The sequence below is a fragment of the Paramormyrops kingsleyae genome, chromosome 5, assembly GCF_048594095.1.
Source record: "Paramormyrops kingsleyae isolate MSU_618 chromosome 5, PKINGS_0.4, whole genome shotgun sequence".
Lineage (NCBI taxonomy): Eukaryota > Metazoa > Chordata > Actinopteri > Osteoglossiformes > Mormyridae > Paramormyrops > Paramormyrops kingsleyae.
The window spans coordinates 24,247,080-24,373,828 of NC_132801.1; the positions used below are offsets into that span (position 1 = coordinate 24,247,080).

Sequence of the window (126,749 nt, forward strand, 5' to 3'; positions counted from 1 at the left end):
ACTTTGCCATGCCTCGTCATAACATCACCCCCAAGCCTATTCCGAACCCAAGCCCAAATTTAAAAGGAACTAAGGGCTGCAAGGAACAGGTGAGGAAAATTAATGGATACAACAGGTAAAAACACCAAAGGAAGCTAAAACAAGGACAACTGAACAGAATACAACCAGGGAGCAAACAGAATGGACTGTAACAGAAACATGTAACAGAACACATGTGAAATCAAGAGAACACAAAACAACAAGCATGAAATAACAACCCAAAGGGGATTAATGATGGATGACCGCTCAGCCTGTTAAGCCACATGGCGGCTTGGGGAATAGGGAAACACATTAGGGACAGAGGAGCTACAAGACAGAGGGGAGAACAGGGTGGCCATTGACACTCGCTGGCCAAATGGGGACAAGACACATGGGACATGGTCAAATGGGCACTGATCCTGACAGATGAAAATAAACATCACTCAAAAGCAACCCTACAGCTCTGTCTCCAAGCACATTAAGCCCATGACGGCCATGATGATGTATCACATGATAGTAGCCTGTTGTCTAATTAGTTTCTACAGTTTCATATTTGTTTCAAAGGAAATAACACGGCATGATTGCAGCTAGGCCTGTCACAATCGACTGATCACGATTATTTTAGCTGACCCTGATTATTTTTGCATAATTGCTATATTTAGTCGTCTCCATTCATCTATATAAAAATAGCTGGATCAGACTGTCATATATCTATCACTATTTCCGCGTGGTTTTGTAACTTGCAATGTTTGACTGGCCCTCGATCGTACCAATTGCCCTATTTGTACCTCGCACGTCTGCGCATGCTTATGTGCACCCTTATACTTAAAGGCAAATTTTACGACGGTGCACCCGTCACGACCCAACCTGATCCCATTAATATTTCTTTTCCCTGCAGCAGATTAATTTTACAGGCTGCTTATTAGCGATCTCCACCAGCTCAGAATGAAATACTCAGCAGATATCACGATTTTGGATTCCCTCTGTGGGTTTAATAAATGTTATGCACAGCAGCTAGCTGTCATTTGTACTTCTTTCGCTGTATACAAGCTAAAATGCACAGTGATTTCTTGTCATAAATACTCTGGCGATTTTACCCGTGAGGCGTTCGTCATCTTACAAGTACGTTTTGGTTCATTCCTCTGACTATCCGTCAATTCTTATCTTTACAACTGCTAGGGTAATTCGCTGTAGTTTATTATATAGTTGTTGTATTCGTTGTAGAATGTTATATGTATAGCTACTACAAATTTAAAACCTAGTCACCTGAAGCTAAACAAACGTTGAAAACGAGAACTATGCTCTGTCGCTTGTGAACAGCAGTTTGGAATAGAAGATTGGAGTTGGCAGCAATATCCGAGTATGTTACGTTGCACGTCTTGAAGAAAAATACTATACTGCCATCTAGTGATAAATAGTGGTAAAATATCACAACTTTCGCTGCGATTGAAATCACGCTTATATGTGTATTGAGGTTTTCATTGTACATATTACTAGATCACCATGGTTGTTGATCCTTCAGTGATTCTGAGAAAGGATAACTGAGAATTGAGGTAACAATAAATATTCCACTCCAACAATAATTAACCTTGTACAATGGCGGGGGTGAGTGTGGTGCGTTTAAGTGCAGCTGAAATTGTGCAGTAGGAGGGTTGGGTTTGTTGTTTCTGGCACCCCACTCAAAAAGTTACTTCAGGGCCGCATCCCCCCCCTTCAGATACTTCAAAATTTAAATTAATAGCTAGTGAGTAGAGTCAGAAGATGGATAGCTGATTAGCAGCACATGCTGCCTCAGCATTTTGTAAATAAGGAACACATTTATCACATTTATTTACACATTTATTTAGTCCAGTGACTGTTAGTGGCCAATAGGCAGCCTCCAAGCCTTTGGCGTCCCATGCAAATGCATGGTCTGAGTGGTGGTGCCTCTGACAGTAAGGGCTATAATTCTTAGGGTGGGCTGCACACTCATTTGGAGGGGCATGTTGGACAGGGAGATGGGCTCCAGGCATCAAGCATGCAAAGCATCTAGTTCTCTCACACTGACACACAAACAGTCACACAGACAGAGCGAATGTGTGAACTTTCAACAGGAGCTACTGAGAGCTGGCGAGCCTGCCAAGAGGCCCCTGATTGGGATTCCATGAACATGAAAATAAGTGGTTAGTGTGATACGAGAACTAGCTGCAGTCGGTCACTGAGCTGCTGAAGAAGCATGACAATGTTTTCTGTGGTGTAACCTGAACATGCTGGTTCTACTGCCAAAAGCAGCTCGCCTTAAAGAGACCCCTGAGCACGTCATACTGCTTTTTGCAGCATTTTTATGCCCCGTAGTGACGACAAAGTAAGCACACATATGAAAACAAAGCTGACCTCATTGCGAAGAACAATAAAATGCCCCAAACGTTCAGCGACTAGTGCAATGATGAAATATTTGCTACATTACTTGTTTAAATGACAGCATGACGCATCGCATCCAACAATCTAACATTTAGAAAAGTATTATTGCCAAAATACGTTTTTTTTATGCATACAGGAACAGCACCCTCTATTGCTGCACATAAAGAACACATAAGCCTTTGGAAATATGGCCGATTTAACATATTAATCTGTTGGCTGTACGAATAATGGTGATGTGTCCATGCATTCTGCAGGGTGATTTTCTTTCCTGTGCACAGATAGTCTTGTCCATGTTGTACGATGGAGGTATGGGTACCGGAAATCACTCCCAGGATTTTTATTGTGTCATGCAAACAAGGAAAAAAAGTACAATGACACATACAGCATAATCAAAGGTTCTCATCATTTAGCAGTTTCTTGTAGTTGGAATTGCATGCTCCGGTTATGAAATGGGTAAAATATGGACAGTAACAGCTGAGTTACATTTAGTTTCTGACAGGTCAGGAGTGCACATTTTCTCTCTTTCTGTAGCAGTCGGTTGCTTACTGCTTGCTCATTGTAATATTTATTTATAGAAGAAGAACTCATGATGATTACAATCATTATGTTGGCATTTGGGAAGTACTATATATTTATTTAGGATATTAAAGATGGACTATTTGGAGCAAATAATACAGATATCAACATTATTAATGATGTAAATATGTAAATGTATTTATATTTTTAAAAGTGAAAGCTACATCAGTGTCACTGTGCCGTTTACCAAATCTTGCCAGGAAAGCCAAGGGCATCAGACAGGCAGGCATCAGGCAAGCAGGCATCAGGCAGGCAGGCATCAGGCAGGCAGGCATCAGACAGGCAGGCATCAGGCAAGCAGGCATCAGACAGGCAGGCATCAGACAGGCAGGCATCAGGCAAGCAGGCATCAGACAAGCAGGCATCAGACAGGCAGGCATCAGGCAAGCAGGCATCAGACAGGCAGGCATCAGGCAAGCAGGCATCAGACAGGCAGGCAGCAGGCAGGCAGGCATCAGACAGGCAGGCATCAGACAGGCAGGCAGCAGGTAAGCAGGCATCAGACAGGCAGGCATCAGACAGGCAGGCAGCAGGTAAGCAGGCATCAGACAGGCAGGCATCAGACAGGCAGGCAGCAGGTAAGCAGGCATCAGACAGGCAGGCATCAGACAGGCAGGCAGCAGGTAAGCAGGCATCAGACAGGCAGGCAGCAGGTAAGCAGGCATCAGGCAAGCAGGCATCAGACAGGCAGGCAGCAGGTAAGCAGGCATCAGACAGGCAGGCAGCAGGTAAGCAGGCATCAGACAGGCAGGCATCAGGCAGGCAGGCAGCAGGTAAGCAGGCATCAGACAGGCAGGCAGCAGGTAAGCAGGCATCAGACAGGCAGGCATCAGGCAGGCAGGCAGCAGGTAAGCAGGCATCAGACAGGCAGGCATCAGACAGGCAGGCAGCAGGTAAGCAGGCATCAGGCAAGCAGGCATCAGATAGGCAGGCATCAGACAGGCAGGCATCAGGCAAGCAGGCATCAGACAGGCAGGCATCAGACAGGCAGGCATCAGGCAAGCAGGCATCAGGCAAGCAGGCATCAGACAGGCAGGCATCAGGCAAGCAGGCATCAGACAGGCAGGCATCAGACAGGCAGGCATCAGGCAGGCAGGCATCAGACAGGCAGGCATCAGGCAAGCAGGCAGCAGGTAAGCAGGCATCAGACAGGCAGGCATCAGACAGGCAGGCATCAGGCAGGCAGGCATCAGGCAGGCATCAGACAGGCAGGCATCAGACAGGCAGGCATCAGGCAAGCAGGCATCAGGCAAGCAGGCATCAGACAGGCAGGCAGCAGGCAGGCAGGCATCAGACAGGCAGGCAGCAGGTAAGCAGGCATCAGACAGGCAGGCATCAGGCAGGCAGGCATCAGGCAGGCAGGCATCAGACAGGCAGGCATCAGACAGGCAGGCATCAGACAGGCAGGCATCAGACAGGCAGGCATCAGGCAGGCAGGCATCAGACAGGCAGGCATCAGGCAGGCAGGCATCAGACAGGCAGGCATCAGGCAAGCAGGCATCAGACAGGCAGGCAGCAGGTAAGCAGGCATCAGACAGGCAGGCATCAGACAGGCAGGCATCAGGCAAGCAGGCATCAGGCAAGCAGGCATCAGACAGGCAGGCATCAGGCAAGCAGGCATCAGACAGGCAGGCATCAGACAGGCAGGCATCAGGCAAGCAGGCATCAGACAGGCAGGCATCAGGCAGGCAGGCATCAGACAGGCAGGCATCAGGCAGGCAGGCATCAGACAGGCAGGCATCAGGCAGGCAGGCATCAGGCAGGCAGGCATCAGACAGGCAGGCAGCAGGTAAGCAGGCATCAGGCAGGCAGGCATCAGGCAGGCAGGCATCAGACAGGCAGGCAGCAGGTAAGCAGGCATCAGACAGGCAGGCATCAGGCAGGCAGGCATCAGACAGGCAGGCATCAGGTAAGCAGGCATCAGACAGGCAGGCATCAGGCAGGCAGGCATCAGGCAGGCAGGCATCAGACAGGCAGGCATCAGACAGGCAGGCATCAGACAGGCAGGCAGCAGGTAAGCAGGCATCAGACAGGCAGGCATCAGGCAGGCAGGCATCAGACAGGCAGGCATCAGGTAAGCAGGCATCAGACAGGCAGGCATCAGACAGGCAGGCATCAGACAGGCAGGCATCAGGCAGGCAGGCATCAGACAGGCAGGCATCAGACAGGCAGGCAGCAGGTAAGCAGGCATCAGGCAGGCAGGCATCAGGCAGGCAGGCATCAGACAGGCAGGCATCAGACAGGCAGGCAGCAGGTAAGCAGGCATCAGGCAGGCAGGCATCAGGCAAGCAGGCATCAGACAGGCAGGCAGCAGGTAAGCAGGCATCAGACAGGCAGGCATCAGACAGGCAGGCATCAGGCAGGCAGGCATCAGGCAGGCAGGCATCAGGCAGGCAGGCAGCAGGTAAGCAGGCATCAGGCAGGCAGGCATCAGGCAAGCAGGCATCAGACAGGCAGGCAGCAGGTAAGCAGGCATCAGACAGGCAGGCATCAGACAGGCAGGCATCAGGCAGGCAGGCATCAGACAGGCAGGCATCAGGCAGGCAGGCATCAGGCAGGCAGGCATCAGACAGGCAGGCATCAGGCAAGCAGGCATCAGACAGGCAGGCATCAGGCAGGCAGGCATCAGACAGGCAGGCATCAGACAGGCAGGCATCAGGCAGGCAGGCATCAGACAGGCAGGCATCAGGCAAGCAGGCATTAAGCTGAGGGCATGAGGAATTCAAATTATTATTAATATTTTATAGTGTGTTTATGTCTTTAGAATGAAAAAAAATCTGTGTTTGTTCTTGTTCTTTGTGAATCTGTGAATCATTCTTTGCCTGTGCCCTGACATCCACTCCTACCTGAAATGCAAAAGTCTTCAGGCTCCTGGCTTATAATTGTAATTAAAACCTATAAATAGGGCTCCAGAGGCCCCTGGCATTAAGTGGAGGTTGATCTGTCTGTAACCCCCCCGCTGCGCCTTAATCGAATCAGCCCCCAGAGATTTTCCTGGCCAGCCTGGTGCCACATTCGTCACAGATTTCCCTCCTCTTTGCGAGGCCCAGCCAGACTTATTCAGGATCAGCACCGACTGTGGATGGAATTAGGTTCCTGCCGAGGAAAATCGTAGCAAACCATGCGCCCGTATCACCACCATGGCTCCCAATGGATGACCTGAGAGTTTTGCATAATTTACACATCATACACATCAAGTATGGATTTCCATTATAACATGACTGACAATCCCTCTCTCCAAGCAACCAAAAGTGAAAAACAGATGGAAACTGCTAAATAAATAAAAAAAACAGCTACTTTTTTAGGCATGGTTACGTTCTGGGGACTCCCACAGTATCGTATTTATAATTTTGTGTCAATAGCAAAATTTGTCCCAGAACCGTAGCAAGCACACACACTCTGTCGAGTGCGGAAGCTGTGCATTTTAAATAAATCAAATAGGTTTCCATGTAATGTGGACATTGAGATTGAATGTTTGACATTTGTGTGAACCTGGACCTTTTCATCCTCTTCCCTTAGTCTTCCATTCCAGCATTCCAGTTGTAATGTAGCCAGAGGTACAGCGACAGGACAGGTGGGGCAGGCGATGGCCTGGGGCCGCAGGCTGGGAGGGGGCCCCTGAGTTGGGAGGGGGGCCCCCCAGGGGCGGCTGATTACATAGTACATTACAAGGACACATCTGCTTTATTTGTGTATTGTGCTTTCACAAAAGTGAAAATGAAGGTATTGTGCTTATTAAATTCTCTTTGTTGATCCTGTACATTTACACTTCACAGTAAAATAAAGGCAATCCATTTTACCATGTTGGGCGGGGTGCGTTGGGGGGCCCCATGAAGTTTTTCACCTAGGGCCCCCAAAGTACCCAGAATGGGCTCTGAACGTAGCGACTGAGACATGGTCAACATGTGACCCTCAAACACACACAGGTGCTTTGGCACAGAAGTTATACCATTTCCCGTATCTCAATCGACCCGCTCCGCTCTCTCCTTTTTATTTTTATCAGCATGACTTTTTCAGGATCATGCAACTGCAGCCCAATGCCTGAGGTAGACTTAATATCAGCAGAGGTGGCTGCAGGTCATATTTACTCGCTTTCATCCGCTCATATCAGCATGTCTCAGGGGCTAATCGTTATGCCAGTCGATTCTGGCAGGAACTGGAGAAGGAGGCTTGGAGATAGAGAGGGATTGAGAAAGTAACAAGATCACAGGCAATTTGGACTGAGATGAGATAGAGACGACCTGGGGTGTGTTCGGTCCCCGCTCGGTGGCGACTGATTGTATTACAACTGCACTGGGGGAGTTTGGGTGCTAACAGAGGTGTCGGTCTCTGTCTGACTTTAACAGATATATTGAGACTCTGAGGTGGTTCATGCTACATATCATGGGGATTAGAATTTGGGTCCAGATTTGTAGGACAATCTACCTGTCCTCAGTTCTGACTCTGTTTGGTTTACAGCACATAATGAACATTTGGGTCCAGCATATGATGTCATGAATCACACAGTCATGTGACGCATCGACAGGCAGTAAAGTGCGAGCACCATGGTATCTGTTTAACTAACCTGCACTGGTCACAGCATGTGGTTCTGTAAACCGCCATAGAAACAACTGCAGCGCGTGCTGGGAGGTGCCAGCCGGTCCGGTGAGAGTAGCTCCTTTATCCAAGTGTTTCCCAGTTCGGTTCTCGGGGATCCACAGACAAAATGGCTCCTGCTGCTTTAGGTTAAAGCAGTGTCTCCCAATCCAGGACCCACAACAGTCCACGTTTTTGCTCCCTCCCAGCTCCAGGCAGCAAAAACATGGACTGTCTAGCAGGGAGCACAGAGGGAGCAGAAACGTGGGCTGTTGTGGGTCCTGGATTGGGAGACACTGCTTTAACCTAAAGCAGCAGGAGCCATTTTCAGCGGCTTGGTGTCAATTAACGCAGCAAAAATTCACAATAAGTACAGTAATGAAGATCCCTGAGTTGGTGACCTCCACATCCACCGTGGGCTACCCGTTCTTGTTCCTGCTGCCTCTCTGTAAAACCTTACTGGATAAATATCTAAAGATGAAGTCAAAAATTCAGAGTATCCCTAAGCAAAAAATCCTCACAAAACTAGTTCTCAAACCATGTTGTCCTTGACAGTGGATTCTTAACCAGACACTAGCAGCTACACACTGCCTACCCTGACTGCTTCATGTTCCTGTAGATGAATGGATAGGGGGGTCAGTGGAGGTGGGACCTGGAGGGCAGGTTAGGGGGCACAGGAAGCTGCAGCACTGGACATTCATATCAAGAAAGGCCTCGTTTAGATGGCATCAGAGCTCAAGGGTAGAGAGCTTAGCTGGAGTTAGGTAGCTGCCCAGCCAGAGATGGGATCTCGGTTGATAAAGGGGAGGCAGGCAGAGGAGGTGGGGTGTGATTAATCACACACAGCCCCACTAACTGGCCTCATGCACTTAGATATAAACCTCGGCGAGTCAGAGGGGCATCGGCATACGTGTAGGGGGACTTTGCGGACACTCCTAAGTTCCACAAGCCGACGCATGCCAAAGGCAGAGGCCCTGAGCTGTCAAACGCAGACATGCAGGATAGGAAGGGCAAGACAAGCCGGGAGATGGGGCGGGGCAAACTGGACAGGGAAGACGGGGGGGGGGCATCTGGCGTGGCCGCAATGGCGCGTCACTACCAGGGCTTCAACCCAGCCGCGTACCTGCAGTATAATTACACGCCTCCCCGGGCTGACTTCAGCCGCGCCGACAGCGTCATGCGCTGGAAACTGGGCTGCCTGCACCGAGCCTTCACAGAAGGTGAGCTGGAGCGTGTGCGTGTGCACAGCACACACCTCTGTTATTCTGAATTGTAATTCGCAAGCTCAAAACTGAGATATGGATCGGGTGCTTTTTTTATATCCATCTTCCATACCTCTACCGCTCAGGGTCACAGTGATTGAGCTTAAATCCTATATTTGCATGAGTACAGGTACATTGTACTGCTGCTCTTTGCATATTCTTGCATGTCTTGTACTCCACGGGACACACAGACACATGTGCAGGTGAGAGCAAGCCTGAGGGTCACAGTGCCGGATCAGCCAGTGTGCAGGGTGCAGTGTGCAGTGTCTCAGGAGCTGAGGATTAGGGGCCTTGCCCAAGGGTCCACTGACAAGTGACCATTCTGCTGAGGCTTGAACCATAGAACTTCTGTTCCCAGGCACTTAGCCCACTGAGTGTAGACCAGGGGTGGCCAGTCTTATCGGCAAAGGGCCGGTGTGTATGCAGGATTTTGGGATAACATTTAGGGCAGCTGTCCAAACCCAGGTGTGAGGACTCTTCAGCCAATCTTCAATAATCTAATTAGGGAGTTGCAGCGAAAACCTGTATACCTTTCTGGATAAGATTGCCCACCCCTGGTCTAGAGCCTATCCCAGTAAACACTGGGCATGAGGACACCTGGGATAGGATGTCAGTCCATCAAAGGGCTCACAGACAAGCTCATACCATCACACAGTATGGACAATTTAGACAAACCGCTGTACCTAACTGCATGTTTTCGGGCTGTAATGGGAAGCCTCTTTTCCTGTCTCTCCTTTGAAGGTTATTTCCTGAAGCTTGATACCTGCCCTTCACCCTTCACCCTTACCCGTCCCCCTGATTGGTCTGCATCCCTCCTTTCTGTTATGTTTTCTCACTTCCTAAATCTGTAGGCATATTGTCTCCTCTCCTCTGCCTCCTCTGTTATCCTTCTGTCCTTCTCCTTTCTCCATATCCTACAGGCGACATACAGGGAGAGACGCTGGTGGACATTGGATCTGGTCCCACTCTGTATCAGGTTCTGAGTGGCTGCGAGGTTTTCAGCCGCGTGGTTCTGACGGACTTCCTGGATGTGAACCGGCAGGAGCTGCGGCGGTGGTTGGCAGGCGAGGAGGGCGACTTCGACTGGGCGCCGTACCTGCAGCACGTCTGCCAGCTGGAGGGACGAAGGTAAGAGCTTATGGAGCTGTCGCAGAACATGCAGGGAACACACTCAGAGCACACTCGGATGTCAGATCACACTCAGAGCACACTCGGATGTCAGATCACACTCAGAGCACACTCGGATGTCAGATCACACTCAGAGCACCCTCGGATGTCAGATCACACTCAGAGCACACTCGGATGTCAGATCACACTCAGAGCACACTCGGATGTCAGATCACACTCAGAGCACACTCGGATGTCAGATCACACTCAGTGCACACTCGGATGTCAGATCACACTCAGTGCACACTCGGATGTCAGATCACACTCAGAGCACCCTCGGATGTCAGATCACACTCAGAGCACACTCGGATGTCAGATCACACTCAGTGCACACTCGGATGTCAGATCACACTCAGAGCACACTCGGATGTCAGAACATTTCATACTTTGTATCACTTATTCACCACACGACTCGGCAGCCATCAATACCAGTATGTGATTAGTTGATTACTTCCAATGACCTGTACATGGTTACCAAGGTATGATTACCCTCTTGTGATTGTCTATGTGGCATTACCTGCATGTAATTGCTGGTATTATTATTAAAATGATTATAATGTACTGGAATCCCATTCACAATGTACTCTGGCCATGTGCCCAGTGCAGACTGGGATGGGCTCCAGACCACCTGAGCCTGACCAGGATAACAGAATAACTGCTCAGAGGATAGATGGAAGGATGACTGTAATATTTCTTAGATGTCTCGTATTACATGTAATCTGATACATTAATGGTTGTACATTCATTGTATTCAATGGAATGTCAGGTGTGTGTGACGGTATGGTGAGTGAAGGTTTATCTCAAAATCACCGAATGTCCAGCTCATTTCTGTAGCCGGCACCATTGTCTGCTTATCCAGTGCAGAGTCGTGAGGGTGTTGCCAAATGTACACTGTGTGCCGCTCCAGCCCCTCTGCTTGGCGTGAGAAAGCGGCCCGCCTGCGCTCGGTGGTGTCCGACGTCCTGCCCATCGACGTGCACCAAGCTTCCCCGCTGGCCGAGGGCACCCTGCCGCCCTCAGGGGCCGACTGCTTGGTGTCCTCCTTCTGCCTGGAGAGCGTGAGCCCGGACTTGCCCTGCTTCACCCAGGCTCTGCGCCACATCGGCTCCCTGCTGCGTCCCGGGGGCTGCTTGCTCCTCATTGGGGCCCTGGGGGAGACCTATTACATGGGGGGGCCGGGCGTGCGCATCCCCGTGGTGCCCCTGGATGAGACGCAGGTCTGCGCAAGCCTGAGGGCCAGCGGCTACCTGCTAATACAGCTCTGCGTCTACAGGCTGCCTGCAGACATGAAGGTGGGCGTGGATGATGTCACCGGGATATTTTACGCGAAGGTGAAGAAAGTCGCAGGATAACTTAGGAGAGGAATGACAGCCAATAAGCTGGATTAGCCAGTTAACAGGAGACGCCACCTGCTGGTATGTTGTATGGCTACTGCACACTTAAATACTGTTATCATGCAGTTACACATAATTTCCTTATAAATGAAACAATAATTAATTAAAGAATTAGTTGTGTTTGCAACTGGAAGGCCACTATAGGTGGTTATACGATTTATTATTATTATTATTATTATTATTATTATTATTATTATTATATGTCACTTATGTGTTCTGTATAATATATTATGTTTTCATGTTTTCTCATTACCCTAATATAACCTGTTTAGCCTATAATATGTTTAGATGGGTTTAAGCTTAAGTATTGATTTTTTTCTGTCCTTATATTTTTTTCTATCCTCGAATTTACATTGTATTGCAGTGTTACTGTATGTCAGACAGTATTATATGTTATAATTGTTGTTACCCTGTCCATAGTCCTTTAGTCAGACATGTTATGTTCCATATCTCTCAGTTAAAATAAATCTGTTAGGATACAGGATGTTTTTTCAGTTCATGTGCGCTTTGGACTGTGTGCAATGTCACGTTGAATTCCGATTTGGCCGTGATATTGTCTACAAAGAGACCCTATATTTTTCTTGGCAGGGAAGTTCATTAAGTCAGGAAAATAAACTATATCTTTCCGGTTCAAGAGGACCCGGGATTTCCATTATGACACACTGGTTCCCATACAGGAACATTACATGATGAAGCAGGAAATCACCACAAGCAGAATGATGATGTAAGAGCCTGGCTAATGAACATATCCTGCTGGCTCTAATTCACCAGAAATTCTCACTTACTTTGTAGAGTAAACACAGTGCAGGGCTGCCCTCATGCCTGCTTGCAGAGTTCATGACCTCCTTGTATCAAAGGCCTACAAATTACTGCCATACAGCTTAGGCAACCAAAGTCAGGGCAATCTGAGGACGTAGTCGGGGCACGAAACGAGAGGTGAGAGACGCCGGGGAAGTCAAACGGAGGGTGGCCACGAGCCGTGGGCAGGGGTGACACAGGCGGGGTCCGAGGAAGTGCTCAGTAAGCTGCTTCCAAGAATGAACAATACCTCGCGTTGGAGTGACGTGAGTTCAGTCTATTTATAGCCGTCTCCACAGGTGCCGGGGATTCCGTTTACTGGCAGGTGCGCTCTGCTTGTCGAGGTGTGACTGGGGTGTGACAGCTGGAGTGTTTCGAATACGACTAATTATCAATACAGAGTAATAATCGGTGTTCTTTTAGGTATACCAGTAATCAATGATTAGTAATAATTAGTATTAATAATCTATCACTCCACCACAGTCTATCTGGACACATATATATCTAGAAAATGTATATAAACTCAAAATGAGCTTGTGTCATTTTTGTCTCAAACCTTCATATAAGGTTTACGTGACATTCATACAAGGTTTGGAGACTGATTACGAAAAACCAAATGTATACTCTCATTATACGTGTACAGTATTAGAGACTTATACTTTTTCACAGATGTATACTGTATTATTGGGGTTGTGCTGTGACTCATTAGGTGACACTGTAGCCCCATCTTTGCATGTGTGGAGTTTGCATGGTTTCTTCCTGCAGTCCAAACACAGGATTCTCAATGATTATCGGCAGTAAATTCCTTATAATATGTGCCTGTGACAAAGGATGGGTGATGCACTGTGTTTTCTTAGATAGACTCCAGGCAGCCTGAGACCCTATAATGAATTAGAGGGTATAGTGCAGGGTTAGAGGGTATAGTGCAGGGTTAGAGGGTATAGTGCAGGGTTAGAAGGTATAGTGCAGGTCACGGTCCTCGAGGTCCAAGCACTGCTGATTTTCCAGCCTTTCTTTACCTGTGAGCCGGGTGTGAAGCCTCTGACCAATCAGAATCAGTAATTATTAAACTAACTACCTGGGAGAACTGAAAACAAGGCCTGGATTTGGAATCGAGGTCCAGATTTGAAGAACCCTGGTATAGTGGATAGAATGAGTACAGTGACTGTTTAAGTGTAGTCAGTGAGTTTTAAGGGAACTGAGTGCCCCCTTTTTAACCTTCGAATACCTGCCCCTCAGATCATCTCTGCACAGCCCTGTCTGTGAGAATCCAACCTTGCTCATTCATGCAAACCAATACCATCATAGTAATTCACTCTTCATTACTAAGGTGGACTGGTGGCTTTAAGGGTATGGCTCTGTACCAGCAGTCAGTAGGTTGTTGGTTTGAATCTTGCCAATGCCAAGAGTGGTCCTCCTCCATTGGGGCTTTGAGGAGAGTCTTTAACCTGTAATCGCTCTGTTCTGGGTCTGAAGTTAGTTTCACCTTTTTCACAGTAAAAAAAACTTTTCTCCTTCACTGGAATTTAAAAATAATTGGGTCCATAATAATTTCGCTGCTCCTTTTCTTCTTCCTCTCTCTTCTGCCCCCCCCCCCCCAGTCTTTTTTCATCACCCACCTTCACTTGTGATTCCTGTGCTGCCGTCTGCCGCTGCCACTGCCCCCACGGGGCTCCACACCCAGGCTAACATTTAAAACTCTGTAATTAATCAGCATGGTGCTGGCTAATCTGGAAGCTCTTATATTTTTAAAGCCTTGTTGCTGAGTGGGTAAAACAGAGGAAAAAGAAGACAAAGCACAGAGGGATTAGGAGGGAAAACGTAACAGGTGCTTTCTGTGAAAATTACATTAATTCAGAATCTTTTTAAAGAAAAAAATAAGAAGAAGAAAAATGGACAATGGGATGCAAATTCTCCTTTCGTGGGCAGGAATTTCTGATGCATAACCCTAGTTAAATAGATTTTCAATGTAGTGTTTCGGTGAGTAGAGCTTGAACTGCCTTCTTTGCTGTTCTCTTTAAAGGATCAGCGTTGAGGATCAGCAGAGGAAATGGTGCATTTGCATTATGAAAAAGCTGCTCAGACTTATAGGCACTCAGAGCGAGCGGCTGCTGGGGAGGCATCTCTGCTGCCTCATCATCGCTATCACACAGAAATCAGGGGGAAGGTAAGCATGTTCCATGCAGTAGACGTACCTGAGGAGGGTAGATGGCTACCGCTGTCTGTGCTGACCTGTAACGGAAAGAAAACCTGTGTTTTGCTACAGGATGCACAAGTACAATGAGGTAAAAGTTTGTACTGCTTCAGTTATTCCAGACCTTTCAATTGTGCCCCCTACACCCTCTACACACATTTGTATTCATACCTTTGTGGGGACCATCCATTCATTTCTAAGGGAAAAAAACCATATAGTATTTGGTTCCCACAATGTAATATATATGTAACTCTCCCACCCCCCCACACACAAAATTCTTTACAGTCAGCACAGTCATTGCCTTAATTGCATTGCATCGCAGTGCCTATTACCACCGGTAGGTTGCCATGACTACCCCCACCTGTTAGCACAGACCCAGCAGTGGGGTGGAAGTGATAATAGGAAATGTGCACTTTACTGTGGAGAGACTGGGAGCCAGACTCAAGCAATCCACTCACTAATAATGTCCAGCGCTCTTGTTAACATGACAACGTAACTTTAAAAACCCCCTTCAAGAAAATGTTTTTCCCTTCTTTTCTTGAAGCTGAAGGTGACCCTTCTTTTCATTTCTCTGATACCGGTGACTCATTCAGGCTGCACTGCTGAGCTTCTGTCCTGGCCACAAAGCTCCTTCACAGCAGCACTGAAGCCTGGCTTCCAGCTGAAGGAGACTGAAGAATGGGCCTGACAATTTAAGTTTCAATGAAACACACGGTACCGGTGAAGCCAAAGAGGCCCAGGGTGTGAGCTTTAGAAGCATGTTAAACCTCTAACTGATTGAACTGCTATAACCCCCCTTTGATTGCCAATTTCTGGCACCTCCTTTTGTTTACAATAAAGTATCCAGAATTTACACTCCAAGATCTCTCACATAATATCAGTCCACAACTGATATTACAGTTGTTGTATATACAGTATGTCCACGTTTTCGGCATTAGACGTTCACAGAAGGTACTGCAATGAAGAATCTTCATCCAAATGGGATTCAATGCTTCAGCCTTCCTGTGCGGTACATGCATTAGATACTGTGGTCTCTCATGTCTTATTAGGGCATGCTATGGACATGCAAAATGTTTTGAAACTTCCAGCCTACTGTCAGTCCGGTGATCGTGTGTCACGTGAGTTTGGATGAATGCACTACCCACTAAAACCACCTTTCTGCTGACAAATGGCGGAAATGTCCTGAACGGTGACCGAGGGCAGTAGGGGTGAGGCAGGCTGTCCATTACCCCACTCCCAATTAACATCTTCCACTCGTCTGTGAAGTTTGTTAATTCCGTGAAAGCAGAACCATTGATTCAAGGTTTCTGCTGCTCGCTTTTCCTTCTTCAAGCGACGTCCAGTGTTCATCTCTGGTGCCCAGATTCACGGTGAGTCAGAGTAACCTTTAAACAAGTTTCTTTAACTTTTTCTCTCTCTCTTCTGGAAAGTAGCTATCAGTCGTTAGTCTGTTTGCTGCCATCCCACTGTGACACCGGCTGGCATCCTGCAGGTGTTAGGCGATGGAAAATGAAGTCCTCACAGTAAAGAGCTTCCAGGACATTCCGTGTCCTTCATCGCAGTGTCAGCATGAAAGGTGAGCTGACAAGCCTGTGTGTTTATACTGACTGACTGGGTCACCACAACATAACAATATAGGCCCCTGTAAAAATAAGCCACTCCCACTTTTGCTACTTTGCAAAGTTCAGCCTTTTGTAGGAAACTGGGTGCTCTCTAGGCTGGGCAAAACAGGGGAACATGTTGGGAGATGTTTAGTCATACCCTGTTATTGTAAAATCTGAATATCGCACAATAACGGACCAAACAACAAAGTGCCTCAAGTCATATTGTGAGAAATGGTCTATACTCCAATCCAAATAGAGACCACTCTATTTTTTTAAAAAAATCTGCATTTTTTAATTCTGCTTTAATTTTGGTTCTACTGGCAGAAGGCTGCACTGTGTGGCAGGTTGCTTCCAGACTTTCTACGGTTGCAGTACACAAGAACAAGGTGAAGCAGGAGACACTGGGAACAACCAAAAACTAGCCAGGTTGAGCCAGAAGCAACTTTCTAATGCCAGAGATGATCATCAACTTTGTCTGACAGTGTCTCATGACTTGGAGGATGACACCAAGTGACATTCACAGAGAATGGGAAACATAAGTGGTGTGAAGTGCACTGCTAGGACAATTTGTATCAGGCTCCTAGAAGCAGGACTGAAGACCTATAAAGCAAGGAAGAACTCCTTCATCAACGAGAAGCAGAGAAGAGCCAGGCTGGAGTTTGCAAAAAAAAAAATGTATATTTTACACAGAAGCATACCCATAAATTGAGAAACTGAAAATTTTGCAGTAGACTCTTCTTTATTTTCCAGAGCTGTATGTTCTTCTAAGTGAATGAATCTCCTTTTCATAGTTAAACGCAGCAATTCTAGGAGCCATCCTAAGGATGTTACGGTGTCTGCCTTCCACATTGGTACCTCCTGGTGACAGAGCTATACTGGCAACAGAAGCAGGATGAGGACCCACACATTGCTTCAACCTTACAGGTGGAAATTAAGAGTTACCATTTGTGGAAGTACAGATACATTGGAGCTCTTGCTTTCCCATGAGACCAGACATACATGTACAGGTGATGACAAAGTGCAGAGTCTGACATTGATCCGGTGCCCGTGGAACAGTTTTAAGAGTTAAGGGTGTTATTCAAAACTCAAAAGTGCTGTGATGCAGTTTACAGTCCACACAGACTTTGTCAAGTGATCCAAAAAAGGGCATGTAGTGTTGGGAACAGTACAGGCTGTGAGACCTTGACAGAAATGACTCTGACTTCATCCGCAGTTCATATTTTTATCTGTTCTAAAGATTGCTTTAATCTTTAATTCAGATATTTTTTTTAATTCTCAGACATTCTAGACATTGATTTGACTTTGTAAATTATTAGGAAAAAATCATAAAAGACTAGACAGCTGCTAGACAGCTATGAAATTTTGGTGAAACCAAAATGAACCTATAGCTTATTTCTCCAGTCTTATTTTTTTTTCTCCAGAGCAAAAAGACACACACAGTCTCATATTAGCCTCCCTTTAGGTGGACAACAAAAAAACAGCACTAACCAAGACCGATTAATGGTCAGCTCCTATCAGCTCCCATCATTTGTGAAAGGCTTTGCCGGAACATACCAGCACGAGGTGATGACTCATATCATGCCCAGTCAGAAAACTCAGTTTCCACAGTTAGCTTCAATGTTGATTCAACCTGCTAAACTGGCCAAAACAGCACAGATGGGGACCAGGCATGTCTGACTGTGCCACACATACCAATCCGACTGGCAGTCACCGACACCACAATACGAAATCAAATTGAATAAAATGAGGGCAGTCGGACCACTCATTCAGTTTCCTCGATCACTTTTTTTTAATTTTCCGCAGCAAGAGTAAAACCCTCAGAAAAACTACAGCCTTGACCCTGATGAAGCAGCATGTTGCCAATGCTTATTGTGAAGCTTTGTTAGTCATAACAGACTTTTAAACATTTTCTCTATGAGCTGATACATACAGAATGTTAAATCTTAAACAGTTGAATATTCGCTGAAATACTAGATGTTATATAAACCATTTCTTTTTTCAATACTCTGTCCGTTTTTTATGGAAGGAATTAACACATACAACTAAAAACTACTATTGATGTATAGGTATAGGGGTTTGTAAGAAATCTGCTACCTGTTGTGCACTAACTGCTGGGTTGACCATCCAGGGATGCCAAGTGTCAAGCGTTCATTTTCATGCACAACAATACATTCTGTCCCACAAATAGCATTATTTAATGATGAAATCAAGTAATGCCTTTCTACATTTTGTCCACGAAAGCATAAAGACTTCAAAAAGACATCAAAATTAATGTTTTGTGCACAGAATTGATATCAGCATCTTGCATTTCGTGGACATAAGGCTGAATGTATCTGTTTTCATTATTAAAAAGAAAGTCATTTTGTTCACAAAATGCATTTTGTCAATGTAATAAATTAATTGTGTGTATAAAATGCATTTTATGAATGAAAGTCATTTTGTGGACCCTTTAGAGGTAAGTGCATACGTGTGTGGGTTTTCAGTGCATATGTGTGTGGGTTTTCAGTGCATACGTGTGTGGGTTTTCAGTGCATACGTGTGTGGGTTTTCAGTGCATACATGTGTGGGTTTTCAGCTCTTAGATGGAGGGAGATGTCTGTACGGATAAGGGGGGGGGGGGGGGGGGGGTTTGAAAGAACCATCAGAGGCAGCTATTAGTAAACCATCAGTAAGGGGTTGATAGCACTGCTGTCAGTATGAGCTCATTCTCATCACTGCAGTTCCCCAAGGTCCGGACAAGTACTTTTAATGCTTAAATCATATGATTTTATAGCTTATTGTATTAGAGAACAGACTCTGTGGATATCTTTGACATATGAACCAAAATATACTGGCGTGGTGAAGGTAGAGACAGTCCCCATTGTGGTTCCAACAAATAAGGGACTTTATTAAACTCAAAAAAAAAATCAAGAATCCAAAGTACCACAGAGGGTCAAAATAAAGCAGGGAACAACACAGAAACAACCACAGCAGAACAGCAGCAAACACAATGACCAACTGAGGAACAAAGGCAAGGGCAGACACATATATATACAGGTAATGAGGGTGTGGGCCAATTACAATCAATCAACCAAACACCAGGGCTAGGAAGAACAAGACGCAAAGGACTCAAACACTAGGAAAGGGGTGACCAGCGACACCTGCTGGCCAGGCAGGAACAGGAATTATGATCAAACCAGCCAAATACCCAAGAAAATACAACAGTATTTTGGTGAGTGCCAAGGCACCATCTGTGAAAGGTCTACTGTACAAGAAAACAGAATGTTATTTTACTATGTAGAGAATTCAGGATAATAACAACAGCAGTTATGTCTCAGTTTGCCAGCTGGATATAGACACAAGAAAAAATAACACACACCACCCTGGATATTATAATGTATGCACTTTAATGATCTGTATTATACTGAGAATTCAACATCTACCCATATGTTATTATTTATGAGAGTCTTTTTATTGAACCATTGACTTAACATCACTAGCCAGTCCCACTCATGGGTAATTTCCCATAGAAGCTTCTTCTGTCAGGGGGCAGTGATACATGGTCATCCTTCATCAATTACATGGCAGTCAGGGAGACAATTACTTCAGCTAATCCCTTTAATTTTTCACGAGCTGCCGGATGCACAGACACAGCATCTTTTTTTGCGGCTTCACTTACACGACGTCCAGTGTGACCAGATACTGGGCTCCAGTTGGATTGCCCTCCAAATGGACTGTGGTCCGGAATGGACTCCAGACAGACTGTGCCCAGACAGACATTCAGGAAGGCCTGCACTCCAGACAAGCTAAGCTTCTGACTCTCTGGGGAGCCAAAGGTAGACAGCCATTGAGGACAAAGGGATTTGTTTCATAATCCAGTATTTGCATCACCCAGGTGTTAAATTGGATGATTATAGTAACAGTAATGTGAGAAAAATAATTGCCAATTGATATAAAGCTGCTTGAAACGAATTTTAAGGTGGGGTGGGGTGGGGTGGGGAGGGAGGTGGAGACTTCCCCAGGCAAGATGAATTCACCTGAATATGATATATAATATAGGCACAGACCACGCACTCAGATCTTGTTGCCTCAGTTGTAGACTTTTCACCCCAGATTTTCATTCCCACCCCTGCATATGTGCTTTCCTTTTCCATATGCTTGTGTGAGTTCCCTGCAGTTTCCCATAATGTGTAATGGAGCATTTCATAGTGGGGGTCATGTGTTCCGAGACACCGACCTAGGAGAGACTGCAGCCGCACTCTAACCCTGTACTAGATTAGCAGTTTCGGATGATAGATTTCCCGGAAAAGACATGCATAATCCTGATCTGCTGCACAGAAGGACAAATAACTCCTTGTTATATTTGTTTCTATGAATTTTCATGAATCCTGTTCCAGTCGTCTCACAGCAGGAGAGGGGAATTCCAGTACTTCAGGGTTACAATTGTACAAGTTTTATATTAATCTGAATCGGGGATGATTCAGCCATGAGACTGGATACACTTACTCACTGTCCAAAGAACAACCTGTCAAACCAAAGCCAATGCATTTTGAAACTTATCTTCTCCAATGAGTCAGTGATGAATTCCACACCCCCCACTTGCTGCTCTGTGAACATCATTTATTCCAGTCACTGCTATCTTACGCCTCCCTGTTTTTTTCCTGACACAAACACAGCACAGGTGTTTTTGCTGCTCTGGACATGATGGGACCTTCAGTAAATTACAATGGGAAGAAGCAGAGAGAACAGAGCAGTGTGTGCACAATGATTAGCATGTTGGTTAAGGTCATGGATGCTGGTTAAGGTCATGGATGCTGGTTAAGGTCAGCTTGTGAGTTTAAGGACTAGGGGAGTCATTCTGTTTTATCATACACATGATACAAGTTACAGTCGCATACAGTACTTGGCTGGCATGTAAACCGCTTACAAATAATTAAGGATTTATTTAATCCCCACGTTCCCAACATCAGATAAATGCCACAGTGAGGCAGCAAAATTATGTTATATCCCTGACAAACCCTTCTTGTTGGGCTGGTTTATTTTTGGTAACAACTGACCCCCGCTTTGCCAAAGGTTTTACATACTGTACATTTAATGTGACATGTGACTAAAATTAGTCTGTCCAGTTTCAGAAACCAGTTGTTGCTGCTCTGCAAAGGCATCTCTAACTCAATATTTGTTTTCAGTTTCCTGTCAAATTCATTTTCCTTCTGCCCCATTCTTTTCACACTACACTGGTTCTGAAAGTCTGAGAATACAATGATTCTAGTGTTGGGCTCTCAGTGATCAAACAACATCAATGCCCTGGATCTGCAATTATGTGAATTATTCAGCATTTTGGCCTTGTTGGACAAAAGCAGTATTCATACTGGATGGCTTATACTAACTCAGTATAAAGACAGAAGGAACAACAAAAAATTCTGTTTCAAAAAGAAAATGTTAACAGATATTTTAAATTGAATTACTTAATAATAGTTTAAATGCTTAGTTTAAGCCAGAAGGTTCTGGGTTTGATCGGGTTGGGCGTAAATCCTTTCTGTGCGGCGTTCTCACGCTCTCCCTGTGTTTGCATGGGTTCCTGCCAGGGACTCCAGCTTCCTCCCATGGTCCAAAAATGTGCAGGGCAGGTTGAATGGTGAGTCTAAAGTCTGTGTCCATCCTGCAGTGTGTTGGTTCCTGCCTGCAGCCCTTGTTCCCAGGATAGGCTCTGGTCCCCCCTGTGACCCCAGTTGGGATTAAGCAGTTATGGCGATGGATGGATGTATAGCTTAAATGCTGAAAAGTAGAAATCCATGTCTTAGTTCCAATAAAGTAAATGTTTGTAAACAATGCATAGAGAACATACACCCCCTGATTCAATCAGAATCTCTCTGCCTGTCCACTGGGGAGTCACCTGCTTATTTGGGAATTATTGTAATCACAATAACACTCCGAGAACAATCTCCAATTCTGCCTGTGAACTTTTCTGCAGGTATTGTATTATTCTCGTTTTCAAGACCAGAAACCCTGATACTATAATCAAAACATAAAAGAATAGTCAACCCCGGAGGTGTAGTAATTGTACTTGAGATGTCCTGGGTGCCAAGGCTGCTTCTAATGGCTTTCCATTTGTACTTCACTTTCATTCCGTAAAACCCATCAGAGCAATGCTTCCAAATGGACAACATGCTTTTACTCTCTCTACTTTCCCTTCATCTGTCTCCAGTCTCATCTGTATTGTCGAGCCTGTTCGTGTTGTTTAATGTACATTATGGTGTGCCATTGCAAACTCTGAGACTGTACCCTTAAATGAAATAACTGATCATTTTCCCCAGATGTCCAGGAAATACAGTCGCCACTCGCATTGTCTCCAAGCCCAATTTTAACTTTTGTTATTTTTGCTATTTGTTATCTGGTTACAGCTCATCATCAGTGTAATTCTCTTAAAATTTATCCAAACCAACCATCAGATGTGAGTTGTAAACTTTTTAATTATCTGTCCATTAACGATTTGACAATAAATTATTTTATTATAGCGTATTGATTTTTATGCATCCACAAGCTAAATATTATACTCCATGTGAGTTTTCCTGGTAACCTGCTTTCAAAACTGGACAACATACAGTATGCATACATACATATGTATACAGCCACGGAAAAAGTTAAGAGACTGCAGCACAATTTTTTTTTGTTTCACTCATTTCTCAATTTATGGGTCTGTGTCTGTGAATAATATATATTTTTTTGCAAACTACAGCTGGGTGCTTCTCATTGATGAAGGGCTTCTTCCTTGCTTTATGGTACTTCAGTCCTGCTTGTAGGAGCCTGATACGAACTGTCCTAGCAGTGCACTGCATACCTGCACTTAATGTTCCCCAGTCCTTTTGAAGGTCATTTGACGTCATCCTTCGATTCATGAGAAACCGTCGGATAAGTTAACAGTCATCTCTGGCATTTGAATGTCGCTTCCGCCCTTGACCTGGCTGGTTTCTGGTCGTTCCCAGTGTCTCCTGCTTCACCTTATTCTGGTGTACTGCTGTCTTAGAAATTTTGAACCTGGAAGCAACTTGCTGCTCAGTGCAGCCTTCAGCCAGCAGAACCACGATTAAACCAAGGGTTTAAAAATACAGATTTGTTTAAAGAAATTAAAAGAAAATGTGTAATGAAAATAAAATGTAAATGACAAATGGTTATTTCAGATTTCTTGTACACCTGTCTTAAAATGTAAGGGATACTGGAGCTTGGCTGGGGTGGTGGGGTGGCTCGTGGTGGCTGCCGGAAAATCTCCCTTATTTTCAAATCCAAAACATTACAGGTATGTGTGATGGTCAGGGCTTGAAGTGATGAAAAGCACGCGCTGGTACTTCCCTTGTTGTTCAGTAGCTGGAGATAATGGTGCCAGTACTCTGAAGAGAAAAACAAAGAGGTTCTGGTACTGCGTACTGCTGAGTACTGCTGAGTACTACTGAGTACTGCTGAGTACTACTGAGTACTGCTGAGTACTACTGAGTACTGCTGAGTACTACTGAGTACTACTGAGTACTGGCCTACTTCATGCACTGGTCATGGCACATAATGTTCCTTTGATTGTCACAACAAAACATTTTAGAAACTTAGTTTTCAAATAAATTGATAGCATGGGGCACGTAAAGTAAGTTTTTAAACCTGCAAAAGCTTTTCTTCTTCTTATAACAATAATAATTATTATTATTATCATTATTATTATTATTATCGTTATTATTATTAACGGTATTATTATTCTTCTTATTATTATTCTGAAAAACTGAAATTTGTCAACGGGGAAATTCCCTGAATATCAAATACTAAGGGCTTGGGAATCTTGGTGATAATGTTGAGACTTCAGCCGTCTGTTTTTTTCTGCATTGGCAAGATCCCATGTCAGCAGTTCGCTCTCCAGCTGCATCCAGTCATTCATTAGACCCACCCCAGGAAACAAAGAACGAAAAATTAGTTAGTTGTTTTTATACCCCTTTGTAAAGTGACTGAATGGAATTTTTCACTAACACCACTGTCGCATTAGGGCTGCCTTTAAACTGAAAATCCCTGTTGATATTGTTACATATCAGCATTATTTTTATGTAAGTGGGTTAAACAGGCTATCATTGGCCAACTCTATTCTAAATGGGAATGTCTTTTCCTTTGTCTTGTCACATACTCTAGTCACGGGTTAATATTCATAGCAGTTTCACTCATTAACACCAGGTTTGCACAAAGCAGTACACCTAGAGATGCACTGTAAACATTTTAAACAGTTCTTTAATCAAACTTTTACTGTGTTCCTTTTGAAGCTGAGGTAATGGCAGTGGGAGGGGGCACCGAAAGCCTGAGAGAAAGAGAGAGCTGTGCTGGGGCAAAGAAATATTACATTGTATCCTTTTTTGTGTGATTCCACATAAGCCGGAGTTTGAGTACTTTCAACACCTACCCCTCTCAGGCGTAACCTGCTGTCCTGTTCTGGCTGGACTGACTGGAGAATTATCCCAGAACAAGCCTAGTGTCCAGCCTGCTTGTACTCTGACTGGTGGGCAAAAAATCAACATATATTACCAGGCTTAAGAAAGCAGTCTCACTGAAGGGGCTGTTTTCTTACATGGTTTATTTTCAAAAACTACTTTACTGCGTTTTTTCAGTGAATCAGAGAGTACGCATGTCCCATGTGTCCTGTTGAGATACAGAAACATTAGATACATACTGTTATTTCCCTTATTGGTCTGGTGTTGCTCCCTGCCTTAGATTGGTTTTGAAACCCCGTGGTCCCCTTTATTTTTGGTCCTCCCTGGTTCTGTTTTGTTAATAAACCCCCATCTTATTGGAGTCGCTTCATGGTTCCTCTCCTCCTCTGTCATGACCCCCCACAACGCATATGGAATAAAATCTTACATGGTATTGAGCTTGTTTCTTGTTTCCTTACCTGCATCACCAATACATTTGTTCATATTTAATAATTCCTTATACATTTACATTCCTAGTGATGCGTATCATGGGAAGCATCTAAGAGCAGAGGACTGAACCAGGAGCAGCTATTCTCTCATGGCCCTGACACTGGAACAACAACCAAGTGCCTGAATAAGATAACAAATAATTTAGTATTTCAATACATATTCCAGTATAGAATGTAATGTTCGGCTTAAATAACAATTCTAAACATTCTTTAAAATTGGTGAATTTGGTGAACAAATAAAGTAATAAATGTTATGGCGTAAATTATGGGGGGTTGTAGCCCCCCCAGTAAATCAAAACTAGATTAATACAACCCCCCCAAATAATCATGTTTCCCCCATAATGGCTGGAGACCTCACCCCCCCCCCAATGTTCCAGCCAAAGTTACACCCTCAAATGTTATAAATAAGGGAATGCAGAGAAATTAAGTGACCACAGTGTATTAGAGTTAGAATGACTTTCAACCACATCCACAGACGTCAACATACATGTTGTTGCATGTTTTATTCATATATCATAACTAATAACGAATTCTGATATATTTTACAGCCTATGATGATATAATTAAAATTTTTGATTTGTTTTATGGGGGGATTTCAAATATGACAAAACAAACATTAATTAACATCAGATATGACGATTATGATATAAAGGTTATTGTTTCCTATCATCATTAAATCCACTGGTCAGGTTCGTGCAAAGTGTAAATTGCACGATGGATAAATAAATAAATTAAATAAATAAATATGCAGGTATGAAGGTGTTTTTGCTATTAATTCCTAGAGCTGCACTCATCACCACATTCAGGCAGCTACCCCCTCGTACTATATATACGACGTATGTTAACACCTGGGTGTCATGTAATCCTTGTTACATTTTAAACATCAGTTACAATTGTTTTAACATTCTGGGGGGGATAATTTATTGTCTTCTCACCTCCCATCTTTAATACACTTGGAGCAACGTTTCGCTTCTATGGTTACTGAAAATGGGTGAATGTGTTTATACTGTACTGTATATTCAGCAGTAGCTGCGTGAAACAGCCACTACGAACCTGGAACTTCTTTCAGTGAGCGAATCGGGTAATTTGCAGGGTCAGGCACACGAAGATTCAGAACAAGGGGGGTTTGTTGCTGGCAGAACAACACGGTGAAAACATATATGACAGACCTGGGGAAACAGACTAGAACGCGGACTGAAATACACAAGAAAAGCCGAAATAACAGGAAACAGCTGGTCCACAATCGGGATTTCGCAGGAGGTAAATGAGGGGGCGTGGTACACAGGAGGATCGGACGAGCAGGTCATGACACTTACCGTATTTAACTGATACTAAATCGCATATGAATAACCTACGTGCCACTATTAACAAGAAGCAGTAATATGTAATCAAATGCATGGCACATTAAAACTAAAAGTAATACACAAAAAGTAAATCAGAACATTTGAAACTTTTATTAAGTCATTTAATATTAGTTCCGTGAAGAAGATAGTCTACCTATAACAGAACAACCATCACAAAAATATTAATAAGGACCTAATTTCGAGGAATATGTTCTGTAGTACAAAATCATGCAAAGCAGCGGCTTAAAATCACCAAACAATAATTACACATACTTTTCAATATAAATTTGGCAAATAAAATTAAAATAATGTGTTTTAATACACACAACTGATTAGCATACGCATTCCCTGTAACTTTAGCACCTTTCTCAAAATTTAAAACATGCCATACAGAAATTGTATAAATTATACCAAACTATAATTTGTTGGTATCTCCTTTAGAGTTGTTTACACGCATATTGAATTTCGTCCCATAATTTTCCTTTGAATACCCCCGACGGGAAAAAGTGATAGCCTATAAGATTTAAAAATAGCCATACAATTTAGAACAACGGAGTTTTGTGTTCCAGTGATACAAATATGACAAATATCCGCATAGCCAATGCGTTTTCAAGTGCACTTCAACATGTAAATCAACAATATCAATTCAGAACATAAACTTAATTTTTTTTTTTTTGATAACTTAGAAGGCCACCGTCGTTGGCTTCTTTCTGTTATTATATTAAATGACTTGCATATATATCATTCAGTTAAGGCCGATGATGACCGCCTCTACGTCCCTGGAAGGTCTCCTGTCTGTGACAAGAAAGTTTATCATACTTTCCGATTTTATCATAAGATTGCATCCGAGAAAAAAAATTCCAAACATCACCGTCAGCGAAAGGACGCACAGCACTGCGATCTGGACCATCCGCAGGACGAAGAAGCTCCGCTCTTCAGGTGGCAGAACCAGGGATCCGCCATCGTTAGTGGTCACTATGCTCCCATTACAGCAGCGGATTAGTGTCACGTCGCTGTCCTGGCTTCGGTTGAAAATGTCGCGCATAGCCATAGTTTCGTTGAAAAACGTGCCATTCATCTTTCAATGACTAAAAAACGCGCAACAGGATTGTAAATAAATACTACGGCGTGGTTCTGTCTTACTCCGATTTGCTGAAAAAAGTCGTAAGAATTGATGTGAAATAACTGATAAGCTATTTAGAATGAGTTTTCAGGAGGTATTTTCAGCTTTTTAATATTTTTCCTTATTGAAGGTTTGAAGCAAGTATCATCAGTCATTACCTTTATCTTCGCAAGTCAGTGCAATACCAATAAATGATTTGTTGATCTATTTGCGCCTGTCACAATAACTATACACTGTCTCCGACGATTTATCTTGAATATTCCAAGCAGAGAGGTTTGTTTCTTTGTCAAAATCCACGGGAGAATCTAACAGTAGTCGCAGCTTCAGTCACCACCGCACCAGGAGAGTCTGCGTGAAGCGCTGGGACGAGCCAGCAAGCTCCACATGCACTTCGGAGCGCTGTGTTCTCCACTTGGTGCGATGCTTTGCGGCCAAGACCGAAACGTAGAAGTACGACAGGAAAGTTGAACAGCTGTGGATGAATGTCACTGCATAATTAAGATAAAGCTTATTGCGCTATTTCTGTGTGCTTCCGTTCCCCGGGGTGTGCATGGAAAACAACCGCAATTTAAAAGTCCGTATACTTTGAAATGTGACTAATGAATTATTGAACATGTATGTTGACATGAAACAAATGTGGAGACACGGTATCTGTGGACTGGGTAATATTGAATATCATACGCTAAATGTTTCCCGATAAATCTTTAAATTTAATGGTGATTTTATTAAATAGGCGTACAGGAAATGTGTGTAGCCTATATTCATACAAAATAGGCTGTTGCAAGCTTTAGTTTGTTTATTGTCTGATATTTATAACCATACTAATTTCGCCTACGTGCCACTTGTATATTTTATGATCAGAGAAGAATTAGGCTAATTTAGTTGTTTTTCTTTTTAAGCCTTGTCAGATTATGGTACTATCTTATGGTACTATTATGGTAACCCTTGTAATATGGTACTCCACAATCATCATATTGCCAGCAAGTGTATGCATGCATTTATTTGAGTGACGTTTTTGAGCAATTTCTGAGGAAGGGTCCCATTTGCGCAGATAACACATTTCGCGCAATCATCCTTTCATTATTCTATTCACATTGGAATTGGCGATCCAGTCCAAGATTACGACAGATCTTCGATTTTATTCCACGAAACACAGCGCCAGTAGTCCAGTAAGGAGTGCACCCACCAGAACTGCATGTCAATACAAGAGTCATAATCATAATTGTATAATTTAAGAGAATCTGGTGTTTTTTGTGCCCTTAGCAGAAATAAATCTATGGAAGTTTTCGTTTTTCCTCTGAGCCCCCCCTCCCACCCCCTTTTACTATTGCCCCACCAGTGCCTACTGTGCCCACCCCACAGCCCCATCGTCTACATTGTGTATAAGTGTGACTGTCATTTGCATAGAACTATAGATTCCTGATGTTAACTAGGCTTAGAAAGCTGCAGTACCCAGAATAATCTTGGGAGATGCAAACTGTCCACAGAAAAAGCCAGAGCCAGTTAGACTCCCGTCCTGAGGGGAATGTTAGAAACCGGGACACTGTGCCACCCTTCGCTCTTATATTATTATTCTTCAAAAATTAATAACTTATTTAATATTACACTTAGTTTACAAAGTTTTTTCTGAACTTGTCTGTACTGTCACTGGTTACTGATTTTTGTACGATAAGCAAATCTTAACTTGTGCACAGAATAACCTAGGGGGGGGGGTATTATTATTATTTTTTAGCAGGATTTACCAGGACTCTAATGACCTGGCGCCTCATGTATAAACGGTGCGTACGCACGAAAATGTTGCGTACGGCCGTTTCCACGCTCACGTCGAGATGTATAAAAACGAAACTTGGCGTACTGCTACGCACATTCTCACGGCAGCTCCAGACATGGCGTACGCACATTTCTGCCCGGTTTTGTAAACGGACTGCACTCAGTGGCAAGTCATTGCTACTGTGGTTTCCCTTTTTAAACTCACAATCATGGCACCGACATTAACTGTATGTTGTTTACAAATGTACGGCTCCTGATTTTTAATCAATTTGTAACAATAAAACGGTGCATAAAATGACCGAACTATTACAACTACCATGGCAGCTCTTGCGTTATTGGAAGACATAGCTTATGGAAGAATTAGAAGAGAGCGCGTATTCAGGCCAATGATGATAACTGCAGGCTTCTAAGTCGATTCAGATTTCAAAGAGCAATCCTTTTGGAGCTGTGTGCTAAACTGGGACCAGCATTACAAAGGCAGATGATGAGGAATCGCGCTATACCTGTTGCTTTACAAGTTCTGTCCACTCGCAGGTTCTTAGCCACAGGTGCTTTTCAGCGAGAACTTGCGTACCGTTCGGGTATTTCTTAGTCGCGCCATGCCAGCTGTATGGGACGGCATAATCCGCTTGTCACCCAGATATATAAAATTTCCTTGCACTGTGGTTGAACGGGCAAATATTAAAACGCAGTTTGCAGCGATGTCCGGTTTTCCCAACGTAATCGAAGCTATCGACTGCGCGCGCATTGCTATAAAGCAAGGGCGTAACTTTGGCTGGAACTGTGGAACATTGGGGGGGTTGAGGTCTCCACCCATTACGGGGGAAACATGATTATTGGGGTGGTTGTATTAGCTGGTTTTGATTTATTGGGGGGGTACAACCCCCCATCCCCCCCATAATTTACGACCATGCTATAAAGTCACCTTCAGAGAACGAATTTGCTTATGTAAATAGAAAGCACTTTCACTCTATTAATGTATTCTATTAATGCACTGGGGGCACCTCTTGTACTATTGTCTGTAAGAATAAACAAACAGAATAAACGAAAGTAACACCGCATCTGCGCACTACGTGTTATTTATAAACATGCAAGTAATTCAAACAATGACAGCAAGTGTATGGTACCAGAAAAACTCACCCGCGATGACATCGGCGTCCCCCTCACCCGATAAAAGTGTGTCCCCAATCATCGCAGCAACTAGTTGCCCAAAGGGTGTGAGACCGGGAATTCCGCTACCTCCGGCTGTGCTGTTAAGACTCTTACGGTGAGCGGCCGCTTGTTTTTTCACGTCGATTTTAATGTCCGACCACTTCTTTTTAATTTCGGCCACCGTGCGAATTTCGGAACCAACACTTTTAACTGACTCCGCCACGCTGTGCCACTCCGTCAACTTTCGTTTATTGCTGATGCCACTTATACCACCAAATAATATCACTTTTCTTTTCTCGATTTCTGTTAACATGACCTCCACTTCGCACTCGCTGAAATACTTCTTTTTCCCATTTCCCCCATTTTATCCATTGTTATTTAAGAAAAACATAGAACAAAGCGGTCATTTATACAGATTTACATATGCAAATATACATAATTATGGGCGGGTCGGGGGGGTGGGTGGCTGTGGGCTCGTTCACGTACGTAAAATTTCGAGCTCATTGGGATTTATAAAGGGAATGTGCGTAGATCTGTGCTTACGCAAAGTTTTATGCATCTGGATTTTTTCTTGCTTACGCACATTCCTAGTTTTGTCCGTACGCCATGTTTTAGTGTGAATTCTACGCACGTCGTTATACATGAGGCCCGTGGACCTTTGTCCCCTTGCAAAGATATTGGGAGCGCCACACACCCCTTTCCAGCGACCTCATGACCCCCCATGCTCTCCAAATCTATTTGCTGACTTCATAGGAAATGTCACCAGAGACGTGAATGTCACTGCCAAGGTAAGTGAGTCTCTCGAAGGTCAACATTCTCCCCACAGACAGACAGACACACTACTGATGGCTGTGTCTAAGAAGTCATTATAGGCCTGGGTCTTGGTCTTTGTCCAGGACACTCATAACCCCAGACACTCAGACTCCTCACTCAGTCTCTCAAAAGCCCTGATCAGAGCCTCCATTGACTCCACGAAATTCACAGCATCGTCGGCAAAGTCAAGATCAGTAAATCTTTCTTCACCAACAGATGCCCCACAACTGCTGGACCCCCACAACAAAATCAGCACTTCTGACTGAAAAAGAAAACATAACAGTCTTGTGATGTCTGCAGGACTCATTCTAGGTAAATTCAAGATGCTGCTTTATAACTGTGGGTGCACAGTCACAAGACAGACTTCAGGCATTCGTTTCACTGATTGCAGAAACAACATTACCGCATTGCTGGGGAGAGAGACATTGTGCCGGACTACGATAATGTCTTTATTAATTATTCATTAAGTTGCATTAAGGAGATAATGGGTGTGCTGTGACCAGTGGTTACATGCGTCAGGGCATGTTTTCTCTCTCTCATTAGGATTTCATGGCCTAACCAAATCAAATTTCTATTTATACATTGGCATATATATAAGGCTACAAATATACAGTTGTGCAAGATAAACCTCTGTAAAGTGTCTCAGTTGAACATACTGTACCATACATGTGTACTGAAAAATTGTATATTTATAATCATTATCTTTATGTATCTGTAGGGAAAATACAATTGAATGGGCTGGACATTTAGCGTTTCAAATCAAATCAGCTGTGAGAGTTTTTGGTTTTGGTGCCGGTTTCCGACAGAAACCAATATGAGTCCCAAGTTAATGAAGGAAATGAAGGGAAAATCCACATGGAACAAACATTTTACAAGGAAAACACTCACTTGTAATGAGTGGTTTTGAGGTAGTGGGATGACATGGTGGCATTTGATCTTATGAATGATGAGGGGGTCAATAAGAAGGACTGCAATTCACTCCTTTTAACTGTTTAAAGAATATCTTGCCTCAGAAGTTGTTCTTGCTCGTTAGTTTTAGTGAGCGATTGATAACAGGTAGTGCGATGTTTGCAGAGTACTCAGTAAGAAGACACATTTAACCTTAGTAGCTTCTCAAGCATGTGCATTATAATGGACTGGGACTGAATGCAAACATATTATTATTAATTATCCTGATGTTTCATATTAACCTAACAACCACTGGGTCCACAACATAATGTTTACGCATTTCGTGAGCTATGAAATCATTATCCCCTAGAGGGCGTTATATTCCTACTCAGGACGAAAATAAATAATGATCCTATTACATACGACAGTTGAGATACATTTAACACGTAAGTTTCATTAGATATATTAATAGTATTAGTTCCTGCCCTATACATATTGCACTTCATCTTAAATATGTGTGTATTACTAGAGAGAAGACATTTGGTAAACGGCGTTTACAAACAACGTTTACTACCAGTCCCATCTACCAAAGAACATCGGTAATTTCAATCCAGAATATACTAAATCACAAAACTTAATCACTCGTCATTTAATTATGAATGAATTTTATATATATTTCCCGCCGCATGAAAAACGAAACAACTACCGATTAAGGTATTGCACGACGTTGCTAATTTTGGTAATGATTTAATGGTTATAATCAATCATTATTCGACTGTTAATTGTCCAAGAAAACGACGTCAATGTCATTGAGTGAGGCAGGTAAGGCAGTTGGGAAAAAGTTGGGCCAGTTTTCTAGATCATTAAATCAAATCCATTGGTGAGGTTTCTAGCACAGCCCTCTGGATGGTCCCTCCCTTCTGGTCAACTCAACTTTCCGCTGGGAAATTTGGTTGTTTGCTGTTCAGTGATTCCAATGTAGAAGCAGTCATTTGGAGTGACAGGGAACGGGAGACTGTCCTGATTAACGGCTTGGCACTGGGCAGAGGGAACTCTGACATACCGTATCGCTTTCACTATGAACTCTTTGACGCATCAGCTCAGCTTTTGTATAACTTATCTGATTTTGTTTGCTTCATCGCCTGGTTTCGGTAAGTCAAACCGCTGAAATTCTACTATTGTGTTAACAGTAATCATCATAAGCTTCTTAAGTTAGCATGGGTTTGACAACATATATGTATGTTTTTTGGGCTTGTATATTTTGAATTATTTGTACACGCTGTGGTTCGTTGACATGACTTGTGTAGCACGTAAATATATGCCTTGTATTATTTAATGGACATGGGGAAATCCACGAAGTGGGAATGCAAGCTCTTAATTGGGATAGCGAAATGCACAAGCCCTTATATGGATGTCGAGTCTTTCTACGTGATGAACTTGTTTCCGTGCAATAGCAGTGGCTGGTATGGGAAATATGACTGTATCATGAAGTTGGATGTTTAGAAATGAAAAACTTTGTTGTGTAAGATATTACTATTTGGTAATTGTGATGGACTTAAGTTTTATAAAACTTGTTTTTATAACACAGTGTGCCGAACTGGGGCTAAGAAAGGTACAGTATATGAAAATGCGGGACGATCTCGCTAAATGGGTTTAGAAAAAAAAAATTAAGGGGTATAAAACACCCCTGAATAGGGTCTTGAACCGCCTATAGTAGTTATTGTTTACATGCTAGGGCGTAAGTTTGGTTTCAACTTTGGTAAGGGCCAAATCAGCCCCGAATCCCCCGTCCCCCCAAACACACACGGTACTGAGAATAATGGTAGGGACCCGTCGCTACCGTTCATACCCCAATCTGTGCCCTTGTCTACATTATGCAACCCATACTTTATACTCACATTTCATTGCCTTGCAAATGAATAATATGAAGAGAGCTATAGAAAAGAATGCATACAAATGTTTATTTAAACACAATGCTCTGTAATTAGCACGATAAGCCTTAAAATTAATTCATAATAATTAGTAAGTCGGTTAAATTTGGAAAGGAATACTATTCGAATGTTAGGTTTTAGTCCTTAAAAGTGTGGACATAATAGCCTACTTTCCATTTCACTTAATGTACGTGTGCTTTTAAACATAATGTAGAATGCCTCAAGGAATTTATGTAGCTCGTTTTATCAAGCTAACAAATGACAATTCAGTAACGAGAGAGTACCGGGAAGTCTTTAGAGTGTCTGTTTTATGAGAGAGACACCGAGCACACGGCAGAATTGTGTATTCTGGTTCCAGGAACTTTTGAACATGAGGTTTTTTATTACTTATGGCTCTTATCGTTTTTGTTTATACCCTTAATAAGAATGTAGGCTGGTGTAGCGATAACCAAGGAGAAGATTATGCAATGCAGGAGCGGGATGCCGTTTAAGGAATGTGGAGGAGGGAGAGCAGCAGTTTGGTTGTCATGCACAGTGAATTGAGGTGTGATGGAGTGGTAGGGAGAGTATATGGATAGTGGAGAGGGAAAATGGGCAGTGTTTATTTAAACATACTGAGGGGGTTCATTTAAAAACAAAGGACAAAGACAAAAGGAACCAACTTCTAGTCTGAATGTTCGTTCACGTCCTAAATATAGTTGTACTGTATATTTACATCACATTTACATCATTTGAGCTTGGAACAGAAAATGTTAGACAGTGCAATATATAGCTTTGGATTGGTTGCAGTTCTCCTAAAGTGGAAGAATTTCAACATGCATAACTGAAATGTGAATCTTCCTCTTCTGTTTGTAGAACGTTTTGCAATTGCTTAAATGATTAGCGATAAAGTTGTGAGAGCAGCTGGAGGGAAATTCCGGAGGTTCATCCAGTTAAATGGATGTACTGTATAAAACCGGCCAGCTGAGTAGCTGTTTCTTAGCACCTAAGAGTTTTGTGTCAACTATGTCAGGGTCTCAGCTAGAGATTTTGGAAGGCATATCATATCATATCAGGCCCCCAACCCAGACCAATCCAAATATATTCCATTTCTTAGGGCCCCTTGTCACTCAGGGGCCCTTGGAATCATCCCCCGCCCCAGGTTGTTGAGTGTACCTCTCTTATTCCCCTATGCATTGCCTGCTTACTTGTTTACTTGTTTGTGAAACACTGCAAGAAGCTGGAGATGATCATTCTGGACTTGTTATGTCAGGTTTCTCATAGTGTACGTGTATCATTTACTTGTGGGTTTTCAGCAACATCTCAGTCTCTGCACAATTACAACATTTACAGTATTAGCATTGCACAAGAGACTCTTATGACAGATCCTTACCACACTGCTGGTACTCGCCTGCCCAGGTGTGACTGCCTGGTCTGCAGCTTCTTCCTTGTACCTATATCTCCACATAAACACAATTATGAGCTTTGCTTTGGGGAATGATGGGTTGCCAAAAGGACTTGGGTGGAGCAAAGCTGTGTTCTTATGCTGAAACCTTATCCTCCCTTAGGCTCCAATATCTGCACATCTCGAGGGGTCAGCACCTGTAAGCAGTGCTTGGCTGTCCATGCCAACTGCGCCTGGTGCTTCCAGGAGGTAAGGATGCAACCGCCATTTCTAGCCGTGGAGGGTAACACTCCTGTCCTTTGTCCCTCTTCATTTCTCCCGGATATTATAATGCTACCTCCACACAATTTCCCATAAAACCATGGACTGAGTGTAAGATTATACCCAAACTGTTCGCATTTGACATGTTAAGTGACTGCAGATTTTTAAAAAGCACTGCATTTTAATATATGATGTAACATGATGTCTCGGTTTGTTTGTATTTCTTTCTTCTTTTTTTCAAACACGTAAAACAGATTTCCATAAAAATCGGCAGCGGTAGTTTAACACTAGTAGTGTTACTCTGGGCACTGCTAAAATTTGTTAACACTCAGAGTGTTGAATTAGTATTATCAATCCTGTCACGCACTTATATACAAAGGTGCTGGCTGAGTATAAGTATACAGCACCACAGAGTATAAGCACTTCACTTCTTTGCAATGAGTGAATCATAGTACTAAATGCTTGGTTCTGCAAGGCAGTAAAGATTCATCTGAGAGGATGTGGTCCCTCCCTGTATAATCTGTCCAGGCTGGTGATCCTCAACTGTTGCTCAAAGACTCTCAGATTTATCCACTTTTTCTCTCAGTTTTGTGCAATTTCAACTGTACAAGAGAGACATAATAAAGAAACCAAGCAAAAAAAAAAGTCGAGATGCATTTTTTTTTACTAAAATTAGTCAATGACTTAAAACACAGCCTCTTAGTTTCACCCCATAGAAGTCCAAAGGTCTTTGCTGGTGTTGGTGGTTGCATCGAGAAGTACTAAAACCGTGACAGTTTAAAAAAGTTTTTAAGAAGTTTTAAAAAGTGCCGTACTGTAAAGTTAAGGAACACTGGGTACTGTAACTTTGGTAATAACTAATAAGTCAAAGGCCAGTCCAGCCTTTTGGGTGAGAGAGAATTTTCTTTCAGTAAGTTTCCAATTAGGAGGCCATGACAGAGAAGAAGTGGAATTTTTTGCAGTTTTTTTTTTCTTTATTTTTTTCCTAACAGAAATACGTAGCTTTCTGCTGAGGGAAGCTTGTCCACAGAATTCCCAGGGACACTTGTGCCTTTCGATACAGTCTTGCCATTGATGTATTTTTTGTGTGACAGTGCAGTTAGAGTCTCTGTGGGAAAATGCTGCGCCCTTTTCCCCAACTGTGCACTGCAGGCTCTGATGGGTAGTGAGCTCACCACAGATTGATGAGTGTTTTCTAATGTTCTCTGGCTAAGCTTTCTGGAAATAAGGATGACCCAACCCCCCAAAAACAGAACATTACTGTAACTAGAATATTACTTTGCCACTGAGGTGAAATAAAGAAAAAAAATCTATGCTTCTTGTTCTTACATTTTCCTGACGCCTGTCGTTTATAATTTTTTCTTTACTTGTCACTGTCAGTGAGAATCCTCCCTGATGACAGTCTTCACTTTCCCTTGCTCCACTGTGGCAGGACTTTGGACAGGGCACCGCGAGCTTGTCCCGCTGTGATCGCAGGGAGAACCTGGTGGCGGCAGGGTGCAGGGCAAACGCCCTGGAATTCCCGTCCAGCCGGCTGCAGGTGAATGAGGACCTGCCCCTGAGCGACAGAGCCTCCACATCAGCTGCTGATGTCACACAAATTCGGCCTCAGAAGTTACAGATCACCCTGCGTCCAGGTGAGGCTGCTCACACACACACACACACACACATGCACACATACAAACACATATATTATATAAAATATAAATTATATTAAAAAATATCTATATTTTTTGTGAGGACTCTCCATTCATGTCTACTATGGACATAACCTATTATTATTAATAATAATAATAATAATAATAATTAATAATTATACGGATTATACTACTACTACTACTACTACTACTAATAATAATAATAATAATATAATAATAATGACCCTAAATAACCAAAAAATATACTTTTGCCATTTCAGTTTTTTGATTGCAGTCACAGATTTCCCCCTTGTGGGGACTAAAAAATATCTGCACAAGGTCAAAATAACTGGTATTTATCACATTGTGGGGACATTTGGACATTTGGTTGACACAATGTAATATAAACATGACCGCATGCACACACACACACACGCACACAGGTCTATAATTATATCTTTGTGGGGACTCTCCATTCATTTCAATGGGGAAGACTAATCAGCAAACCATAAGTAACCAAATAAAATAAGTCTTTTGGCATTTAAAATTTTTTGATTGCAGTTATAGATTTTTATAAAAATTGAATTTCCCTGTGTGGGGACTGAAAATTACATATGTGTTCATATGTTTTTTACATATGTGTTGTGGCCTGGTTCTGCTATTATATATTTATCTATTTTTTTGTAACAGATGCTTTATCTGAAATGGTGTACTTTTTTTTGACAAAGCAGAGTCAGACAGTCCCTGGAGTAACTGGAGGTCATGGGCCTTTGCTTAAATCACTGGGATTTGAACTGGCAACTTTCCGATCGCAGGCACAGCGTTCCCAACCACATCAGCAAAAGCTGATCTTAACTTTAAAAGTGTTGCTTTTCATGTGTAAGATTCAGATTAGTTCGCTTCACTTTGTCTAATGGATGCTGAAGAAATGGCTATCCAGAATGGGGATACACTGCCATGGATACAAACAAGATGAAGGGTGGTGGAGTTTAAATAGCTTGTCACTTAGCTAGCTGAATCCTGCACACTTGTGTAAATGTTTATGTCACACGCATCTGTTTTGGTGGCCTGGCAGAGGTTGCTATCCTTTGCAGCTTGCTTTAGTTGCCTACAGTTCTCTCATTTTTTATATGCAGTCATCCCTAGGGAAGATGTTCACATCAAGTATGTTCCTCAAGAGCTAAGTGCTCAGAATGACGTCACTTTGGCTTCCTTGCAACATGTCGAAGTGCTTTTAATTAAAAGCAGCAGCTCTGATCCAGATCCAGACATGCAAGCAATTTTGAAAAAAAAAATATATATATACAAAATAAAAGCAAGATTGGCATCAACAAGACTCAAAACGAAACTGAGGGTTCTACGAATGACCTCACCAGATATGTTCATAAAAAGATTCTGTGGTTTTCTATCTATAAAAAGTGCATGGCACGAAGTCACAATCCGTTTTGATGCTAAAACTTTTATGCCAGTTTCTATTTCATGATTTCACTGCTGTTTGTCAGAAAACATTATTGTAACTGTGGGTTGACTGCAACAGCCAGTTTTAATTATTGATTAAGCAGATGCATTTTTGCAAAGAGACCAAGGAGGCAAGATGGCCTTAGCATTACTAAGCACGTTGTGAATGGGGGGAGGCTCCCCTTTCATTTCAATTTGAAGCAGGAGTCCAATTCCTACTGGCATGTGAAACTATATATTCAAAATGTGCATATATATATATATATATAAATATTGGTGATGTCACAACAAACACAACAAATGACTGTCTTCGTAGTAAAGTATCTGAGTCCGTATGGTCTGCTCTGTCCCGGTTTACTTGCACACTTTTGAATCACCTTCCGGGCCTCATGAGGATGCCATAACCCTTTGCAGGTGACTCGCAGCATTTCACTGTGAAGGTCCGACAGGTAGAGGACTACCCTGTGGACCTCTACTACTTGATGGACCTTTCCTATTCCATGAAGGATGACCTTGCCCGCTTGCGCTCACTGGGCAATGACTTGGCTCTAGCCATGGGCCACACCACCAGCAACCTACGCATGGGATTCGGGGCCTTTGTTGACAAGCCCATGTCCCCCTACATGTACATCTCCCCCAAGGAGGCCGTGGAGAACCCCTGCCTCAGGTATGGGGCCATTGTTAGTTATTGTGAACTCAATGAGTGGGGCTGTTTTCCAGGATTTACTTGGAAGAATATCAGCCAACGTCCTGTTCTGATCTTCGAAAACCTTCAAAATTCAATAGTTTTAAGTCTCTTTTCACAGCAGTACAACAGTATTTCACAACCGTACAAAAGTATTGTTCTATCCCATTTGTACACCTAAATATTTAGCTTGCACGGTTCAAACAAAATGTCTTGGTGAAAGATACACAGTGGTACACAAGCAAAACTGGATCTTACATAAGAAACTGTACTGGCTTTTATTCACAGCCCCCGCCTCGAACCTTAAATTCTTCAGTGATGCTGTAAGAACAGGATATAAGTTAAACCAGTGCAACAGATATACATTAGTTGTTACCAGATGACTCTTGTTTGTTTATCATTAGACAGCACGCTGCCACAGGATGCTTTAAGCCAGCACCTGTCAAACGTGTTGTTTTCCTCCCCACGGTCACCGCAGCATTCATACGACCTGCCTGCCTCAGTTCGGCTACAAGCACGTGCTGTCACTAACGGAGCAAGTAAGCCGCTTCACGGAGGAGGTGAAGAAACAGCGTGTGTCCCGCAACAGGGACGCCCCCGAAGGCGGCTTTGATGCCATCATCCAGGCCGCCGTCTGCAAGGTGACACGCTCCCGGCACAATACCCGCCGTTTTTTAACTCGCCCTCACGTTTCCTTGAATGTGTTTGCTTTGCACGTCACATGGTTACCTGTTATCAGTTAGGAGTGACTGCATTGTAGAGCCGCGGTTGTCAGCTAGTGGTGATTACTAGCATGTAGTCAGGGTTCAAAAGGTCAGTGGAACACAATACATAAAGAACAAGAGTATCTCATTTCCTTCTTTATATCTATGTGAACAATTTCTGGTGGTTTATCTGTCTCTGTCTAGCTATCTATCTATCTATCTATCTATCATAACCTTAATTAAAATGTCAGACTGCAAACTATAGAACACACTATAAATTGACATGTGAATGGGTGCTGGGCCGGTATAGTAATAACACCACAGATGGAAACATGAAGGTCTGAGATGTTTCCCGTTTCCTTTTGCTCTCAGGAGAAGATTGGCTGGCGTCAGGGTGCCTCCCACTTATTGGTGTTCACCACGGATGCCAAAACCCACGTGGCGCTGGACGGCCGCCTGGCAGGAATTGTGCAGCCTAATGACGGGCGCTGTCACATGGGCAACGACAACAACTACAACATGTCGACCACGCTTGTGAGCGTCCCTTTGATGCCCGCACATGTGACAAAATGGGGATGAAAGCCAGGCGGATTAAATAGACACACAGCTATGTTTAACGTGCTGTTCCCATGTCTCCCCGTGCAGGATTACCCCTCCTTGGCCTTGATAACCGAGAAGATGTCAGAGAACAACATCAACCTGATATTTGCTGTGACCAACCACGTGGTGCCCCTTTACCAGGTGGGTGTGCTCCCCTCCCACCCCCGCAAATGTATCCCTTTTCTCTCTCTAATCAAGACCCCAGCCCTTTACCAGATGGGAATCCCCGACTATATCCCCCCTACTTCCCAAAGACACGGCTGTGGAGTATCGTTCAGCATTTTTTTAGTCCTTACACAGGTGACTCAGCTTCCATGCCACACAAACTCACCCGCCGCGTCCTTGTCCTTCCCTCACTTCTGTCTGCTCAGAACTACAGCGAGCTGATTCCAGGAACCACTGTGGGCACGCTGTCGGACGACTCGGGGAACGTGATCCAGCTGATCCTGGATGCGTACGCGGTGAGTGGAGCTCAGCTGCTGGGGCAGAACAGAAAGGGGCAACTGCAAGGGGCAATTGCAGAGTGAGAGCATCTGAAATCACACCCCCCAGCAAATTACACATGGCAGTTTGACATATTGCATATGCAAACAGAGCTAATGCCATAATGTAAATGAATGTGACAGACTGCACCGCAAGGAGCAGGACCATCACTAAACTGCAGTTGGTTCAAATACTGTGCTGCTGTACCTTAGAAAGGGACTCCTTTATCTATGTAAAGAACATGGTGTAACATTGTGTAAGCCCCTTTGCATAAATGCTTATTTAATAATATAAGTTATATTTAATGTGATATTAACAAATCCTAAATGACCCTGTGATCCTGACATGAATTACCCATGGGAGGGAGGATGGATAGATGGATGGATTGATAATCCAAAATTCAGCACTGATAGTAACACGCCTATAAACTTAACACAAGTGTCCACTGTCCACTTGATCTCTATTGTGTAGCGATATTATTTTTGCGGTTTTAAAATGGTCGTCTTTTGGGATAGAAAATTCGCTCAAAGGTGGAGCTGGAGCTGCTGGACGTGCCGGAGGAGCTGTCCCTGTCCTTTAACGCCACCTGCCTGAACGGGGAGGTCATCCCGGGGATCAGGTCCTGCTCTGGCCTCAAGATCGGAGACACCGTCAGTTTCATTTCCCTATTCTCATGTTCGTCTCTCTCACCTCATGCTAGCCGCCTACCGTTTATTTTATTCATAATCACAAATAACACGACACCTGCACAGAGCAGCCTTTCGCCTTAGTAAGCTGCTCAGTGCTCCTAACAGTCACCTTAATATCAGTCAGACCATGCGGCCGTCGCACTCAATCATACGTCCAAACGGTGACTTTTAAGCAACAGGCATGGCGGCTCATTAGCTAATGCAGGGCCGGGCTGTGGGCCGTAGGTCGGCAACATGGACCGGATAGAAGCAGCAGAGGGTGGGGCAGCGGGGTTAGTCAAACAAAAGGAATTTTTTAAAGGGGTAGAGGCCCAACACAAAACTAGGTCAAGGCCCCTTTAAGAAAACCCGCTGAAAAATTGGGGAATGCAGGAAAACCCACCCAGCTAACCCTATAAAATCCCAAGGCAATTAGTCCAACCAGGACCATCTGGGTTTTATTAACCGCATTACATGTAAGCACTGGGCTAGTGATTGATTGCTATGGAAATACAAGGGCCGACCTAAACCTGGCCCTGTGCCACCGCTGCAAATGCAATGGCTTTCGCATTTTTTTTTTTCCTTCCGTTGTCACAATCATGTTTCTTTCCACCAACCTGTCCATTGCTGGTTCCAAAAACGACAAATAACAAAATTATGTTAAAGGAAGACTTTTATCCTTTCCTCCACTTCTCATTTAATCGCAAACATGCCGATAAGTGCAACTAACAAGCACGTGAGGCAGAAGATTTAGCTTTGGTTAAGCTTTAGCGGTGCTGTGTGCAGTGTGTGCAGTGTGTGCAGTGCGTAGCTGAAACGTCACAATTGACTGACGTCGCTGATGTACATTATGCAGACAAAACAGCATCTGGGGATAATGTTTTGCAAAACATGCTTGTATTGGCTAATATGTGAGGCCTCGGGGGGTGGGGCGGTGGAAAGGTCGGAGAGGGCTACTCTGTCTGACTCACCTCTGCTGGTGTCAGATGACTGTCTGGCTGGGACTTCCGGCCACCAGTCAGAAGCATGTCTGTAACTCAGCACATTCATTGACTCTCTGACTCACCTGCATGCCTCACTCGCCACCAACACGATAAATGCAAGAAAATGGGCCCACCTCTTCCTGTCAGATATCACTGTAAATCAGTGGTCTCCAATCTTTTTTACATTTACAAAGAAAACATTCTGGGGAGTTACCGAATCGTCCGGTATATTTCACCAACCACCTCGGTATATTTTGACGACTGCGTGGGAATGGAAGTCGTGTTTTGCTCAGCTCAAGCTGCCCGCTCACCGCTGCTGTACGTGCTTGCTTGCGGCCTGCCCTCGCCAATCCCTGCAGGTGTCATTCAGTGTGGAGGCCCGCGCTCGTAGCTGTCCCACGGACATGCGCAAGACCTTCACCATAAAGCCGGTGGGCTTCAAGGACGCACTGCAGATCACCGTGGACTTCGAGTGCGACTGCAAGTGCCAAGCGCAAGCACAAGAATCCAGCCCGGCGTGCAACCAAGGCAATGGCACCTACCAGTGTGGCATCTGTCTGTGCCACCCGGGGAGGCTGGGCCCGCGCTGTGAGTGTGCGGAGGGTGACTACAGCCCCGCAGAGCAGGACCACTGCAACGCCAGCCCCAGTGCGCCTGTCTGCAGCAGCCGCGGTGACTGCGTCTGCGGCCAGTGCGTCTGCCACAGCAGTGACTTTGGCAGGGTGTGGGGCAAGCTCTGCGAGTGTGACGACTTCAACTGCCTGCGCTACAAGGGCGAGCTCTGCTCAGGTAGGCCACATGGCATCCCAGCTGGGTGATGTCACAGCGACTGCATCTCTGATTGGCTGTTTGGCGATGGTGGGTGACTGTAGAGTTTCTATTTAGCATCAGTGGCTTTGGTGATTTATTTAGAAAGGTGGGAAGTTCAGGTCCAGAAAGTACAAATACAGAACAAGGTTTTGTTCGAACCAAACATTTCAGCATAAAGAGTCACATTCACAGAGTACTCAGCGAGCTGAAACAAAACCGTGGTCTGGATTTGTACTATCTGGACCTGAATCTTCCACCTCTTTTCATGATAAAGCTGCTTTCCTGAGTTTCTTTTTAAGTCTCAATAAAAACTCTGCTGGAGAGTTTCTATTATTGGCAAAAAATATATGTTCAATTTCATCCCTCTGTTATACTGGGTAAGCAATTGGCTGGACGTTCACTTTTAGTGAGTGCAGAAATGTGTGCAAAAATAATGGACAAATCACCAAATGGATTTAGAAAAATAATCCCCTGCCCTGTGCCCTGTGAGGGACTGGCATCCTGCCCAGAGTGTCCCCTGCCCTGTGCCCTGTGAGGGACTGGCATCCTGCCCAGGGTGTCCCCTGCCCTGTGCCCTGTGAGGGACTGGCATCCTGCCCAGAGTGTCCCCTGCCATTTGCTTTCTCTTTCCTGGGAAGAAAGATGGATGGATGCTCTCAATTATATTGTTCAGGACTTTAATAATACTGCGAGATGAAATTGTTATTGACAGCAGTGAACAAGCTAATATGAAAGACTCTGAGCCTTGTGTAACTGTACATATCCATTAACTGCACTGTTGAAAAGGTTAAAATGGGAAATTAAGGCCTGAACGTGCAGGTGTACAGTCAAGGAGTTAAGTTCTTCTTCTCTGAGGTTGCCACTCTGGATTCAGGTTTAACAGTGGTGCCTTCAGGCTTTACAGAGTCCAGTCCTTCTTCTCTTCTCAAGGAAGACAATCTCCAAAACACATTTTTAGTGTTTTGGTTTGTCACCTCTTGTTTTGTTTCCCAGGCAACAGCATGATAGGGCTATAGCATGATTATCAAAGCTGCATTGCTGAAGGAAACATTAGAATGTTTACTGGCCAATCAGAATCGAGTGTTTAGCGAAGTAATGTTTATGTCATGTGCTTCAAATGATACATTTCACGCCCTTGCCAGGCAGCAGTAATTAATAGCAACAGTCAGTGGTGTTGGAAAGATTTTGACATGGGGGGGGGGGGGGACCGGATTTGCCCTGTGCGTGCAGCGGGTGCAATGGGCACACAGCCATAGTCATATCATGAAAGGATGCAATGTAAGAAAGATTTAAAAATAATTTTAGAGTAATAAAGATTTCATTAAAGACTAACACTGTTTAGGTTGCAACTTCAATACTGAACATATCTAAAAAAAATAACTGATCCATATGAAAATTGAGTTTGTCTGATACAGGCTTACAGACCAAAGCATCACAGCAGCAGCGAAAAGAGGAAGCAACACGGTTTTACACAAAGTTGCTCTTTACTGTAGTCCAGGGGTGTCCTGGATGGCTGGAGCCCTGTGTAGCTTTAGCTCGTTCCCAGTTCCACCGCAAATGATTCAGCTCAAGGGCTGTGTGGTAATTAGCACAAGGAGGTGCAAGGAGTTGAATCAGGTGTGTTAAATGAAGGGAAACCCAAAAATGTGCAGGACTCCGGCCCTCCAGACTGCACTCAAATAGCAACAACACTCTGATAACCACATACTGTAGCAGGGAAACAGAGGGAGGTCCCATAATGGAGGGGAAGGCTCACACAGCTGGAGTACTGGAGTATGTCAGAATTACACATATACAGGGTAACACACAGGCCTATCAGGAGTACAACAAGTATTTACACTAAACACAGACAGCTATTTATAACAAGACATACACAGAGTTATATACATGGCTAGTAACCATGCTGGGATTTGCTTATCCCACTGGTGCTATACTGCCCCTTCCTCAGAGGTCGGCCGTCCTGGTGACCACCACCCCCAGTCCTCACCTCAACTCTGGGACTAGTCCTACTGGTGCGTCTCCAATGAAGGGACGAAGCCTTCACTGGAGCACTGGCAAGGCTTAGCTACTGGCAGGTGCTGGCATGACAGGTTCCCCTGACCACTGACCCTTCAACTTATGTGGCTTAGAAGGGACCTGCTGCCCCTCCAAATCCCAGGATCGAGTGGCCTTGCGCAACTGCACCCTGCAGCTCACGGTGCTCCTCAGCCAGCTGGTCTTCGGGAACACGGCACATCTCCTTGTGGTCACACAGTGCGGCCTCGGCCTCCTGCTTCAACTTTGGCACCTCCTCACGTATCACCACCTGCATCTCCTCCGAAAGGCAGTCCCCGCCCCTCCAAAGAGAACTTCCGGAACTTGTCCTCCTCCTCCCGCAGCCGTCACTGTTGTTCCTCCAGCTCGCTGTGCTCCTGGGCCAGCTGGTCTTCCAAAGCACGACGTGCCTCATTGCAGTCGTGCAGTGCTGCCTCTGACTGGCGGTCACGCTCGCCTTCCCAGCTGGCCCGCTCAGTATCCTGCCTGCTCGGCGCCCGCCGCTCATCCAGCTCACGTTGCTCTCGAACAAGCCGGGCCTCCATAGTGCAACACACCTCCTCGTGAGTGAGAAACGCTGCCTCTGCAGCCTCGACCTGCTGGGGATCACACTTGTAGCTGAGGTCCTGTATTGGTTCCTTGCTGCTGGCAGGCTGGGAGCTCTCACTGTGAGCTGGCGGAGGCCCCCGGAGCTCTCACTGTGAGCGGGCGGAGGCCCCCGGAGCTCTCACTGTGAGCGGGCGGAGGCCCCCGGAGCTCTCACTGTGAGCTGGCGGAGGCCCCAGGAGCTCTCACTGTGAGCTGGCGGAGGCCCCCGGAGCTCTCACTGTGAGCGGGCGGAGGCCCCCGGAGCTCTCACTGTGAGCGGGCGGAGGCCCCCGGAGCTCTCACTGTGAGCTGTCGGAGGCCCCAGGAGCTCTCACTGTGAGCTGGTGGAGGCCCCAGGAGCTCTCACTGTGAGCTGTCGGAGGCCCCCAGAGCTCTCACTGTGAGCTGTCGGAGGCCCCCGGAGCTCTCACTGTGAGCTGGCGGAGGCCCCAGGAGCTCTCACTGTGAGCTGGTGGAGGCCCCAGGAGCTCTCACTGTGAGCTGTCGGAGGCCCCCAGAGCTCTCACTGTGAGCTGGCGGAGGCCCCAGGAGCTCTCACTGTGAGCTGTCGGAGGCCCCCGGAGCTCTCACTGTGAGCTGTCGGAGGCCCCCGGAGCTCTCACTGTGAGCTGTCGGAGGCCCCAGGAGCTCTCACTGTGAGCTGGTGGAGGCCCCAGGAGCTCTCACTGTGAGCTGGTGGAGGCCCCCGGAGCTCTCACTGTGAGCTGGCGGAGGCCCCCGGAGCTCTTGCCCTCCCTCATCACTGGCATCTCGGGTGGGGGTCCAGCGAGCTGGCAGGGGCATCTGCAGGATGCACTGCACAGGTTCGAGGCCTCTAACAAGTACGGGGCAGCACCTCTCTCTCGCTCCATCACCCCTATTCTGTCCACTGGCGGGCTTGGGGCTGCTTCCAGGCAAAAGCATAGCCAGTGTTCCCTCTTTCACCTGACAAAAAATCTAAACCGAAATACAAGAAATATGGACTTTATTTTATATTAAGCCTTTTCCTTATAATCGGCGTCAATGGAGGGGAAAACGCTTAACGTAGTATAAAGTCCTTATTCTTAGCATTTCAGTTTAGATTTCTTGTCAGGTGAAAGTGTTTATGACCAGATATATGTGTGAGAAATATAGTGATTTTTGGTGGCTGTCTTGGTACTTTAAGTTACATTAAGCCTTTTCCTTATAATGGGCGTCAATGGAGGGGAAAACGCTTAACGTAAAATAAAGTCCATATTCCTTGTATTTCGGTTTAGATTTTTTGTCAGGTGAAAGTTTTTATGACCAGATGTGTGTGTGCGAAATTTGGTGATTATTGGTCGCTATTTTGGTACATTAAACCACATTAAGCGTTTTCACATTAAGCGTTTTAGAATGTCCCCACACCGATCGATAACATTTGCTACTTTTAGAATGGCCCATGCTCATTTGACATGGATGATCGACGATCGTGTGTCCGGGGCGCCGGGCCAGTTTTGATTAGGCCCTACGGGTGCTACGGTTGAAAATTGGGAAAAAATGAAATTCGACTTTTCAAAAATTCAAAATTTGTCATTTGAAAATTTAATTCGCCAGAGTGACGATTTGATGCCGTTTTTTCTTCGTCACCATGGGTTGCGTTTTCGTCAATGACGAGAGTGACGAGCGGCAGCGGGAACCCTGGCTATACACGCGGCCCATGAGCATGCAGGGATACGCTAATCCTGCGGGCAACTACAATATGTTTTGTCCTTGCACTCTGCATGCACAGCGAATTGGCCTAAATAATATGTGGATTCACAATAAAAGTTAAGGAAAACGCTCATAATAATTCTTACTATTGTTTTTTTGGGGTGGTGGGGGTCTACCCCATATTCCCATTGCCCCTGGCAATAGTCACCTATAAAAATGGCTAGAGGTGAAATGCACAAGACATAAATTTGTAATAAAGCATGAAGATGCACAGCCAGTAGAAACTGCACTGTCTGTTAAACATATAATGATTCTGCACATTTCTGCTTGGCAGCTCAACATGCCACAAAACCCAGGAAACATGGTGATACGGGTTAAAGTTTGACTTTATCTGACAAGGCTGGTTTCCTGTTGTTTTTATTTTTCTATAAAATGCCACTAAAAGGCTCAGCGAAAGCTCGGGGGGGATAATGCAGGAGGGTTAGTATTTAATCTTACAGAGAAATGGTTTTTATATATTGAGGTATATATAACTATTTCTGACTATTTAGTAGTGCATATTTCAGTCCAGTCCTGGTGATCCCCCTGAACACTCTGCAGAGTGAGTTGAGTAACTGTAGCCTCATCTGCAGTTCACGACACCATTGATTCTATGACAATCTGTAGATTGTCTGTGACTCTTTGTATTAATTCATTCATAGTCACCATTTTATTGTTGCATTCTGTACACAGCCAACCCAATGTGTCTGTTCTGAGCTATCGGGACAGTGCTATTCAGAGGAAAGTGGCATAGTGACATAGCCTACAATTGGAGGGAATCGGCACTGAGGTTTTTCATTGGTTTGGGTTAGAAATTTTAAAAATGTAATAAATATAGTGACACTAATGAGTACATACAACAGTAAAAGTTATCTGTATTTTTTATTGCATTTTAATTCAAGCTAAACGTAATTACACAGGACTGCAAAATCAAAGGTGACACTCCACCTTCTGGTCATTGGAAGGTATTACTCCCCCCACAGGTACTTCGTACCTTTCATGACTCAGCAAAAGACAAAATGCATTTCATGGTTCCACAAAAGCATTGCATGATTCCACAGAAACAACAAGATGACTTCCTTTCACTCACAAATTGCATCTTGTACATGACTGATTTTATTTAGCTGACAAAATGCATTTTGTCCGCAAAATGACTTTCTTTCACTTATGAAATGCATTTTGTAGACAAAATTAATTTATTTGGTTTACAAAATGCATTTTCTGAACGAAATGATTTTCTTTTTATTCATGACAGCAGATCCATTCAGCCTTCTGTCCGTGAAATCAAAATGAAACATTAATTTCGATTTCTGTACACGAAAGAAAGTGAAGTCTACACTTTTGAAGACAAAATGCAGTGAAGCATTACTTGATTTCGCCATTAAATAATGCTTTTTGTGCACAGAATGTATTTTCTGCATGAAAATAAGCGCTTGACATTGGTCACCCCATAGTCTACCACCGCCACGGTATGTGGGCAGTTCTGAGGGCAGTTCTGTGGGCAGCTCTGTGGGCAGTTCTGAAGCCAGCCTTGTGTGTGAGGTTTGCATGTTCTCTTCTCTGCCCATGTGGTTCCCTTTTTGGATTTTCTAGGCCCACATTGAAAAAAGCATGCAGTGATAAAAAAAGTATTAGAAATTTCCAGTAAGGATTAAGTGTGTGCCCTGCAACGAATGCACATCCTCTATGGGATGTGCCCTGTGCTGCCTGATAGAGGCTTCAAGATCAACATAACTTTTATGGTAGAGAAGAAGTTATGGAAGATGGAAGGAATTAAAAAAATTATATTATTGTGCATTTTGATTATAGCTCTACATTTTTGTGAGCAGTAATGATGTCATGAATTGCCTTGAGACTAACTTTTAAGGAGTTGGCTGATCATTCCGGTCATTCTTTCATTTATTTTTGACTTGCCCTTTGAACCTCTGCGTAATCCCTCTTTCAAAACAAGCCAACACAGACCAACCACACACAGCATCCGTAACAGCAAGGTCAGCAGAAACGTATGAATAAGAATGTGGTTTGAATGAGAGAAGCTGGTTAGTGCCCAGTGGCACACATCAGAAGCATATGGCTGGTTGTGAGGAAGATGTTGTCCAATCTGGCATCCTGGAATGAAGTTGGTTGCATAGCTGATATCTCTGCATTCTGTTGAGCCAAACTAGTTACAATCCTAGTTGTGAACATTAAAACAATAAAATATAAGCACCTACCTAATTTGATTGGCACAACACCACTGGATGGATGAATGGATGCTTTTTATGTTACTTTTGCTAGGAACCCTGGGGCCAGAATATACTGAGTGTTGGATTACTTGCTTAGCCGGATAGCTTGTCGGATTTAATGTTCAGCCCAGTCTACCTTAAATCCGACAAGTAAAAAATCCTGCTTCGTGATACAGACCCCCGATCTCCTATTACTGTTCAACCCAGTTGTTACTTAAACAATGACTTACTTTAGCAAATACTCACTAAAATAATGACTTACTCTGTTAAACAAGCTTAGACTACAGCTCAAAGTGCTGTTGGGTAACGTGCTACTCGGTTAGAGTAAATTATTTCATTTAGGTATGAATGCGGAGGAGGGGAGCCTGTCAGTCCTCCTGCAGATGGGTGTCCATACTTCTGGTTGCAGTGTAATGTTTATCCCCATCCTGCTAATTTTATTTCCTCACATTCCTCCTCCTTCCCTAATTCAACAATTTAATTTTACATCCCCGGATAGAGATTCTGGCTCAATCAACACTGAGTTGTTGTTTTTTTTTGTGGCATAAACAATGCATCCCTCAGGGAGCAAGAACATTTCACAAGGCTACTCTTGCATCCACCCAACTCCAAATTGGTATGAAAAACCAAAGTCTCGCCCAGATGATGCTCACTTAGTACCCTTAGCCCATCCCGCTGCTGACATCGTGTGGGAGGCACTGACAATGACAACACACCATGGTTTTTATTCTTTTGGGAAGCCACTGCAGCCTGTAATTAAGACGACCGCACCACGTTGGTTCCTGCAGGAACATTGCACTATGGTGTAGAGTGTATGTTTGTGTCATAAGAGGCTGCCCTCCCCAGGGACGAAAGTGTGGTAGTTTTTTTTTTTTGTAGTGACTCAGTAGTAAATAGGTCGTTAGGGATGGCTATTTATATTACCTTGTTTTCATCTGGCTAGACCTTTAGCTACTGTAAGTAGCTGAATTGGCATAGCTAACAGACAATGACATACATAAGCAAACAGTACGTGTTAAATACATATAATTCACTATGACTGTAAATTGTTGTTAAAGGACCAGAGTGTAGCCGACACATACAGTTCATGCTAGTTAATATTTCTAAAGTAATAATCAGAGTCAGAATCAGAATTAATTTTATTGGTACAACTGCTTGTACTAGGGCTGTGTTTTGACAGTGTTGATGCTTACATTCACTGAGGGCAGAACATAAATGACAAAGTTGTGTTGTGGGGACCAAGCTTTTCATAGACTGTGAAGTTTTAGAATAAAATGACACTTCAGTACCTCAGAATAAAACATTGTCCTGTGCAAACCAAGTGAAGACAGGGTTTGGGCTGTGCTGGTGTCCCTGTGGTTCTGATTCTGTCCACATTCTATGTCTGTGCATTTTCTGTTTTTTTTTTTCTTGCAGTCCAAAGACATGCTGCTTGGTGAAGTGGCATATCTAAATTACCCATAGCGTGTTATGCGTGTGTATGTGTGTGAATGTGCATGTGTGTGTGTGTGTGTGCGTGTGTGTGTGTGCCCTGCAATTTGTATTATGCTGCTTGGGGTAGGTTTCATTACGCTCATAAGTTTGTATTGGATAAACAGTTGAAAGCTGGATGGGTGGATGCATGGGCGGAAATTATGGGGGGGTTGGGGTTTTAACTCCCCCCCCACCTCCCCAATAATCAAAACCAGCCAATACAACCCCCTGGACCTCCTTAAATGGGTGGCAACCTCAACCCCCCAATGCTCAACCCAAAGTTACGGCCTTGGATGGATGGTACATCCATAGAATCCTCTGCCTTCACAGGAAGTGTTTTAACAACATTGCTGCTGCTTGTTCACAGAAGGAAGGCCTACTGTACAGCAGTCTTGTCACCCCCTGGAGGATCAGACACCCTTGAAGGCTGTGACGGCCTGGTCCCCTGTCTGACTGGATTTTCATGTGCGTCTGTAGAGTTACTGCTATGAGGATGAGTGTCCATCTTATCCTCAGGGGTTCTAACTCCATTGCTCTGAATCCCCCTTGAATTTCATCTCTCATCTTCCAGTAGCTTCTACCTTTCATACAAAAGAGGTTTCTGTGAGGTCAGCACCAGGCCAGAAGAGGAGAGGCTGCGGCCACAGCGGCATTACAGCATTATGTAATATCACAGTTCCTTTTAAAGGCTGATATTAATATCCAGCATCCAGCTCTTTCACAAAAATTACAACTTAATCTTTTAGTAAGCATAATTTGATGCACAAGCAAATGCTTTGCACTAGGTGTGTAGTTCGGACTGGTATTTGAAAAACATTAACCTATGTAATCTAGTGTGTAATTTGTCATTTTGAACCATGAGTGTTCTTTTATTAGTGGTCCAAATCTACTTTAGAAGTGGTATTTAATATTAAATTATTCATTACATAAAAATGTACAGGTCACCAATCAGACTAAACTCGTAGCTATTGTGAATAATAACAGATAACATTGAAACTTTGAGCTGAGGTGGTTAGTCAGACCTCTACAATCATGTTAAAACAAGAAGCTTGTGAATCACTATTGCATACAGTCGAAAGCTTCATGCTGGATGCCCATACACTAACAGCTTAATTTTTTTTTATGTGTCTGTATTTCATGCACTCTACAGCCACAAGGATTTTTCCCTCAAAAAGACTCTTTGAAAAGGCTATTCTGCATTGTCATTGCAGCTGGTGATGTCACAGTCAGTGCTGTCACAATGGTCAATACTAACCAGTTCAGAAGACCCTCTGATAACGGCGTCTAACTTTAGCGTGTAGCAGGTTTAGTGCAAAACACAGGAAGTTGTGATAAGTTTCATTGATATCAGAGCGAGCCAGTCAGAAACATGGGAATGAGAGGCCAATAGGGAGCATCGGACCTCTTCCTGTGTAGCATTTTATCTGGGCCTGCCGTGTGCTGTTATCCTGCATGGAAGAAACTGAGGCTGGCGTTCCCAGCCAAGCTCGCAAAGACAGTACAGTTAACAGACGCACATGGGTAGAAGGAAATGACAGAGTTAATCCTGCAGGCTAGAGATCTGGGTTTTGCAAAGGCAAACAGTTTGAAAAAATATAGCTCGTGGTGATAAGGCAAGTGACAAATGCGAAAATGATGATAAGCTTTTTTTAACGAAAAAAAAAAAGTTGTCAAAGCAGAAACTAAGCCAGAAATACAGCCCTTAACATCAGCACCAACCCATGACTTGGTCAGCGCACTTTGGGTGAGCTGGATTTCATCACCTGTAGCGTTTGCAGGCAAAAAGGCTGGCAACGAAGCACTCGTTATATTTTGTTTTCTAATCATTCTGAAATTGCCGTCCCTCCCATCCTCATTCCCCAAGGTCACGGCAAGTGTTCCTGTGGCTTCTGCCAGTGTGATGCCGACTGGAAAGGTGAGAACTGCAACTGCTCCACACGCACAGACACCTGCATGTCCAGCTTGGGCCTCCTGTGCAGTGGCCGTGGCCAGTGTCTCTGCGGCAGCTGCGACTGCACCCAACCAGGTGCCTACGGAGCCACCTGCGACAAATGCCCCACCTGCCCCGATGCCTGTACCCTCAAAAAGTGAGTCCTCAGCCTGTTGCCTATGATGGGGGGGGGGGGTATAAGAGCACCAACACAGTGCATCATTCTTCCCTGTAACTTCCTCAAAAACATCTCCTACCCACGATGCTGCTCTGAGACGACCCAGCTACCCTGACTACCCTCCAGTGAGGACTTGACACATGTTGGGTTTATGCCAAAATCATTCCTTCTCCATAAGGAAGCATTTAATTTTTGTCTGTCACTAAATTAAATGAATTGAAGCTTTATTTGCCATTTGCACAAGTATAATTGGAATGCTTCAGATATGCCGTCTGTTCTACTTTGAGACATACACACGGATACACAGTTGATTGGAAAGCAGGGGGCCGAGCACAGGGTCAGGCCATTTGTCCAGCACCCCTGAAACATTTCTGGGGGGTTAAGGGCCTTGGTCAATGGCCCAGCGTACTTGTGACTGTGGAGGATGGCATTTGAATTGGCGACCATCTGATGACAGGAACACAGACCTAACTCTCTGAGCCTCCAGCCACCACCACCAGCCCCCCACCACCATAACAGTGTCTCCTTAAATTAATGTTTCTTTGAAAGGTGCTTGCCTGTACAATTTTTCCGAATTTATACTGCTGAATGATTTTACTGTAGCAGCTCAGGTTTAAGTATTTTTCTCAAGGGTAGCACAATAACTGCAACCTATCAATGTTGAGACGCGGTCAGTGACTGGATCTGATTGGACGGCTATGGTGTCCGTTGATGAGGACGACACAGGCCAGGAAAACTGACGGCTATGTTGGTCACAGGGAATGTGTGGAGTGCAAGCACTTCAAAAGAGGGAAGCTCTTAGATGAGGGCACCTGTGGTCGGATCTGTCGGGATGAGATCGAGCTGGTGGAGGATTTAGGTGAGTGGAATGCTGCAAATTCCATCCTGGAACGTCATTAGATCATCAGTACATTGCCCAATTTGATTTTAAGCCCTTAGTTTTTCTTACACTCTTTTGATTCGTGGTATTAAGCATGACATTACTTGTCAGGTCCAAGGATGCCATATATCGTTAAACTAATTATTTCACAATGATTATTACCTTGAGATTTCATTGCACCATACAGAAACTTTCATTTTCCCAATGTAATTTTTTAGGAAACATCTCAAATATGTTTATATCTTCATTTTTGTATCAAAACTATATTTTTAAAAATGTGGGATTTTCTCTGGCCTCTTTAAGAATAACCCTGTGTTTGTGGCCTCAGTACTCACCCCTGGCTCCATTCATGAGCCCATAAACTTAATTAAAGGCTGAATGTGCCTCAGGACAAAGTGTATGGTCGCACTGGCTTTATATAAATGAGTTGTTCTTGCCGCATTTTCTGTTAATGGTCTGTCTGGGTTCCCTGGGGTGTTAAACAGAGGCTGTTGTGGGCGTGAAGCTTCTAGACTTCTCTGGTAACGTCCAAAACGTTCTGCTGTCTCCCACCTTCCCCCTGTCCACTCCTCATTCTCCTCTCCTGCCTGCTTTCCTCTCCTTCAGTTTTCCATGACAAAAATGCTGTGAACTGCACATATAAAGATGAGAACGACTGTGTAGAGCGGTTCCAGTACTACGAGGATGCCAGCGGAAAGTCCATCTTGTTTGTGGTCAAGGAGCCAGGTAGAGTGTCTCTCTGTGTCCCTCTTATGCACATACCAGCACACACACCATCATACACACACCATCATACACACACTATCACACACAGTGTGCATCATCCCACGGATGAGATCGTGTTTAAATTTCTAGCACTGAAATGTATCTTCAAACATCCTGGACCCCTCCCACCCTGGGTCCATAATATACCCCCCCACACACTCAGTGTAGTGCCAAAATCTACTGTCCCAGCAGGAGCAAACTGCTTGTTAAACCTACAAGTTCAGAGTAAAATTGAGCAGGAAGAGGGGGCGGAGCCAGGCCAATAAGACACTCTCACCAAAAGAACACTTAGCCTGCAAAAAGTCTTTAAGCACTACAGTATCACTTCCAGTTCCTACATCCTGTATAGAAAACAGTGAAACTCATAATATTTTTTTCACAAATATTGGCAGCACAGTGTTTATGCAGCACAGTGAAAGCACTGTAACTTCTTATGGAAGTTATATAATCTGTGATATAAAACAAAACATGCTATAATCCCGATTATTTAATAGGTGTCTTCAGATATAGAATTCATAGAGACTTAATGTGGCCTTTTTTTTGTATTTTGACAGTTTCTGAAGATAAAGATTTTCTACTTGGACTTGTGCACTGCTTTGGGTTTTCTCATAGAAATGCCAGCCCTGTATTTTAGCAAATGGTCTGCATTTCAACTTTAATTTCTCTAGTCTAATGCTTAACTCCCCCCCCATCCAATTAAGCCGGAGGTAAAAGTCAGTTAGGGTTGAACCAGAAGCAGTTCCTGCGGAGAGAATCTGTAAGGCAGACCCCCCTAATGGGCCCACATGTGGAATCCGGCCTAGGCTAAGCAGAACAGAGGCAGAGCCTTGAGGAAAGAACACCTCCCTTTGTAAAACAGCAGTAAATGGCATCTCAGCTTCTGGGTGTCTAGCTGACATGGCACACACCACCATCGGTGATCCGCGGAGGGGGAGGGAGGGGAAGGGAGAAATGTAAACAAGGAAAACATGGTTCCACTTAGATACTCTTGATGACTGTGGAGGGAAGTGAAGACAAAAGCAAAAGCAACTCCCTCCCAGTTTTTACGCTCCATCTGACCAAAGGGTTCACTTCTGAGTGCCATCAAATGACTTGAGGTCAGTACCAAGAATAAGATGCCATTTGACTGAGAATTGTGGACCCTCCCCCTGCCTTGCAGATTGCCCTAAGGGGCCCGACATCCTGGTGGTGCTGCTGTCCGTGGCGGGGGCTATCCTCTTCCTGGGCCTGGCGGCACTGCTCGTTTGGAAGCTGCTGGTCACCATCCACGACCGGCGCGAGTTTGCTAAGTTTGAGGAGGAGCGGAGCCGCGCCAAGTGGGATGCGGTGAGAGAACGGCCGATTGAGCGAATGAGACTGTGCCACGTGGAAATCCACCTAAGCAAGAGCACACAACTTGCTCTGGAACACCTACGTCTATGCAAATACCAGTGGTGTGTGACCCTGCAGGTTAGGACTCATGGTGCCCAGGACTGGAAGGTTACTGGTTGATATCCCATGTCTGGTAGAGCAGTGCTGCCATTGGACACTGAAGCAAGATCCTTAACCTCAATTACTCCAGGGGTTCTAGACATTGGCTGACCCTGCACTGTGACACTAGAATCCTTGCTCTCACCTGTATGTGTGTCTGTATGTCTCTTGGAGAGAGAGAAGGGATAGATGGAAAATGACCCAATATCCCCAAGGGGATGAATATGTACACATAGTATTTCAATCATTTTACTCTAGACTCTTTATTTTATTTTACTCTTTGAATGCACATTCAAAGCAAATTATTTATATATCAAACAAAAAGCATTACACACATACAGTGAAACAAGACAGTGATTTAAGCAAACAAGGGAATTTTGCTGTGGAACCCCAAACGTGTGGTTTAATAAAGGATATACTGTACAAAACAGCATCTGTAACATTTAAAGTAGCCTACACTTTTAAAACAAAGCAAAATAAATAAATGTACCAAAGTTTATCCAAACTACATCCAAAATATATTTTTCAAATTAAACTATTGTTGTGTTTTGTTGTAAACCATGAGGAGACGGGAGATGTGGGAGGAAGTCTGGACAGTACGGCTAACCATGTTTCACAAACAAAATCGTGCCTATTCTTAAGGGATCAAAAGCTTGTTTTATATTAGGCAATGCTAATTAGGATTTCCTGCTAACCAGAACTGTTTGTTTTATGCTGATTTCCTCACATTCAGCAGCATCTTGTGAAACATATCTGGATTTCTCTGTAACAGGTTCTTTCGTAGGTAAACCTGGCTAATCTTTTTAACGTAAAGATGCTCTCGTGAATTTGTGCTAAAATAAGCACACAGATTAATTGCAATCATGTTAGAAATGACTGTAGACCTTTCTGTTTTTTCAGGGTAACAATCCACTCTACAAAGGAGCCACCTCTACCTTCACTAATGTGACCTACCGTGGCAAAGACTGACACTGACACTGGTCCGGAGCAAAAATGTTCCAGCAAAACTCAGGGGTCAAAAAGGTGAAGGTTTCAGGATGGGGAGACTTATACTGTTTTTGAGCTTCTTTTATTCTGCTGTGTTTTGTGTGCAGACTCTACCGTCGCAGGACAGAATAACTTAATATTTTCAGCAATTGTAAATATGTATGATAATTTAAAGAGCAGAATTATATTAGGACTAGTGACACGTGAATTACAGGCTCACTACTGGCCACACCCCTCTATCTTTTCCATTTTTTCAAACAGCAACATTCAACCTGGTGATGAACTATGGGAAAGAATCTCATGTTCACCCTTTGCTGTAGGATTCTGTCGTAACAAGCATAAGGGCAGACAGTTATTTTAGAAAAGGAAAATTCCTCCATCACTAACGTCCAGTTTCACAAATTAATGCAGAACATATATCCCCTACACACATCACAAAACATAGAAAACATAGTTTCATTCTTACTTGTACATTTATACGTTTCGAGATGTAGGTATGTACAATTTAGGCCATGAATCCAGAGAAACTGTGTTTGCCGGTCACTGATTGAAAGTCAAGAGTCTTCAATCTTAATAAGATATCGATCAGCGTCAAATATTTGAATAGTTTGGAAATAAAAATAAATTAACCCAGAAAGGAAATTTTTTAACTTATCAATGATAAATTACTTGTTTAACAAGTCATACCATGTCACACTACAATGTTGGGCGTGAACATGTACAAACACCTTAAGAAATTAAACAGACGGATTGAGATGTTTCATAACTACAGCCCCAGAAAAAATTAAGAGACCACAGCACAATTTCTTGGTTTCACTCATTTCTCAATGTATGGGTGTGCATCTGAGAATAATATATTTTTTTTTGCAAACTGGTTCTTCCCTGTTTCTCATTAATGAAGGGCTTCTTCCTTGCTTCGTGGGTTTTTGGTCCTGCTTCTAGGAGCCTGATACACACTGTCTTAGCAGTGCACTTCAGACCTGCACTTAACGTTTCCCATTCCTGCTGAAGGTGATTTGATGTCATCCTTCCATTCGTCAGAAACCGTCAGATAAGTTGACAGTCATCTCTGGCATTTGAATGTTGCTTCCGCCCTTGACTTGGCTGGTTTCTGGTCGTTCCCAGTGTCTCCTGCTTCACCTTATTCTTGTGTACTGCTGTCTTAGAAATGTTGAACCTGGAAGCAACCTGCTGCTCAGCACAGCCTCCTGCCAGCAGAACCAGGATTACCCGGGATTTTAAAAAGCAGATTTAAAAAAAATATAGAGTGGTCTCTTCATTTTTTCTGCAGCTATGTATATTTTTTGAGTGTGTGCACGCATACATACAGACTACTACGAAGGATTTTCAACAAATGTAAATTTGTTGATTCTCCTATCCTGAAGACACATAGTTCTTCCAGGAATTATCTTTACTGGTAATCTGTTATATTTTCAGGGACAAGACTGTGCCACTTTAATTACAATAAAGGCATTACAGCCAAGGTGTTTAATTTTATTTAAGCATTTAATATTACTGATCTCCAAGAACATCAGAGAGAGTACCCATTGAGAATTTATTTTAAAATAACTAATGCAATATTGATTTTTTAATTATTTGTCTTGTGTTGCCTTTGTGGTTTTGGCTTAATTAGGCACAAAATCCTGCAAATATCCCCGGCATCTTTCCTGCCCTGTTTTTGCCTTCTGTAAAGCGATTGGATCTTAGGGAATAGGCATAAATGCAATTTTTTTTATTTATTTCTGATTTTAATTACTTCATACTGAGCAAAATACTGTAAATCTGAAGACTGTTGCGAGGGCTGAGAAGTATTATTTTCTGCTTTCTGGCTGTTTACATTCATGTTACCCCCACAGAGACATCTGAAATAAAATGGTTGGAATTAAAGTAAGGAAATGAGGCTAATCTTTGTAGATTTGCTGCCCCAAACAACAATTCAGCTGGCTATGTGTAAAAATAACATGGTACACCCATCTACACAGTGAAATATCAGTGCGAGTGGAAGCTCACTGTTGAACTCTGCTGCCACCCTCTGGGATGAATGTACATTTCAAACTCTGTCCTTAGTTCCCGCTGATGCTGAACTGTTCAAATACACCCCATCTTCTAAGACATATTAAAAGTATAAGAAATATAAATACATATTACAAATAAATAATATAGAGAAAGTAAGGTAACATTTCACTTAAAGCAGTCATCATAATGAATTACAGATACCTTATGATGCATTAATAAAGTATTATAAACGCGGCTATAACTGTTTGTAAAGGCATGACAGATTATAGTCATGTTTATTACGCATTATGAATGCTCTATTAAGCTCTCATCTATAATGCACAATAGATATGTTCGTAATGCATTATAATGTCAGCCGTGTTTATGAAACTTTATGATTGCATTATAATGCATTATGCATGACTACTTTAAGGGAAGTGTTACCAAAAGGAATAATAGTCATATTGTTCCTAGGCTGTAAAACTTCATACGGTGCCTTATAAGATATACATAATGCTAAGTTTGTTCTTTTCCAAATACACATATGCTTAAACCTTTCACAGAGCCACAAAGACACACTTCTTTTAAATGATATTAATAAAAATGAATAAAAAAAGAAATGTAAAGATATCGAAACATTTAACTCTTATGGGTCAATTAGAGAAATAATGTTTTTTTTGCAACTGAACCCAAAATGTAACAATAATCTATACATAAAAAGGTCAGATACATACTGCTATTCTATTTCAGTACCATTCGAAATTAAGTTATATATATTAAAACCAAACAAAATGCATTACACACATGGAACCCTGGTGGAGGCTAGAACCCAGGACTCAGTGGTGTGAGGTGACAGAACCGACCGCTGCACCATTGCACCTCCCAGTGGCAATCATCTCTTCTAATAATAAAAAAAATCTAGACATTCAAAAGCAAAACCAATAAATGAAAATCAATAAAATTTTGGGGAAAAAATGTAGGACATTACGGTAGCGAGTTTCCTTACGCAGTCCAAAGGCAAGCAGTTTGGCATCTCTAAATTGCCCCTGGCACGTCTGCGTGTGAGTGTCTGCATGTAGGTTCCCTGTAATGGACTATCCAGCATGGGATAGGCTCCACTCCCTGCCCCCCAAGTCTCTGTTCAGAATAAGCAGTTGAAGATGGATGGAAATAATACAGACATATGACCTGCATAAATATGCAAGTGAAAGCTAAGTAATGTCATGCATTTCGCAGAGTACAATCTGTTTCTGTGCACTGGATCAGATGGAAAATAAATCCATCTTTCATCAATGCTTATCCCATAATAAGTCGTGGTGACCCTGCAGCCTATCTGAGCAAGCGGAAGACATAAGCCAGGCCACCCTGCCCGGGGTAGCCCTCACCCGTACATTGACACATACACTATAGGGACTCGTGCAAGCTGGGGCTAGATATTGAACTGTTAAATGTTCAGGAATTATTAAAGTAGGGGAGGCACAGTGGCTCAAAGAGGAGGTCGGCTACCTCACACCCCCAGAATCAGGCATCTGAATCCTATCCCAGTTCTTTGTGTGTGGAGTTTGCATGTTCTCTGCATGAACGCCCAGCTTTCATTTCACATGAGTGCTAAATTATCTCTAAATTGCCAGTGTGTGTGTGTGTGTGTGTGTGTGTGTGCGCACGCCTTGTGATGTGACTTCCTCTCCAGGATGTACCTGAGCCCCGTGTTACTTAGGATAGACACCAGGCTTATAGCAGCATTGTACTGAATAAACAGCTGGAAGTTGGTTATAATATAGTCACAAGAACACAACAAGAAAAACCACACTGTTCTTATCGCATACAAAAAGCAGATGCATGCTTTGGAAGCAGAATGAGAGAATTGCCCCTTTAAATGTTTGTCTTGTAATAGTTTATCGGAATAGACTGATTTCTGAATGACTTTGCCTATTACTAACTTAACTGTGAAAAATAATCCTTCTGAAGATGCTTTGCTGCAACTTTAAACGTTAACTTTCCCGTAGGACTTAACGGTACGCTTAACTTTTCTACTGCCTCTCCTGAGACAATCTCTAAATTAGTAAAACATGCACCGAATAGTGAAACGTAAATAATCTGTTTCACATGGGTCACCGGTATACGAACCAAGCCTTCGCCCGTTAATATACATCATCATCTCGTTCACGCAAGAGAAGCGAGTGGCACAGGGCAGGCAAATGCAGATTGATGGTCAAGTTTTGGAGGACCCGCTTCACCGGTCTCGCTTTCCAGCGAATCGACTTATTCACGTTGGTCGGGGACAAGCTTCAGTGGGGTAGGGAAAAACACACCCGATACCATGATCTCACGAGACATAATGAGATTTACCGATTGTTGTTTACATTGTTAAAAAATACCCAGAACCGAACCGATCCGATCCGACCCAAATTTACACGCTGTGCTTGCTTGCAAAATGAAATTAATGGGAGACGAGATAATTTCCGCGGCAGCCCGCTGACTGCATGAGTCCATTTTTTTGCATATTGGCCGAAGCAGCTCTGCATCCTTTTAATTTAGGTTAGCGGCTTGGTTGTCGTGTCTCATTCCAAGAAATAGAAGAAAAGGAGGAAGAGGACGAGGAAGAGGAATACGGTCGCGCGGTTTTATTGTAACATGCATCGGATGAACGTCTCGGGGTGATCCCTGCTGTTCATCGCAGGCAGAGACGGGGCCTGATACGGGAGGAAGGCGGATGAGCCCGTGATACTGGCATAGGGCAACGGCGGACGGCGCCAGGCGACGCCGAGGATCTGCGGGCCTCCGCGCGGGCGAGCCGGGCGGCTTTCGGAGAAGGTCGGCCGCGGCCTCCGTGCCCCCGACACGAAAAGAAGGCGAAACGGCGGTGGACTCGGCGGGTGGGCCCCTCTCGTCGGGGTGGGGGAGAGTGGAGCGCCCTGGGCCTCCGGGGAGGAAACGCAGGTATGTTGGGCAGCCGGGCACCTCCGAGATGGGGACGACGTGCTCCTCCATTGTGGACACACTGCAGCGGCAGCCGGGGATTAAATGAATTAGTGAAAAAATCAATTTACACAGAGAAGAGGTGTTTCATGGGTGAGCTCATGTGGTTGGTACATTTTGAGCAATTTCTTTGCGAACAGGTATAAAATATTTGTAGTAAAATAACAAGTCCTCCATCACTCGTGTGTTTACGGATGGTCACCTAACCAGCCGGTAACCCTGCCCGGTAAACCTTTACTCAGGGCATCCGGACCGGGACTTGGTGGCTCACTTATAGAGCCCTGGTTAAACCTAATAACAACAATAATAAACGTGGATCAGACTACAAGTCTTATAGAAATGTCTGGAAATTCATTGGACAGACCTCTCAGATTTACCAGTTGACTCCTTTATTATTTCTCATCCACTAAGACTAAAAGAGAAGATTCATTGCCATTGTCATTGATAGTTTCATCTCATAACGGACCCGTAGGGAAATAATGTCTATCAGATATGTATTTTATCTTTGCTCCTTCCACTTACTTACTTTAATGGTGTTAGAAATGTATATGGAGACAGTTCAGTGTTGAGTATCCATTAGATGTGATTCAGATAGTGATGGTGCGTAAGGAAGGGAGGATGCAGTAAAGCTTTGTTTGTGTACAGTGGTTCATCTCCTGCCCTCTTCTGAACAGCATGCTTCTGAGTAAGACTTAACTTTATATATATAAAAAATGTAGGTGGCTGAACCGTCTTGGTCCTGATTTGTCATTGTGGCCAGGGTTTACTAAGAATCTAAGAGTCAAATTTGGTTTGTTGATTTTTGGCGTGGGCTTTTGGCTTACTATATGTCTAAGTGCCTGTTTTTCTAGCAAGTGGAGTTACTTTGTTTTCCTACCAGATCAGAACTGATACTCTGAGTCTGGCCACAGAGATGTGATTTAGTAATGATTGCTTTCTTGTTCAGCGTCAAAGCCTGCATAGCCTGTTTTGGTCTGTAAAACTTTATTGGGGGGATGTTACAGTCTCCTTTCAAATATGATCACGCAACAGCATAGATGCAACCACGGAATAGTGCCTGAATTATTGCTGCGTCAGATTTTGTGAATTTTTTAATGATTAGTGTATTGGGTAGTAGACATTGTATCGCATCATTACATTGAACTTTATAAAGCAGATTACATCATTTGTGTCACAAATACTTCCTAATGTAGCCCCCCTTCCCCCCAGCCTTTCTGCAGATATGATGGAGGAACTGCACAGCCTGGACCCTCGGCGGCAGGAGCTGCTGGAGGCCCGCTTCACAGGAGTCGGCGTGGCTAAGGTCTGGGTCTGTCTCCATCACAGCTGTCTTATCCTTAGGTCATGTAGTTCCTCTTACCTAATAGAAAAGGGTTTTTTTTGTGAATCCGAATCGCTGCTTGTGAGGGGGATGGCTGGCAGTAGCATGGTGGGGGTGGGGAGGGGGTAATGATGGGTTTGGGCAGAATAAGGAAATTCCGGCACAAAGGTTGCCAGGTCCAGAATGTCTGCCACCATAATAATCTCATAGGATGAATTGAGGCTTCGAGCGGTCCCTGTGTCTTCTGCTCTTTGTTGAAAGTGCTGTGAGCGAGTGGCCGTTGATGGGGCGTGAAAGTGAGCACAGTGCCAGAGTCGTGGGCCAGCTGCCAGGCACCGGCGCTGGGCAGCTCGCAGGAAAATGGCGGTTGCGGGATCCCAGCAGGCCGCACGATTCTGACTCGTGTCGCATGAAAACAGGCAGTGGTGGTAAGGCTAGTGCCTGTGTCTGATCCGCGTGTCTACTGTGGAAACCTTGAGGACCCTCTAGTACATCTGGCTTCCATGTTTTTAACTTGTTGATGGCCATGCAGCTAGCAGATTTTTCTCAGGCTAGTTTGTGAAATCTCTCCTTAATGGAAAACGTACCCGTGGTGTTTGTCGTCACCCTTCGCCATGGTGTTTAGTTCACTTGGCAGTTTGTGCTGCACGTGAGATTCGGTTTGCGTCCATTTCAGAAGCCGCGCAGAACTCAGGCCTTAGCTCTCTGCCCTCCATCCTCTGACAGACTCTTCCCAAATATGTTGGTTTTTGTTTACCCCTGTTGCTCTGCTTCATGTGGTGCTGCTGACAGCCTGTTGGAACGTCTTCTGTTGGTGGCATTGAGGTGAAAACTAAGAATCCGATCTGTGAAAGCAGAGGCTTTATAAAACATTTGGACAGGGCAGTGATTAGTTTCAGACCAGTTGCTCCTTTCCAGAAAGTTTCAGTAGCTTTTTGAGTAATGCTCTTCAGATTAGTCATTAAGGTTCTGCAGTTTTGTGTGTAAATGACAACATATCTATTCCTTTTTTGTTTTCCTTTTATTCTATAGGGTCCAGGAAACAACGAGTCATCCAATCACAGTCTGTGCAGCATCGGCTCTCTCAGCGACAAAGAGTTGGAGGTCTGCAAACCTTTTCATGGGGGCTTTCAGGAGCATGCCTGATGTTCGTTGGGTGTGCTATTTCTCTGTAGCTACGCCATGCTAATAATCGTGCCTGGCATCACAGAGATATTTTTGCCCAGCTTAAGCATAGCCTTAAAGCTTTGTTCAAGTTGCGGCATCGTTTTTCTTATACCTGCATTGTTAGTTTGTGTTCTGGATGATTGCAGTGTGTCATCTCGGCCCAGACGATGACATCATTGTGTTTCAAAATTCTTTAGACTCCTGAGAAAAAGCCAAATGACCAGAGAGCAAGGAAACGGAAAGGAGACTCTTACGAAGGCAGTCAAGGCATGTGCCACTTTCGGCTGTGAATTTTGCATAACTCGCATTAATTGGGTTGGGGGGGGGGGGGGGGGCTGCAATCACTCTCCTTTCTGTACCTTTACATGTGTCATCTTTCCCACTTCCAGGAAAAGGTGGAGTGAGGGGACATAAAATCAGTGATTATTTTGAGGTGAATACCCTGAAACAATACCCTATTGTCATGCTGTGTTGCAGGGGGGGGTGGCTTTGTGGTAATGGGGGGGGATATCGAAAAATCATGAAAGAGATACAGTCAGCCTTTGCTCATTGTCAGCCTGTTGCCTTTAACTGAGCAGGCTTGCCTTACTGAGGTACATGTTTGTCTTCTTCCTCATTTCCATTCTTTTTCCTTCTTCATTTCCTTCCTCCTCCTGGACCCCCCCCCCCCCCCCCTCACACACACACACTTAGTTTGCGGGTGGTAGCGGACCTGGTACCAGTCCCGGTCGCAGTGTCCCACTGGTGGTCCGCTCTTCCCCACAACACTCCCTCTCTAATCCCCCAGTGTTGGTGAGCTCAGACACCTCTTCTCTGAAACTGCTTTTTTCCTGGCTTGATATGTTCACCCTCACTGTTTTGTTACCCCTGCAAAGCTGCCTTCCTCAGCCCAGCACAAGGGACCTATACAAATACTGTCATGGCATAGCATCAGTTGATCTTTTGTGGGAAAAGGGCTTAATTAACAGTAATGTAAGGCTGTTATAGTAATTGTATGGTGCCGGATTTAAATCTGGCCCAAGGCAGTGCTGCCACTGAGCCAATCATCACTGTCCTTGGGATGTGTCTATGCCATAGGTTCAGCAGGGCAGCCCCTCCTCCGTCAGCTCCGCCAACACTGATCACTCCAGCAACTCCCTGAAGCCAGCAGCGCCCCACGCACTCCACAAAGCCACGCAGGTGAGCGGCTCCGCGCCGGCGTCCCCTCTGCTGCCTCCGGCCCGGAGCACGCGTACCACCTCCCAGGCTGGGCATGGGCCAGAGGGCAGGGGTCCTGTGTAGTGTGGAAAAGTATGCAATTTGATTTTGGGGGTTTCCATGTCGGGTAAGTATGGAAAAAGGAAAGAAGGCTTGGAAATATTTTGGTATTTTGAGACTATTGCAACAGATTGGTCAGCTATGTATGCTATATAAAATATTTAAATTTACTTTTTAACGTTTTTGATGAAATCACCAATGTATGCCGGTTGGCAGTGCCAGAATATGCTCATGGCGCACATTGATGAGCAATGAGAGAACTCCAGATTGGGGATGTGTCTCGGGGGGGGGGGGGGGGGGTGCGCTTGATTAATCTCCAGTAAGAAATATTGATGTGGGCTAGTTTGCAGTTTACTTACAATAGAGAATTACATGTGTTCACCTGGTTGCCTTGCCAGTCACAAATATTGTAATTGGTTGGCTAAGGATGCTAAATGTGAATGGAATATGAACCCCCGGTTTAAACATTTAAAAATGGGAAGTAAGTAGGAACCATGGTAGAGGGAAAACACCAGCTAGCGTGCCAATCATTGTGCAGTAATGGTGAATAAGTGCTAACTTGTCCATTTAATATTGACCTTAGCAAGTCATGGCAACCCTACTGGCCAGGCTTCACCTTAAGCTTCTCCTGCAACTTCACCGCATGCTTTTTACTTTCCCTGTAGTCTGACCTAACAGTAGAGAAGCTAATTGCACTGGAAAACAACAAGAACTCGGACCTGGAGAAGAAAGAGGGGCGTATAGATGACCTCTTGCGGGTGAGACTGAAATCCTGCTCGTCTTTGGTTTTGGCTGTTTAGTTTTCCAAATGTCAGCTGCACTCGTTTATGTAAGGGTTAGTAAATATCTGTAGTGCCTGGTAACCAGGCCGTAATAGTGGCGCTCGTTTTCATTGCGTTGCCGTGCAACGTGGAGCGCATTCCTGCAGCCGCTGGCGTCTCCTCCGACAGGTAAACTGCGACCTGCGGCGGCAGCTAGACGAGCAGCAGCGCATGCTGGAGAGGTACAAAGAGCGACTGAACAAGTGCGTGACCATGAGCAAGAAGCTTCTGATCGAGAAGGTGAGGCCCCCCTGTCACACATCTGTCTCTGTCTCTGCGTTAGGAGAGAGTGTATCCAATCCAGCAGAGGTGATGTGAAATGACATCATGACAAGGTGTTTGCTGCTGTGCCATCTACTGTCCTGGAAAATGTACGGCTAAGTCAGCAGTGCGTGTAGCTGTAATAGACATAGACTGGGAGAAGTCAGATTAGCTCAAGAATGGACTGTCTGCAATAATGTCATGATGACATTATGATATAATCATTATTAGGTTTCCTGTTTATAAGAGAAGATTGCGATGATCTGTCATTTCCAGTTCGGTATGTTCATTAACTGCTTCCGCAGCTAAAACCACAGTAACCTGGAGCCCATACCAGAACCTTGAATTGGATGCTAGTCCAGCACCTATGATGGCGACAGCAGTGGTTTGAGTTTAACCCAGCCATTAGGATTGTATATCCAAACCCAAGTTTGAGTATATGTTACAGCACATGATGTGATTAGCCTCAGGACTCGTGTGCCCCCAGTCCAAGCAGGAGAAGATGGCCTGCAGGGAGAAGAGCATGCAGGACCGCCTCCGGCTGGGCCACTTCACCACAGTACGGCACGGAGCCTCCTTCACTGAGCAATGGACCGACGGCTACGCCTTCCAGAACCTGATCAAGTGAGGCTGCCGCCCAGCTCCACTCCTCCTCACTCTTGGTTGTGGTCTCGTTGTCCTTCCTTCATTCCTGTTTGGAACACAAGTTCCCCTGATGCAGCGGTTCTCAATCCTGTTGCTGGAATGCCAGAATGTTTTCATTCCAATCCACATTGCTTTCAACCTGCCACATTCATTATTAGCCTATTAAGGACCATATAAGCCTGATTAAGGTAGGGTTGGAATGAAACATTCTGGCAGGTGGGGTGTGCCAAGACCAGGTCTGAGAACTACTGCTTTAATGGCTGTTGGTTGCATTTTGTATGTATTGTATTCCTCTTTAGTCAGTATTCAGAAATTCCAAAACATTACAGTATCTAAACACCATTTGTTTGACAACATCCATACCATTTAATAGGTGAGGCAGTCAGTTTTTTGTTGCTTGGAAATGGTAGTTCCTTGATCCTTAAATACTTTAAGAATTTTTTGTGTGCACGTGTGCGCTGGATTAGGTAATAGTGATTGGTGGATTTTTTTTTTCTTATTCACATTTTTTTGTTGAGATCTGAGGTGATATTTTGTTGCTGCATCCTCCCCACTTTACCACATGATGTCTTGTGCTTAATCTCACGTTAGTCTAAATGTGTGGAATATCTCTGCTCGCTGTTAATGTATCCCAGATCCCAGGAAAATGTTAGGCTTTCTCTCAGTTTTGTATCCCTCCTCCCCACTTCTCCTAAGCTGCCCTCTGTACCCTGACCTCCAAAAACCTCGAAAAACTGTCCACAAAAAGCTAGACCTTACTGTTCCTCTCTGCCTCCCCTCCCCTCATCCCCAGACAGCAAGAGAGGATCAACTCCCAGAGGGAGGACATTGAAAGGCAGCGGAAGCTCCTGGCCAAGCGGAAGCCTCCTGCGATGGGGCAGACTCCTCCCCCCAGCCTGGAACAGAACAAGCGCAAGAGCAAAGCCAACGGAGCAGAGAACGAGGCGTAGGGGCCCCTCCCTTTGTCACCTCCTGCTTGCTTTCACCGTCACCTCAGAATGCATTTCGCTTCAGATGTGTGCCCATAAGCACCTTAATCTCTGCCATGTCTACATCAGCATTCTTCAGTGAAGAAGCGTATAGAAGCTTGCATGCTTTCTGATCTCTTCATCTTTTTTTTAAAAAAGCCTCTTTTTGCCGATAGAACTGTTTTTACGTTTGAGGGAACATGGGTATTTTAGTTCTAATTCCAAATAAATTTTTGCTGAGTTTACACTTTACACTTGCTTCGGCATATTCGGAACTGTCGCCATCCTACATGGCTACTGCCTGAAATACCTGGCTTTGTCTGTTTGTGATCAGTGCTTTCCTCACCCACGCAGGTTGTCGCTTGCAGAGTATCATGAGCAGGAGGAAATCTTCAAGCTGAGGCTGGGTCACCTCAAGAAGGTGTGTCTCCCGGCTTGTCTCCTTTTTTTTATGACGCCTTCTTGTCAGGGTTCGGTGAAGATGTGAAGATTGCATCAGCAGAGCCACGTCTGTGACCTTCTCCGTAGCCTGTAGTCCATCCACCTGGAAGATCCTCTGGATTTCTTTACCTTTTTCTGTCCATCCACTCTGCTTTATTCTGTCTGCGTGTGGTTTTTGACCTGGTTACTTTCCTGCAGGAAGAAGCAGAGATCCAAGCAGAGCTGGAGAGGTTAGAGCGAGTAAGAAACCTTCACATCCGGGAACTGAAGCGGATACACAACGAGGATAACTCACAGTGGGTTCTGTCACCTTCTCCGCACATTCTTACATAATCGGGGTTGGAAGTTTCTAGAATTTACATGACTTTGTTACACAAACATTTACTAATTTCCAGAATCAAAGGATGTATGTTTTCATTTACTACTTGAACATTTCATCCTTCTCACCCTTCTTACTAAGTACTAGGATCTTCTAATATTTTTTCCTAGATTCAAAGACCATCCCACGCTGAATGACCGGTACCTGCTCTTGCACTTGTTAGGCCGAGGCGGCTTTAGCGAAGTCTATAAGGTGAGGAGCTGTTGGGAACATCTGTAACTGTTGAAATGTATTGAACCACACACAGAATGTGCCGGTGTATTTGAGAAACTGCCGTTGCTCTACACTGTTAATGGAGATCACGCGTCATTCCCGCAGGCTTTCGACTTGACAGAGCAGAGATATGTGGCTGTTAAAATACACCAGCTGAACAAGAACTGGCGAGACGAGAAGAAGGAGAACTACCATAAGTGAGTGAATCGCTGTTGGCGTGGAGGCCTTGACTTAGTCACTCGTCTTAGAGTGACCTTCTGAGTAAGCAGTGGTGAAGACCCTTCCCTATACTGGGATCTGTAGATTTCTGTAGATGTGGCATGTCACATTTAAAGAAGCGATGGGTGGAGACTCTTGGGTGTTGTTTTTGTGAACATGTATGTTGATGTGTTTCAGGCACGCTTGTAGGGAATATCGAATCCACAAGGAGCTGGACCATCCTAGGATAGTCAAGCTCTACGACTACTTCTCCCTTGACACAGACTCGTAAGTCGCATAGGAAGATGGGCCTCGGAGCATCAGCTAACACAGAATTTAATCCCTGTCCATCATACCTCTGGAAATGAACTGGTTGTCATTCCTTCAGAAAAGGATGATGTTGAATTTTTTACATTTCTAAATTTCATAGTCCTGTTCCCACCATGTATGCAGGATTTTGCAGCTGAGCTCTAGTCTTGATGAATTCAAATGTCCTGGGGGAACAGATTCTTTCGTTTTATTCTTTCCTTTTTTTTTTTTTTGTTCCTCCAGTCAGGTAAAAGCTAATTTTTTTAGTTCACTTTTACAGGTATTCCTCAAATATTTTGTTAAAATGTTGCAGAAATATTACATAAAGCAGTTTAAAAGTTAGTTAGTAGGAAAGCGCAGAAGTACATTTTTGAGGACAAAACAACTGCAGACCTCATTTACTCCCTGGGGTGAAGTGGTACATCTACAGTCCTGAAGGGGTGGTGTGTTTCTGCTGGATACCACGTTTACCTCTGAACACACACAATGCACATTCATTATTTTAGTTAACAAATGCTTACTTAACAATTCCCAAAGGTGGAACAGGTGTTTCTGCTTTATTTGTCCATGCTTTAAATAGATGCGAGTATTTAACTCAGGAGAATTTTGTTAATGCGGTATTAAATATTGTCCTGTAGCCTGAAATCTTGCATATTGAATTTGAAGGTTTTGCACGGTGTTGGAGTTCTGCGAGGGGAACGACCTGGACTTCTACCTGAAGCAGCACAAGCTAATGTCGGAGAAGGAGGCCCGTTCCATCATCATGCAAGTCGTCAATGCACTCAAGTACCTCAATGACATCCGGCCACCCATCATCCACTACGACCTCAAGCCTGGTGAGTCGGGCTCTCAGTAGCTGCCAGCTCCATCCTCTCTGAGTGTTGAATCTGACACATGAACATATTTAACACTCAAGTATGATTATACCATATAATGTGGTACCACAAAAGTCATTCAGCTGATCCTAATGGACTTGGTTCCATCTCTGAATCTAGCTGGGCTGCACCGTGCCTCTGCTGCTCATCATATGGTTAAATACTGACTTTTTGATCATGACAGGTAACATCCTTCTAGTGAACGGTACAGCCTGCGGGGAGATCAAGATCACCGACTTTGGCCTCTCTAAGATAATGGACGACGACAGCTACAACTCTGTGGACGGGATGGAGCTGACATCACAAGGAGCAGGGACCTACTGGTAACCATGGCGCCACCGAACACCTCCCAACAAAACAAACAGGGCCAGTCAAGCCGTCACAAAGGGACTAGTTTGCCGTCAAGTTAGAAAACGGACCCAGGGTTTTGGGAGCGACCCTGGTAGCCGTTGTTTTACAATGGGACTGTGATGCTGGACCCAGGGCACACCCACCTCTGCCTATTTGCATCTCTGACGTGTTGCCACTCTGGGCAGCGGAGGTAATCCATGCCTCAAATGTGACATTCCAATCGTGCGCACAATCCTATTGGCTGGCAGTCTTGCTGATGTCATCTTTTGGCACCCTGCAGGTACCTCCCCCCGGAGTGCTTTGTGGTTGGGAAGGAGCCACCCAAAATCTCCAACAAGGTGGACGTCTGGTCGGTGGGGGTCATCTTTTACCAGAGCCTATATGGACGGAAGGTACTGGTGCCCTCATAGGGGTAAAACAGCAGCTCACACTCCCATATAATGGTTTGCCTGGTTTAATTTGTTTTGTTTCTGTCTTATAGCCATTTGGGCACAACCAGTCCCAGCAGGACATCTTGCAGGAGAATACCATACTCAAAGCCACCGAGGTTCAGTTTCCACCCAAACCGGTCGTCTCTCCCGAAGCCAAGGTATGCCGAGGGGATTGCACGTGCTGCACCAGACAGGCGAGGGGATTGCACGTGCTGCACCAGACAGGCGAGGGGATTGCACGTGCTGCACCAGACAGGCGAGGGGATTGCACGTGCTGCACCAGACAGGCGAGGGGATTGCACGTGCTGCACCAGACAGGCGAGGGGATTGCACGTGCCGCACCAGACAGGCGAGGGGATTGCACGTGCCGCACCAGACAGGCGAGGGGATTGCACGTGCCGCACCAGACAGGCGAGGGGATTGCACGTGCCGCACCAGACAGGCGAGGGGATTGCACGTGCCGCACCAGACAGGCGAGGGGATTGCACGTGCCGCACCAGACAGGCGAGGGGATTGCACGTGCTGCACCAGACAGGCGTGCTCTCCGTTTAGCTCTTAACAGCCCTGCGATGTGAGCAAGATCTTCCAGCCCAGGGATGAGGAGCTTGCTCTCAGATTAGCATGTTAAATGCAAGAAAAAGGACACCAGTGCTAATCATCACTATTGCTAAGCCAGTAAAAATATACATGACAGAATTCTAGACAATTTAATACTTTAAGCAAGCAGTCAATTTGGATCTTTTTTTAAAATCAGTCTCGAAGAATACTTATAAGAATGCATGCTGAATAGCACCTCATTCTACACAAATGGCCAAGGGTCAAGGTTGTATTACATACAGTAAGCACTTCCATGGGAAAGTAAATGCGACTAACTTATTGCAAATGTAGAGGTTTGTCCATTTGGTTTTATCTCAATTGTTGGTGAGGGACCAACTATATTGATGCTTGGTTGTGGCATTTATACTAAAGCCTGCTTCATACTTTACTTTTCTGCGTGCACTTTCCGGCTGGGTACGGCCGTCCGCACGGCAGCTTATGTCCATACTACATTTGGCTGCAGATGCGGGTGGTTGCAGCCGGTGCATGCATACAGCAGTGATATTCCACCAGACCTGGAGAGGGCAGATGTATTGCAACAAACACAAATACAAGCAGTGTAATGATAGGGGTAAATTTTATGAACAGCTTTAAAGTTTTTAGTCAAGGCTTGGGCAGTATTACATTAATAAATCCTTATGACAAAATTAGCCAGTACCAACCCTCCCACCCGTTCGGCGAATATTTTCACCAAGATTTCAAAATGCCGGAATACTGCTGCTTTTTAAAATGCCGTATACCTTGGTATAATGTCTGGACATAATAAAAAATTTGATATGTAGGTACCTCCAACCATCCTCATACAGCTGCTCATCATAATTACACCAAGAACGACAGCTCTTCTTCCTCTACTCCTTCGTCGCTGACCGCTGATCTGTGAAAGTTGGCGCTGCCACTTACTGGAAATACTTATTCAATTATGTTACACACACGCTGTCGAAATACAGGGACGCACATGGTTTGCGCTAGACACAAATCTGGGTTACATGTGCACCGACCGCAGCCATTCACAGCCAACCCCTGATGCCGAAATTGACCTCGCGTCCCCACGTCCGCACGTGGAAAAGAAGCATGCAGGCGAAAGTAAAGCGTAACCCTCTCTATTTTATACTGTACCACAATTGGACAAATGAGCCAGTGTTTGGCATTACTGTGGTCAAAGTGTGTGTGTGTGTGTGTCTGTGTCTGTGTCTGTGCACGTATGCAGTCTGACGCTGTTCGTCGTCTTTGCCCCCCAGGCCTTTATCCGCCGATGCCTGGCCTACCGCAAGGAGGACCGCATCGACGTGCACCAGCTGGCCAGTGACCCCTTCCTGATGCCTCACATTCGCAAGTCGGTGGGCAGCACTGGGGCGACTGGGCCTGCCACGCCCTCCACCTCCAGCTCCTTTAACAGCAGCGCTTCAAACTGAGACTTCTGCCCTTCTGTCTGTCACCACCCACCCACCCCCTGCCACTTTGGCTGTTATGCTCGATGGGTGGGTGGGCTGCCCAGTGAGGACTCTCCCAGGATCCTGATGCCATGATCATAGGATGTGGCCATGCAGAGAAGAGGATGTGGGCCAGGGATGTGAACAGAGCCCTGAGCTCACATCTCTCACCCCCCCAATCTCCACCTCCTCTCGTCACCCCTTCTTCATCCTCGCCCCTGAAGTGAGGCATTTTAGGGAGGATTTGAGAGCACACTGCTGGTGAATATGAGAAGGGCTTTTACTTTTATGTTAGGCATCCTTCAAGACATGACGTCAGAACCCAAAGTGCTCAGACAGCATCTGCGTCTAAGACTCCGCCAGCAGGTTCGTCTTGTTGCAAGAGATTCGGTGGATCTTTTTTCCTCTCTGTCCACGATGAGCACAAATATCTTCATAAGAATTTGTCATCCTTCATTAAATGGTTCAATACCCAAACACTCAAAGCTTCTGTGTGCCCTTGACCTGTTCCAGTTGTCCCCCATTTTGGGCTCATATGGATGTCTTTCTTTTTGATGACCAAAGTTCAAGACTGCCTGTTGGTGGCACTGTTCTGTTGGTGTTTTGGGTTTATTTTGTAATAGCGAGAAGTTGGAAACAGAGGTTCCTGTTTCTTAAAGTAACAATTTCAAGTAATTTAGTATTTTAACAGCTAATTGGACTTTTAACTGGTTTTTCAATCCATCTGTATTCAAAAATTTTCCTCCCCCATTTTATTTTTAAGTCCTTGGGGGATGCAATATCCAATGTCTACTGTGAGGTGGCGAGAGGGCCTTAGCAGAGAATTGCATATAAAACCATTAAATACTATTGTTTTGAAAATGGTGGGTTGCAGTTTTCTTTTCATCCCATTGTGCAGATGCAGTTCCAGGGTCTTGTACTTCCAGCACTTGACACTGTACCAATTATATCGCTGATAATACAGTATTATTCTGAGCTCTTGTTAGAGTAGTGTTATCCAGATTTGCCCGTTGTCAGATTCATAAGTTTCAAACGTAATTGACATCTCTTGGGTGAAAGGCTGCAGCACTCAGCATTCAATTGCACCAAATTGCAGTTGATACCGTATTTTTATGTGTGTTTCGAGTTTTATAGTGATCCTGAAGTAACTCCCAGCTTCTGAAGTGGTGCTTCATTTGGCTGTAGAAAGCTGTGATCAGACACGCTAGTCTGTCTATGGTGCCTTGCTAGTTTACTGGAAGCAGTTGCAAACGTTACAGTCCATTTTCATAGCAGACCTCATGATATATCAAGTTATTCCACTGGGACATTAATAAATCTAATTTGATTGTGCACAGTTATCATTCCAAACCACCAACTATTTTACACTTGTGCACCGTTTGTCTGTTGAAATGGATTTAGTCATAAATTTATAGTGGGGATATTTGGCTCATGGCAGCAGTTGAATAGAAACCGATGCTATAGTTTATACCGCAGGGCTGGAAGTGCTTGTCTAAACTGCATCATCTAATTCCCGAGAGAGACTGTAGGCGGACAGCGTGGTGGTGCCATACACCACTGTCGCCTCACACCTCTGGGACCTGGGTTCGAGTCTCGGCCAGGGTTCCATGTGTGTGGAGTTTGCATGTTGTCATCGTGGGGTCTCTTCCAGGTACTCTGGTTTCCCCCCACAGTCCAAAAACATGCAGAGGCTAATTGGAGTTGCCAAATTGCATGTGTGTATGTTGTATGTCTGTGTGTATGTTGTATGTCTGTGTGTATGTTGTATGTCTGTGTGTATGTTGTGTGTATGTCCTATGATGGGTTGGCACCCCATCTTGGGCTGTTCCCTACCTTGTGCCAATAGCCTCCAGGATAGGCTCCAGACCCCCCCTGAATAGGACAAGCGGTTTCAGGAAATGGATGGAGGGATGGACTCTGTAGACTTCTTGAGCTTTTAACTGACAAGATAATTCTGGATTTCCACTGACAGTCATAATGGCATTGATCCCATGACCCTGAAAGTGAGGCCACAAGGTTTCCCATTACGCTGCCACATAGCGGAGAGATCCTCTACGTAAAACCCTTTCTAACATCCAACCCTCCACTCTAATGCACCTACAAGTACTGTGGTTCTAGGATTTTACAGCCAGCCTTTTCCAAAGAAATGTTGCTACTTTTTTTGTCCAGATGTCAAATTTTCCCACCCACACAGGAATTCACCCATTCCAGCTGTTATTTAGCACCAGTGAGTCCAGAAAATAATGTTGCTGGGAAAGTATCCCAGGCCTCAATTAAGCATAACTCCTCCATATAATGTCTTTGACCTTTATAAAGCATTTTCCCACGCTTTGTTTTTTTCACTTTACAACTCATGGTGTGCTTTTAGCACATTGATGGGTTGAAAGTATTCACACTGAATGTAGTGTATAGTGCTGCAGAATCTACCAAGGCTCCTCTGGTCAGCAAAATGGGAACCCAGTATTTCTAGCTACTCTCCAGCTAGGCTGGTACCAATATGTGTGCACCTACAAAACAGAACAGAAATAGAGAAACTGGAAGAAAATTCTCTTAGTTAATATTGGTATATAAATATAAATTATTTATTCAAACACCTACAAGGTGATCAAAACAGCAGAATATAAGTAATTCAGAGCATTTAAAAGTCAATTTAAACGTTTCCCTTATTAACACCCAGCATACAGGTAATAAGCTCTTCTCAATGCTACCTGGATACCATATTAAACATAATTTTTGTCATCTAGTGATACTACTTTAAAATAAAGTTTACAGTTACAATATTTAGATACTTCATCAAAAGATATACTTAAATACCTTCATAATGCATTATAATGGTCAGTATAAGCCATTATAACACATTATGAAGGTATTTATAGTACATTATAGATGATTCGTAATGCATAATAAACGGTTATAATGTGTTATGCCTGTTTATAAATAGTTATAGTCGTGTTTATAATACTTCATGAATGCATCTGTTACGTGTGAAGCCCGTAGCTGCGCTCGTTGTGCGGGTGTGTGTGTCTGCGTCTGCTGTGCATGCATGCCTCCTTTTCATGAATAACGCATTATGAGGGTATCTATTATGCATTATTCATGAGTGCTTTAAGTAAAGTGCTACCAGATATTTTATTTATACTTTACCATTTTATCAAATAAAATGCTGGCCCAGATTACCTTAGTTACCCGTAGGTAACAATATTTGTTGATCAAGAATCTGCAGGTCTTATATTTTCCATTTTAACTACGGATTCCAATTAGTACAATGGTACTTTTTGTTGTTTTGCCAAAGAGGAAATATGTTGTTTTGCTATCTGCAAATTAACATGCATAACATCACTTCGGAGGCACTGAAGTGAAACAACTGACGATTAAGTTTGGGAGGGAGGTTCTGTCTCTGGTTATTCCTCCCTTATGTTTCTAAATAGCAAACTACCTTTGCTCACAACCCTTAAATGGTATAATTGCATCTGTAAGGTATTTGGTGCTGCAGTTATTAGTTTTAGCAGCAGTACTTGCTGTCAAGTCCATGATGCTTTCTGATGACCTACAATCTGCTTATTTGTAGTTCAGGTTAAAGGTCTGTCTTGATTTATCCAAGAATCCACTTCTTCACTTTCCTTGCAGTCCATGGTATTCTTAAACATCTTTGCCAGCAAAGATGTTCAAAGGAATTAATACTCTTTATTTACTGCTTTTTCATTACAGTCATTTTATCCATAACAAGTCACAGCAAATACATTCTGAACAATTCTGACCATTATCCTTAAAAGACAGTATTTTTCTCTATGTCTTTTACTGCCAAGTGCTAGTCTGCAACACAATTCTGTTCTCAAATTACTGTTGGATCTTTTGTTGTTGATGATTCTTCCAAGTAGGCAGAAACTGCCTATAATGTCTCAGAAATGCATCAGAAATTATGTTTCCTGTTCTACCACCTTTCCTTCTACAGCGGGACATTAATGGTTTTTATTTGAAACAATGGACGCTGTATTTGATACATAAAAATTGATAACATTTGTCTTGTGGGCACTTAAGCACAGTGCACATGGCTTCTTGTGGGCGTGGCTTAGTGCTGAATCCTTGGCCTTTACGCTCCAGGACTTACCTATGACACTCAGGAACTCACATGCTGCCAAGCAGCTAAGAATGGTGATTTGTCCCCATAAGATGCTTTTCACAAAGGCAACAATGTTTGAAATGCAAAGTAATGACAACAGAGCAACACTTGGAAAACACTGATTTAATTCAGAGCAGTAAAACAGGAAATTCCAAAATAAAGTGCAAATGACAGACAGAGCAGTAAAATTATAAACAAGGTGAAAACAAATCAATATAAAATATAAACGTGCAGACTTTAAAGTGGCACTAATAAATGAATAGTAAAAGTTTGCCATTTCAGAGAAAGGTACTTCATCCTTCAGTGTTGTTTGTAAGCATTCTGGATTAGGAACCTGATGCCCTAATTCATTTAATACCAACCAGCAAGAGAGCAGGATTTTTTTTGTTTTTATATAGAAACCATTTGATCTTTTGTGTGCAGTCGGAGGATAATGCTTTTTGCATTTTCCAAGCTCCCCCTTCATCCACAGCGTGTTATGAACAGTGTGTCTGTGTGCAGCACACTATAGAGCTTTGACTGCCAACTGAGATGCTGAGCTGAGTAATGCTTGTCCCTCCCCTCCTGAACAGCCAGGGGGCCACAGCAGCCGTCCTGATGACAGTGCTGGGCATCCTGACCAGTTTTGGTGGCTTCCATTCACTTCATGTTGATAGTTGAACTGTAACCTTCACTGTCAGAATTATTAGAATATGTCAGAATTACACCAGGAGAGGTGACCACGAGCTACAAAGTAAAACAAGGGTTTACAGTTGATGAAATGAAATGGTCGAATTATAAACTTTGTGGTAGAATTATGAATAATTAAGGTTTAATTAAAAACTTCACAGGTTTGCTTTGAACTTCACAGGTTTGCTTTGAACTTCACAGTGCATTTTTTTTCCTGGAGGAGTTTTGATTTGTCATTTATTTCCCCATCTTTTTGCTGCCTGTCCTGTCATGTGCTGTATTGTAGGGGTTCCCAGCCTTTCGATGACCCTGGTTTACGTCGTACAGCCCCCAGCGTCCTGCTGTCACTTGGGATACCGCAGACCGGGGATTAGGAAACCCTACTGTACTGCACTACTGTTTGTTCTGTCCTCTCCAAGACCCTCCCCTCAAATGTGGCACAAGAATTTCACTGTGCTCCCCAAATACATGCAACAATAAAAACCTTAAACTTGAATTAAAAAAACTTAAGGTTTGATGCGCTCCACTCTGTAATGTCACTTACTTATATTAAGTGAAGACAGAAGCCAGAAAGATTTGAAGATGATATCACTCTTGATGTTAAAGAGATGTTTTAAAATGTTGAAGTTAATACTGTAACTGTGGAAATTGGTGTGTGGATGGCAGCAAACCAACCAACACGACATTCATGGCTGCCCCAGCAGGTGGCCCACAGCACAATGGCTGCATCAGCATTGACCGGGAGAATGACCACATGTAGTGAGCAGTATATTTTCTGAGTTGCACTGGCAGCCAGGCCAGTTTGCAGGCAACTCCTGGACTGAAACTTGTGCCTGTCTGTGAACTGTGGGGATTGGATCTGCTTAGTGTCACCGACATTCACAAGTGGGCCGACTTCAATGGTGAGTTGCAGACGTACACAAACATCTATGGGATCATGCAAACGCTCCCTGGTGTCCTCTGAATGTGTGAACATCCTGACAATGTCCCCAAAACATCACTGGGGACTGGGAGTGGGTGGACACCTCGCTATACAAGTTCCCCAGTTGCCCTGTCAGAGTGCAGGAGGTGAAGGGTGAGGAGTCTCTACTACTGGGATGCTTCTCAATACCAAGAACACAAAGAACTTACTTGTGCTCTTGGCAAGACCAGTCTGGCTAACTTTGCGGTTGGGGTGCAATGGATCATGGAATTGGTCTCATTTGGTGAGGATGCAACCAATGTGTCCTTGATATTTGCGGTGGGGCTAGAACAACATCCAGGGATTTTTACCATCCTCTGTGCTTCTGTTCATAGTATTGGAGCTGGTCTTTGGCAAAGGCAGATGACGTAAAACAGGTACAAGTATGGTCAAGTACACATATTGAGAAACACCCCTGATTTTTCTCTGTCCCCCTCAGCACTGAACACAGACTATGCCGAAGAGCAGAACCATACCGTGATCCTGACAGACACAGGCTATTGGCTGATCCATACATCTGTCCAACAATCACAGAGATACTGCAGGCTTCTCCACCTTCACTTGGGGAGCTGCCTTTGCAATAGTGACGAGCACAGGCTCCAAACAGACTGACGTCATTGTAAACGGTACACGATCCTCTAATTATGCATCCTAGAGTTACACTCAGCTGCTGCAGCCGTCTTCCCCAGAATCCTCTTTTCCAGTCATTCTGCTGTATCACCACAGCCACCCACCTTGTTCCCTTCCACCTACCTGGAGGTCTGCTGGCCGGATAAGGGCCAGTGGGGTGTGGGCTGGCTTGGCAGGTCTCAGCAGGCACCAGTTGAGGGGAATCAGGCACCAGGAGGTGCAGGAGACCTGCCAGGGGCTGATGGCCAGTCTGCTCGACACCAAACCCCAGCCTGAGCTGGAGTTCCACATCCACAGCTTCAGGAGATTTGTGGGGGGCATTGAAATGCCCATATTTACCCTTATTTCTTCCTGCTATCAGCAGCACATACAGACACACCCACATAATTATCTGCAGTGATACGAACAGCCAAGCATGCAGGAGGACACTGGAACAGATGGAAGAGACTTAGAGTGAAAATTCCAATGAGAAATGAGCAGTGCAGTAGAGGTAATAATCATATAAAACTACTTATATACTACAGTAGAAGGGAAGTGACCGGTTACCTCCAGGTTGCTGTTATGGTCCTTTGAGGGATCTTGGATTTTTACACTTTAGTGACTACAGTAACTTGAAAGGTAAATACGAAGGAGCACTTTTAAAGTTTCTGTACTTACTTTTATGCCACTGGCCATATACTTCGCAATTATATCTTTTTATATTAATTGATATACCTGTTTGAGCGAATCCTGTTGTTTTTTGGCCAACTTTACTTGAACTTTGTTTCTAATGTTAGTGCTGCTGCAGTTCATTATTTACGAATGTTCTTTTACCACCATGTGGGGCTGAATATATGGCCAAGACCCAACAACTTTGGCTGGAAACTCAATAAATATATACTTATGTATATACTTTACATACACACTGTCAGAATACTTTGGCCCATGCTTTCATGGATAATGGCCACAAGAGTGTAAACACCTTTAACTGCAGCGCTATACGAAGTGACGTAGCTTTACCTTCTTCATCTAGATTGAGTACACTGTGTTCCTCTAGTCTAATCTGCTACAAACAAAGTCCTATATGGATTTCTCTGATTCTCGGACAGGCAGACATTATCCTATTGTTGCAGCATATCCAGGGTGGATACAATTTGACTGATAATTAAATGAGGTAAAAAAAAACTATGGCTGACAGCCAGAAAAGCCTTCCCAAACATCAGCATATGTAGGTAGAACAACACTGGTCTCAGAACAGAATTCAGGTGGAATCTGACTGGTGGCAGTGATAAAGCAGCATAATTAGATTTATGAACATAATGAAAAATAATTATAGAAAAGAAAAAATGTTTAAGAACATATCAAGACAGGCAGACATAGTACTGAAGAACTGAAGCTTGTGATCTATCATGGAGCAGATAAACTCCGTTCAGGTGGATCCATGAGAGGTGATTCTACTGCATGTTCCACTGTGTTGTGAAGTTCCTTTTCTTCTTTTATCTGACTTGATGAATGCCAGAGGGAGTACATTTCCAAGGAGACCACAGGGATCTCGCTGAGGAGTGGCTGGAACAGTCAGTTCCACAGCTGTAGTCTTTGGTCGAGGTTCAAACTCACTCCACGCAAGTTTACACTGACAACAGAATCCATCCATCCATCCATCATCTACCACTTTGCTGGGTCGGGTCATGGGGGCAGCAGTCTAAGCAGGGAAACCCAGACTTCCCTCTCCCTGGCCACTTCGTCCAGCTCCTCTGGGGGAATCCTGAAGCCTTCCCAGGCCAGCCGGGAGACATTGTCTCTCCAGCGTGTCCTGGGTCTCCTCCGGGGCCTCCACCCAGTGGGACATGCCCGGAACACTTCACCAGGGAGGCGTCCAGGAGGCATCCTGTCCAGATGCCTGAGCCACCTCATCTGGCTCCTCTCGGAACAGCAGCTCTATTCTCCCTCCCAAATCACCGAGCTTCTCACCCTATCTCTAAGGGAGAGTCCAGCCACTCTGCAGAGGAAACCCATTTCGGCGGCTTGTATTCGCGACCTCGTACAGAACATAGATCGACTGGTAAATCAAGAGCTTTGCCTTTTGGCTCAGATCCTTCTTCACCATGACAGACCGATGCAGCGCCCGCATCATTGCTGATAGCACACCGATCCGCCTGTTGATCTCTCGTTCCATCATTCCAACACTCGTGAATAAGACCCCGAGATACTTACACTCCTCCACTTTGGGAAGGGCCTCCTCCCCGACCTGGAGAGAGCACTCCACCCTTTTCTGGCTGAGGACTATGGTCTCAGATTTGGAGGTGCTGATTTTCATCCCAGCCGCTTCACACTTGGCTGCGAACTGCTCCAGTGAAAGCCGAAGGTCACGGTCTGATGAGGCCAACAGAACCACATCATCTGCAAAAAGCAGAGGCCTAATCCTGAGGTCACCAAACTGGACACCTTCAACGCCCTGGCTGCGCCTAGAAATTCTGTCCATAAAGGTTATGAACAGAATCGGTGACAAAGGGCAGCCCTGGCGGAGTCCAACCCTCACCGGAAATGAGTCCGACTTACTGCCGACAATGCGGACCAAGCTCTGACACCGGTTGTACAGGGACCGAACAGCCCTTATAAGGCAGCCCGGTACCCCATGCTCCCGGAGCATTCCCCACAGGACTCCCCGAGGGATGCGGTCAAATGCCTTCTCCAAGTCCACAAAACACATGTAGACTGGTTGGGCAAACTCCCACACACCCTCCAGGACCCTGCTGAGAGTATAGATCTGGTTCACTATTCCACAGCCAGGGCGAAAACCACACTGCTCCTCCTGAATCTGAGGTTCGACTATCCGACGGACCCTCCTCTCTAGCACCCCTGAATAGACCTTACCAGGGAGGCTGAGGAGTGTGATCCCCCTATAGTTGGAACACTACAGTCCCCCTTCTTAAAGAGGGGGACCACCACCCCGGTCTGCCAATCCAGAGGCACCGCCCCCGATGTCCACGCGAAGCTGCAGAGGCGTGTGAACCAAGACAACCCTGCAACATCCAGAGCCTTGAGGAACTCCGGGCGGATCTCTTCCACCCCCGGGGCCCGGCCACTGAGGAGCTTTTTAACCACCCCAGTGACCTCCGCCCCAGAGATAGACGAGTCCACCCCCAAGTCCCCAGACTTCATTGGAAGGTGTGTCGGTGGGATTGAGGAGGTCTTCGAAGTTTTCCTTCCACCGACCCACAATGTCCCGAGCTAAGGTCAGCAGCGCCCCATCCCCACCATAAATAGTGTTGATGCTGCACTGCTTTCCCACCCTGAGCCGCAGGATGGTGGACCAGAATCTCCTTGAAGCTGTCTGGAAGTTGTTCCCCATGACCTCGCCAAACTCCTCCCATACCGGAGTTTTTGCCTCAGTGACCGCCGAAGCCACGTTCTGCTTGGCCCGCCGGTACTCATCAGCTGCCTCTGGAGTCCCACAGGCCAAAACAGCCCAATAGGACTCCTTCTTCAGCTTGACGACATCCCTCACCGCCGGTGTCCACCAGCGGATTCAGGGATTGCTGCCGCGACAGGCACCGACCACCTTACGGCCACAGCTCCGGTCAGCCACCTCCACAATGGAGGCACAGAACATGGTCAATACATGTGACCACAAGTCCGATGACACGACCACAAAGTTGATCACTGAACTGCGGCCTAGGGTGTCTTGGTGCCAAGTGTACATATGGATGCCCTCATGCTTGAACATGGTGTTCATTATGGGCAATCCATGATGAGCACAGAAGTCCAACAACAAAACACCGCTGGTGTTCTGATCGGGGGGGGGGGGGGGGTGGGCATTCCTCCCAATTCCTCCCGCACATGAGCATTGAAGTCCCTTAGCAGAACAAGAAAGTCCCCAGGAGAAGCGCTCTCCAACACCCCTTTCAAGGACTCCAAAAAGGGTGGGTATTCAAACTGCCATTTGGCATACTGTATTAGCGCAAACAACAGTCATGACCCATCCCCCCACCAAACGGCGAAGGAAGGCTACCGCGGTAAACCCCGATGTACAGGCGCCCAGCCAGGGGGCAATAAGTATGCCCACCCCAGCTCGGCACCTCTCCCCGTGAGCAAATCCAGAGTGGAAGAGGGTCCAACATGACATTCCATGTCCCTAGAGCTAGTTTCCGCAGCCGAGGATCGGACCACCGAGGTCCCCGCCTTCGGCCACTGCCCGACTCACACTGCACCTGACCCCTTCGGCCCCTCCTACAGGTGGTGAGCCCATTGGAGGGGGGGACCCATGTGCCCTCTTAGGCCTGTGCCCTACCAGGTCCCATGAGTGCAGGCCCGGCCACCAGGTGCTCGCCATTGAGCCCCAACCCCAGGCCTGGCTCCAGGGGGGGGGCCCAGGCGAGGGAAAACGTGGATCTATGTTATTGTCATGCCATATGCGGGACTAATGACAGCAACAAGAAACAGCTGATCACACAGGGATTCCACACGGGGTTAACGAGGGGGCGTGGCACACACAAGGAGCGGACGATCGGGACAGGACAGTAGACCCCCCCCCGCCACCCCCAAAGGCGTGCACTTTGGGCACATCTAAGGGGAGTGAGGAGATGAGACTAAAGACACGACGAAACCTGGGGAAACAAAAGCAAAAAAAAAAGGCCACAGGGAACAGCACAGACACACAAAACAGACACAAGGAAGAGGAACACATAACCCAAGGAGGGGGACAACGATGGGACAACACCATGGGGAAAAACTACAGGGGGCATTAAGGAACCAACAGGGAACAAAGGCACAGAGGGATGAGGAGGAAACACCATCTTGGCTCCTCGGTAGTGGCCACCATGGGGACTGGCTCTTTGGGAGTGGGCACCACAGGGACTGGCTCCTCGGGCGCCGGAGCAGGGACCTAGGGCAACATCGGTGGCACAGGAACCTCCAGGGCGCAGCCAGAACGGGCGGCGCAGGAACCTCCGGAGGTGCAGCCAAAGCCGCCGGGTCTGGAGTCACGGAGAGCGCTGCAGGGGCTGCCAGATCAGGAGCCACGGAGGGTGGTGCAGGGTCCACCGGGACCGGGATCACAGGCACAGGAAACACGGGGGCCTGAGCAGGAACTGGAACCACGGGGAACGAAGCAGGAAGTGGAACCACTAGGAGCAAAGCAGAAACTGGATCCACCTGGGGCGAAGCAGGAACTGGATCCACCGGGGGAGAAGCAGGGACCTCGAGGACAGGAACCACAGGGACAGGGGCAGGGACCAGACCAGGAACCTCTGGGAGCGGAGCAAGCACCTCTGGGGGCAGAGCAAGCACCGCCGGCACTGGAACCTTTGGGGGTGTTGCTGGTACTGCTGGCACAAGAACCACAAGAGGCGCTGCAGGAACCGCTGGCACAGGAACCACAGGGGGCGCTGCATTCACCGCCGGCACAGGAACCACGGGATGTGCGGCTGGGGTTTGCGCCTTGGCAGCGGGTGCGGCCCGTTTCAAGAACTTGGGGACCCGCGGGATAGCATCCCCAACCGACCTGGCCCCTTTAAAAGCCAGGCGCATCCCAAACAATGTGCGAGCTGCCAATGCTGGCAGCGATGCGGGCTTCAGGTGTCCGCTCAGGCAAAGCGGTGGCGGTGATGTCTGGAGCAAACACCGCCGGATTAAGTACCCTTCTAGGATGTCCCCGGAGCGAGCAGCCAGCCCTTATAAGGCTGGTAAATCAGGACCTCGGGCTGTCGTAACCAGTATATCACCTCATTAGTGAGGTCGATGTATTTCACCTCACTTAATGGAGACGTCTGGTGATATACTGGTTTCTGCCGTGCCGTATGCGGGATGCGGAGCGGAGACAGAAGAGCGGCAGTCAGGAGATCGGGGAACAAGGGTGGATACAAGCAGGCAAACACGCATTGACTTTACAATGACCGGACTGGGGAAACGAACTGAAACGAGGACTAAATACATTGCACTAATGACAGCAACAAGAAACAGCTAATCACATGGGGATTCCACACGGGGATAACGAGGGGGCGTGGCACACGGAAGGAGCGGACGATCGGGGCATGACAGTTATAACTCATCATAAGGATCTAATGAGCTGCACTTTGTCTGATTCCTCACCCAGGACCTGTTTGCATTGGGTGACCCTACCAGGGGCATAAAGCCCCAGGCAACTCAGCTCCTGGGATCATTGGAACACGCAAACCCCTCCACCACGATAAGGTGTTGGCTCCAGGAAAAGACAACAGCATCAACGTTTAAAATAAAGTATAATAAATAAATCATACTTATTCCAATTATATTGTATGCCTCAATCAGCTTCTGATGTTTTGCATCCCTGGCAACAGCCTGGAGAGGTAAAGAGTGTGCACTGATTACAGGGCAATGCCACACCCACCACATGACAAACCACCTCAGGGATGAGAACCTGTGTACAGCCATGTGGCAGGTGATACCTCAGTCTGAAAGGACCAGTATGAGTTTTTTTTCCCCAGTGGGTAGAGTGCCAAACCTGCCACTAACCCCTAAGTTTTTCCTCTGTAAGTCGGAGGACCTCCTTATAGGGCTGGATATAGATAGTAACATCATACCCAGGCCAAAGCAATGGCAGGTTAAGGGCCTTGCTCAAGGGCCCAACAGAGTAGAATCACTCCAGGCATTCATGGGATTTGAACCAACAACCTTCCACTCACTGTCACGAATCCCTAGCCTCAGAGTCACCACTCCACCTGGAGAGGAATGAGGATAGTTTTATATGGATACTGGGAGTCCTGTCACAGAATTAGGCAGATGGTCTGCTCACCTTCCAGAAACTTCTGTGCACCTCCCCCATTTGTTCTATAAATTCTGATTAAATGAGTAATAAATTCAGGGAGATAATCTTTAGCAGATCTCTTCAGGCCTTTATTGTAATTTCCAGCAAACCCCTCCCTATGTCTCCCCCATTTCCTCATAAATTGGCTGCCTGTCACCCCTGCTCTTCATTTTTACACCCACCGGCCTCGCAGCCTTTCGATTGTGGTGATGGCCTCATTCCTGTTTATGTGTCATGTTTTGGGGGAAATCAAGAACAGACAGACATATGAGACCGGGTCATTTAGGGGACTGGATTAAAAAAGACCTTGTAAATCACTAAATATTGACAGTTGCCAGTGCCTTGGTCATCACACTCAAGCAGTTCATTTAAATGTCGAAGTCTCAAGCTGCAAATGGCGATCCAATAGCTCTGCTGTAGCATCCCTGAGCGGAACTGTTAATTTAGTTGTGCTAGTACAATACCAAGATGTAAATAGTTTAAGCCTCAGTTAGGCAACTAAACTGTCAACATGCCCAGTGGTTAAAGGAAGAAGACCGTCTCAGTCCATACCCTCAGAAAACTCCCCTTTCACGCGTCCCACAGGACGAGTCCGAAAAGCTGTATGACTCTATGTTCCAGTCCTCAGGGACCCACAGACAGTCCATGTTCACCTGGGACCCGGGAGGGAGCAAAAATGTAGACTGGCAGGGAGCTGGGAGAGGCCAGTAAGAATGGACTGTCTGTGGGACCCAAGGACAGGATGGGAAACAGACAAGCACTAATCATTATGTTTGGCTTCCTATAGAAACAACAGGAAACATGTTGGCTTTTATTCATCCAGCCAATAAAGGTCATTGCTCTCTCATCACAGCCCACTTCATAGTCTAGATGGCTACAGCCACACAGTAAGAGCTTAAACATTCTTACATCCTTAGTTGATTACTTTGTATGCTTTTTCTAATCTAACTGCTTTATTTACAGTAACAATTAATAGTTTGCAGTTACTTTGGTTGTCGGGGATGGTCTTTACTAGTCAGTGTAAAGGTGTGGCTGAGGGCGGAGGTCTCTTAAAAGCACAACCCCTGGAGCAGGAGCAAACCATGTGCTGCCATGGCAAGAGGGGGGAGTTGGGGTTTAGCTGTGTTTTGCTTTGTTAAGTTATATGTAGCGCTCATTTGGTTTACCCCTTTTGTGTGTTAATTGGTTTGGCACTATACATGTTCCCTCATGTCTTTTTATAGAAAGGTCAGTTTGTTTCAGTTACTACTTTGAGTTGTTATATTACGTTTTCTGGACCTCTTTTAAGGGCCTTGTTATTAAGGTCTTGAGTTTAGTCATTGTTTGTATTCGTGGGAGTCAATAAAGCCCTATTTTCTTTAGTCAAGTTCCTGTGTTTGTGTTGCTGTACTGCTTGGTCCCTCACAGTCCATGGCAGAGCAGTACAGTTACGGTCTACACCTCCAGTGAAGGTAAAGCATAGCAGCAGAGAGGGGGACAAGCCCCCCCACCCCATTCGCTCCAAGGGGACAGCTGAAAGCTCTGATCTTAAATATAATCTGCTAACCCCATAAGGAGTTGCTTTAAGTGTCAAACTTAATCTCAAAAGTTAAACCTGTTCAAACTATATATTAAGGAAATATATGAAGGAAAAAACCTACACAATAATTCTGAAATTGCCTTTTTTATCTTTTAATGATACAGCTTTTCTTAAATGTATCAAAATCCAATTCTTTCATCATTTATTTACAGTCCTATTTGCTAAATGAAAAGCAAACATATGCATATGCAGATTATCTTTGCTCTGTGTAAAAAAAGCAATGATCCGCATAAGAAGAAGGAAAAGTTATTCTCTTATTCCTAAAAACTTTCAATATGTGTCTAATGACGAGAGGGGAGTTGCTCTCTCAGTATGCATCTGCCATCTCTCAAAATAAACACTTTAGAAATATGTGGGAAATGTAGATGTCAGCAAATCACACACCTGTAAATCATTTTCAGCATTATCTTAGACACTGAAGCAAATGTTAATGGTGGTCACTGTGACAAAACTGATTTGTTTCCACCCCAAGGACTGACGATCCTTGAAAATTTGAATGCACGTATAATACATTATCATATACAGAGTTTGAGGACCTGCACTTACGATCAGTCCAAATGAATGACTGTACAAAGGGGTTCACTTAAAAACAAGCTGAGGCTGCTTCAGTTCTACTGTACATCTCGTTCTTGCCAGGATCCTTTTGCGTGGGCCCAGACCAGGCCGGCTTCCATCTTGTGGCAGTCCTCACTTGTTGTAAAACTGAGAAGATACCCAAGCTAAGCCCCACTTGAGATTGGTGAGCATGAACTTCAATGCCTTGGTCCACTGCTCCTCAGAGTTGAACTGCGTCTTAATGGAGTATGAGCCGCCGCTGCCACCTGTGTCCTCGATCTTCCCCTTTTCTACATCCATCCTAGGTCACAAGGTTAAATAAACGTGAGACAATTGACCTTAAGTGGCTACATACTTGCTCTGACTATCTAGACCAAAATTATTTTCCTTAACTGGCAAAACTGCTTCAAAAATCTGCAGGAAACTCAGGGAGGCAATAAAATCTAAAGGTTATGACCATCACAATAATTACTATAGAATATTGATACTTTATTCATTCAGGTCCATTACCACATGTGCATAAAATCAAACACCTAGCCATGCAGTCAGGTTTAAAAACATTTCTGAAAGAATGGGTCGTTCTGAAGAGTTCAGTGAATTCAAGTGTGGTACTGTTATAGGATGCCACCTTTGCAATAAGTCAGTTTGTGAACTTTCTTCCCTGCTAGATATTCCATGGTCAACTGTAAGTGGTATTGTTGCAAAGTGGAAGTATTTAGTAACAACAGAAACTCACAGAGATCACATATTGCAGCAAAAAGGGGGTCACCAAATGCTGAGGTGCATCATGCATAAAAGTCGCCAACGCTCTAGACTCAATAACTGCAGAGTTCCTAACTTCCTCCGCCATTATTCCCATCTCAAAAACCATGTCCCAGGAGATTCATGGAATGGACTTCCATGGCCAAGCAGCAGTATGCACGCTTCACATCACCAAGCACAATGCCAAGCACTGAATGGAGTGGTGGACTCTGGAACAGTGGAAACGTGTTTTGAGGAGTGATGAGTCACGCTTCTCTGTCTGGGAGTCTGATGGGCAAGGCAGGGTTTGGCGGGTGCCAGGAGAACGGTACCTGCTTCGTTGCCTTGTGCCAACTATAAAATTTGGTGGAGGAGGGACAATGGTATGGGGTTGACTGGCCCACAAAGCCCTGACCTCAACCCCATCAATCACCTCTGGGATGAACTAGAACGGAGATTGCGAACCAGGCCTTCATGTCCAACATCAGCGCCTGACCTCAAAAATGATCTTCTGGATGAATGGGCACACTCCAAAATCTTGTGGACAGCCTTCCCAGAATAATGGCAGCTATTATAGTTGCAAAAGGGGGACCAACTCCATATTGATGCCAATTGATATAGAATAAGATGTCATATAAGTTCCTGGGGGTTTAAAGGCCAGGTGTCCCAATCCTTTCGTCCATATAGTCTATATTCAATCAGATTTTACAAAGGCTCTCTCTGACAAGCACCACTCAAATGATATGATAAACCAGCTTAGCTATTCTCTTTCATATATTCATGCATGTTCATTAAGATACAAATTCTTTTTGCCACCTCCCAATATCAAATGACAATTGATTTTCTCTGATACGACTTGCAGTAATTCAGAGAAGATCTTACTGAATGAAATACGTGACTTTGAGCCATGACACAGCACTCCCAGCTCCCCAAACCCCCGCCCCCCCCACCGGCCGTGCCCCACCTGTACGGCAAACAGAACCCAGTGTCGCCTTTCTCCACCTCTTCCTTGAACTGTTGCACACAGTCCAGGAAGGCCACCATGGCGTGGTCAAACTTGTTATCCCAGAAGAAGCGCAGGCCTCCGGAACAGTAAAGAGGCAACTCCTTCCCAGGTGGGGGCAAGGAGAGAGAGAGCATTTACTACAAACATAAAAGCCAGATACATACAAGATGCAGCAACATCATCTGAACAAAAACACTTACAAACAAGTATAGTTGTCTTACCTTGGACTTGTCTGTTAGAGACTCCAGGTAGGAGTGGTTCCCATATGGGACGAGGCGGTACCTGTCAAGGGCAGACAGATGCTTACTATTCGGGATTCCAGTATGTCATCATAATCAAAGAGCGGTACTTTCATCAAATCCACCCAACGAGGTACACTGAAGATCCGCTGGATAGTTAAATATTTGTGGATCATGGTACATATTTGTGGATCGTCTTCTTTGGGTTACAAATAAAAAAGTCCAATGAAAACTTCCATACAAGTGGCACATCCTATGTGGTGGCGAATAACGTGGTGAACCATCATCCAAATGATGAAAAATGTCGCCATAAACAGTGAATTTCGCGACACCACAAAATAAACAGTAGAAAGTAATATGAAACGATCAACGTTTATATATCGTCATCTGATGTATATTGTCATATCACACAGCCCTCCTGTAATCTAATCATCTCTCTCTGTAACAAAGTAGTGTAATGGACTACAATTTCAATTTTTGTAATCATATTACAGTTTCTACCTTAAATTTCAAAAATATATACGGGTCATTCCATATCAAATCACCTAGAGGGTTCCAGGTCACTCTCTCAGATTGGCCTGAAAATTCACTCCTATACCAAACTTATGAAAAGTCCCAAATATTAGGTCTGTATTGTTAACAGTTTTGAAACTACAGCTTTTTGAAATTTTAAATAATTTTATGCATTTTGCCGACGGTGTTTGGCTCCACACTCCAACATTCATAGCTCCTTTGATATGGCATGGACAGCTTTGAAACTCAGTGAGTAGGGCTAACTTCAATAAATGAATAGAACTGTCTAATAAAACACTTGTTTATTTTCACTGTTTTTATTAATTTATGAAGGGGTACTATGCTCTTGTATCAGGTGTATCAGGCAATTCTGAAACAGAGCTATGCAACGTCTGAGCAGTAAATCTGCTCTTACTGCCCCCAGTAAATGTAAATGCTGTAAATGTCTGTGTATTGGTTGAATTTGACAGCTCATTCTTTGAAAAAAAAACCCCATAACATTAGCAGGAAGCTCAGCAACTACAGCAAACTGTTGGTTGCAGGTATATAATAATACATGGAAAAAATATGAAACTGATGGTTCGATTCATTTTTTTGTTGATTCATAGGAGTTTGAGAGAGCAAGTTAAAAGTAAAGTCATTAGTAATGTCACATTTTCTGGAAGTAATCAGTAAAGTAATCCGGTTACAATTTGAGACAGTCTGTTACGGGTTACTTTTTCCCAGTAACTTCCCCAACATTATTCAAGAGTAGAATAGCAGTAACTCCTTATTGGAAGAAAAATATCTGCCTCTGCTCAAAAAACCCAGCTGCTGTACCAGCAAACTGCCACTCGGCACCCGGAACCAGCATGTCTCACCTCTGGAAACGCAGCCCCATCTTGTTGGCCAGTGCATGCAGGAGCAGAACCGTCTGCCCCCAGGCCGCATTGATCTCGTTCCACTCCACCGGCACGCTGGGCAGGCGGCCCAGACGGAAGTTGTTGATTGTCCCAAACTGACCACTATGCCTAACAACAGGCAGGGATATTTGAGGGGGAAGAGAAGCATGATTTATGATCAGAATGTGCTATTCATGCGATCTATAACCACGCCCAGAGCGGTTTGCATGTATAAGATCTTCAGCACATCATAACCACCCCCAGCCCCTAGTGGTACCTTCCTATACCCCCCTTAGTTTGTACCACTCCACTTCCCACTAAATTATCGCTACATTTGACTTGTTAAAGGCACTCCAGGGCAACAGGAAGAGCCCAGCCCATTCAAACAGCAACAGCTGGCACTCAGTACTCAATGAACAGAGTCTCATTTGAATTTCTCCTCTGCAGAACCTTGCCCATTAATGCCAAAGCACTTCCTCCTTCCCTTATCTCATTTCTAATTTTCTAACTACATAATCATAGTTTTGCTGAATTATTTATATTTTTAATTATTAACGCCTCCAGCTGTTAATCTGATTATTGTGCATAAATAAATCTGTTCCATTTTTGGAGCTGATTTAGTGCAGCATATGTATTTATTCATTAGCCGTTACAGTTGCTGAGCAAGCAGTTGTATGTGATTACACAGCTTCAGGTTTGTTTTTTCCTCATTTGCATGACAGGGCATGGTAATGTAGGATTTTAGGACAGGGGCTCGAGGGTAAAATGGCCAGGCCCTCCTGGGACTGGAACCACTAACCACCCATTACCCTCCAGGTCCCAGATGGGGACGTGACATCAGACAACATTAATCTACACTCATTTGGAGGTGAACTGAGGTCGGCAGGCTACCAGATGTGGAAGGTGGCGTTGAAGACGTTGGTCTTCTTCAGCCGGTCAAGCTGGATCTGAGCATAGCGCATCTGGTTGTCGGCGCTCTTTAGCTCGTCGTCCAGCTCCAGCTGCTGCCGTTTGAACTCGCTGTACTCCTTCTGGTACCTGAGCGTGGGGCAGACAGGGCACAGGGAGTCCATCACTCAGCATCCGCACAGCTGATGGTCAGCTTCTGCTATGACCCAATGTAGACACACTTTTCACATGAGGACTGTGCATAACTCTTCGTGTACAGCAGGGGTGTCAAACTCCAGTCCTGGGGGGCCGGAGCCCTGTGTAGCTTAGTTCTTTCCCTGTTCCACCACAAATGATTCAGCTCAAGAACTGTGTGGTAATTAGCACAAGGAGTTGAATCAGGTGTGTTAAACGAGGGGAAACCCAAAAATGTGCAGGGCTCCGGCCCCCCAGGACTGGAGTCGGACACCTGTGGTGTACAGAAAGCATCTCTGCTTAGACCCAGACCAATACCCAATTAGTTTCCATTGGCTGCCTGGTGTTTTTGAAGCAATGAAAGTGATTTAAATGGGTCCCCAGGCTCAAGGCTCTTTATTACACTCGGCTGCCTTGCTTTAGGCTAAATTACTTAGCATCATTGACATAGCACTGCGGATCGCCCCCTTTATAAGCAGAGGGTCATGAGATCAGAAGCCACTTCCTGCCAGACACTCACTGCAGCTCCTCGCTGTCCAGCTGCTGCGTCAGGCTGCGGCCCTGGGACAGCTCCTGGGCGACCACCCCCCTCTGCTCCTCAATGGCCTCCAGCTGCTGGATCAATGACTCCTCTTCCTCCTTCAGCTGCTGCAGTTCTGCCAGCAGGGTGTCTTCCTCTTCCTCACGCAACTGGGAGAGAAGCTCAAAACAGCTCCTATAATGGATGGGGGGGGGAGTTAAGAGCAGTGCACACAAAGAATGAAGAGTATAAAAGTGTATCGTACTGGCCCCCCCAACCTGGACCAATGCAATTATTTTCCAAATTTTTTAGGGCCCCTGAATTGGAATCATCCTACTCCCCCCCTCCCTTTACGGAACCCCTGCACTGAAGACGTGTATTTATTCTATATAACCGCAACCAGAATTAATTATTTATTTTAACAATTTAAAATATGTAGCTAAATTAGGCTTGCACAATGTGTAACGTTAATATCAACGCAGCACATGTTATGCATATACAAATGTCACGTAAAGGAGCGCAATTCTGATATTTTGAAACCTTGGCAACAAAATTTGCCGGAGTGCTGGGGGGGGCAGTGTTTCCAAACAGAGATCATAGAGTTTTACTATTATAACATTGTTTTTTACTCTGTGAAGGGAAATATACCAAGCTTTGCAATTTTAATGATCATGTGCTGCTACTTTTGTATCATAATCATCTTCAACCATACTGTTAAAATTACTCCCAGACAGTGTAGCGCCTTTGTGAGAAGTTTAACAAAAATGAGTGACGAGGAGAAAAACGCACAAGAACTGGTTGCCAAAAGACATCTGCCTCCCCTTTATGGAAATAGTTTAGGTTCCATAAAGACGATACTGAGCAAAACTTAGTGATTTGTTGACACTGCTTTGTGAGGACAAAGTGCAGCAACATCGCCAACCTAACCCTAACCCTATTTCACAAACTCTATTGGTAGATAAATTTTGTGTAGCTTCTGCTCCAAAACTGCTTACACTTGTACCTGGGTGTTCACTGGAAGCTCAGCCTAGATGCTCTTATGCCTAGTTGACTCCTTGACAGCATGAATGTTTGAAATTGTACATTTGCCTCGCTTGTACATTGCTTTGGACGAAGTGTCTGCTAAAATGCAGATAAGAAGTTTTATTTGGCTCATTTTTCGACTTTTATTAAAAACCACAATATATATCACAAAAAAACATACTGAGATTTTTCCAGTATTGTGCAGTTCTAAGCTTAACCAATGCCACCAAAATGGTACGCTTCTAAAGGTTATATTTTCAAAGACAATTTATGAGCCCAGCAGGTGGCAGCATAGAGCCACTTTGCTCATTCCTTGTTGACTCACCTGTAGTTCTGGCACTCATTCTCTGTGATGTTGAGCTGTGTGTCCAAGTGGTCCAGCAGAGTGTCAGTGCACTCTTCACACAAGGGATGGTCCACATCGGTTTGACCCGACATGATGTCAAAGAGGTCGCTTGTCACCTGTAGAAATTGGAGAGGGTTGAACGTAGATGTATGTTGAGTGGTTCTCAAGCTGCTCCACTTGATGAGATTTTTCAGAATATGTAAATGTAAAACTATAGGTATGGCTCTAACTTGATTTTTTCTTTGTCACTCATAAATATACTTTCATCTCAATCAACCATTCTGTTAATTAAGGGCACTGAACTTATCAAGTAACACACTTAATAAAATAATCATGATAATTTGTTCTGAGACAAAATATATATATTTATTTATTCGCTAATGCAACGGGGAAAAAATGCCAAGATTAATCAGAATTTAATCAGCAGTAATCAAGCCTAATTAAGAAAAAGCTCAGCAGGAACAGAAACTAGCAGACGTAGAGTTACTCCAGGACCGAGTCTGATCTCTGTGGCTGGATGCAAGACCGAAGTGGGGTGTTTGCAGACCTCTCACCTTCAGCCTACGACTTAGGTTTTCCATGGTGCCTCCATCGGATGCCTCTCCAATCAGCGTGAAGCTGTTGGCACTTTCTGTGGACATCATCCTACAAAGGATACAACATCAGGGTGGAGCGTAAAGGTCCGTGGTATGTGCACTGGTAGACAAGTCTGCTTTGTTAAGTGAGCCAGCTCAATGCTTACAGACTTATGCTCCAGTATTGCACAATTACAGCAATTACATAATCTTACCATTAGGGTCAAATTAAACCATTTATCAGCTACTTTCTATACTGAGAGGGATTAAGACTTGATGCTAAACATGTGAGTGTTAAAAGCATCCTGCACATCTCTTCCCATGAGTCAGTTCTGTTTAGACATGGGCATCTTCGGGAGATGGTAGAGATAACACATCTTACCGTGCTGGGGGTATGTACTTCCTTGCCACTCCATCTTGTTTGCTTTCCACAAATGTTTCCTTTAAAAAAGTGTAACAAATAATGGAAAATGAAAGTTTCAGGGAATTGCATAAACATTTTAAACCAGTGGTTCTCAACCTTTTTTGCACCGCAACCCAATTTTTACCATCCCAGCTCAGTTGCTACCCTATATATCAAGTAAAAGTTTAAATTAACGCTATGATCAGGCATGCAGTGCACTCTGCAGTTTGTGCCAATCAATGCCTATCGCACAAATCTGATTGGATGTGCCAGTGAATTATAAATTAAGCATCTGTGGTTTGGCTTTTTGGATTGGTTGAGTTTTCACTAGTTTTGCACTAAATATTTGCAGTCCCAAGACCTGTTTATATAGATTAATTCTAGGATCATAGCTGGAAAATCTGATCGTGGATCAGCATAGGAGCTTGCTGGTTTTTAAAATGCATGATTTTAAAATTACATTTCCAACTATGCTTCAGAACTTTCAGAACTTGCGGAGACCCAACCACGGGTTGAGATTCTCTGTTTTAAACAACACTAATGACCCTTCTTGACAGAGATTACCGCTTCATGCTAAAACATGACATTTAAGACATTAAGACATTTAAAATATGTCAAAAAGATTCTGCTTACATCCATAAAGCTCTAAATCTGCTGATTCAGGCCAAGAAACCAGTGGCCTGTACTACGAAGCGGGGTTACTGGCTTATCGGGGTAACTTGTTGGATTTAAGGTAGTCTGGGCAAAATGTAAGTGAGCGAATATGAAGTCCATTTAAGCTGTGGTACCTTAAATCCGACAAGTTACCCCGATAAGCCAGTAACCCCGCTTCGTAGTACTGGCCACAGGGATGTGACTAAATGGGCTCAAAACAGCATCTCACAGGTCTCACATAAACACACCAGTGGCATGAAATGTGGAGGCGACGGCACCCCTGACCGCTACACACCTCTGTGGCGCTCTCTTCCTCAGTGCTCTCCACCTGTTTGCTTTGTGTCACTGTCACTAATGGGGCTACAGGGCAGAAACGTAGTGGAGAAAAAAATAATTGTTATACATGTTATGCATGTTAATGCAATAATGTTGGCTCAGATTAATACCAGGTCAAGTAGACAGCGCTGCTAAATGCCCCAAAAATCATCCAGTCCTGCTCTCTGATATACAATGCTTTGGATATAAGAATATGCTAAATTAAAAAAAAAAACGTTATGTTATGCAAATACTAAACTTCACATTTTTGGACTGCAAATTTTTTAAAAGTGTAATGATTGCGAAATATAACAATGTCTTGTCAATATCGTTTAAATAAAAAAAGCACGGGATTAAATAACTTTAGCACTGAAGCGCCGTATGGAGAGCCGTCCTACCTATGAGCTCCTGGATGGTGACGCGGTCCAGCACGTTGAAGGATGTGTCCAGTTTGAGAGGCTGACTACAGCGCTGACACACGAAGCTAACCTGCATGGTGGAGCTGGAGGACTTGGAGCCCTCCATAGCTGCGCTCTAAGGCAGGGTGTCACAGATGTAGCTAAATCGTTCACAAGTGCTGAGCAGGGAAGAGGAGGTGAGATTCACTAAATATGTCATCTCCTGGAATGCAATGTTTCATCTGACACTTCAATGACTTAAAGCCATAAAAGAGCAATATCACCAACAGCAATAAAACATCGTTACCGTTACATTTAAATGGAACAGAAAATGTCACAAATAAAGCAAAACAAAAATTATAAGATGGTTGGCCAAAAATTAAGTAATTTCATTGCACTTATAATGACTGTCTTGGTGAAATGTGATATGGAATGAGAAAAACAGGCTGAGGTAATACAGCTTCTGCTTTAAGCTAAACCAATCGCAGACTTGAAAACAGTATAAGTACTGCACGTACTTACACTAACACTGTAGCTTCTCATCAGACTCGTTGTTTTACATTACGCAAATAAACCAAATGAAAACGGGTAGCAAACGCCTAACACCAATAATGGCAAAAAGATACGGCATTTACCTGTTTATACACCAGCCGTTGAGTTACAGTCGTTAATGGTAGCTAATCCTTCTGTTGTCGAGTTGAAGAGTAAAATCCGTGTAAAATCAAAGCTGAATCATTCCGCTGAAACACTTGTAAGCTTTTAATGGCCTATTCGACAATAAACACTGAACGGAAAATTTCAAAACTGCAACACTAGCAGTTAGCTAATAAGGCTAATGGGAAAAGCTGCGTTCATAACTGTAAGACATTTCCGGCACTGTACTTGTTTATTGCGGAAATTACGCAATGATCGTGCGTCAGGACTTCTAGGAGCAGCCCATTTGTAGTTCTTTTGCAGGAAGGTAGCCTGCTCACGGATGTACGAACGCACCAAGAATGTTTTTGAAAAAGTGAATTTCAGAGTTTTGTATACTAATTTTGGGAGACATACAATAACAATTAGCTATATTTTGTATATGCACTGAAAGTACATATACAACCCAAAACAAACGCAGAAGAGAAACTTAAACGCGAGTTGGCTGCAAAGCGGTCATGTGACAGCAAAGTTGCGGGAAAACCGAAAAAAGAGTCCAGCTGGTGAGCTGGTCTGGTGTTTGTCTCCTCATATTCTCTAATTTTGTTCCAGATCCGTAATTTTGCCAGGTATGTTATCCATTTCCGCAAACTTAATAATAATCTTTATAATGTATGCGTAGGTAGGTAACTGTCAGTGGACTACCAGTGTCGGATGAAGTAGTAGGGCCGTCAAACCAGTACATTAGGAAGCGATCTCTAGGTGAGTATTGCAGTGACTGAAACGACGGCAACTTTTGATGTCGGATCAGCTGCGAAATGTTAATCTTACGTGCTGTTACATTTACTATGTCGCTATTGTAGGTTTGCTGGTTTGGTGTCTGATTGATAACTCGAAATGTTTGGGTTGGATCAGGAATCGTCAGACTGTCCGTACACGGACAAACGTGTCTATGGCAAGTCACGAATGTATCGTATCAAACTGTTTTAAATGCGATGTCCGTATAAAAATAGCATTTTTACCAAAATGTACTTAAGAATTCGTCATGGATTTTACTGTACGTAAGGGGTATTTTGTAATTCTGTGACATTTTTTACAGATGCTGTAAAAAAAAGCAAATTGTTTTAGTTGTCTGCAATGGATAAAGTTATGGAAGAGCCGAAGATTGAAGAAGTGAGACGGAGTATTTATATCATTTGGGAAAATCTCCAGTGCCCAATCTGGTGAGTGAAACCGTGCAGGAAGTCAACTTGAATGAGTAAAATGACTTATGAAGTTCCACTCTTTTAAATTAACCTTCACTGTAATTACATTTTATTTTATAAATCAAGATTGTAGTGGAAGATAAGTTAAAGTATGTTAATGGATACATTTTTAAATGTTAACGTTTAATTATAGAAATACAAATAGAGTAATTGCATGGTTGCTTCTTCACATTGAGTGGGGTCAGCTGAGGTGCTTTGGGCATCTTATACGGATGCCACCTGTGTGGCACAGAAGGGGACTCTAATGGGTGGCGGCCCCAGGACTGACCCAGGATGTGTGCAAGAGGGATTACATCTGCCATCTGGCTTGGGAACATCTGGGAATCTCTCAGAATGAGCTGCAGACAGAGGTCTGGCCTGACATTAGGGGTGCCACCATATACCGGTATTGATAGTAACCATAATGTTTAAAAATAAACATTATTAAATTGCTGCTATTTAGCGACGTGGTATTTTGCACGTCTTATAGCTTTGATTCACTCTGAACTGAAATATGAAGTTTGGTGTATTTTGTGTTTCAGCCATATTTATATTACTCCTAATCTCTGGGGGGGGTAGCCTTGGTTATCTTTTCACCATCCATTAAGAAGTGTTATTGTCTACATTTTCTATATATATCACAGTAATATCTTTATCATTAATTCTTTTGGCCACGATAATCGTGTAGTGAATACACACAGCCCTATCTGATGCGCTTGGCATGTGGGAAGATGCCAAACTAGAGGTATGGTGTCAAATCAAACTCGCCGCAACCTTAATTTGAATTTATTTACCCAAATTTGAATGTGTACCCGAGCTTGAATTTCATTACCTGAATACCAAAACGTGAATTTGAATATGATTACCTGAACTTGAATTCATTATCCAAACTTTTATTTATGTTGCTTGTGTGGTAAAAATTCAAGTTCGGGTTGTAAGATTCAGGTCAAGAAAATTATTGTTGAGATATTCAGGTTAATAAAAACAGGGAAATCATCCAGGATGCTCAGAAAAAGTAATGGCGCTTGGATCTAATTTAGCACAATCCCGGCCAATCACCAGTCATTTGAGTTGGGATTTTATACATCCACCACCTTAATACGGTGGCCAATAACATGCTGCAAACTCAGGAAACACAAATTCCATTAAACACATGCAAAACAAAAAATCATAGTATTCACAGCTAAAATCAAACCATTCAGTTAACATCTCATGTCTCTACTGAATAGCTGTATTTTTGTAAATGGGTAAAGAAGCCCCGTATTTGTATTTTGTTTTGACCACATATTGTAATCCAGTTTGTGAGCGAGGATAACTATCAAATCGAGAATGGGGAAAAAAAACATTCAAGTAGAATTGAGCACAATATAGTAATACTGAGCACGATATTACGAGTATGACACACGTGCACGTACTTCTTTCTCTGCTCACGAGTTTCATATTTGTGCTTGTGAATGGGATTTTTACACGTGCAGCATGAAAAAAATAAACCTGCAAACACTGTGTTTTATCTGCCTCTAGTTTTGACATGGATGCGACGCCATGCTTTGTGTATAAAAGTGTTGTTAAAATTTTATGTATTTTACAGACTATTTTATCAAAAGTGACACACATGTAGTTGAGAGCAGGGTGAGCCTAGGGGTGGAGGAGGGGTCTCTCAACCGGATGGTTGAAGGGGGGGAGATGTCCTCTTGGTAAAATTTGCATACCTTGGTGGGGGGGGGGTCTCTGTGAATTGATGCAAATTTTTCAAAATACAGGTAAATTTTACATGATTTTATATGAGCCACTGACCTTTCGAGCACAGGCCTGACTCACGGAACCACACAGAGCACCATCAAATAAATTAAATGTAAATGAAATTATAACTACCTTGCATGATTGTGTGAGGCAGAGATTTGTGCATGCCGGGTTTAAGACAAATAAGCGTAGGGTGTAAATACAAGGTGGCTGAGCTGATCATCTATAGTGAAGCTGTACTTAAGCACTCAGGCTAAGTACCCATGAGAATTTCCTGCTAGATGCATCAGTTGTGTGACTATCAGTTAAAAAATGATCTGATCAGGGTGGAAAAATTCTAAATAAAATATTATTATCAGCATACAATAAATATGTCTGTAATGGTATCTGTTCTGTCATCACTTACACTGGGACCTTGCCCAGACCCCTTTTCTGTTTTTCCACTGTGGGCTCAGCTGTTGCATGGTCATTTTGTTTCCCAGTGTTATTGATCAGATGAAGTGCAGACAGCCATTGATCAATGTGCTTGCTGTTCTCTTTGTGGCCTGTGATATTTCTGGTCACATCGCTGGCATGTGGGAAACACTGATGTTTTTTTTCCCCCAGTTTGATTTATGACCTTCTGTTTTGTAATTCTGATTCTTTTACGCTGAGATTTTATGATTAATTTATAATCTTTCACTGTTTTAATCCAGTATATTCTTGGTTTGTTATATAGTTTTATATTGTTGTCATTTGTTGTCTTTCTATAGTTTGGATTTGATGAGCTCCCCCGTCTCCACAAAATGTGACCATCAGTTTTGCAGGTGAGTCTCAGTAGAATGTCACTTTTAAGAAGGTACATATTAAGTTTTAGATCTGCAACCTTTATGCTAATAAAGTACCCAATGCTTATTTGAATCATAACATTTGTGTTTCTGTACATAAGGTAAGTTACCATTAATCTAAAATACTGTAGCCCTGCTTTGTTCATCCTGATTGCTTGTCAAATCGTTATTAGGTTTTGCATAATGAGGCTGCTGGACAACGGCAAGACGCGGGAGGCCAGCTGTCCAGTTTGTAAAGCGAAGGTGACTAAAAGGTGACTCATCTGATTTTCTGCCACCAGCTTTTTCAAATTTGTGCAGCTCCTGTCTGCTATCTTGGTCTGGAATTGCTAGTAAATTCCTGTAACTGTTATCAGTTGATTTCAAACACCGCCATGTCCTACAAAGCTATTCTTTGTCTTTAAGGTCAGCATTGTCTGCCTGGTATATGTATGTGATGTGGATTAGTAAGTGAATACCTCGTGAGGCTTAATTCCCCAGCGCTCTTGAATACTGTCCACAGAAGTTTGCAGGAGAGCCCAGGGTTCAAGAGACTGGTGGAGGGACTGAAGGGCTTGGTGCAGGCCTTTGAAGAAGATACATGTGTGGGATGTGAGTCTCTCTGTAGTTGCACCTTGGGATGCCTCTGATGGCGAACAGTGAAATGTGTTGAGACAGTTTTTCAATGTGTGACCTGTTCTTTTCCTAGATAACAGTAAAGTGTCCCAGAAGCTAGAAAACTATGGGTAAGTACAATATTAAATTATGATATGGCAAATGGCAGGAATATACAATTTTTGGTTATTCTCTTGGTAAAATAATATGGTTTGGCGGGATATTGTGGGTGTCGTCATTTGTTATTTTGAAAGCGAGCATTTTCAGAAGGTTATAGCCCATTTGAGGAAGGAAAAACATGTAGGGCAGTTTTATTCCTATTTGTCAAGTGCTGTGGAGAGGAGATGCAAAGAGGTCCAGCTTCAGGAAGGAACCACGTCTGACAGCAGACCTGAAAAAAGCACTGCTGACAATAGCCAGTCCAAAGGATCTGAGGACATTACAACTCCTTCCGCTGAAGGTAAAATAATGTTGCCTGATTTCCTGTCATTCTCTAAAAAAAAGCCATAAGAAAATTTGCAAGTGATGTCAAGAATTTGTTCTGAAACACTTATTACAGCAGATCACAGCAATTTTGGTTAAGATGTTTGCCTTTCTTCTTTGTTTAGTTAAGGAAGGTTTCGCAAGACTCATGGACCTTAAAGATTCGTGTGCTGTCACCTCCGACAGAGAGGATTTGGAGAGTGCAGTCGCTGACTTTCAGTGTACCTCTGGAGGAGAAGCAGAGAAGAATAGCAGGTCTGGTAATTCTGGTCCTGAAACGCAGGTTCCGCCTCTGCAATTTAAAAAGCATGCATCCACAGATAGGTGAAATTCCCAGAAGATAAGTGGCAAAAACACACTGTCAACTGATGATCTTTCACTTGACAGGAAGGACGCTGGTGAAGAAGACGCAATCAGTGAGAGCAGAGAAACACCACCCTCAGATCCAGCTGCAATTTTAGACAAAAGACAGAAGAAAAGCCTGGAAAAGGTATCTGAGTGGCTTTTAAATATCTCTCCAAGTGCCGCAGGCAAAGGTGGTTTAGATCCCAGTTGCAGTTCCCAGCGTGACTCAGAGGACTGCTTGTCTGATGGAAACACTAGTTCATCCACCGTGGAAAAAGACAAAGATGAGGACGAAATTAGGAAACCTGAGAGGTCTGGGTACAGCCTTTGTCTTGAGGAAAAAGTGTTTGGAGTGGTCTACAAGAGGGGTCGAAAGTCTGTGAGACCCCAGGTAAACAGGTGTTTAGAGAGCTTAGAGGCTAGCGAGGTCTCACACCTGCGTCCTTCCAGTTCGATTAAGACACCAACGAAAGCTGCCAAGAAGAGGAGTAGCAGCAAATTGAGTCCTGATTTTATTAAGAGACCTCACATTGAACTGGAGGATGCCAATTCTGGGAAAAGGAAGAGTGGCGCCGAAGTGTGTGAAATGGGAGAAATCAATGGGAAGGTGACAAAGGGATGCGAGTCTTCAGAGGAGAAGGAAGAACTGAAAGTCAGCTCTGTCTTTGAGGTGCCACTTCGAAACACTACAAGGACAAACAAAACTAAAATGCAAGGGGTGTCACAAGAGGCAGGAAGCAAGCTGGTACAGACTGACGAAGTGGAGGGAGACGCTACAGAAAAGAATGCATCAAGTGATAAAATGTGCCTGACTAATAAGAAAAGGAAAACTTCGGCTCGTAAGAGGCTGTCTAAACAAGCTAAGGCGCTGGACCTGGTTACTGTTGAAATAGACGACCCAGATCCTGTGCTTAAGCCCACAGAAGGAATTCCCCTTAAGGCTGACGTTCAGATCGACAGTTACTCCAGTAGTGAGGACCAAAGGACCCCTGGTCTCAGGTTATTCAGACGGAGTGAAAGGTTGAAGCTCTTTACAGAAGAGGTTCAAGGAAACGGAAAGAAGGCCTTGGCAAAGAGCTCCACGAAGAATGCCATTTGTGACTCAGAAAATGGGCAGGGGAAGAATATTGCAGCACCTGACATAGTTGAAAAGGTTCTTAATCCATTGACAATGGAGGTGCAGAAGACTGTTGTTAGGAATGGGTGTGTAGCTTTTGTGGATTTGTCAGGCATTGAGATGGACGAGTTAAGCGTTGGCAAAGACATGGGCCAGTGTGAACAGAAGCCGTGCCATACTGAAACAGATCATCCTATGGCTAATAGTGCTGTAGAAGGTCTTCAGGTTACCCTGGCATGTTCACCTGTCACGACTGACCACCCAGTGTCCCCAAGGAAGCATGGGTCAGATGCTGTAGTACCTCTGTCCCCTGGGAACTTAACAAATGAGCTAACAGATGCTGAGTTTAAACAAGATAGAATCGACAGTGAATTAGACACTGAACAGTTGCTGAAAACCTTTAAAACCACAAAGAGAAGATCTTTCTGCATTGGTAGTCCCAGTAACAAATGTTTGAACAGAGGTTCATTTAATTCTGAAAAGCTGCCCCAAGGAGAGGTGCCTAATCCAGAGGTTAAGCAGAGTAAAGATAAAGTACTCACAACACCCGAGTTGGTTTGTGTGGCTGATTCTGCAGAATTAGTACAGCTAGATGCAGAGACATTTTCTTTAGGCCTGGAAAATCATTCAGCTTCCACAGATTCATCGAATCCTACTGTTCATAAAGTGTTGTCCCCTAAGAGCAGTAGGGTTGGATGCCTAAGGAAGAGTGATGCACTTCTAAATATATCAGCGCGCAAGGATTCGGCAGAGCAGCTACGTTTAAATGCCTGGGAAAATAATCACAGTTGTTCAGTCTGTGGTTCTAGTGGTACAGTTGAGTCCAATGGAGTCAAATTCCCTGTAGGAAAACAAAAAAATCAAAGTTCTGCACATATAGTCAGCAGTGAGGAAGTGGGCCCTGCTTCTGAAGAGGAACCACAAAACCCTTCTGGAAGGATCACTGAGGAGCCGCACCCAGGACTACAGAGTACAAATCCTGCAGTCCCTTCAGGAAGTGCAGATATTGCAGCTTGTAACTTAAAAGTGGATACAGTGTCTCCTGTGTGGGCAGTCAATAACTTATCGACATCCTCCATGACCCCAGATGATCTACTGCCTCCAAATATTGTGGTTCTTGCTTCCAGCAGAAGTGCAGCTAGCTCCAGATCAGAGGATCTTCCCCTTCAGTTGTGCAGTCAGATAAATTTATTGAAGCGGAGAATGCCTCAGAAGCTGGAGTCCTCGGAGTCTGAGGACAGCGGAGAAGATGACCAGCTCCCTTCACTGGCCAAGCTGTTGGGACATGCCACCTCTCACTCGGAGGATCTGCCCCTCCTGGACCTAGAATGTCCTAAAAAACGTTCCAGTGGTGAGGCATCTCTTTCTGAAGTTCCAGGCAGATGCCAGAGTCCCTGCTCTGGTCCAGAGGGAGTAACTGCCAGCCAGGTGTCTGTAGACCTCTTTGGAACTCCAGAAGAGTGTGAGTTGCTTGCATGTTTACTTGTTTATAATTCCTTTGGTCTTCCTTTTAGCCAATAGGTTTGTCCTTGCTTAGCTCTCTAGCTGTCTGTGCATGCAGGTGAAGGTGCTGCTGGTGGCCATGGATTCTCTGGAGACTCACAATTTTCCACTGAAATTATTGGCACCCAGGTGAGGACATGCTTGTGTTTTTCCAGAGTTAAGTTCCCGATTCTGCTAAATAACGTAAATAAAACCCATTTTTCTTCTCTGTGGTTGATATCAAAGCATTTTCACATTCATTTTATCAATAGGCTACAACACAGAAACATTTTTATCAATTGGTAATCATGACAATCTGATACGTCGATTCTCTTAGTGTCAACAGACAGGCTGATCTACGTATTTGACTTCTTTGTTAGTATTGATCCAGATGCTTTTTTTTTTTGTTTTGTTTTTTCCCATAATATTTTGTAGTATTTTTTTTTTTCCATTTGTATTATGTGGCGATAACCTCAGTTACTGTTGAAGTATTATCAAATTTAAATGTTGTCCTGCGTGCCTTTTTTGCCTTAGCAGATTAGCAGGCTCTTTTTATCATCTTGTTGATGCAGTCATGCAGGACCAAATAAATGAAAAGGAAAGGTATCTTTTGGTATCTGTCGTAACCTCTTTCGATGGTGTCAGGTGGCTCAGAAACGTATGGTTTTAACCAAGCCATGTCAGCGGAAGCCGACCTGGGGTTTGTGCATAAATCCATGTTTGTTTCCTAAACCGCTTGATTATTCCCTACTCACCGCGGCTGCTTCTGCAGTTTGCTTAAGTGATGGGCATAATGAATATGCGATGTTGCACCCTGCAGCCACTAGGTGGACATCCTGCAACTTGGTATGGAAATCTGTGACATTCTGGAGGCAAACTGGGTTTTGCTGGAAAGCCTGCTTTGGGCAAACTTTGTGAATTGCATTTTTTTCCCAGACATGCAGTCACTGCACTATCCATATAGTTGTTGTTAATCCACTGGTACCTTTGATACAGGGAGGCTTTGTGGCGATCCAGATGTGCAGTGCACTGTGGCCTTAGGATATGTCACAGTTTTTCTGCTGGAGTTTCTGTTGAGAGTAGATTACAGCTCCCCCTGCCTTCCAGTGGCCTGGGTGGGGGCTCCTGGTTCTGCTTTAACGTTCCACTGTTCAGGTAACATGGTGTGATCTGTGATAATGAGTGCCCCCCCCCCCCCCTTCCCAGTGCTGCGTTTGGGGCAAGCTGGCCAGTGGGTGCATAGATCAGAGGTCTTGAGTGGTGAGGAGTCTTTGGACTAGAGATGGCCGATCCACATTTTCTCAGTTCCAATCTGATTCCAATAACACTGTGGATACCAATACAGATTCTGACACAAGCTCTTTTTACTTTAATATTTTAATTTAATTTATATATATATATATATATATATATAACATCGTATATATATATATATAAAACTAGTAAATACTAATGGAAAAATGTATGCCAAAAATCTTTAATTAGACTTCTAGATACACACATCACGGACTGTTTCACCTCGTTTGTAGGTCTTGTTTATAGCGTTTATGAGGCATTTGCAGTTCAGTTTGAATACCTTCCAACGGAGTATAAGCATGTGGCGAATGCTTTAAATGCCCCGCAATGTTTCTCCCACTGGCAACAGCGTCATTACACTTCACTGCGACAGCAGCCCATCATGTATCGCACAAGCTGTAGCGAGTGCGAAAAACGGCCCAAGCTAGCGACTCCCAAATCATCCACTGCTTTTTTCATATTACTCGTGTTGTCTTACACAATTGTGTGTGCTTTGTTTAGTGGGATTTTCCATTAAATGCTGCTTCCACCTTTCAAAAACTGCAAATGTCTGTGCTGCTAGTTGTTAATAGCCTAAATTACTTCCTGATCGTCACCTTCTTATCTGATGTTCTTCCACTGCCCCTACTGCGAAGGGTATGCTCGTGACGTCACGGCGAGCGGAGTCACTGCACTCACACCTACTGAGTGACAAAAAAACTGAAAGCGTTCAGCTTGAATGCTGCAAAGAAACACATCTAACACAGGAATGAGCTGTCATGCAACTGATTGTACAAATAGATTTAACAAGGAATAGGAGCCGTCTTTTTACAGACTTCCGAAAAGTAAATAAGTAAGTATCGGATGTGGATTGATTACATACGACCAATCCCCGATCCATCTAATAGGTCTGGATCAGTGACGATACCGATCTGAATACCGGGTCAGTGCGACTCTCCTTCAGACCATTGCTGTCCCTCTCTTGTGAGACAGACAGTAGTGAAGGAGCCTAAACAGTCGTTCTCCCCACTCTTCAGCAAAAGCTTGCCATGCAGGAGAAGCTGTGCCAGCTGCAGCGGATGATGGTTCTCGTCACGGAGGCCCTACACCAGAAGGAGGGTGGCGGCAAGCCCGGACCGCCCCCCCTCTCTCCGTCTGCAGTGAGCGCAGGTGCGCTCGGCTCGGTCTCCCTCACCTTGTCAGATGAGCGGTGAATTAGAGTTGTCCTGTGTCTTCTCATTTGCTGCGAATCCCAGGTTAGCACATGAAGAATTTTTCCTTGCCTTTGAATGTCCTGTTCAGGTGTCCGTCCCTGCCCGACCTCACCCAGTGACGGCCGGAGAAGAGCAAGCATCTCTAGGTAATTCCTGGAACTTTCAATCCCAATAACTTCGAGAGATAAGTACTTCCTCCTGGTTATCATTAACATAATTTAAAGTTGACCTTTACTCAAACCATTCAGTTACATTCTTTTGCCTAAGTGATTGTGGTTGGACCTTTTTAGTGAAATACTCTGATCCTTAATCAGAAGTGCAACCTTTGGGTCTCGAGCGTTCAAGGGTTTTTTGGATAGGGTCCGGTATCCTTCCGCAGTCTGTAATTCATTCGCAGCCACTGGGATATCTCAGCCCTTCAGGAGGCTGATTTATTTCTGCAGTGGTGGGTTAGAGTATGCAGGGTATGAGTTTTCGGAGCGTAGAGTAGCTAATAATCTCCCTAATGAAGCCAGCGCCTCCCCACGCTGCGAAGAATAAGGAAGCGATTAGCAGCCACGTGGTATTTGTCATTTTAAGGCACTTGAAGGGGGGAGCTGTAGAGCAGTTGTAATTTATCTCCCCTGCTTCGATGCTCCTCTCACAGGGAGGTAAGCGCTCCCCTCAGCGACAGCGAGGGAGCGGAGCTGTGCAAGGCGCTACTTAGCTTTTCATTTAGCTGCAAACTCTTATGAGGCGATAACGCTTTGTGCCCGTTATCGCTGGCAGCCGAGGGGTTATTGCTGACAAAGAGCAACCCCCCCCCCAAGAATGACTTATCTGAGCAAGCAGAAATTATGCAAGTCATTGGGTTAGACAGCAGAGCCGCCCGCAGGTGACTCGCCGTAAAAAGTCGAGGTTCCGCCAGGTACAGGTTGCAGGTGACGTCACTGTGCCCCCCCCCCCCCCCCCCATCTGCTGGCAGACCGCAGACCCCCCCGCCTGGCCAGGCCCTCGTATCCCCCACCCAGAAAAGGACCCTGAATCCTGTCTGCGCCCTTCCTGGTTCCGGAGCCTCAGAAGTCCCACAAGATGAAGGCAACATCGCAGAAGGTTAAAAATGAATTTCAAAAATGTGATTCTAAATTTGATCATGATGGGTTTTTAAAGTTTTCTATAGTAGTAAAGTATGGTAAGTAAGTATAGTGAATGTTTGCACATACAGTCAAACAGTCTGGTCACTTTAACAGCGTTATGGGGGAAGTATTTCTGCAAGCGTTTAATTTTTCCCCAGCATTAAACACTGAGACATTACAGAAGGGAGATGGAATCTGGAAGCAGGGAATGGACCGACAATAGGCTCCTTGTGTAGGTAGTGCAGGGATACGTTTGGGTCTGAGTGCATGAAGCCAGGTCTCTGGCGACTTGCCGATGATTCTGGGCTGCAGCGCTGGTATGAGCACGGCCGCATTAGGGGCAGGCTGTGATGTCAGGGCTGAGGCCGGCTCCGCATTCGGAGCTTTGGCAGTGCCAAGGGGCTAAGCGGCTCCTTGGTATGAAATCAAAGGCACTGAAGTTTCCACGCATAACAGTACGGGGGGGCGGGCTTGGCATGAGACCCTGATTGGGGAATAATGATGAGATGTGAGTGGTTAGGAATGATCTGTAGCTGACGTCGTAAAAGCGGACTGGCAGACACATGTGTCTGTGTGAAACGTGGAAATGGCACCATCCTCAAAGTCCTCACTTAGGACCAAGACCACGGCCTTGGACTTCCGCCCTCCATCCCAGCCCAAACGTGTGTGCGTGAAACCCAATAACTGTGTCCATCTTGACTTTCATGATGTGTTCTGGGAGCACTGGGTAGACTGGCACTGCTCCGGTGCCAGCTTTTCACTTTGTGTAAACCCAGTGGTGTTTCTGCCATCTCCCCAAGTGGTTCGACCTCCCTGTAAATGGGAAGAGATGATAAAGTTGCCGTCTCAGGCTTCTTAAGAATTGTCCTTCAGAAGTGGATGCCTTTTATGCAGTTTTTATAAAAACTAACCCCGTTTGATATGGTGGTTTCTGTGTTCACACTCACGGTCTGACATTTACATTTATCTGACACTTTTATCCAGAGTCACTTAGAGCAGAGGGAAGGGTTACAATTTATATATACTCCCTGGGATTTGAACCCACAACATTTGTTGTGGTGCTCTACTATTGGAGTATAGTACCCATAACGACTGCTTGGTCTTGTATGTAAAAGTGTGGTCCCTTGTTACGGGGACACTGTTCTATTTCCAGGCACTCTGTGAAAGCCTGGCACCTGAAGGACGCAGCGTGTGTAGCCAGAAGGGCTTTCAAACGCAGCTTCCTGCCGCAGAAGCTCATTAGAGGAGCCGTTTGGGGCTGAGGTTGTTACCCATGCAAACGTGGCTGTAGATGGCATAAGCCGTTTCCTTGAGACACCATGATGGAATGTGTTTTCAGGGACGGGAGTAGTTTTTTATGACCCATGTGTTGCAGATACTCGTCTGCAGAACCAGTGGAGCACCCGGCTGGTGCTAGTCTAGGCTGGCTCCTCTGGGCTTGTTCTCCGACCTGTCAGACACTTTGTGAATGTTCCTTCCACCATTCCATTAGGTCGGAGTGGTGGCTCTGAGGCTAGGGATCTGAGCCAGCAACTGGAAGGTTGCCGGTTCAAATCCCATGAATGCCTGGAGTGATCCTACTCCATTGGTCCCTTGGGCAAAGCCCTTAACCTGCAATTGCTTAGTCTTGGGTATGACGTTAATCTACATCCAGCCCTGTAAAGAGGACCTACAACTTACAGGGAAAAACTTGGGGGGTTGGTGGCAGGATTTGCTGAGGTATCACCTGCCACCTGGCTGCACTCAGGTTCTCATCCCTGAGGTGGTTTGTCGTGTGGTGGCTTCGGCAACGCGCTGTAATCAGTGCACGCTCCTTACCCCTCTCTCCATTCCATTAGCCTAAATGCTGAATGTTTTGATTTATTTTAACAATGATAATCTTCACGAAATGTGTTCAATGATTATCTCCTGTGGCTCTGGGTTAGACCCTAATTTTTAGGATACAGTTTCCTTCAGGTTCTCCAGATTCCCTCTACGGAACATGCTAAGGTGAACTGGAGTGGCCAAAATGTCCGTAGGTGTGAATGTGTGTGTGGATGGTATGTGTGCCCAGCCATGGGTTGGCGTCCCATCCTGGGGTCTTCTCTGCCTTAAACCTGCACAGGACAAGCAGTTAGAGAAGCTGGGTCGACAAGTAAAGTTACAGACTGCCACCCAGGTGTGTTAAGGGTGGTCTGCTTCTTATGCCAGACTGTATCTGCTCTGTATGTTATGTTTTATATCTTATATTAAATTTAGAGCACTGATTACTCTTCTAGTCCAAAGCTGATGAGTTGTACACGGTCAGTCTCACAATCAGCTGTATGCCTGTACATCAGAGGGCAACGGAGACGACATCACTACGGCGACACTGGAATGGACAGGGGGTAGAGCCCAACACCGCGCCACAGGGGTGGAGCCGGGCCCGAGAGGTGAAACCTGCTTGCCCCCACCGCAGCCGCGTAGCCACACGCCCAGACAGCCGACCCAGAGCCGCGCCAGTTGTGGCAAAATGGTTCTTGTGGCTTCTGGGCTGAGCACGACAGAACTGGTGAGTGAGGAACACACCTGGGTCCTATCATCTGGGGCTGTTGTGTTCTCTCATTCGACACCGGCAGAATGCGCATGAAGTACATGAAAGACGAACTTTGTCGTACTTAATTTTACTTCATTTTGTTCCTGCCAACTGCCCTCCTTTAATGAAAATGATCTGCACAGTTATCACTGACAACCATGAGTCAGATGTATTTTGACTCATGTTCTTTGTCCCTGCCATTCCCACCCTCATCCCCCCCCCCCCCCTCATTATTTAGTCAGTGGTAAAGAAGTTTGCCAGAAAGATGGGGGGCAGCGTGTGTGCGGAGGTGACCCCAGAAACCACCCACATCATCATCAAGACGGGTGAGTCACGTACCCGAAGGCCTCCCAGTTAGCACTCAGTATTAATAGCAGTAGTAGTAGTAGTAGTAGTAGTAGTAATACTTGTAGTAAAATAGATGGCTTCAGCTTTAATCTGTAAAAGCACAGTTGCAAAACCCACCAGGTCTTAATTGCTTCTCTTTATTCTGTCCTCAAAGCCTTCTCATCCAAAGCCCCACATCTGTAGACTAGTAATGAAAATGTTTCCCTGGCAACAAGCAAATGGAATTTCTGGCCCGTGAACTGAAGGGGGGGGGGGGGTGTTGACGATAGGTGGCAGGACCTGGAGAGGTGGACGGGAAGTAACATAACATTGTTCTTGGTTGGGCGGGAGGGGTCGAATTTTTATTCTTCCGGCCCCCCTCTGGATGTGAATAAGAGTCTGGCCCGACAGTTGTGATCAATTTGAAATATAAAAATGCTGCATTACTATACCTCTTCCCTGGTTTACTGAAGTTTACTGAAGTCAGCTCCATGGTCCTGGTGCTGTGATTTGCTTTTTTAATGCCCCTGATTAGGGTTGTATCGGCTCATCAGACTCATTTAGCCATAATTGGTGCCGGCTTTCTGTGGTTCCGGCGACGGCCCAGTCATGTGCGTGTCTGATTAGCCCTGTGTCGCCCTTTCGATCGACCGTGCTCTCCGAGGTCCTCCTCTGCCCCTTTGGCCAAGGCGGTCACTGGAGTGCTGTGCTGGCTGAAGTATGGCATAAAAAACAAAACTGTATAAACCCAGTGAACGTTGGCATGTACCCAGCTGATCTACATCATGTGTTCCACACCCTGAAGATCAGTTTTTATTCTAATCGATGACATCACATCTACACAGGGTATCGTTGGCATCGAGGTGCTGGTGTGGCTCTTTAAGCAGTGATCAGTGTGCTGGTACAATATTGACAGCATGCACATCAATGCCATGCGCTGTAGGTCATTAAAGCAAGCAGTCCGATGTGCATAATTTCAGGCCGGGAGACTGTATAAATGAATGATGCTCTTTTGTTATGGGGGGCAGATTTTGGTGCCTCAGAGTCTAAAGATTTCACTGTTTACTTTGTTACTGATGTGCTCACTGTTGCAAGCTTTTAGGGGGGTAGGACATGTGACTGGGAGGTGGCAGACAAAGCAGATTACTAGATAATGGGGTGCTGTGGGGGGTGATTTTTCTCGTCGTCCCCCCCCAACTCATGACTGGGCTAGACTAAGATTGTATTCACCTTTCAACAGCGAGGAGAAGCAACTGGCTACAGTAGATTTCAATGCTGTAGGCCGACAGTATTGATTGCCAATCGAGATTGAGATCCAGCCGGTCCGTGTCAGCAGGGAACATGGTACACTAAAGCATTTTCTGGTACATTCCTGTAACCTGAGGTCGCCAAGTAATGAAAGACGTTGTTTAACTTGTGGCATTTGAAACTACTAACAAAGTCAGACTCTACCTCATCCTGGGGGGTGTTCTACAAAGCTGGATTTCCCAGTTAGCTGGGTGAACATAAGATAGAAGTAATGAGCGTTTTCCGTATATGATGCCTTCCTATCACTAATGTAATGAGTTAAAGGCAGGTGTTTGGGTCAGAAGTCAGGAAAAATATAGTCAATACACAGCTGCATAAAGTGCTTTAAAATATTCTTGGATCTTGCTTTTGCAAGAACTATGTGCAAAGAAAAAGAGTTAATTATGAGAAGCAGCAGTCTGGTTTATCCATCTGCAAAACAAACAATATTTTGCTTTGGGGCCATAAATCTCACTGGAGGCTGGGATTGTAGCTCTGAATCAGCAAAGTAAGAGCTGGAATTGGCTGCTTGAAGACAAACAATGTCTTCTGTGGAAATTTTTAAGAAATTTAAATGGTGATTTTGTTTGTTTTTGTCCAGACAGATGAGTCTGTCCCTTTGTTCAATAATTCCGTTTTTTCTGTGGCCTGTGTGAGCAAGATACAGTGTGTACACAGAAGCGCGTTTCCGCATGACATCGCCTGTTGTGCCGCTTGGCAGTGCCCCAGCCATCCTACCTCACCACCCCGTTCTGCCCGTGCTGTTTGCAGACGCCAAGCTGGTGTGTGAACGCACACTGAAGTACTTCCTGGGCATCGCCGGGCGCAAGTGGGTGGTCAGCTTCCACTGTAAGTGTCCCGTGGCGCCTTACACCAAAGTGGCTCGAAACCTTCTGTTTTATATAAGTTTCACAAGTAATACTGTCCGTGACATCCCATAATGCCAGTGTGCTGCTTCCCTGCAGGGGTCACTCAGAGCTTCAAACGAGGAAGCCTACTGCCAGAAGTGAGCTCTCTCGCCTGCAACCATTCTAACTTCTAAAATAACTTCTGCCCCCTTAAATCACCCCCGCGTGTTTGCCATGGGGTCTGTGTAAACCTGAAACCTTGTGCTTTGTTACCCCTATAAACCCCCCATAACTGACCTCTCATTGTGTCTGTATGTGGGTGGGGGTCATTGTTATCACATTGTGGTGTTTAAAAACCTATAACCTTTTACCTTGTGAGGATATTTCTGTAGTCCCCAAAAAGGAAAACTCCAATTTTATAAAAGTCTTAAGCAAACTAAAAATGCCAAAAGTCTTGTGTTTTGTTTGGTTACTTTTGGTTAAGGCTAGGGTTAGGTCGGGGTTAAGGTTATCATAGTTTACATTACAGTTTTGCCCATAGAAATCAATGGAGAGTCCTCATAGTGTATGAATACCAACCTGTGTGTGTGTGTGTGTGTCCTTCCTTTAGGCACTGTTTGAGGTTCGAGGAGACACAGCAAATGGGGCAGAGCACCGAGGTCCAATGCGAGCCCGCACCACCGATGAGCAGAAGGTGACCACATGCATCTCCTGCATACATTGCTGGAACGCTCCTGGTTTAAAATAGCATTTTAAGCAGGCTGTCGAGCCACCAGGCTGCAGGTCCTCGGTAATCAGGCCGGCAGGACGGGCAGAGTCACTCCGCCTGTCTTGGCCCTGCAGGAGCAGCCGCAGCTGGGCCAGTGGCGACCGCCCCGGCGCAGTGCAGATGGAAGGAGGCGGCCTGGGAGATGAGGCGCCTCCGCCTCTCCCTGACGCTCTCCCTGACGCTCTCCCTGACAATGCAAATTGGCATGATTAATTAGCGGCCAGTAAGAGGAGCCATGTTAATCGGACCTTCTGTCTGGTTTCCCGCTCCTACCTGCTGTTCAGCTCATGGTCTGCATAGCTGCCAGCTGAGCACTGGAACTGATACAGTGAGTTGACACTCTTTGCTCTCCTCACCCTCACTGGAAAAACGGGCAAGCACATCTTCTCATCCTGCCCCCAACCCCCCCGTCCATTTTTTTGGGAACAGGCAGGAGTAGCACTGGATGAAAGCTTGCTGGCTTTCATTTCGTCCCTTTCATACCCGGCTTTGAGATCCTGACTGCAGGCCGCTCGCTTCGTCTCGCTGACACTGCCGAGCGCCACTGTCTCCTGCCTCACTGCTTGACACTCGGCTCCTTTGAAGTGCCCTAATTGAATTATTCTTTACTTTCAGGCCTATTAAAGACTTAATCGCCATTTTCTTTTTTCCAAACCTGCAATAATTCGGGGAGGCTGGGGAGCTGCTGTCCCTGTGTGAAAACCAATGCTACAAAAGAGAGGTTAATTGTCTTTTGGCATTTGTCAAATCAAGGGGCTTGGGGGGTGGTTCTCCCAACCAGCAAGGACCTGAACTGGAAATCTAAAACTGAATTTTTATTCTGAAACACGTGCCGCTGATAATCACCCGAGAGGGGCAGAGATCCCATATATTTAATCTTTTTGCATTATGGGTTTTTATGGAGGTGTTGAGTGACTCAGCAGGTTAAAGGACTTTGTGCCTGTGATCAGAAGGTCGCCGGTTTAAATCCCATGACTGGCAGACTGGTGCCACTGTCGAGCCCTTGAGCAAGGCCCTTAACCCCAGTTGCACTAGGAGTGCTGGACCCTGCCTGACCCTGTGCTCTGACCTCCTGCACTCTTTGTGTCTTGGTGAGCTCAGTGACATTCCCCATAGGGATGAATAATGTATCTATATATTTGTGGGTATTTGCCATATATAACAGTCTTCGCTCTGTTTTTTTGTTGGTATAGGCACAGAGCCTGATTGGCTGGTGGTTGCTGTCCTGGGTGTGCTGCTGTGTGCACCACAAACACCAATCAAACTATTGAGTCCCCCGTATATTCACAGAGGGTGAAGTCGGGGGGGGGGGGGGGCTTGTGCAGTGTGTAATTAAAAAGACCAAACCTTCGCAGTTGGAATCTGCTGAATGGGGCCCCCACTGCTGCTCATCTACGGTATTTTTCTTCATGCCTCTAAGTGCCTGTGTCTCTCCCTCGCCCCAGCTGCTGATGAGAGGGTGTGAGATCTCCTTCCAAGGCTCCTTCACCAACATGACAACAGGTACGAGAGACCCAGAGACTCAGAAGCTGCCAGATGCACCTTTACCATGACCAAACCTCCAGATGCTAACTGATTTACCCGGATGGGTTCTTCCTAGTTTAGCCATCATTACTTTGGGAAACATGGTGATATTTTTGTTTTTGTTCTGCGATTCATTTTATATGGCATTTAAGAGAAGATGAACTTGAAATTGTTGGCGTTACAGCAGCAATTAAAAAGGATCAAACACTACCCACAATATAAGAGCACAGTATGAAGGGATGTGTTTATGTGCATATATGTGTATAATAAACAATGGACTGTATACAGACATCCAAATAGCAGCCAAAGTCTAAGACCTGGGATAGTATTATAGAAAGTGAGGACTGCCTGAATACGCAAACATAGACCATGAGGTTAGGAGGTTCAGTGTGAGCAGACATGGCATATAGCAGGAATAATAATGACAGCAGCAACAACAACAGCAAGAATATTATTAATAATTTCCTCATGTTACGATGATGCTGTTGAGACAGGAAGAACATTTTACAATGAAAACTGGGTGCTGAGATTGGATGCAAAGATATTTAGCTTATTTTAGAATGTGAAAGTGAAGATTTGGGTTTTTTAAATTGCTACACGACTAGACCTTAAGGGGTGTTACTACTAGCTAATCAGGGTGCAGGGAAAAACAAAAAAACGGTTTTGCTGCAAAAAGCGATGCTTCAGGGTTGTGATTCTTATGTCACCACCAGAGTTACAAACAGATTTTTAAATGTCAGTATAAACATAGGTTACTGTAATTATACTACTTCGGAGTGGTTTTAAACCACCGGGAACAGTCGTAAACCAAACATAAGGCAATATGTCTGACAGCATGTCCAAATAACAAATTCTAAGAGACATTTGTTTGCACAGTAGAAAAATATGTAAAAATTCAAAAACGACTGCATCATAACAGTGATAGTTAACTAAATCCTGTGCTCTCTACTAGTAGTGCTAGTAGACTTCTGCTGAATATGGCTGCATATCTGTAGCGATAATTGCTCCTTTACCTTTAGTTATTGTTTTAGCCTGGTTTGAATTTCCTTGCAAAAGCACCTTAACAAGACCAAGACTGCCTGTTGGCACTATCAGCTACTCTCGGGTGTTGATGTTATTTATTGAGAAACCAAAGTGTTCCCGAACTGTTTATTATGACTGAGTGACTAACCAGCATTAGCTGTAACCAACTCATGCCACAATTTCCATAATGTTTTTTCCTGTTGAATATCTACATATCTACCTAATATCTAGGTTCGCCTGTGTCAAAGTTCCAGATAACGTCATTGGATATACCAGTATCAGTATCGTATCGCAGTACCAAAAATGGAAAAATGTACGAGTTTATCATTTTACAGATTTCGATGTTTATGAAGTTATGTCGCTATTGTCGTTTTAAACTGAACGAAAACTGTGAACGCACAGACAGACAGCTCCAGTATGCAACTCTTGCACCAAGCAGGCTACGCATGTAACCTTGCAAAACCTTGGTCACTCGCTGACCCTGATTTTATACAAGGAGTTTAAAGATTGTCACCTGTGTATGAGATATGACACAATAACTTCTAAAAGATATGACTATCATGTATCTCGTGTTTGTTTTCATGTTCAGCCTATGTGCGAGTCCATTCATATCCCTTTCCTCAGTAACGTAAAGTAGGATCGGCTAAATGACCAATGGAATAAACACAAATATTAACTTAACATTTGGGTATTGTCGATGGGATTTTGTAAAAGCTCAGGCCAGATTAATATCAGAATGTATGTATTGAATGGAGTCTAATTTAATCAGTCTCACTGATAATATTAAAACTATATATACTGTTAATGTAGGTTTAATTCATACGTAGGCCTGTTATTTCAATTCCATGTACTTTTTAAACAGGGATGTTTTTACAGTATTGATTTTTGTATTGAATATGAGGTACGAAAGCTGGTATCAGTATCAAAGTCAAAATTTTGGTATCGATCCAACTCTAGTGCCAGATACTCGCTTTTTGAAGGAAATGGTATCTAACCTCAACTGCCTTGATTATGAATGCTTGCTGAGTCGCGTTTCCTGCTCTGTTGTGCTTCTTGAACTGGCAGTTGAAATGCTTTGGCTATTGTCAGGAATGGTTCAGAAGCACAAGCTCGGATTCTGTCAAGGTTATACAGAGTCCTGTCTGCTGTGAAAAGGTGCAGAGTATGTGGCGGTTGCTTTTCCAGAATTCCCAACAGGACCTTTCTCCTGCACCCATTATCCATGTGCTGCACCTGAATTGCCTGAATTAAATGCCAACAGTACAAGTGGGGAACAAAACGTACAGTATGAGCGCTTGTTGATTTCACATAAACGTGCTTTGCATGCAGGTAAGTAATAATGAGGAAAATTAAGTAACCTTTTAACTTAATTTTAAGGAGGATTAATCTCTGCAGCTGTGCTCCAGTTCAACCTAGTGTTTTGTGGGGTCGTTTGAGAGGACATACACTCAAACTCTTAGCCTCAGTTTGAGACGGCGCACCAACCAGAATACGTTTCACAAACACTTTCGTCAGAAGAGTAATTGAAATAAACAGCCCTTGCAGGCATGGTGACTTGACCAGGAACTGAAAATGGGGTTTGTGGCGCTTTAGCTAGTTTTAAAACCATTTCCCTTAGGATCAACTAAAGATGTTTTTATTCAGATTTGATGGGGTCTTAATGGCACTATTAGGTACAGCACTGGAGAGCTGAGAAGCAGCAGCTGTGGTAGATTCTTTGAGTTCATCTTCTAAGGGATGTTTTATGGAGCACACATTGTAAATCTGTATACTTGTCCTGTATTGAGCCCAGAAAGCCTCAAGGATGAAAGTGCAAAAAGATCGTTCAGCCCCTTCTCCTGGGTTAGTCAGCCTCGGTGTCAAGGTAATCTTTTCACTAAGTTACTTCCTTGACGCAGGCTTTGTCTTTGAAGCCAGGTGCTTCAAATAGAATGGAACTTCTAAAATACGGTACATTCATCCGTCTGTTTTCCAGAAATGCTCTTCTAGCTTAGGGATGCAGTGAGTCTGTAGCCCGTCATGAAGAGCAGAAACCCTAGACAGGATGCCAGATCACTGCTGGGCACGTGCACACAATCACGCTGTGGCCAATTTAGACACACCGGCTCAGCAAACAGCATGGGAGGTGTGAGGCCGTGCAGCTAAGCCCATATGCCCCCCAGGCGTAAACTAAAGAGTAGCAATGATTTAAGACGTCAGAGAAATGTCTGTCCAATCATCCATCTTCCAGCAGTTTTTCCTGGTCAGGGTCAGGGGGACAGGAATGTCCTGCTTATAAAATAAATGTCATGAGCCGCGTCAGGGAGTTTGCCACAGAGCAGGTACTGAGCACACTTAAAATCTTTCGGTAACCTCTGCCAGAGTTTTTATACATTCTCGGGACTGAATTTGTTGAGATGAAAAAGGCGCTGAACTAGTGAAAGCAGAGCAGTGGACACCTTTGCGTTCTGCCGGCAGTAATTGCGTTCTGGATGAGTCTCTTCATTCTGTCATGAGAATTGGCTCTGCTGTTTCATTTGTGCTGTGATTTTGATTAATAAGTGGGTGAGCTGGCAGCCTGATTATGAATGTGCATGAGTGATGCACCTATACAAATACAATAAATAAATAGGGATGCTGATTTAATGCCCCATCAGACCTTTTGAGGGGCCACTGGCTCAAAGGATTCTGCAGATTTTACAGGCCACATAACCCCAAATAATTTAACCATCTTTGTTTTGGGAAGCAATGTGATACTTATGTTTTTGTTTTGGAAGGTTCTGATCTCTATCACTAGTTCTGCTTTCCATCCACAAAGTCTAACTGTGTGTGTGTGGTGGGGGCGGGGGGTCCAGGTATATATTACATTATGGAGACAAGTGTCCCCACAATGTGATTTAAAAACCTGTTATTTTGATGTTGTGGGGACCATTTTTTCAATTCCCACAAGAGGAAATTCAATTTAATAAAAATCTGTGACTGCAATCTAAAAACTATAAATGCCAAACGTCTTGTATTGTTTGGTTACTCATGATTAAGGATTGGGCTGGGTAGGCGTAAAGGTTATATATATGTGTGTGCGTGAGAGAGGGAGAGAGAGAAAGATGCTTTGCATGGTATAAAAACCATTTTGTTGGCAGCATGCCATGGCTCACTGATGTCTGGCACACTGATAGGGATCTTTCACGCAGGCATTTCATCTGCTGACTGGCTGATCGGCGTGCAGGCTTGGGGTAGAGCCGTCCTTAATGGAACGTGTTCCCTTGGTGTGTTTCCCAAGAAACACAAGGTCCAGTTATTCCCTTCCGCATGACCTCCTTCACAGGAAGTTAATTTATTATTTATCCAGTTCCTAGGAGCAGATCTATTAAAAAGCTCATCTCTGTATCACACTGAGGACTGAAACATGTGACATGTGGCCTGAAAGAGAAGATTAGAAGTTAATGTAAACCCAATGCTAAATCAAAAAATATTGCCAGCTTGGGTTGCAGTGGGCACGAGCCACAAGGATTAGCCTGGGGTTGAAAAAGAAGGTGCCGGTTGTTAATGCCAACTGCGTCTTGGTCTCTGTCTCAGGTCAGATGGAGTGGATGGTGCAGCTGTGTGGGGCGACAGTGGTTAAAGATCCATCCCTCTTCACAGCAGAATGTGTAAGACTAAAACATCTTCTTCTTTTAGTTTTAAATCCTCCCTGCCTTCATTTCTCCTTTCTTCCCCGTCGCTCTCCCGACCTCCTCTTATCCATGCCCTTTCTCCCTCTGCTCACTGCCCACTTTTCCTCCAATTACTTTTTCTTATCTCATGCACTGGCTGGAGGAAGTGGGCAGACCTGTGCTGAGCATGCTGGGAAATGCTGAGCATGCTGGGAAATGCTGAGCATGCTGGGAAATGCTGAGCTCTGCATGGCCTCCCTCAGACAAGCCGCTTCTCTGATATGGCACTGATGGCTGACCTGTGTACTCCTCTGTCATCTGTACTGTAGAAATCCAGCCCGGTTCCATCTTTCTTTTTTTGCCATTGTTCATCAGTTCCAAGACTCCGTTAGCCTTTGCGTCTGTGATGGTGAAATAGTGAGGGGGATGACTGTGGAGAGTGACATATTTCCTGCAGTCTCAAACCGTTTTAAATGAATATTTAACATCTTGTTTATTTATGTATTTTTTTTAATTGATCGGTAAGGTAATCTAAATGTTATTGAATTTATTCATTGATTTGTTTATCAAAAATAGTATTTATTAATGTGAGATATAAAATGCCTGCCCTCCTTATGAAATATTAATCTAATGCTTTATTCAGATTAGTCTTCTGTAAGACACTTTTTTTCTAATCCTTGAATTGCTTATGCATCTTATGCGCTAATGACTGAAATGTCAAGTAATCTGTTTAAGAAGTTTTTGTTTTTGTACTTTGGCACTGCTCTGTGCTGTATTAAGGCAGATTTGTGGTTATTAAATGGAAGTTTTAGCTTTGGGAACCATCACAGAATTACATAGAAAGCAACTGGAATTTCAAGCAGTTTAAGTAATGTCTTAAGCCCAAATAATTCTGTAAAAAATGAAGAATTAATCGTTTGTAGCCACTGTTCAAGTCTGCTTTGTTCAAGCAGTTTCTTTGAGTCTGAAACTCTGTCGTCTGTTACACATGACTCCTCTATACTGTCCATGAAGACGGAGGCTGTGAGCTTGTTCTCACGCAAAGTACTGTCAGACCACGTCAGTGTATCAGTTTGCCTCATCACGACCCACACAGTGCTGTGAAGGGGACCCTGTTCCGGCTGGCACATCTCTCACCATCGAGCTTTAAGGCGCCCAACTCGCAACAGAGAATAATGGCTGTTATATCACACCGTCTTCATTGGCCAGTGACACAAGGCGGTCTCAGTTGTCCAATGACACAAGGCGGTCTCAGTTGTCCAATGACACAAGGCGGTCTCAGTTGTCCAATGACACAAGGCGGTCTGTTGGCCGATGGCATGACGCCATTAGCTGCATAAGTCAGGCTGAACTACATAGAAGTTCTTTGGTTTCCAGAGTTGTTTGGACACACAATGTTTTTTTTGCTTCTTGATCTTTGCTGTTTTATTGGAGATCATACCGGATCTAATCTTCTTGGTTATCCATGTTCTTCCCCTGCAGAAGTCTAATCTGCGGCTTGTGGTGGTGCCTGGAGATTCCCAGACGGATTACAAAGGTGAGCCAGTAGGCAAAATCTAGTCTGCCGTCTGCTCTGCAGGACTCAAAGCCCCTGCTGTTTGGTTGGCTGCTATGAAATTCCCATATAGGAGAAACCTTTGTTGTAAGTAAGTTCAGGCATTCCCCATCAGAGCAGTGCTGACACTGTAAATTGGTATGGTTCTGCTTGGGGGTTCAACAGGATAGTTGCCGTTTTTGAAAAGCCCTGCTTATACTGTAGCTGCTGTCCTGAGCCCTGTCCCTACATCCACCTGCCACTGTTTTATCCACAGCTGTCCAGCAGAGGGCGATGGTGGTGTCCCGGCCCTGGTTACTGGACTCTGTGGCTACTTACACCCTCCAGAATCCTGACGACTATACAGTCTGAACTGGCTCTCCCGGTGGAGGGGGGGAGTCTGGGTCGTGGGCCCTCCCCAGCATGGTCTTGGAATACTGTGGGAGATGTCAGCTTTTTTTTCACCCCCACCAGTTCTCAGCACTTTATGCCCCCCCCCTCTATTTTTAATGTATGCTGCAGCATCTTTAATTCTGAGACCCATTTGAATGTATGCGTGTGTCTGCAAAGAAGAGAAACCCACACATTTTACTCTCATTTTTGACCCATGACCTGATTCTGATCAGCGTATCCCGTGTTGATACTTGCACCAGTATAAATGTTGTTTTTGTATTGTTTACTTTCACTTCTGTGTTCCTCCCGCGTCAAAGGGGAAAAACTGCATCGAAAGCTGTCTGCAGGCCTGGGGGGGGGGGGGGGGCGGGGGTCATGTGAGGCTGATGCTACTGTAAGTGATGAAATATTTGTATTACCTCCCCATATCTTTTGATGGCAGCGCAGTAAATTACATTTGAAGAGGTTCCTCTGTCCCTGACATCTACCTGTTCTGTTCCCATCTTCACACCTTCCATCTCCCCTTGTTTTATTGTTATTATTATTATTTTTTAAATCACAGGCCCTGTGTTCACCATCTCTGCCTTACTCGTGTCCGCCCACTCCTGGCTGCCTCTGACATTTACCATGTGCTATATTATGAATGGATAAGCTGTCTGAGCAAATGTCATGCTCAGATTTTGACGGCGAATGCTGAGCCGGACAGGGCCGTAGGCGGAGAGTTGAGCGTAGGGGAAGAACTCTCCTGGGGTGCCCTGGCCTTTCCCGGCTGCTGTCTGCTCTGCAGATATGCCACGCCGCGTGGCTCTGGTGCAGGGTGGCGGTCTCCAGCACTGCGGGCTCTCGGCGCTGAGGTGTTGGCGCAGTCTCCGACGAGGGCTTAGCTTCCACACAGCAGCGGGCGCCTCCTCACTTTCAGCTCAGTTTGACCTTCATCTGACTGCCGTTATCTCGCCTCTCCTCGCTTCTCATGCATTGGATGGAGGCGTAATGCAGAGAGCGAGAATGAATGAGTGGTTTGCCGTAACTCACCCAGTAAACAGGGCTGGTGGGTTCAGCAAAGTACGGAGTGCTTCCTGACTGGGACGACGTTCCTTGTGAGCCCCATAATATGAAAGAGGACAGCACACCTGCACAAAATGCCTGATGACAAGCAGCTTTGGTTGAAGTTAATACATTTCAGCTACTTTCACTGAGAAACAAACAGGTGTGTATTTCATCGAGACATTTTCGTGCTGCTAGGAGGGACAGTGTGAATTCTTAGTTACATTTTTTTGTTACTGTTCTGGATCATCCAGCCTTTAACCACGGTGAGGGACTGAACACCAAACTTTCTTTCTTTGCCTTTGGAGAGAGTTTGGTTGTTGCGATTAGGAACATGGATCTGTCTTTTCTAGATTTTATCATGATTACATGTATGTCAAGATCCCAAAGAGCTCACCATTCTGTTGGGTTTGCTTGACAGTCGGAGAAGCTGCTTTACTTTGTTTTTAGTTTCTAAAATTTGAGGGGAAACAGAAGGTACGCCCGTCTGTCGCAGACCCGGTGTGACTGAGTCAGATGAGTCCGCAGTTGACCTTTGGTGTAATATAACCATCACTTTGGTCCGCATTCCACATCTTGTCATCCGGGCTTTCGTCTAGCCTTTAGGTAGAGATTAGTATGACAGCGTCATGGTTTTTATATGTTAATAATATTGTAGCGCCAGGCAGACCGAGCCATCGCAAGAGCAGCGAAGGACAAGGAGACCTGCTTGCTGGGGCTGAACACGCTCTTTATTGTAGTCCTGAACAGGGCTGTAACGGACACCCAACCTTACTACGCCCAACCGAATATAATCAAGGAAAATCAGGGAGGCTAGACACTGGGAATCAAGGTACACACACGGTGGGTAATTTACATAACTAGAGACACTCGAGTATCGAACAGGGTGCACACAAGACATCGGTAAACATACAAGGCACAAATGGGAAATGCAAGTATTAACTATAAAAATGCAACAATACAACAAGGGCTATATGCAATTACATGCCGGGCATGCTGGGACATTTACAGTTTTGTGCAAAAAGGCTTAGGCTTCCAAAAAGGTTTAAAGCTATTGAGTGAAATATTTGCTTATAAAAATCAGTTTTATATTTAGAATATATACAAATAAACAGTGAGACACTGAAGTAACAAGAATTTTTTTTTAACTAACATCTTATTGGACGGTAAGTATGTAAACCCCTCCTTAAGGGCACCCATGCCAATCTATGCACTGTATTTGTTAAATTCCTCGACCACCTCAATCACTGCAATTTGTTAACTTAATGAGGTTCTAATTATCTACTATGCTA

General features: G+C 44.5%; 5 protein-coding genes and 1 long non-coding RNA gene across 11 annotated transcripts; 4 read left to right on the plus strand and 2 right to left on the minus strand.

Moving 5' to 3' along the window:
- Window positions 1-8,309: 8,309 nt before the first annotated feature.
- LOC111856096 (phenylethanolamine N-methyltransferase) lies at window positions 8,310-18,171 on the plus strand. Of its 2 annotated transcripts, XR_002841047.2 has the most exons (5): window positions 8,310-8,789; window positions 9,752-9,959; window positions 10,906-11,413; window positions 14,214-15,960; window positions 16,313-18,171. XR_002841047.2 is itself a non-coding variant. In XM_023835763.2 (3 exons), exons 1-3 carry the CDS (start codon window positions 8,564-8,566, stop codon window positions 11,348-11,350), a joined length of 879 nt encoding a protein of 292 aa, XP_023691531.2. In that variant the 5' UTR covers window positions 8,310-8,563; the 3' UTR covers window positions 11,351-11,871. The 2 variants fall into 2 exon arrangements, 1 of the variants encoding a protein (XP_023691531.2); XM_023835763.2 differs by lacking the exons at window positions 14,214-15,960; window positions 16,313-18,171 and having other exon boundaries at window positions 10,906-11,871.
- An 8,176-nt stretch (window positions 18,172-26,347) lies between these two features.
- Window positions 26,348-27,237, minus strand: LOC140590992 (uncharacterized). The gene is made up of 2 exons (XR_011991874.1): window positions 27,142-27,237; window positions 26,348-27,046 (listed from the first exon to the last, which is right to left on the minus strand). It is a non-coding gene; the product is annotated as an uncharacterized lncRNA (long non-coding RNA).
- A 5,670-nt stretch (window positions 27,238-32,907) lies between these two features.
- Window positions 32,908-59,728, plus strand: LOC111856113 (integrin beta-3). The gene is made up of 15 exons (XM_023835789.2): window positions 32,908-33,148; window positions 35,476-35,561; window positions 37,006-37,210; window positions 39,083-39,335; window positions 39,832-39,994; window positions 40,430-40,591; window positions 40,703-40,798; window positions 41,029-41,118; window positions 41,656-41,790; window positions 43,151-43,580; window positions 53,496-53,718; window positions 54,498-54,598; window positions 55,226-55,345; window positions 56,544-56,710; window positions 57,755-59,728. The coding sequence occupies exons 1-15, from the start codon at window positions 33,076-33,078 to the stop codon at window positions 57,821-57,823; spliced, it is 2,373 nt and encodes a 790-aa protein (XP_023691557.2). The 5' UTR covers window positions 32,908-33,075; the 3' UTR covers window positions 57,824-59,728.
- Window positions 59,729-61,895: 2,167 nt separating this feature from the next.
- On the plus strand, window positions 61,896-75,340 carry LOC111856119 (serine/threonine-protein kinase tousled-like 2). 2 transcript variants are annotated; one of them, XM_023835807.2, is made up of 22 exons: window positions 61,896-62,132; window positions 62,517-62,776; window positions 64,025-64,118; window positions 65,169-65,240; window positions 65,501-65,570; window positions 65,693-65,736; window positions 65,997-66,095; window positions 66,381-66,482; window positions 67,226-67,318; window positions 67,511-67,621; window positions 68,130-68,266; window positions 69,081-69,233; window positions 69,610-69,676; window positions 69,895-69,992; window positions 70,186-70,267; window positions 70,394-70,485; window positions 70,685-70,774; window positions 71,462-71,631; window positions 71,855-71,993; window positions 72,302-72,413; window positions 72,503-72,610; window positions 74,288-75,340. In XM_023835807.2, the coding sequence occupies exons 3-22, from the start codon at window positions 64,038-64,040 to the stop codon at window positions 74,459-74,461; spliced, it is 2,094 nt and encodes a 697-aa protein (XP_023691575.1). In that variant the 5' UTR covers window positions 61,896-62,132; window positions 62,517-62,776; window positions 64,025-64,037; the 3' UTR covers window positions 74,462-75,340. The 2 variants fall into 2 exon arrangements, with proteins under 2 accessions (XP_023691575.1, XP_023691577.1); XM_023835809.2 differs by lacking the exons at window positions 61,896-62,132; window positions 65,997-66,095 and having other exon boundaries at window positions 62,139-62,776.
- A 13,929-nt stretch (window positions 75,341-89,269) lies between these two features.
- becn1 (beclin 1, autophagy related) lies at window positions 89,270-99,360 on the minus strand. Its single transcript, XM_023835787.2, has 12 exons — window positions 99,089-99,360; window positions 98,454-98,632; window positions 98,036-98,100; window positions 97,066-97,124; window positions 96,663-96,753; window positions 96,088-96,224; window positions 94,740-94,934; window positions 94,028-94,174; window positions 93,116-93,265; window positions 91,725-91,785; window positions 91,462-91,604; window positions 89,270-90,057 (listed from the first exon to the last, which is right to left on the minus strand). The coding sequence occupies exons 2-12, from the start codon at window positions 98,578-98,580 to the stop codon at window positions 89,889-89,891; spliced, it is 1,344 nt and encodes a 447-aa protein (XP_023691555.1). The 5' UTR covers window positions 98,581-98,632; window positions 99,089-99,360; the 3' UTR covers window positions 89,270-89,888.
- A 12-nt stretch (window positions 99,361-99,372) lies between these two features.
- LOC111856111 (BRCA1 DNA repair associated) lies at window positions 99,373-124,692 on the plus strand. 4 transcript variants are annotated; one of them, XM_023835784.2, is made up of 23 exons: window positions 99,374-99,649; window positions 99,769-99,848; window positions 100,186-100,309; window positions 102,823-102,876; window positions 103,071-103,151; window positions 103,400-103,488; window positions 103,586-103,622; window positions 103,821-103,951; window positions 104,100-104,229; window positions 104,362-106,898; window positions 106,998-107,068; window positions 109,231-109,363; window positions 109,496-109,553; window positions 110,372-110,499; window positions 112,841-113,052; window positions 113,315-113,402; window positions 115,462-115,539; window positions 115,656-115,696; window positions 116,149-116,232; window positions 117,753-117,810; window positions 122,410-122,483; window positions 123,969-124,023; window positions 124,298-124,692. In XM_023835784.2, the coding sequence occupies exons 3-23, from the start codon at window positions 100,224-100,226 to the stop codon at window positions 124,390-124,392; spliced, it is 4,320 nt and encodes a 1,439-aa protein (XP_023691552.2). In that variant the 5' UTR covers window positions 99,374-99,649; window positions 99,769-99,848; window positions 100,186-100,223; the 3' UTR covers window positions 124,393-124,692. The 4 variants fall into 4 exon arrangements, with proteins under 4 accessions (XP_023691554.2, XP_023691552.2, XP_023691551.2 ...); XM_023835783.2 differs by lacking the exon at window positions 99,769-99,848 and having other exon boundaries at window positions 99,374-99,715; XM_023835786.2 differs by lacking the exons at window positions 99,769-99,848; window positions 122,410-122,483 and having other exon boundaries at window positions 99,373-99,715; window positions 124,298-124,377.
- Window positions 124,693-126,749: the final 2,057 nt, after the last annotated feature.

Excerpts from the sequence above, each read along its gene's own strand:
- LOC111856096 (XM_023835763.2), top strand. The coding sequence starts at position 8,564 with ATGCAGGATAGGAAGGGCAAGACAAGCCGGGAGATGGGGCGGGGCAAA. Across the intron at positions 8,790-9,751 it reads GCACCGAGCCTTCACAGAAG|GCGACATACAGGGAGAGACG; the intron begins GTGAGCTGGAGC and ends CATATCCTACAG. Across the intron at positions 9,960-10,905 it reads TGCCAGCTGGAGGGACGAAG|CCCCTCTGCTTGGCGTGAGA; the intron begins GTAAGAGCTTAT and ends GTGCCGCTCCAG.
- becn1 (XM_023835787.2), bottom strand. The coding sequence starts at position 98,580 with ATGGAGGGCTCCAAGTCCTCCAGCTCCACCATGCAGGTTAGCTTCGTG. Across the intron at positions 93,266-94,027 it reads AACGCCACCTTCCACATCTG|GCATAGTGGTCAGTTTGGGA; the intron begins GTAGCCTGCCGA and ends GCCTGTTGTTAG. Across the intron at positions 91,605-91,724 it reads CTCTAACAGACAAGTCCAAG|GAGTTGCCTCTTTACTGTTC; the intron begins GTAAGACAACTA and ends CCACCTGGGAAG.
- LOC111856119 (XM_023835807.2), top strand. The coding sequence starts at position 64,038 with ATGATGGAGGAACTGCACAGCCTGGACCCTCGGCGGCAGGAGCTGCTG. Across the intron at positions 66,483-67,225 it reads CACTCCACAAAGCCACGCAG|TCTGACCTAACAGTAGAGAA; the intron begins GTGAGCGGCTCC and ends CTTTCCCTGTAG. Across the intron at positions 71,994-72,301 it reads CAAGGAGCAGGGACCTACTG|GTACCTCCCCCCGGAGTGCT; the intron begins GTAACCATGGCG and ends GGCACCCTGCAG.
- LOC111856113 (XM_023835789.2), top strand. The coding sequence starts at position 33,076 with ATGAACTCTTTGACGCATCAGCTCAGCTTTTGTATAACTTATCTGATT. Across the intron at positions 37,211-39,082 it reads ACAGATCACCCTGCGTCCAG|GTGACTCGCAGCATTTCACT; the intron begins GTGAGGCTGCTC and ends AACCCTTTGCAG. Across the intron at positions 40,592-40,702 it reads ACAACATGTCGACCACGCTT|GATTACCCCTCCTTGGCCTT; the intron begins GTGAGCGTCCCT and ends CTCCCCGTGCAG.
- LOC111856111 (XM_023835783.2), top strand. The coding sequence starts at position 100,224 with ATGGATAAAGTTATGGAAGAGCCGAAGATTGAAGAAGTGAGACGGAGT. Across the intron at positions 100,310-102,822 it reads AATCTCCAGTGCCCAATCTG|TTTGGATTTGATGAGCTCCC; the intron begins GTGAGTGAAACC and ends GTCTTTCTATAG. Across the intron at positions 107,069-109,230 it reads CTGAAATTATTGGCACCCAG|CAAAAGCTTGCCATGCAGGA; the intron begins GTGAGGACATGC and ends CCCACTCTTCAG.